The sequence below is a fragment of the Tamandua tetradactyla genome, chromosome 5 (genome assembly GCF_023851605.1).
Source record: "Tamandua tetradactyla isolate mTamTet1 chromosome 5, mTamTet1.pri, whole genome shotgun sequence".
Lineage (NCBI taxonomy): Eukaryota > Metazoa > Chordata > Mammalia > Pilosa > Myrmecophagidae > Tamandua > Tamandua tetradactyla.
The window spans coordinates 40,778,822-40,923,000 of NC_135331.1; the positions used below are offsets into that span (position 1 = coordinate 40,778,822).

Here is a 144,179-nt window from a genome sequence, read left to right on the forward strand (position 1 = left end):
CTCCTTGGGGAAGACTTAGAGGAAGGTTAACAGTATAAATTTGTGGCAGTGTAATAGGTTTCTTCCCCATAGGGGCCTGGCCTCCCCTTCATTCAAGGGGCTCAGGGTCTGTAAACTGTTTCAAGTCTGGAAATTGATTAAGGGCCCGTGACTCTGTGTTTTTGTAATTCAGGTTAGACTTCTGTTCCCTTGACCTAGAACTCTTTTGTTTATACAGCTCCAACAAGAATTTAGTAGGCTGCCCTTCTATTGTATTTCTAGGCACCCCATGATTTACTAGCCAATGCCACAAATCTCTGTGTGTCATATAATTTTGATGCCTCCTTTGAGTTTGTTGTCTATTATAATACCCACGTCTACCCTGTCTTTGGTGATTAAGTGCTGCCACTTGGCTTCTGCCAACTCAGGATCCTGTCATCCCCATTGTGTTTAAGGATTCCAGCTCAGTGACAGCAGTTCCTACAGTAATATCTGACCTACAGAGAAGTGCAACCACAGAGCTCTTGAGGGATGATGGTGCTAGTCTCACAAATTTATTTCTCACTGTTCTGGTAAAAGGTGCATCCTCTGGACATTCCTGGGGTGTAAGAGCAGGCTTTGCATGATAAATCCACTCTAACATCCCAATCTCTCTAAGACTCTGTATCCCCTCATCTACATTATACCAGGACAGTTCTGGCATTTCAACCTCAGGTAATGTTGGCCACCTTTTGATCCATGTTTCAACCAACCACCCAAACAAGCTGTTAACACCTTTTCTAACTGCTCTAGCTATAACATTGAATGCAGAATCTCTGCTTAGTGGGCCCATATCAATAAATTCAGCCTGATCCAGCCTTATATTCCTCCCATCTTTATCCCACACTCTTAAAATCCATTGCCACACATATTCCCCTGATTTCTGTCTATATAAATTGGAAAACTCACACAGTTTTTTTGGAGTATAACGTACCTCCTCATGTGTGATACTTTGTACCTCACCTTTAGGGGCCTGTTGGGACTTTAGTCTAGTTATAGGTCTAGAAGAAATGAGGGGTGGTGGGGGTGGGTCATGAAAAGAATTAGAAATATCTTCCAAGCCATTTGCTTCAGGGCTTTCATTTGCAGTTTCATCTGGTGAAACAGGATTAATAACTCTAGGGCTAATCCCTTCAGGAGGAGGTTGGGTGGCCAATTCCTCAAGGCAGGCTGGAGGTGGGGCGGCTATGTCCTCAGGGCAGACTATTACAGGGTTATCTAAAGAAGGCTCAGCATGGTCTAGGGTTTCAACCTCACCTCCAACATCATTATCAATCCATATGTCACCATCCCATTTTTCAGGGTCCCACTCCTTTCCAATCAATGCCCTCACTTTAATGGCAGACACCACGCAAGACTGAGATTTCAGTTTACGTTGTAAAGTTGCTACTCTAACAATAAGATTCTGAGTCTGATTTTCAGAGATCTCAAGTCTACGGCTACAGGAAATAAAATTTTCCTTCAGGATACTCATAGAAACCTCTACATCTTTCAGACGGCACTTAAGCTTCTTGTTTGAAGCCTTAAGCCCATCCCTTTCACCCTTTAATGTAGGCAGTGTATCTAACAACAACCAACCAACATCTCTATAACTCTTATTTCTACAAAACTCTGTAAAGGTGTCAAAAACATTATCCCCCAGAGTTTGGCTTCGTACAAGCAAAGCATTAGGAGAATCAAATGATGATATTTTGACTATCTCCTTTGCCAACTCAGTCCATGGATTGGGAGTGTCATTCTGATTACGGGAATCAGAGTCCTTAGTGTCTCTGAGTCCAGTCAGAGTAGAAAACCATTCATAAAAACCCATATTTAAGATTCTGTTTCTTAAGAACCACTCCCGGTACCAAGATGTATTAGTTAGGGTTCTCTAGAGAAACAGAACCAACAGGGAACACTTGCAAATATAAAATTTATGAAAGTGTCTCACGTGACCGTACGAACGCAGAGTCCAAAATCCACAGGGCAGGCTGTGAAGCCGATGACTCCAATGGATGGCCTGGACGAACTCCACAGGAGAGGCTCACCAGCCAAAGCAGGAATGGAACCTGTCTCCTCTGAGTCCTCCCTAAAAGGCTTCCCATGATTGGATTTAGCATCACTAATTGCAGAAGACACTCCCCTTTGGCTGATTACAAATGGAATCAGCTGTGGATGTAGCTGACGTGCATGACCTAATCCTATGAAATGTCCTCATTGCAACAGACAGGCCAGCGCTTGCCCAATCAGATGAACAGGTACCACAACTTGGCCAAGTTGACACCTCTCCCTAACCATGACAGAGGTTAGTGCAATTTCCCTTGAAACTGAGCAGGTATTGTGACTGCCATAATGAACAGAATGCAGCAGAAGTAATACTGCATAACTTCCAATGCCTAGTTGGAAATTTCTGCCTGGCTTCTCTCTCTCTTTCAGGAACCCTGAATCAAGAAGTAAAAAGTCAGGATACCTTGAAGCCATCACACTATAGACACGACATAGAGATAGAGTCAGCTGCCCGAGGAGTCTTGGATGTTTCAGACCCCAGGAAACAGAAATGTAACATAGGTGGTCTTTACCTGAAGCTACCACAGCTGATGCAACTTTATCAGAAGGGTGCCATTGTGGCAAAGCCCTGCCCAAATTGCAGATCCTGGCCAAAAGAAATGGTGCAATTTTAAACCATTAAATTTAAGGGCAGTTTGTTAAATAAAAGGAATGGGTTTTTCCTACTGAAAGTGGAGTGATGCTATCCCGAAGTATCCTAAAACATGTTGGAGTGAATATAGTGGGTGGAAGCTGGAAGGAAATGGAGGTAAGTGTTATTGAAAGTGTAAAGGGGCACCAAGAAACAGCTATCAGAAGCCTGATGGTCCTCAAGGAGGCTATTAGTGAGGGTTAAAAGAAACTGAGGAAAATGAAATTGGAGAACTAGAAAGAGTTCCCTATTCAATGTTGTGGCACACACAGCTTAGCAATACTGTCACCTGAAGAAATGCTGAAAATAGACAATGCACCAAATAAGCTGAAGGATCTAGCTAAGGAGATATCCAGGCACTTTGTTAATGGGGCCTCAGGGATTCTTTCAGCTGCTTCTAGGTAAAATGTAAGAGAAAGAGGTAAGCTAAAGAAAGTATTCTTAAATAAAAAGGAGTCCAAACCTGTTGGTTTTGAAAATAAAGCTGTTTTTCATTCTCACATTTCTAAAGGGCAAACACTGCTAAAGTTAAGAAATGGTCTTGTGCAGAGATCAAATCCAGGGAGCTGTCAGAAAATCATGGTCTAAATATAAATCCAAGGTTGTGATTGAAAAACCCTTTATATCCAAATTCTCTCATTGGGATTATTATATTTATCAATATGGAAAGGGTATGCTAGTATTAGAGCTTTCTTGCTTTACTAGAAGGAGCATAAATTCTAAACTAGAATTATTTTAGAATCTTGTATCTTCAAAATGGCAGACTGGTTGATCCAGCATTTCACTTACAAGTATGTATTATAAGAAAATAATCAGAAATACAGAAAAAATATATACAATGATTTTATAATGGTTTAAAGTATAAATGACCAAAATATCTAACAATAAAACAATAGTTCAACCATAAATATTACTAATTACACTTTTTATAAAGACAAGATAAACTTTTAAGTGATAGATTCCTAAGGGAAGGATTAAGCAACAAAAAGAGGAAAAATAAGGCATTTTTCCAAAATATGCAAAGCCTGACATAAAATGCAACAAGATAATTAAGAGCAATGGATTTTTAGGTAATTTTAATTTTCTTCTTTAACTTTTCTGTATTTTATAAACTTTTTTACAAAGAATTTACTTCTTATAATCAGGAAAAAGTTTTAAATATTAAAATTAATGTATGTTGAAATAAAGCACAGAAGATAAAAATTCCAAATTTTCTATCGCAAGCACTTTGATTTATGGATTAAATTGCCATTTAAATGCATTTGAAACTTGTTCGGCTGTGATAATTGAAGGCCTTATTATATGGTCCAAGCATCCCAAGTAAAATTACAATCCAAGGCACCTAAGACTTGAATAAGAAAAAAAAAGAGCATTCAGCTGATAAATTTCCACTGGCAATAAGTAATCTGACTTTTAGTATCAAAGTATATTTGAATACTGCTGTACTAAAAGGTTACCTGAGTAGAAGAGGCAGCCAGGGTTTGAGAGCATTAATTTTGTTTCTGTTGCCAAGACAACCATTTCCTTTCACTATATGCTCAGGTGGTGACTCATTTGGAACCTGTCTTTTAGAATGTCTGGACTCTCCCACCTGTCCCCCTCTGACCAGGTAATGGAGAAATGGAAAAAGTAAAAGCAAAAATGGCAATTACTAATATGTATATTTAACAGTAACATTAACAAATTATAATCTGGCAAAAAAAAATTGATGACATCTACAGTCAAGTCAAGATTGAATAGCATTTAAAGTTTCAATTTATAAACTATATATATACACACACACATATGTAATTGAAAATTTAATGTATATATGGAAAAAACTTTCATGCATTTTAAATTAAGTAATTAACTAGGCATTTGGTTTAAATTGTCCCAATTATTTTACATTTCATGGCTTCCAAACAAAAAACATGAATTAAAAACTTTTTTTAGGAATTTGAAGGGAAACACCTTAAATCCATAATGTGGTCTCTTGATCATTTCAAAGCACATTTTCCAACTGCATATATATTTTATTTTTAGCCTTGTAGCAAAAATATATATCTCTAAGTACAATGATGTAGTTTTTACTTTCTTGTTTAGGAGATATTTTGTGAGGTATATAAGATAATATAGAATATATAGAAAACACAGATGTAAATAAATACTACAACCTGGCTGTGTTAGATGTAATTAAACCCTATTAATTTAGATTTCACTAATTGGAATTGTTAATGATTAAGAAAGGGCTTTAGCATTTCTTAGTTTCTGAAAGCCAGTGACTTCCCGACAAACCAAGTTTTCAGGAAAGGGAAGCCAAGACCAGTGAGAGAAGTTTATAATATATATAGCCCAAAATTGGAAAGTTTATATCTACAGGCAAATGAAATATTTAATATCATACTTAAATATTTAATATCATATTTAAATATCATACTTAAATACTCTGGAATTAAGCATAGTTACTCATCCAGTCACAGAAAGGGTTATTTCAAGGAAGGCGTTGCCCTAAGTAAAATAACGGGATTGAGGAACAGAGTTAAATTTAAGCTTTCTGGGTGCACGGGTGGTTCAGTGACTAGAATCCTCGCCCCTTTCATGCGGGAGACCTGGGTTCGATTCCTGGACCATGCACCACTCCCCCATCAAAAAAAATTAATGAATGAATGCTTACTATTTGCAAACTTGTCAAAAGCCATTCCTTCTCCAAGAAAGGAAAGTGAATGATAGGGAGGGCGGAGTGGGGCCAGCAATGTTTTATTAGTGGGCCCTCATTCACGTGTGAGAATATCAGGAGTGGGGAGGAAATGCTGCCATCTCTACCATCCAGCCCTGTGGGTCTTGCCGGTTTTCATTCACCCCAGGCTTTTCCTCCTCCTGGTCGAATGACCTTGGGAAAGTTACTTGTCCTTTCCGGATCTCATGTTCAGCACTTGCTTTATAGAAATAAGAATAATTCCAACTGTTGTTAGAATAATTAATTAAGGTTACCTAAAAAAGAATTTAGCATTGCTAATTGCCACTGGTATATTGAAAGCTTTTATCTGTATTAGTATAATAACAACTGGTAATGAGTAGTCAAAAGCATTAGATAGGCAAATTAATTCAGTTACAGATTTTTTGCCTACTTCTTCAAACATTTCAATAGCCTGTATTTCTAATAATTAATAATACTTATATCTATTTGTTATGGCCAATTGGAAAGAATGATTCTTAGGTGTACTTTATTAAAATTAGCTTATAAATCCAGAATAATAGAATTTCTGCTGAGGTAGAGAAATGTACTCTTGTTCTTTTAAAAGGAGAGTCCCATGTTTGTGAAATATCACAATTTTGTTATAGGTATTCTGTTTTTTCTCTGTGTGTTGATTTTACTATCATAGTGCTCTAAGCACATATTTCTGAAAAACAAAACTGAAATAAATCGTCAAAAAAGCTATTTTGTGGTTAGAGAAAATAGCAGGCTAAAAAAGTAATAAAATAGAAGTATGACTGAAACTAGTGAAAATGATTAAAGAGATTTTGGAAGCTTTGTATATAAAAAATTTTGACAGATTCTAGATCGTGTATCGATTGCAATAGTGCATGCTGACCTCCTAGATCCCACAAACTCTCTGTTCTAAAAGAATTTCTTTTTCATCCTCCCTGTTTACTGCACCACATGTTCATCAACATTGATTTAACACACCATCATCTAAAGGATGTGATATGTTGGTGTTTATATTTGTCAAGGGACTGAGGGGATGAAAACTAGGCATCACCAAAAGGTGTAATTTTAGGTTATTGGATACCCTTGCATTTTTCTTAATTATCTCTGACATTTTATCTATTTCACCATGAGCTTCCTTGAAGGATACAGATAAAGAAAAAATGTTCTTCATGACCCAGGAGAAGAAATACATCTTCTCTTAATAAATCCCACCTGAAATCATATAGAGGAAGGAAAGAAGGAGTAACAAGGAACATTTATCACTTGCTAAACTCTTCCTGGAATCTGAAAGGCAGTTTCTTTTTGGCATAAGAGAGATGTCCAACAAAAGTGAGGGGCTCACCTGGAAAAAGAATGAAATGTGACCCCTGCCGTACAGCATACAAAAAAAAAAAGTGAGGGACTGAGAGAAAAAGTTTTGGAAAACTATATAGGAATCAATTCAGGGTGGGCCATGGTGGCTCAGTGGCAGGGTTCTCTCCTACCATGCTGGAGACATGGGTTTGGTTTCTGATGCTTGCCCATGTTAAAAAAAAAAGAATCAGTCCAAGTGGATATTGAAATGTGGAAACTACATGTTGTGCCTGTCTTTATCTAAAGCTCTTTGAAACTAGGACAACATCTTGTACTTGGCTTCTGACACATACGAGGTATTCAGTAAGCATAGCTTGAATTCTTTTGAGTTTTAGAAGGTATATTAAATCAGATACTTGAATCCTTCCAGAAATAAATATAATGAACTGGAAGAACAACAAGTATAAACTAAAGCAATCCCAAAGAAGAAAAAATGGCAACTTTCACATTAGGCCAAAATAGGAGTGGCATGCAATAGCCACTGTTTACGAATCCACTGCTTAAAAAGTAAAAGTGCTTAGCAAAGGTTAAGAGGCACAAGCAAAAATTCTTATAAATAGCCTGCAGTAAGCCAAAGCTGTCTGCTTTTGGCTTGAGAGGGTATGAGAAATGGCATGACTTCTTCAAAGATGGCCCCAGTGGATCATATCTCCTGGTATTAATACCTTTGTGCAGTCCTCTCCTATGTTTAACATAGGCAGGCCTTGAATAACCAATGGAGTCCAGTGGAAGTGACACTGTGTGACTCTTCATGATCAGATTATAAGAAGTCTTGAAACTTCAACCTTGTTCTCTTAGAGGAGCACTCTTGGGGAAGCCAAGATTGACTGTTTTGAACGTGTCATGCTGTGAGTAAGTCCAAACTCGGTACATGTAGAGACAGAGATGCCCACCTAGCCCCAGTCATTCCAGCCTTCTCAGCTAAGTCACCAGACTTGAAGGAGAAGAAACCATCTTGGGCACACAGCCAGTTGAGCTTTCGGATGACACCATTTCCAGCTGCCATATGTCTATAAGCACATGAGAGATCCCAAGTAAGAGATATACAGCTGAGCTCATTAAATTCACAAAACCAAGCTTTGTGGGTGGTTTGTCACATAGCAAAAAAAGCCTGAACAATTTCTTCTAAGGTCAACAGAGAGTGTGGAGCTCAACCATTTGCATTAACTATCATGTATTAGAGAAGTTCCCAAAAGTTTGTGAAACAATCTTCTGAGTGAATGAACTAACCAAATATATGGATACTCATGCTTAGGCTTGGAATCCATTACAAAACCTCCTGGGAGAATGGGGAGGGCAAATGTTAAAGAATAACTTAAAAAAAGATGAAATTACTATGAAGTAACAATACACTTAAACATGCTCCTCTGGACCAATAGGACATGTAAGTACTATTAAATCAGCAGGACCTTTATAGACATAGTTATTGGTCAGTTGAGGTGTGATCCAGGAAATGTTTATGATTATATTTAAATTTTAAGCTTATATCTTAATTCTGATTATTTTTCTATTTCATATACCAACTTCAGATTTCAATTTGTTTTAGTGTTTATTTTAATGAAAATCTTTTTGTGTATGCACATGTTAAGAGGATGGATTAACTATTGAACATATGCTTTTTATTCTGGCATGTTTTTCTGAGCATAGTTTAATGGAGGTGTAAAATTTTCCCTGCTCCATCTGACTAGTTACATGAAGCGTGGAAGCCAACATGATGTCATATGTGCTAACAAATAATTTCACTTTGTCTCTTTGTTTAGAGGTCAAGAATAAACATGGCAAGTAATATCAGTCACAGATTTTAAGTCAGACAAGGATGAGAAGGAGGAGGATAACTTATTGAAGAATACAGTTTTCAGTCTGATTTTATTAGTTGATTCACCTGAGTGCCTATTATGCATTGCGGAAGGTGTGAAGTTGGGAGATGTCCCTGGAAGGAAGACAGAGGAAGACTTTGTCTTCAAGCAGATTACAGTCTGGGGTGGAGGTGGGGAATAAAGGCTAATGGGAGACAGACAAGTAAACAGAAAGTTAATTTAAATCTCCTTAAAAATGTCATATGCTGACATATGTTGGAATTTGTAAGTAATCATATACTGATTAACTGATTAAGGAATGCAAGACTGCAAATGAAATTTATAATTGGTATAGGTAATGTAATCTTGGAAAAATATCCCATATCAGTTCAGTAGTGAAAATAATTCATTCTGAAAAACAGACACTGTGGTATGTTTATTTATTTGGATCCAAAATATACACATGCATATACAGTTAAGATTGACATACGTATGTCTCCATGTATATATTAGATTCATGAAGAATGTCATACCTTTTCTAAGGCTTGGTCTTTATTTGGATCCAGATTTTAGTTTAATTTCATTCATCCAAAGAGGCAGGTACCAAAAGATAACAATTTCAGAAATAATTTCTAACATGCAGTATGAAATTCTAACTCTTGCGACTTTTGTAGTATATCCATAAAAAAAATTGATAAAATACTATACCTTGTCCTCTATTTTAGTTTCTTTTGTGGCCAATACTTGTCTTTAAGACTCCCAATGTATTTTCTAAACATTTTGAAGTGCTTCTGGATATTTGTAGATTGTATCAAACCCTTAATTTGTCTCTAACCACTCTTATAATTTTCATCTTTAAGTTAAATTTTCAGCAGACTTTGTTTTAGTGACAGGATCATTAAGTCTCCATTCTCATAGCCATAAAATCTCAAAGACATTTTTGATACTTTCATCTTTATATCAAATCGATTGCTACCTCCTAGACACATTCCCCTTCTGTTTCTTGAATTTATGTTTTCTTTCCATGCCTGCTACTACCTCCTAAATTCTGGATTCTTAATTACACACCTGCACTCACCCCCATCCTCCTCTAACACTCCCAGTTACCTTTGTCCTCCTTGCTTCTTTGTTTTCAGTTGCACTCATGACCTTATCGCATACTAGATAATTTATTTATGATGAGTGCTGTTTTGTTCGTTGCATGTCTGTCCCTGCTACAATTTAAGTTCTACAGCACAGGAACTTCGAAGTATCCCAAGCACCAAGTACTTAGTATACAGTAAACCTCAATCAGCAATTGCTGAATGAATGCAGAATATTGCCTCTATTTCATGCTGCCTTCTTAAAAAATTTTTAAAAATATTTTTATTGACAAATCTTCATACACATACAGTTCATATATGGTGTATAATCAATGGCTCACAATACACTCACATAGTTGTATATTCATCACTGTGATAGTTTTTAGAATATTTTTATCACCTCAGAAAAAGAAACAAAAAGAGAAAAGAAAAATTCATATATCCCATACCCTTATGCCACCCTGTCATTGACCACTAGTATTTCAATCTACCCAATTAATTTTAACCATTATCCCCCTATTATTTATTTCTTTTTTACCCATTTTTTTAACTCATCTGTCCATACCCATTATAAAGGAAGCATCAGACACAAGGTTTTCACAGTTACATACTCATATTATAAAAGCTATATCATTATACAATTGTCTTCAAGAATTAAGTCTACTGGAACACAGCTCAACAGTTTCAGGGACTTACCTCCACCTACCCTAATATACCATAAACTAAAAAGGGATATCTCATATAATGTGTAAGAATAACCTCTAGGATAAACTCTCAACTCTGAAATCTCTCAGCCACTGAAACTTTATTTTACCTCATTTCTCTCTTCCCCCTTTTGGTCAAGAGATTTTCTCAATCCCATGATGCCAAGTCCCGGCTCATCTTAGGGTTTCTGTCCACATTGCCAGGGAGATTTGCGCCCGTGGGTATTATGTCCCATGTAGGGGGGAGGGCAGTGAGTTTCCCTGCCAAGTTGGCTTGAGAAGCCACATCTGAGCAACAAAAGAGGGTCTCTGGAGGTGACACTTAAGGATAGTCATAAGTTGGTTTAGCCTGTTCTTTAAGTTTCAGAGGGGTGAACCCCAAGATCAAGGGTTCAGCCTATTGACTTGGTTATGCCCAACCGCTGGTGAGAATATGAGGAATTCTCCAAATGGGGAAGTTGAATATGTTCTCCCCAGTCTCCCAAGAGGACTTTGAAAAGCTTCTTTATTCACTGCCCAAATTACTCTGGGACATATAGGGACATCACACTAACCTGGACAACTCAACAAGATCTCACATCCTATTCAAAATTCCATGTACTTATGGCATTCAATTAAACTGACCATACAAGCTAAATTAGGTAGTGTGCTATCCAAAATATAAATTTTGTACCAAATAATCATCTCTCTCTCTCTCTCTTTGGTCATACACAGAAGTTGAAGTTTTAAAATATGGATGATATCATCCTGTACCCTGTCTTCTGACCTACCCCAGTCCTATCCGGATCAGCTTCATTCATATCACTAGTCAAAGTCTGATCCCTTTTTCAACTTTTTAAATAGTTCCTGTCTGGGGTAGTGCTGACTTTCATAACTTCAGAGCTCTAACTCTGAGTCTCAGGTGTCACATAAATACCTGAAGTTTCTGGGAATGACCAGGTTACAAACAATCAGCTCAGTATCTCAGAATTTAGAAATAACAATTACAAACCCTGAATACATGTGACTACTGTAAGAGCTTACAATCTAGGACCTTTTACAATAGGCCCTAACCTGAAAACACATGTTCTCAACTTAGGTTCACTGAGTTTTTCTATTGTAATTAGTCCATATGATTGAGGCATGATAATGTTTGTCTTTTTGTTCCTGACACTTCATTCAACATGCAGCCTTTAAGGCTCATACACCTAGTTGCATACTTCACAACATCATTCATTCTTGTAATCACTCAGTACACCATAGTTCCCCCTTCCATTCCTCAGTCATTGCACCCTTAGGCCACCTCCATCTATTGTGGATTGTGAACACTGTGGCCAGAAACACCAGTGTGCAAATGTCCATTCATGTCCCCCCACTCAGTTCCTCCAGGTATATACTGAGAAACAGGTTTCAGGATTACAGGGCAACCCTACCCCCTAGTCTCCTGTGGGACCACCACAATGCCCTCTAAGGGGCTGCCCCTCTCAGCTTCCCTACGGGCAATGTATAAGTACATCTCTTCCTCTACATTTTCTCTTGCACTTGTTTCTCTCTGTTCATTTTTAAGCAGTTTTATTCTCACATGATACAATCCAACCTAAGTAAATAAGCATGCCTTCACTACCATAATCTATATAAAGACATTTCTTTTTTGTCCACAAAGAATCCACAACCCTCCCTCATGCCTTCTGCCTTTTGACATTTAGTTTTAGCACAATGCTTTCTTAAATAAGTTTTTGAATATATGTTTAGTCCTAGCCTTTCTTTTCTTTTCCATCTTACAGTACCTACAAAAATGATTTAGACTCATCATGTGTCCAAGGTGATTGATTGGAATTAAAAATATATAATTAAGCCTCTGGTTCACAAAGGGTAGGTACTTTAATCTAAAGATGTTACTCTCTTCAGCCTATATTCTTAAGTAAAAGGAATCTCATAAATAACAGATCAGAGCTTTTCGTTTCCATTTACTAAAAGTTACTTAAACAGAGGTTTTCTGCTCCTCAAAGCAATTCATAGGTTTATCTAGCAGGTTTTTAATTTAGTATGATTTTCTGACTTCTATGTCTCAATTCCTATTATCTCATTTTTATCTCTTTCTCTTTGTATGTGCCTCTATTTAAGGCACAATCATGTTATATTTGCTTTATTTTTTCAAAAGTTATACTACATTGTGCTTTGACCATGGAAGCCATTTGGCTATGGACAGAGAAGTAATCTAAAAATTTTAATGGCCTCAATATTTAGCCCAATAAAGAAAGATTATAGTAACAAAGAATTGATTAAATCTGTTAACTTGTGATCAAAAAGCCGAAGGAGGCATTCTCCACAATCATTACAACTTATATAAGGTCATTTTTTGCAAACATAGCACTTTGCAAAATCCTAAAGAATGTGAAATGATTGGAAAGAAAAAATACCATATGAGTAATTGGCATGTTTAAATTTTTTTCCAAAGTGCATGTTGGATGAAGAAAGTGGAATTTGTTTACACTTGGTTTGAATAACCTTTATGCACAACAGTATGTATACAGCATTTAATCCAGGACCCATTCCACAGCCGCAGTTTTGATTCATCTCAAATTATCTCTAGGCAGAGTGATGTGGCATAGCATGGAAAAGGTATGTGAAAGTTGTTAAAGAAAAGTGAAGAAGAAAGTACTTTCACTGACAAAAAAACAATGCTTTGCTAGTTATAATGCTCTGTTAGGGAAAAGATAAAAAGATGAGTGAAATGGGTCCAAATTATTGAAGAATTTACAGTTTAGTGAGGAGACAGACATGTAATTATATAAAATCACATGATCACAAAGGGAGTATTGCAATATGAAATTTGAAATTCATGTGTCTGGGGCCTAAGCTGATGGGAGTGAAAGGTAAAGAAGATGTTGGTTTTATATCTGATCACCAAGAGTTACTGAAATTGCATACGATGGTTCACTGAGGGACAGTCTTATGCTTTCCAAGACCTCAAGAGTTAAAAGGAAATTTAAAGATAATTTAGTCCTTTTGCATTTTTTCATAGATATGGAATCTGAAACCCAGCTAGTTATGTAATTTCTTGAAAGGCATATTACTTTGTTAATTGAGAAAGAGGTTACACCCAGGTCTTTTCATTCATAATCCAATGTTCTGTTTAATATGTCCTTTGTTATCCCTGGCCTTTATGTACAATTCTATCATAGAGTAGTATATAACATCACCACTGAGATTCAGGAATTGACAATTTATTTCAATACCTCATTATATTGAGTGCATTTATTTAGCATCCTCAACTAAGAATATAGTAGTAAGCAGAAAGGTCTCTGAATAGTTAAATTGTGTGTTACTGCTTTTGCACTCTAGTTTTCGGCATTGGGCTTTTTTTTCCCATATGGGTTTCCAATTCCTACAACATCGGTTATGGGAAATATCTCTCCTTTTTCAGTGCTTCGCAGAGCTGCCTTTGTTGTAGACTTTGATCCATATTTATGAGAGTCTGTTTCTGGGCTTTTTTATTCTCTTCTGTTCTCAACTGTCTCCATTCCGTACTTTCATAAGAATTTTTATATGATAGAGAAAGTCCTCCCACTTTATTTTCCTTCTGGTGAATCAACTACTTGGGGACCATTGAAATTTCATATATATTTTAAAATTCGTTTATAAACATCCACACAAAAGTAAAGCCTATTGGCATTGCAATAAACGTATTGATGAACTTGGGAGAAGTCTAGGCATTTGTGTTAGTTTGCTAGCTGCTGGAATGTGATATACTAGAACTAGAACAGCTTTCATAAAGGGGAATTTAATAAGTTACAAGTTTACAGTTCTAAGGCAGTGAAAATGCCCAAATTAAGGCACCATCAAGAGGTTACCTTAACTCAGGGAAGGTCCATTGGTGAGGAACATCTTTGTCAGGAAGCAATTACATGGTTGGCATCTGCCTCTCTAGGTTCTGGCTGGCTTAAAATCTCATGGTGACATCTGTTGGGTGCCAAGCAACTCCAGACATCCGTGTCTCTGTTCTTCATGTGTCTGCATGTGTGTCAGCTCTGCTGTGAAGAGTCTGTCAGCTCCGAAGCTTCTGTTATTTCTCTTGTTTCTGTCATTTTTCTAGGCTCTGTGGCTTCTGTAAGCACTAAAGTTTTTTCCTAAATGATTCACTCTTAAAGGCTCCAGTAAGCAACCACACCTTGAATGGGTGGGGACACTCTTCCATGGAAACCATTTAATCAAAAGTTACCATGTACAATTGTGTGGGTCATGTCTCCATGGATAAATTGGAAAGCTCCCACCCAGCAATATTGAATGAGGATTCAAGAACTTGGCTTTTCTGGGGTCCACAATAGATTCAAACTGGCACAGCATGTTTAAAATAGTATTTCTTTTAACTCAAGAATATGACATATCTTTTAATTATTTTGGTTTTCTTGAATTTTACTCAGTTTTGTAGTTTTTTTGTAGAACTCATACATCTTTTTTTAAAATCATTTTTGTAAGTATTTTATCACTTTGGTACTAGTGGAAATTGTATCTTTCTATTTAATTTTCTATTTGATGCTGCTATATAGAAAAAAATGATTTTTAAAAATTTGCTACCGATGAAGTATTAAAGTCATTTAGCACTTATAATAATGTATCTGTAGACTCAGTTGGATTCTCCGCATGTTCAAATATATGGTCTGAAAATAATGTTAGTTTTATTTCTTCTTCTCCAATGATTATATTTCCTTCTTTCTTTATCTTGTATTATGTGAGTGGCTAAGACCTCTAGTGCAACATTAAATAGAAATGGTGATAGTGGACCTCTTTGGAAAGTATTAAAAATAAATCTTTCAACATTTCAATTTAAGTATTATTTTTGGTATAAATAGTATGCATATATATATATGTCTATGGGTGTCTGTATTTGTTTGAATTAAGCTTCACATGTCAAAGAAGGGAGTACCTACAAGAATTATTGGAATTCTTTTGTAAGGACAAGTAATTTTATCTTCCCAGTTATTTATTTATTCATTCATTCATTCATTTTTATCAGTACGAACTCATGCAAATTTATTTTATATTTGTAGGTGTAACTCAATATTATTATTTAATTTGTTGCTCAGATTGTTTTGGCTTTAACCACTGGGAACTCTTTCCAATTGGACCCTTTGTCCCTTTGACATGTCCCTTCTTTGTTTTTTTTTCAGCACTCCCTTGTACTCTGGCACTACAAGCTGCTCCAGGCTCATTTTATATTTTCCCTTACCCAGTCAGGCATTTCTCTAAGGAGCATTGGTTCCTTTTACTGTACAATGGTATTTAGGAACCAAAACTGTGCCCTGAATGTGTTCACTGCCGCTATTTTTACTCATTTTATTTTTAATCCTGTATGCCAATCTCTGTCTTGGAAGGAGAAAGTTTAGTTCATTTACACTCTAATGCAGTTGCTATTATATTTGGACTTAAATCTATTATTTTATTATTTGTTCTGTATTTGTTCTCTCCTTTGTTATTTCTTACATTATTTTCATTTTACTAAATGTCTTGTTATTCCATTTCTCCTTATTAAATTGTAAGAAATGCACTACTTATGCAATGTTAGTATTTACCTAGGATTATAGCATTCATCGTTGATTTAGTAAAGCCTAGTGAAATGCAGCATTTTTATACCTTTCTGATGCCAAAATCTTCTAATATTTTTATTCCATTTACTCTCGTCACAATTTGCATGCTATTGATTTCACTTCATTTAACATTCTTTAAAGGCTTTATATATTTTAGGCACTATTTCCATTGTTTTGTATAGTCAATAGTCATTTAGACCCATGCATAATTTTCTTGTTTTTTCATTTTTCCATTCTGCATATCCGAGTTGCTTCTGGATAGAAGTTCTAGAAATGCTGTTTCTAGAACTACCTTTGGCGAAGTTCTGATGCGATGAATGCTTTCATTTTTATTTTTCTGAAAATGTCTTTGTATATATTTTTGAGGAATACTTTCTGTCAAAATAGAATTCTAGCTAGGCAGATATATTCGTTCAGTACTTTAAAATATTTTATTATCTTCTGACTTCTTTTGTTTTGTTGAGAAGTCAGCTGTCTGTCTGACAAATTGTTGCTCCTTGTTGGTATTATGTCTCTTTTCTTCTCCTTTGGCTATTTGGGATATTTTCCTTTGTCAGTGATTTCCAGCAGATTTAATATAATTGTCTAGATGCATCCGTGTGTGTGTAGGGATGTATTTGGGTGTGCATATGCATGTTTGTATATTTTAGTCAGTCTGTAATTTGTGAGGCTCTCAAACCTGTGACTTAATGTTTTGTCAATTTTTGGAAAATTCTCCCCAATTTATCTTTTTTTTCATGCAATTTTATTGACTTATATTCACATACCATATCGTCATTCAACATATATAATCAATGGTTCACAGTATCATCATAAACCAAGTTTTGAACATTTTCATTACTCCAAAAAATTAAAAAGAAGAAAAAGAATACAGAAAACATTCCATACCCTTTATCCCCCCAAGTATTTATTTATTTTTGTCCTTATTATTTTTACTCATCTTTCCATACATTGGGTAAAGGGAGTGTTAGCCATAAGGTTTTCACAGTCACATGGTCACACTATAAAAGCTTCAAGAATTAAGGCTACTCAATTATAGTTCAACAGTTTCAAATACTTCCCCCTGCTATTCTAATACATTGAAAACCTAAGAGGGCTTCTATTTAATGCATAAGAATAACCTCCAGAGTGACTTCTTGACTCCATTTAAAATCTCTCAATCACTGAAATTTTATATTGTTTCATTTCTCTTCCCCATTTTAGTCAAGAAGGTTCTCAATTCCATGATGCTGGGTCCTGGCTCATCCTTAAGAGTCATGTCCCACAATGCACAGAGATTTATACCTCGGGGGTCATGTGGGGGGAGGGCAGTGGGTTTACATGCCTAATTGGTTTAGAGAGAGAGGTCACAATTGAGCAACAAAAGAGATTCTCTGGGGGTGACTCTTAGGCATAATTTGAATAGGTTTAGCTTATCCTTTGCAGGAATAACCTTAAGGGCAAGCCCCAAGATCAAGGGCTTGGCCTACTAAATTTGTAGACCCCAATGCAATATACTAGAAATGGAAGGGCATCTAAAAAGGGAATTTAAAAAGTTGCAATCAACAATTCTAAGGTCATAAATATGTCCAAACTAAGGCATCCAGAAAAGATACGTTAATTCAAGAAAGGGCAATGGGTCCAGACCACTTCTGTCAGCTGGGCAGGCACGTGGCTGGCATCTGCTGGTCCTTGTTCCCAGTTCCATTGTTTCCAGCTTCTGATGACAGTGATGTCCTCTCTAAGCATCTGTGGGCCTTCACTTAGCTCCTCTGGAACACAAATCTGGGTTCTGTCTTGCTTAGTATCTCATGGGAAGGCACATGGTGATATCTACTGGGATATGCCCAGGTCTGGGCATGTGTTCTTTCTGTTGGCACTCTAAGTATCTCCAAACATCCGTAATTCTATCACTCTGAAGCAATTGCTATCCAAGCATCTGCATCTGAGATTTCTTCAAAATATTTCCCCTTTTAAAGGACTCCAGCAAACTAATCAAGACCCACCTTGAATGGGTAGAGTCACATCTCCATCTAATCAAAAGATCACACGCACGATTGTGGAGATATCTCCCTGGAGCCAATCTAATCAAAAGTTCTACCCTAGAGGATTGAATCAGAATTGAGAGAGATGGCTGCCTTCACAAGAGTGGGTGAGGATTAAAACATGGTGTTTCTGGGGTACATAATAATTTCAAACTGGCATACACATTTAGGTCTCCGGAAGGAAACTTCTAGATTAAAAATATATTTTATTATTTTAGTTAAGAGTAAGCCTTCCTAAGTCACAGGCATAAAAAAGCCATTTATTTAGTAGTACTGGGAACCAGTGACAGTAAACTAATATTCTCTAGCTAAACTAATACTAATAGTTACCTTTTCTGTGTCCAGCTCTCAAACATTCTTTAAGTCACCTCTTCCAGTAGCTGCATATTCTTTTTATTTGACATCATGATTTTTGCCCATTTACAATGAGGTAAAATTTGGGAAACAATAATTTTAGTAATTTAATTATTTGGCATCTCATTTGTAAACTGATGCTTCAAAATCTCAACCAAATCAAAATCCTGAGCATGGCATATTTTCTTTTTTGTTGCTTCCATGAAATTATGTACTCATGATTTTCTAAAAAGTTTTTTTTGGATTTTATTTATTTTGGCCTATTATCGAATGTTAATATTTAAATTTTAGCATTTATTTTTATTTAAATTTTGGTACTTATTTTATTTATATTTTAATGCTCCCTCCTAACTAAGCATTATACTAAAATTATTTTTAAAAAATTATAGCATAGTCAGAGTCTCTATTTTAATATACAATAAATCTTTTTTAAAAACCTCTAGAAGAAATTATAGAATGTCAGTGTGTAATAAGATTTAAGTGCTTTTTCCATTAATGAAAATAAGAAGACATGCCTGGAGTGCTTATGAATGTAAAACTAAACTATTGAGTTGGATTATAATATATTAATTTTAGAACTATTAAAAAGCTTTTTGGTGAACTAAAAGAACTACTAGGAATTGGGGCCAAAAGTTATAAAGAGATGGGTGTTACTTGTCTTGGGGAAAGGCTGAGAATGTTCTGAGTGCGTTTTGTTGGGTGTATCTGGTGTGGATCAGGTAAGGGACTGAGGTCAGCGCAAGAAATGGATCGCAGAGAATTACGGAAAGGGGAGCACGTCACACTCTGCCGTGCCAGCCCAGGAAAGAAATACAACCTCTAGGTCTGAGGGTAAAGTATAAGGACTTTGCATTCTGAGGTAGGCCTGGAATTTTTAGTTTCCAAATACAGCCCAAGCACTACCTATTTGACTTTTTTATTATCTAGTATTTTTGTTCATTAAAGTTCTTTATTCCGTCTTTATTATGTCTTGACAAGAGAGCTAATTTTCTAGATTTCAAAAGGTAGCAATTTTGTCGTCTAGCAATATTACATGAGACTAATTATGTGAAAATTTTAGTGTTTCGTTTCCCTGAGATATTTATTACATTGCATTATTACATTTATGCTATCTCCTAACTCTCACAACTACTTCTGAAAGAATGTATTATTAACTTCTTCGTAGACTCATACTTGGTGAGGCGAAGTTCCCTCAGCTGATGTGTTAGCAGAATCATTTTCAAAACCCAGGTCTTTCTGAAGAAAACCTATCTTCTTTGCAGTTCATCGTGATTCAGGCATTACTTTGCTTGCCTGCAAACCCAGAAAACTTTTAGGTAATATGCTTTTTTCTGCACATGAAGATTGTATAGTCCACAACCCATCATCACTATAAAGCAAATCCACTTTTAGTTTAGTTTTTGTTTTTCCTCCAGCATGATTATAGATACTATTTTATATCTCATTTCTTATTTCTTATGATATATTTGCAAAATGGCTGAGGAGAGGTAAAGTGTGCAGTTCCAGATGAGTGAAGTTGAGTGTCTTATAGGAGATTATAACAGATTTAATCTTAAATTGAACTAGAAGTTAAGCTCAAGAACACCATACCATGCTCTGATCAAAGTGGTGCTATTTGTGGGTCAAAAATTATTACACATATTTTTGATTACTGTAGAAGACAGAGTTTGGCTAGCCTCTGGGGAATAAAAAATGTATCTTTGGGCTGCCACAGTTTTGCAATGCTTTCTATACTCCTTCATTTCTTTTTCTCTCTCCCACACTACATCATTCTGAATCACGTTTGTTTCATAGTCTTGTGTTCTAGTTTGCTAGCTGCGGAAATGCAATATACCAGGGACGGAATGGATTTTTAACAGGAGAATTTAATAAGTTGCTAGGTTACAGTTCTAAGGCCAAGAAAATGTCCCAATTAAAACAAGTCTACAGAAATGTCCAATCAAAGGCATCCAGGGAGATATACCTTCGTTCAAGAAGGCTGATGAAGTTCAGGGTTTCTCTCTCATCTGGAAAGGCACATGGTGAACACAGTCAGGGTTCCTCTCTTGGCTAGAAGGGCACATGGAGAACATGCATCATCTGCTAGCTCTCTCTCCTGGCTTTCTCGGGTTTCATGAAGCTCCCCAGGAGGCATTTTCCTTCTTCATCTCCAAAGTGCTGGCTGGTCTCTGCTTCATGATGCTGCAGCATTCTCTGCTCTCTCTCAATCTCTCATTCTCCAAAATGTTTCCTCTTTTATAGGACTCCAGCAAACCAATCAAAACCCACCCAATGGGTGGAGACACATCTCCCCAATCCAGTTTAACAACCCCCTTGATTAGTTACATCTGCAGGGAGATGATCTGATTACATGCAGTATTGAATAGGGATTATTCTGCCTCTATGAAATGGGATTTTGATTAAAACATATCTTTTCTAGGGTACATGCATCCTTTCAAACCAGCACATCTTGCTATCATTTTTTTCAAATCATGTTAACAGGTCCTATTTAAAATAAAATATGGTTTTACTAAAATTCCAAAGAATGAAACTTTAACACTAAAATACCAAGTGATGGTTTTAGATTTTAGATGTCTTCCTTGGTGACCCCTTAAATCACATCATGTATTTAGTTTCCCTAATCTACCAATCTGTACATTTCTTGAGGAAAAGAACTTAAGTACATTTATTTTCATAAAAATCCGTGTATCTGTGTGTGTGTGTGTGATATATATATATATATATATATATATATATATATATATATATACATGTATAAATACACAGAAGAGTATGTTCATGCATCACTGCATTTACTCATACACTAGCAGGGCTCATAAATATTTGATTTTGAATAAAAACATAGTCTATCTCTTCTGAAAACTCATTAGACAAGTCCTAATTTGAAACCATTTAAGGAGGACCTTGAGAACACAATTAAGCATTTAACCCTTGCATTAAACAAAACAAATAATTGAGACACATAAATATCAATAAAATTTATAAGAAATTATCAGAGGTTGAATAACCATAGAGCTTTCAACCAGTTCCACATTAGTTTAAGATTTAAAAACCCCTAGGTTTTACTCAGGTATTGTTTTCTTGCTATTATATCCAGTGTTCATTCCAACATCTAAATGAAAGATAATTAATTTTTTTAGTGTAGCAATTTGTTAATGATGCTCATGAGTAAAAATCATAAAAACTGACAAAAGTCAAGCTTTCTTTTGTTATGTTAAAGTTGTTCACTTACAGGAGGCTTAAAAAAGCATGCAAATGGGAAAACTTTTATCAAATAACTACTATATTTAAATGAAATCTATTTACCTTTTATCCCGTCTGAATAGATGCTTTTTAATTATTTCTAATTGTTTAAGATGCCTTTGCAACCCCCAGAAGATTTAGTCTGGATAAATTTAATTCCTTTAAAATCCCCTTCAGTTACAGGCACATACCGAAAGAAGCCCCATAGGTATGGCAGTAAAATAGTCATAAAGGCAGAAGCATTTAAATGAGTAGTGCAAGGAAGTCTCCCCTCAAAAGAGGCAGAAAAGCTGTATGGTTTGGAAATGCAAGAACTAAACATGAAACACACAGTTGAAACATTTAAGATGACTGTGACAAAGGTCCATGTTCACTGGTTGAAGAATGCACCAGGGCAGACTAAGGCATGTGAATAGTTCTTTCACAGGTCACAGCTTCCATTCAGCTGTTGGACATTGTTATTATCCCACAGAAAGAGATGGGCCTAATTAATATTCTGAACATACCTGAGAGAACATTCTTAAGGAAATCATCCTCTGGTGGCTTGGATATTAAAAAAAAAAAAGAAAAGAAAGAAAGAGTGAATGAAAACTTAACAGTAAGCACTAAAAATTGGGTCTGGAAAACAAAGTCAACTGCTCTCAAAGTTTAATGCCAGTTGCAAACAGGAGTCTTGTTTGTGTACATTTCTTGATGTACATGCTTGTGCCTTGTGAAATAAAGTTGAAGAGAAGTTTGAGTTTGTTAGTAACTATGCTCTTTGAATAACAAGGAAAACTCAGCCACAGAAAGTTTGTGAGGAAACTCTTGCAAATTCATTTATTAATTAATAATGTAGCAATTTAGTAGCTGGGTATTTATGAAATGCCAGACATGTATAGTGAAAATATAATGACATTAAAAATTTAGTATTTTAATGAAAAAGCGGGCATGTGATTGACTGGACAAATACTCAACCACCTACTCAAAAAGTGTAAGATATTTAAAAAAAATATTTCTAAGTAAATCGCTAATTTAAGTATTAATTATCAGTATATAATTAAATCCAAATTTCCCACGCACAGCTATGATATACTAAGCTATTCAATTTTCTTTTGTTATTTTGAACATTTTACTTTCAGAATATCATTCACGCATGATGAACTATCACTGCTTTTTTTAAAAAAATTCACTGTTGCAAAAAATATCAAAAGCCATAATTAACTTAGAAACATACTTGAAAATAGGTTAAAGACTAGATTTTAGGTGCCACTCCAATATTTCTGCACATGCACACATCACAAAAAGACAAACACGCTTATTAATGAAAGGACAGAAAATAACACTATAAAATGTAACATATAACAAGATAAAAGTACTTACTAGAGAAATTAACGGTTAAAGTACCTATTCTGTATAAATACCAGCATTTAACAAAGTAATTCATTCTGAAATGAAGTCAAGTGTTTAGTGCCCAAAACTAATACAGCACATATAAAACAAAATCCCTATTGAAATGAATGGAGCCATTCATTTCCGAGACACAAAAAGCTGTACTTTCTTTGTCCTGCCACTTTAAAGCCCCTTGATAGCATTTTTCCTTTTTATGGTTCTTTAGGTATAGATGTTTCTCTGTTTAAATACCACAAAAACTAGAAGCAACAAACACCTAAATATATAACAGATGTATAAGCGCTCCTTGGGATAAATAGATTATGGACAATTAACTGCCATCATATTCTTTTCTGTTTCTACTTGCTCTGATAGTGTACACCTGTGGTTTATGAGGAATATAACCAAAGCAGAAACACAAATTCCAGGTTCAAAGGTAACCTAGGAAAATCTGTTTCCTTACTTTTCAAGTGTCTCTAATAAAAAAGAACTATAAGCAATGTAGTAACATTGCATTGGATGCATATCATTCAAGGGACCACTTATAAAGAACCTCATCTTGTATCTTTGGTTATAAGTATGTTTATAAGTATATTTCAAGTTGGATGATCAGAGGAGGATTTGGCATTGTTTAAGAAGGTGATAAGTTCAACAGATGGTCATGCTTTAGTTTCCAAGTCAAGCAAACCAAACCAACTGTCAAAATAAATTACGAACAAATTAAAGAAATCTGAACACTGGATATTTGATGACATTAAGGAATTATTGCCAATTTTTGTTGTTGTTGTGAGAATGACATTGTGGTTTTACTTTTACAAAGTCTTTATCTTTTAGAGACATATGCTCAAGTATTTATAGCTGAAATGATGTGTTTTTTTGAATTTCCTTCAAAATAATTTGGAGTGGTGTGAGGGAAGTGGGTGGAAATAATGTAGTGGATTTCAGTTACGTCCAAAATTCTTTTCTACGCCGCCCTTCACAAGATGGTGCTTAGTTACCCGCTCCCTGAGTGTGGACTGAACTTAGTGACTCGCTGTCTCACTTCTAACAGATAGAATAAGGTAGAAGTGACAGTTTGTGATTCCCAATGCTGCGTTATAAAAGGCATTGTGATTTGCTCTCTTGTCTCTCTTGCTCTGGGAGAAGACAGCAGCCATGTGACAAGGACATACCAGCCATCCCAGGGATTGCTCTATGAGTAAATAACTGAGGCCTCCCACCAACAACCAGTAAGGAACTGCAGCCTCCTGCTAATAGCCATGGGCGGAGGCCACCTCAGAAGTGGGTCCTTTAGTCCCGGTCGTGCTTCGTGTGCCTGCAGCCCCAGCCAGCATATTAACTGTAACCTCATGAGTGACACTCAGCCAGAACCACTCATGCTGCTCCTTAATTTCTGACTCACAGAAACTACGAAATACCAAATTGTTGTTCTAAGTAACTACATTTTGGGGTGAATTTTTCTGTTCTCGTCAGCAAAAGGTAAATAGCACAAGTGTCTGTAAAAACAGATTCAATATCTGTTGACTGTTTTTGAGGCTGGATAATGAAAATATGAGGGTTTATTGTAATTCTTTGTTTACCTTCATGTATATTTGTAAAAGCTCCATCATAAAACTTTAAAAAATGATTTGCATTCTTTCTTTACCTTGTAAGGGTGCAATGTGAATTTGTAATTACCCAAATTTTCGTTAATATTTTGGAACATGTAATGAGCCCTAAGACCCTGGGTTTGTAGGAATCTGTTGTGCATCCCAGAAAAGCCAAGTGCTTCAATCCTCATTCTGTATTGCTGGGTGGGATCCTTTTTATTATTTCTATAGAGATGTGTCTCTGCCCATTCAAGGTAGATTGCTTACTGGGGCCCTTTAAGAGGGAATCATTTTGGAGAAAGCTTGGAGCCCACAGGGCCTGCACAGCCAGAGACATTTGGAAATGCCAAAGGAAAATGCCCGTGGGGAAACCTTATGAAGTGATAGGAGACAATTAGCAGACATTGCCATCTGCCTTTCCAGCTGAACCACTGACCTTACTTGAATCAAGATTTCTTTCACTGAATGTCTTAGTTTGGACATTTTCATGGTGTTGGAACTGTAAACTTGCAACTTAATAAATTCCCCTATTTAAAAGCCACTCTATTTCTGGTATATTGCATTCCAGTAACTCTACCAAACTAAAACAGACCATTTGCTAATTTTTCCTCCAATTATTCAGATATATTTGGATCACCCTCACCTCTTTCTGCAATTTTCGAAAAAGTGTATCTTAATGGGAAGGCCACACCAACAAAAACAGGTAGGGTTATAAAATAGGGACAAAACTAGGAAAGAACTGGGAAAGGTGATTTAGTTACCAACTAACCCCCTAATCTTCATTAATCTCCCACAAACAAACATGAAATGTGTAAAACAGTCTATTTTTTTGGCAAACAGAGGTTTCAGATAAGTCTTCATGAGCTCTCACTATGATAAAACAAAGCTATAAAAATGAAAATGTATTATTTAAAAATTGTTGTGGTATGGGAGTTCCCTAGATCTCTATCTAATGCATTTAATTTCTGAGGAAATAAAAATTGGAAATTATTACAGTGTGAAAATATTAGTCATATACTATATGGGATTGCATAATTGAAACAAAAATTTCTAAGAATTTAGAGATTCATGTGGTCAGCAGCACTGGAGAAGTTCTCATGGGGAAAGTGAGATTTTAGGTAAGTTTTGAAAATTGAGTACAGTTTAGATACACAGAAGGAAGTTATGGGCACGGTTGGCTGACAATCTCCATTCCCAGTAACTTTTTAGTTGGAGTTTCATGTACCACAGTTAAGAATAATGACATGTAAGTGAAAGACAGCTATGATTTTCCTGGAAAACCTGCTGTTTTCCTGATTCAGGTGCAATTCCTTTTCTTTTTAGCTTCTTCTTGCTGGAATGAAGATGTGATAACTGGAACTGGCCAAGAGAACACTGGAAGTCTCAGAGTGACTTCCTTGAGCTGTTAAATCAGCCCCAGGAAGTAATCATCTACAGATTTCCTGTTATGTAGCAAAAGGAAACCCTAATTTATTTAATCCTCTGTAATTGGGTTATCTATTTTTTATAGTCAAAAGTATTCCTAATAGATATGGTAGAATATATGATATTTCAAATGAGAGAAATGCCAAGAAAAGGACTATACTTTTTGGTTATTAAAAAAAATGTTTAAACTGCCAAAACTGGTAGCAATTGTATATAATTTGGTCTGATTCCAAAATCCAGACACTGATCAATAAATCCTGATGAGATGCCTGAGAAAGTTGAGATTATTGCTCTTTTAGGTGCACATAATTTTATCTTCCCCATATAGTAGTATCTGAGAGTAGTCTCCAAAAATAGGGTAAAAAGAAGAGTATGAGAGCGCATACAGAGAAAAAGTTTTCTCTAAGGAAATATGAGTGAGACGCCCCTGAAATGAAAGGACATGTGAGCATCTGTTAGGGTCAGTTTGAAGTTAGTAACATATTCTCTAGTACAGTTGAGAGTTAAGTTCTGGGTTCAACTTTGGTGATTTCCTTTAGATTAAGTGTAAGAATTTTTCTTATTCTGTTGGATTTATAAGAATATGTGGCAATATTATATGAGTTTTATATGAGATGAAAAAGGAATATGATCTGCACTTTCTGATTAAGAGATTGATAATGCTAATCCTTCTGACTGAAATGAAACTGAAAGTTGTGCTAGTTTTGGAGGAAAAGAGAGATTATATTTCCCTTTTGGATGCATTGTGTGTGGGCTCCCCTCATATGGAATTAACTTTTAAGCTGCTGAGAACAGGTACTGGGACAAACCAGTGTGTCAAGAAGGGAGTTCTACATTGAACAGAAATTAGAGATGGAAGTCAAAGCTATAGGAGTTAATGAAACTACTAAGTGGCTAAGCTAAAATTGCAGGTGTTGAGAATAGAAATGTGAGTTTCCAAAACAGTAATGATCAGCAGAAGCAAAGAAAGATATTAAAGGAGATGGAGAGGAGCAGTGAGAAAGAAGTGTCATGGAAACCAATAGGACTGGATTGGAACTTAAGAAACCCTCTTCAGTCAAAGTCACATGGGATTTAGGAAGGACCCCTGTGTCAGATGGCACTGGCAACCTGGGGAGAGCATTCTGCAGTGCTGGGTGTGAGGAGGAGCTTGAATTCTAAGGTTGTGGAAATAAATGGAGCGGGCAAGAACGGGAATGTTGAGAGAGAGAAAACGTCCTAGCCCTGCCCCAATAAAGAACTGAACTCCCAAAGCAAATGCAGGGAATCAGAATAAAGGTTCAGGGGATGGAATAGGTTTGTTTTCACTGTAGTGGATTTTGAAGAACGCAGATCATAGAAGGATAAATTCCTTTTGATGTAACATTTTAAAAGAATTTCTTTAAAATCCTTTGCTTTGTTTCATGATAATTGGTTTTGAACTCCTGAAAAAATGTGTGAATATTTTTGAATTGTACAAAGATTGAGAAGAACATTCCTTCCCCCACTTTATAAAATAATCGAACTGAATATGCATTAAAACATGAAGTTGCAAGCATTCAGCTCTTAATGAAAAGGTTTCTTCCTATATTTAAAGATCAGACAAAAGTTTTTGCAATAGGGTCAGACAGAAAAGAATGTCTTTTGTTCACAGAAAAACTTTAAATGTATTTTACTTATGCTTCTGTATCCAATTTTATTTTTTGCTGTCTATATTCTAATTATGATTGTGTGACATCAGAAAGTGGCAAACCCACATTTTCTTATCATGCCTCTCCACAAAATTGCCTTTATTGTATTAAATACAAAAATTGGACTTAAAATCATGCAATTACTTTCATCTAAGAACTTGTACCAATTGGTCATGAGCAAATATACCTACATTAAAATTTAATTAAAATAAAGACAAACAATGAAATAACAAAGCAAGTATACCATGCCCTGTGTTATTCATGAACTTTTACTTAATATTCATATGAATAATTCTGCTTAGGAAACTTATGCTAAGAAAGATAAAATCAAAAGGTAAAAATCATTAAAATAGCGAGAAAATCTGTATTTTAGATCTGAATTTCCTAAGACAAAAAAAAAGGGGGGGGAGATATGCTCTCTTTTTGTTGAATGAGAGCGCTATAAACCATCATATTTCTTGCGCCTCCTTGGCTCTGAAGAAGCTCAAATCAAAATTTTGTTGCAAAAGTCTCCAACAAATAAGATTCCTTTAAGCATATTTCCCTATTCCCTATTCATTCTTTACTACTCGGAATTTCTATTCTCTCCCACACATTATTGGTTTCCCACTCTGAATTGTGTTTTTAATGTCATCAGCTTTTTTTAACATCATTTTTGGAAGTAAGCAGAACACAAAGATGAATAAATGGATTATACCATTGTTAAATCACAGTAAATGTCAATAAATAGTTATATTTTGGAGAAATAGTAAGATAATTTTAAAAAATCAATTAACTAGGCTTTAGTTAAAACTATGCATTTAAATACTGTGAATGTTGAAATCAACTTTACTAATAGAATCTACTTGCATCACCTATAAAATAATCTATGGAAGAAAAGAAGACACTAAATAAATAGTAAATGAGAAATGCATAGATTATATAAGGCATGAAATGAAAATTAATAATATCCATTAAAGTTAGCAGAAATGTCTGTGGTCTAGAAGACTGGAAAAGCATTTTCTTAGGCTTTGATAATTTGGGTAACCTTGACTAAGACTTGACCTTTTAGGACTTCAGTTTTCTTGTCTGTAAATTGAATAAATTTAATTTACTAATTAGTAAGTCTCCCTTCAATTTTAAAACTTGTTTCCTAGAATCTTTTTTGGTCTTTCTATTTTTGATTCACTTTTTTTGTTTACTGGATACACTCATGGCAGGAGTAAGGAGCAATAAAAATAATATAGAAAACCACAAGAGATAGAAGAAAATAAATATCTGTGCTTTGTCTGGATTTATCCTGAAATAATATGCTTATTACACTTTAATAAACAAAGTATTTAACTTCTAAAGTTAGTAAGATTATAAACAAAGATGAGCAATACTTAAAACCAGTTGTATTTTGCTATAAAAACTTGAGGCTGGTAGTTTTTTAAGAGCACTTCTGATTTGGATATCTTCCAAAGTTGTATTTTGGCTTGCTGAGTTCTGTGAATAATGTGTCATATGAATATACTTTCTTTCAGAGTTTCAACACATCTCACCCCAGTGGGAATCAGGAAAACAGAGTGCCATGGAATTAGAACTACATATCTTAACACCATTCTTAACTTTTTTCCTGAGTTTCCAAAAAGGCTTAATTCTAATTCGATTTGTGGATTTGTGTTTGGGATGATTTGGGGGTGAGTTAACTGGCTCACCCATCTCTATTTCAGATGGACAGCTGGAGGCCATTCAATAACTACAGACCTAAGGCAGCAAAGCAGAACTACAATTGGATGGAAACCAAGGAATCCACATTTTGTTTCACCAGCTGGCTTGGCTTCTCATTTATGTCCTTTGTTAAGTGTTTGACTGTTTGGTTTTCCCTTCCTTGTTTTATAAGCTTTGTACATAGTTAGAATAGATTTACCTCTGTCAAAGAAATGAAATTCAAGGGAGCAATATCATTTTGGCTGAATTACTAAAAGAGCTGGCAAAATCAACAGTTTTTATCATATTCCCCACACACCATCAAACTGTAAGGCCTTTTCTAAATAACTATGTATGTCTAATTACAATATCTCAGCTTCATTAACATTCTTTACTATTCTCTAACCTATTGACATAGTGGTAGAGATGCTATTAGTAATTCAATAGCGGAAGAAAATCACTACTTTAAAGCACTAACAAAGATATTAGAAGGGTACTTAACTAAGATTGACTCAGTTTCTATGGCTGCAAAATTGATATTCTCTCAATGTTAAATTAATTTATGTAACATCTGTCCAAAATTTCCTCCTGGGTTTTCTTTTCTTTCTAGGAAAAAGATATAACGTTACCGCTTTAGTTTGCTAGGCTGCTTAAAGCAGACACCATGAAATGAGCTGGTTTAAACAATGGGAATTTATTAGCTTACAGTTTGAAGTCATAAAAATGTCCAAATTAAGGCATCATCAAGGCAACCATTCTTCCCAAAGATTGGCTTCCAGCAATTCTTGACCCCTCTGCCACATGGCAAAGCACGCAGTGACGCCTGCTGGTCTCGCCCTTCTCTTCCAGGTTTCTCTCTCTCGCTTCATCCCATTTATAAAGGACTCCAATAGCAGGATTAAGTCCCATCTTAACGAGGTGGGTCACCCTTGGACTGAAGTAGCTTCATCCAAAGATCCTACTTGCAATGTGTTCACACCCAGAGTAATGGATTAGATTGAAGAACATGCTTTTCTGGGGTTCATACAGGTTCAAACCAACACAGTTGCCAACACCATCTCACACATGATTGTTTACTGGATCTGTATGCATTTGGAAGGAGGCTTCTAATAAAGGCCATCCAATTGCTTTGTCTACTCAGTGTGCCTAATACTGGATTGCTTCAGTTCTTGTCCTGAAGGGTACAATTATTGGCATTGATTAGCAGCTCTCCTACTCCTATCCTATAGACTTGGGCAAGTCACGTAAGCCTTTCTTTGCTTATTTGTTAAATTATGACAATAATAGGGCCTACTACATAGAACTGTTTTGTGAACAAAGTGAAATCACACACAAATCCTATTAGAGTACAGCACTTAGAACATAAAAACCCTCAAGGAATGTTACCTTTAATAAAAACAGTTGTTGTTTTATTACTTTTATTATTGTTAACCCTGTATCAGTAAATATTTTTACCAACTTGGGTTGAAGCTATAGAAGATTTGGTTGTTAAAAGTAAGGATGTCACAAAGTCAGAAGTACTTACTAATATGTTGGTCGCAGAATCAAGATTTAAAACTCTAACAGACTGAAACAGCACGATAACATTGGAGCCAAACATAAAAAAAATTTACTCTGAGTTTCAAAATATTAATAGTGGAGGAAACCTAAGTTAACAAATATAAACATGTAAAGACTTGATGGTTTCGTATCTCAAAAGATACCCATTGGTACCATATGCCTTTCCAAGAAAGCTAATGCAGTCTTAGCTTCATTAATTGATTTGAAGACTCCATATTAAGGAAGCATTAGTTTCACCTACTTCTGCTATAGTCCAGATGCCATTTGAAAGGCTGTGCTCATATCTGAACAGAACACTTAAGGGAGATTTTTTTATGAACTCGAGTATGTTAAAAGTAGAGTCAGATATGATTTTGCAAGTCTGGAATTTTGCCACAGGAAGACGAATGAAAAAATTAGCTTTCTGGAAGAAAAAAAAGTAAATATGATTTTGTAAAAATATCATCAACGAGTTGTTATGGTAAAAGATCATTTTGTGAGAGATTAGTCTAAGTAACTCAAGGAAAAAAAAAGATATACAATTAGTAAGAGAAAGAAAATCCTAATATTCATCACTGTTCTCCAATCTGATCTTTTATATAGTATGAACTTCCTGTCACCAGAAATAGTCGAACAGTGGCTGTAGGTTGCCTGTCAAATATGGTGTCAGTTTTTTTTTTTTTTTGCATGGGCAGGAATTGAACATGAGATCATTTTTAAGTAAAGAAATTTGGAGCTAGCCAGGCCCAAATATACCACCTGTATCTATTTCACCTCGGCCAGTTTACATATCATCCTTAGGCATGCATTTTTCCTTTGTAAAATTAAGTAATAATATCACATTCAGATTTATGATAATCTTTGAAAAAAATGGCCACAGAGTAACACTCAGGGAATATTAATTCATCATTATTATTTCAACCTTGCATATGATGATGAATTAGATGTTTTCTAAGATTGTGTCAAAACTAATGACATATTCAAACAATTGAAAGCTGATGAAACACTGCTCTCATTTTTACTGGTAATGAGATTGTTCATGTGTTTGGAATTATTCTGCATGAGATTCTTTCCCCCCAGGGAATGAGAACCAACAGAGAGTTTGTCTTCTCCCAAATGGAACTAGATCTGAATTTCCGCTTACTCAAACCCGAATAATAGGTGCATAAAAATAAGCATTAGCTATATATAGAAGGAAAGACTGGCTTAAGATGAACAATTTTAGGACACCTTTCTTGGAAGACATTTAAAACTATTCTTAAATTTTTTTAAATTTATTTTTATTTTTTACATGGGCAGGCACGGGGAATCGAACCTGGGTCCTCAGGCTTGGCAGGCAAGCATTCTTACCAGCTGAGCCACCGTGGCCCACCCTATTCTTAAAATTTTTCTCTTCTTATTTATTTGCTGAAAGTTATTCTTTAAAAACCTACCAAGTGAATGTTCTCAGATGTTAACTGTGTGTATTCAATTGTAGATTAGTGAAGCATTTTAAGGCTTTCAAGAATGCCCACAGCTTATCAAGGAACATATTTATTCTTTCCAGTACATGCTTCCTATTGTTTTCTTTCTTTGTTTTCTTTCCATCACCTTCGCCACTTCTAGAAACTTTCAACGTATAATTTGCTTTTATTCTTGACTTCTCTTTATGATTCTACAGTTTAGGAAGAGTATTTATGAACAAAACTTACCTATTTTATTTATCACTTACTTCCTAGTATTATTCATGCTTACGAAAGATCTGCAAGCCCTTGGAGAAAGGCATCCCAAAGAACAAGCTCTGTATCCTATATCATCTTTTCTAAAGGCTAGTGATATTATATTGTCAGAAGTGATATGGAAAAATATCTCAAGCTCTATGAACTAAAAGCTCTGCCTCAGAGTTCTAAGGACTGAGATGCCTACATTGAACAGGAAATAACATGTCATCGTCTAGGGCTGGCAGTGTTACAGACGCGGAGAGAAGTACAAGGGAGACTATGAAGTTATCAGAGCCCGTGGGTGGTGCTTCTCTATATGGATGGAGATGGTGCTTCTGCAGACAGGATGGCATTTTGTACTTGCTGAGAGGAGGCACTTTTGTCATCCTCTCAGGATCCGGACTCATCATCAATAAATTATTAACGAAAATGTGTTACAAAGTTCCCCTTCATGTTTCCACTATCATATTCTTTTGTACTCTTCTAATGAAATGGCATATTAAACTCAGCTTTTGCCATTGTTTTCAGTATCTTTCTTGCCATAGTTATTACAGACAAGTTGTGGTTGTGATCTCTTCTCTGCTAGATTAAGGCTGCTTTTGGATAGACTGTGACAGTAATTTTATATCCCAGCACCTGCCACAATGGCTGGGAAATGTAATTATTCAATACATATTAATTGACTACCATTAAAAATAGGCTATCAGATTTGAATACACCCTCTGTTTTTTTGGAGTTGATTTACCAATATATTACTGACCAATATATTACTAATGACTGTGGATAATGAATAGAGTGTTTGGCTGAGGCTGTAAAGATTTTGAAAATACTCTTTCTCTGACTTTAAGGAACATATTTAAATGCAAAAATATAGCTGAATTATGAGCTAATATTTAATTTTTTCAAAAAATAATTGTCATCACTTAGTCCTTCAACCACAAACTAGGTCAATACTGAAAAATATTGCGAGAGCCCATTAAAGGATATAAACAAAGTTCAAAAGTGAAGGGGTAGGTGCACTGGTGGTTCAGTGGTAGAATGCTTACCTTCCATGTAGGAGAACCAGGTTTGATTCCCAGACTATGCACTGCCCCCCACCAACACTGCAAAAAAAATGAAGGGGCACTATTTTAATCATTATGCAATATTATTTAAGTATATAGCTTATAGTTATTATTGAGAGTAAAGGAAGGGAGGCTGGAGTTATAGCGAATACTTTAAACAGAATACTTGGATTGTTGGAAATTGAATCATGTCCCTCACAAGACATGTTCAAGTCCAAACCCTTAGTCCTTGGGTGTGAACTTATTTCTAAATAAGATCTTTGTGGATCTTATTAAGATGAAGCCAAACTGAATCAGGGCAGGCCTTGATCCTATGACTGGAGTCCTCATAAACAAAGGAAATTTTGACACAGAATTAGAAGCCACAGGATGAGACAGAACTGAACGGACAGAAGAAACAGAGCACTATGTGACAGAGGCAGAGATGAATAAAGGCAAGTCACCACCAGAATTCAGAGAACACATGCTCTACTGATACCTTGACTTTGGAATTCTAACCTCCAAAACTGCAAGAAAATAAAGTTGACAACCAGTTTATGATATCTATCATAGCAGCCCTGGCAAATGAAGACACGAGCCTTAAAGGATTGACAGGTTTGGCATAAGAATGTATTATGGCAGTGCACTTGCATTTGCACACAAGGAGTCCCCTACCATGGCCCTGGCTAAACAAAGAATGGTGAGAAAGAGGAGACCCAGTTATCAGAGGAGAGGAATAGAGGAGAGAAGGGAATTTGCTGGGGGTTGGCAGTTGACCTTGCCTCCATTACAAGCCCTAAGAAATTTCCATACATAATACAGGAGTCATGAATGCCCTAATGTGAGTGAATTTATTTTGGAGACTACAAAGAAGTGTTAAACCCATTGGCAAGTTGGATTCAGATAAAACTCAGAGAGTTTATCTGGGGGGACAACTGGACCCCACTGATTATGATTATCTGGGAAATGGAAATGGGTTACATAGAAGATTAGTGGGGCATGGGATTGAACAAGTGGGATTGAGCAAAGTTATGGATGCTAGGCAAATATGTGGGCTTTGCTCAGCACAAAGGGTCTGTGGCAGTTAGATTCAGGTGTCAACTTGGCCAGGTGAAGGTGCCTAGTTCTGTTGCTGTGGACATGAACCAATGGTACGTGCACCTCATCTGTTGTTGATTACATCTGCAGTCGGCTAGGAGGTGTGCCTGCTGCAATGAATGGCGTTTGATTTAATTGGCTGGTGCTTAAATGAGAGACTCAATGTAGCACAGCCCAAGCAGCTCAGCATACTTCATCTAGGCACTCACAGCTCAGCCCAGGCCTTTGGAGAATCACCCCGGAGAAAGTTGTTGGAACCCAGAGGCCTGGAGAGAAGGCCAGCAGAGATCACCCTGTGCCTTCCCATGTAAGAAAGAACCTTAGTTGAAAGTTAGCTGCCTTTCCTCTGAAGAACTAATGAAATAAATCCCCTTTTATTAAAAGCCAATCCATCTCTGGTGTGTTGCATTCTGGCAGCTAGCAAACTAGAACAGGGTCTCAGTTGGGCTCTAGGTGAGATTCAGACATGGGTTTTACACATTGGAGTGGAAACTGAAGAGCATCTTGGAGAACTCAACCCATAGGCTTGACCAGCAGGAACCTTGCCCATCAGAGGCAGCATTGTACCTCCCAGCGAGATGGCACTCTTGAAGCAGGACCCATGGAAGTCTTTGGTTTGTCTCATGAGAAAGTTTTACTGATATAAAAACAAGATGATTTTCCTTATTCTAACCCTTGCCTACTCCCCCAATTAAATTAAATTAAAAAAAAAAGCATTATAAACCATTGGGGAGAGTGTACTACTGATCACCCATATGGCTTGCGAAGGTGCCACCCTTTCCTGTAAACTCCTGCTTAGAGTTTGGGCTGGTGGCAGTTGCAGGATGTGGATAGAGTGCCTCGCACAGGCCATTCTCCAAAGGAGCAGTGGTGGTCTCTGAGCACCTGTGGTTCCTGCTTGTACTGCAGGAACACCTATGTCCTTAAAAGCAGCAGTGGTCCCTAGCAAGAGAATAAGGAGACAAGGCTGAAATGATGGGGCCAGGCTAATTTGGATGAAACTGTGGTTTACAACCACATGACTGGCTTTCTGTGGTGTTCAACGGAACTGAGAGCTTCTCCTGTCTGCAGGGCCCAGGAAGCAAGAGGGGTGCCAGGGGAGAATAGTCAGTTGAGCAGGGTAGCATCTGTGCCCAGTGGATGTGAACTTGTTTTGAGCAAGAGTGAAACATCCTCTGGGGACCCCTAGAAATACTTGGGTGGAGTGTGCGCTTAGCAAGGGGCGTAGGTCCTGTGTAATGCACGGGAGGGCATGAGGTGGCGAGATTCAAGTTATAAATGTCAATGTCATCTCATTTGCTTCATGGATTGGTGTGGCCTGGGGAAATTTGGGTTCTATTTGAGTAATGGGGAGCTTCTGACTTTTCAAAGAAGAGACATGACAGGATAGAAATGGTGTTTTAGATTAAATTCCAATTGATATGGAAAGAGAAGTGACTCTAGCAGTAGTAAAACATTAGTTTCATGGCTGAAAAAAATTGAAAAAAATTTCACTGTAGATTTTAAACAAAACTATGCCATTTAACATGCTAATTTATACAGGTACTGTACCACAAAGAAAGAGGAAAATGTCCCCAAACTCTGGAATTGCTCACAGAGCTCTACAAAACTACTTATTAAGGTCCTCAAAATTACCTTAGTTTGAAAGAAAGCAAACTGAAGTTGATTTTTAGTCTCACATGCCTGAATAATTGCTAACATGTTGTTTTTATATATATTGCCAACTTTATTCTCCCTGAGCTGGTTTCTGAATCTTACAAGCTGTATATAAGTGGAAGGAAATGACACTGGGCCCACTCCCTCTGTTTGGATGGTACAGGACAAGTAAAACAATTGGTGACTAAATCAATTAGACAGGCCTAAATAATTCTGTTTACCTTTCTACTTAAGACAAGTTGCTTATATGCTGTTTGTCTCATCTTCTTTATGTGTAAAATGAAAATATCTAGATGGTCTTTAAGTCCATTTCAATCTTAAAATTATATGATACTATAGAAATAACTAAATAATTGCTCGAGTCACTTAATTTTCTTACGCTGACCAATCTTTTATTTTTATTTTTAAAACTTTTTTATTTTATAGTATAACACATATACAAAGCAAAAAAATAAAATAAAAAAAGCAAAAAGCAATAGTTTTCAAAAGCTCTTCAACTAGTAGTTACAGGACAGATCCCCGAGTTTGTCATGGGCTATCATATGATCCTCTCAGATTTTTTTCCTTCCAGCTGCTCCAGAATATAGGAGGCTAGAAACCTTAAATATTTTTTTTAATCATTGACTTTTTTTCCTTCTTTTTTTGGTGAAAAATAACATATATGCAAAAAAGCAATAAATTTCAAAACACAGCCCCACAATTAGTTGTAGAATATATTTCAGAGTTTGACATGGGTTACAATTCCACAATTTTAGGTTTTCACTTCTAGCTGCTCTAAGATACTGAAGACTAAAAGAGATTCCACATTCATTTTCATTTGTTAAATCCTATCTTCACTGTATAACTCCACCATCACCTTTGATCTTTCCATCTCTCTCTTAGGGGTGTTTGGGCTATGGCCACTCAAACTTTTTCATATTGGAAGGGTCATACATTGACCAATCTTTATGTACTTTTCCTCTCAGGCCAGCTAGAAAAGATTCAGAGTTTCTCTTTAACTTAACCAAAATGGTTCATCCTTTCAGAAAGGATGAGCAACAGCTTTAGCTCTCAGAAAGGGGAACCAGGAGGAAAGCAAAGAGGAGGAACTTCTGACTAAATGAAAGGTATATTAGGAAAAAAGAACTAATCAGCTTCTTCTAAGGAAAATTCATCTGTTCAGAAAAGCATAGTTTCTGGTGCTATACATACTTAATATAATTTATACTATTATTAAAATTACTGACTAAATATGTATATATTTATATATTTGAAATGTAGCTAATGGACCATATTTTACTGCTTACTATCATTTCTATCAGGAATTACTAGCTATTGTGATATTACATTTAAATATGGATGAGGTAACATTTTCGAGCAAATATTGTGTGCAGTGTGGTACTGAGAATGCAAAATAAATTTCTAAACAGAACCTTCTGGAAAATTTACATATTCTGTGATGAGTTAGTCAGTACTTAAGAGCGAAATTGAAAAACCAGTCTAAATCTTCTCCAATAGAAATTCTTTGCAGTAACAACATATCCAAAGCACTGCCCTTTATTTAAGTTTGGACAAACCTAAAAAAAAATCCAGTAAAGAGAAATAGGAATTCAACATATTTATAGCGAATTATCTGATTCTCCAAATACTCGAAATCAAAACTTAAACAGTACTGATACCATGGACGTGCAGACTGCATGCTTTTGTCTTAAAAGGAAGAAAGGAAGAAACGGAGAAAGGAAGGACAAAGGCAGGAGCAAATATAAAGATGTGCTCTAAAGACATGGGTGCAGAGTAATGTTATGACAGAAAAAATTTAATAACAGTTTACATAGACAATAAGCTTAACTGAATGCAGAAAATAAGTTTCTAAGTAATTGCCTTTAATATTAAGATAAAGTAGGGAAAGAAGCAAAGGAGAACTGATATTTGTTGAAGTCCACTGTGGATCAGGCACTGTTTATTTAATCCTCATAACCACTCAATGTGAGCATTATAATTACCTTTAAAATGAAACAACAGAGAATGTCAGGTGATAAAAACTACAAAAAACCACACATGAAGACCAGAGATGGGCATAGATATATGAGATGTATGTCGATATATGAAAGGACAACTAATTGCTTGTGTAGAGAAAAAAATAACGAGAACTCTGGGCTAGGTATTTTTTTACTCCTATAAAATTAAGATCTATTACAGACAATTAAAAGCAAGAAGAGAACAATGTTCTAAAAAGATCATTTAAAAACAGCACTAAACTATTACATAAAGAAAGAGAATAATAAATTACCTGGGAAAGATCAGGAAAATACCATTCATTGATAGGCAAGGGGATCAATAATTGTTTCTTTCTTTCTTCATTATTTTCTGTCTTTGCTTTATTGAAAATGATATTTTTATCCTTTGGATAATTAAAGAAAGATCAATGGCAGCAAGGAAGGCAATAGATTAGACCTAGAAAGTGTCACCAAATCAACAGAAGAAATCAGAAATCTAAAGAACACTTTCAGAAGTCTTTACAAAATACATTAGGAATACAAAATACTAATGAAGCAAATGTTTGGAGTCAATTATATTAGTGATAGTGGAAGCAAAAACATTTAGTTACAGCAAAAGTTGGCACAGGAAAAAAGTGTTTATATGACATACACACCTATACACATAAAGGAAATAAAAGCAAAGCATGTAACGAAGAATAGGGATGGTTTTATGTAACTCAACAAATTTTTCTATTAATTAAGCTATCTGTTTTATTACACTGTATTACACGATTTTGATTATTCCTAATAATCCTCTCCTGATAATAAATGTTCGAATATATTTTGCTTTTTTATTTTACACATTTGTTAACCTATTACACAGCAAGTTTTTTGTAAAACATTATCAAAAACAGAGAAGGAAAAAGTTATATATTAATCAGGCTGGGCTAGGTTGTGCCGTAATAACAAGCAATCCCCAAATCTCAGGTTCTTAAAGCAACAACAACAACTATATATATATATATATGTATTTTTTCTTTTGTGTGGGGAGGCACCAGGAATCAAACCTGGGTCTCCGGCAGGGCAGACAAGAATTCAGCCACTGAGCCACTGTTGCACATCCACAAATATATTTTTCCCAGTCACTCAGCATTGTCCCATGTGAGCTTCTTTGAAAGTCACACGACCACGCCTAACTTTATGGGGTAGGGAGATACAGTCCTATCATGTTCCAGGACAGAAAAATGACAATACTAATGCCCAAAATTATGACTATAATGTGTACAGCTTTCTATTGCACCATTATTTCTATAACTAATCTATCTAATTGCTAATGCTAGAGTTTTTATATAAAGGTTCCAAAACATATCCTTCCCTTAAGAGTCCATAAGAAACATTCCTAGAAGTGGAATAGATGTACTAAACAGTTAGAGACATTTGGGGCCTTTTATTGTATCTTGGTAAAGTTTCCGCCTGAAGAATATCATATGAATCTTCCAAATTCCCTACATCCTCACAAATGGTAGGCATTATCATTTAAGAAGGGGAGAAAATGGACAAAGAAAGGGAAGATTTAAAGGAGAAAACTGTTGTCAAGCATACTTTTGAAAAATGTCATTTCATTTATCTTTCTTCTCTTCTTACCAGCAAGGCTCATTATGATTATTATTTTCTTGCATATATTTTGTGGCATGGAAATTTAATCTATTTTGGCTAATTATTTTTCTCAGAAAAGCATTGCCAACCAGTTACAGTCATTTTCCCCATTTTAAATTACTCATTACTTTGAAGAAGTACTCCAAATTCTAATAAATTCAATAATGAAAAAAAAACCCTACATTGGCCACATATTTCCTATAATGAACAGGTATGTAGCAGTGTCATATCCTGACGAAGCCCCCAAAATGAAGGTTGGACACTAGATTTAATGTTGTCTTTCTGTGATTCTGTCTTTATTATAGTCACACACTCACATGCGCATCTGAAACAGCACATCTGCAGTAGCAGAAAGAAGGTAAACTTTGTCTGAGAGCGGTATTAGAATCCGACTGCTGAGCTAAAGCATCTCTACGCTTCACCATTGCCTCTTCACCTCTGATCTCATCCAGAGACCTGAACTAAAGGTTGGTGCCCCCTGAACCAGACACAGGCCCACAATTCCACCAAACGCTGCCCTGTCTGCTGGCTGCCCTGTGCCCCATAGTCATCAGCTGGATGCTAGCTGTTGCCTCAAGCTATTTACACCATGATCAGCCTAGTAATTAGCAAAATGTTTAATATAATATAGAAGCAATTAGGAGGTGATAACATGCAATTAAGATGTGTTTTCAGATTAAAGATTTTATAGTGCTCTTTTTCTTGAAAAGAGAAAGTGCCATTCTCAAAATGTCAAACTACAGTGATTTAATCTGAATTATTTTCAATTAATATGCATGTCGTCTTGCGACGTGTGCACCGTTGTTATTGACATTGATAAATTAAGCTCATCCCAGCTGAATTTATCCTTGAGTCGCTCTATATTTCCTGAATGTCAGCTCTTCATTTGTATTTTATTTTCTTTGCCTACAAGCTGTGCGTGATGTAACTCTATGTCCCTGGGACATTCATCCCTGGGATTGCAGTGATATGTCAGTCTGGAGGAACAATAATCTGAAAGGGCATTGTTATAAATAGAGTGTTAGAATATAATTGTTTGTCATGTCATCTCTCCCCTTTACATTCCCCGGAGTCCTGTTGAAGTAATTTGGACAGCTAAGATGACAAGAGTCTTGAGACTTTACTTATAGAGTTGTCCAACACGTCTTTAGCTTATTCTGCCTTTTGAGACCATCTTGTCTGCAAAGTAGGAAATGCAAATATCAAATGAGTTTTGACTACAGCGTGGATTTAATTTGAGAGTTTACACAGGCCACCCTTTGTACGATACAACCTTATGCCTCTTTATCCGTCTGCAGTTGTTGGGACAGCGGCTATTAAATGCCATTTAAAATTAATTAGAAATTGTCACAAGTGAGTACAGCAGCTACTGAAAATAACTTAGAGGAATTAAATATTTAATGTGTTGGGGTTTTTACCGTAAAATCAACGTGCGGATAAATGGAGTGGGAGTAAAGTATTTAACGGAGTTGAAAGATCTGGGGAAAGTTATTCACTCTGTCTCAATTTAGCCATTTGTAAATTAAGAATAGTTATTAATGGTAATGGTTATAATTACAATATGTCCCATGACATGGTGATAAAATTAGAAACAAATTTGTTATTTCTTTCTAATCAAAATGTACATAAATGTCCCAGATTTGAAAAGAAATGCTTAGTGCTAAGAAGCAACTTCAATTAGCAATTTTTTAGGAATTTAAATTGTATTTTTTATGAATCACAGGCAAGTGAAATTTAACTAGTTAAAAGTTCATAGGGTATTGTGTATGCTTTCTACCATGGATTTCTGAATACATTTACTGGGCCTAGTAAATAGACACTATTTTAGATTTGATTGAATTTTTTCTCTCTCCAAGTTCACTAAAATGAAGAAATGTTTTGACAAAAATTGCTATATTATATAAAGCAGAATTTAACATGCATTTACCTACTTGGCGTTGTGATTTAAAACCAAAGCTTCATACACATTTAATTCTGCACTGAGGTAGGCTCAGCTTCCTTGAGGCCCTGCCAAATGCTTTCTACTGGTTTTGTGCAAGTCTGTACTGCTCAAATGCATAAGGACAGATGTGATTTCATCAGTAATTGCACCCAAAGGTCTCTGAAGTAAGGGGCATTCTCCTGGGTAAGGTAGAGCTTCCTTCGGGGTATGAAAACAAAATATTCAAGTTTCCAGTTGCATTTATATTTCATCTAAAGCAAGAAATATAATAAGCTTTACTAATATGAAATATATAATTGACAGTTGATCCTCAAGCTGCCCTGTATCAGGAGGCCAACAGAGACCACATATTCTATGCAATATGCAATTTATGTCTGAGCAAGAGAGGGGATTCTAAAAGATCATGGAGTTATCCTGTGAAGCATCAAGGCATTTGCTTGCTTTCATTGTAATCCATGTAAAGCACATAGTTAAATGGATTTGTGGGTTATAATATTTCGTTTTAATTAAGGTAGCCTTCATAAAATTAACCAGTGACTTGTAAGCTTCCTGCAAAGAAAATGCAGGCGAAGATACTCATCATGCAAGAAGTGAATTTCAATCAAAATCTTTGCATAATTGGCGATGGGACTGAAAAATTAGCATACCCGTAATACACTTCTTTCATTTGGGTCTACTTCTCTGTGAGACATATCTTTTTTTCAGTTGTGATAGCCATTATGCAGGTATAAAAATAAATTACACTTAAAACTAGAGTCTTAAATAAATACCTATATTCCAAGGTAGGAAACTGAAAAATTTTAATTGGTGAGTAATAATCAATGGCATTGCTTTCATCAAAAATAGTTTGTGATAGAGACACAGGGTCTGGGCTGGGGAGAGTGGTAAATAAAAGTAGGGAGAATTATTGCTTAATGTGTGCAGAGTTTCTATTTGAGATGATAAAAGTTGAAATAATGGATGTTGGTGACATTAGCCCAATAATCTGGCTATAACATACTACTGGACTATGCACCTGAAAGTGGTTGAAATGGGAAATTTTGAATTGTATATATGTTACTACAATTAAAAGGTAAAAAAAATAGTTTGAGGGATAGAGATAAGATTTGTAGCATTGTTACTATAGTAAAATAGATATTTTAAAATTTTGTTTATTTTAGACATTCTAACATTTGGAGATACTTTAAACATTTACTGACTGCATATGCATGCACACTAATAGAACATTAACTCATGTAAGTAGACATTATGTATATTAAAAATAAATATAAATAAATAAATAAATAAAGAGTTATATTTTATAAGCACGTGGGCAAGTCAAGCAAAGCAATGCTTGATTAAAGATGTTTTGAGAACAGTGCTCTAAACAGTGTGTGCTCTGCCCATTCAATATACTGAGGTTTGTGAGTTGTTAAGCATGTGTGTGAACTTAAACACACACATAAACACATAAGTGCAAAAATGTACACTTCTGAATCCACATATAAACCCAAGTGGACATGCTTTCTCCTTCAATGTATTTTTATTAAACATGAAGGTACTATAGTATATATATAGAATAGAAAATATGTGGCTTTTTAATTGAAAATTTCATTTGCCTCAAAATTATTTGAAAGAAGCATGATAGAGAGAGGGTTGATATAACAGGTAGTGAAAATTATGTATTGGGAAAAATCTGGTAACCTATGATTGAAAGAAATATACTTATTTTTTCCATAAAATTATAATAATAAATTAGTAATTATAGTCATAAAATATCTTACTATAAACATATGCACGTAGGTGGACTATATGCAATTGGCATCTTTGCAGACCAGAACAATAACTGTCACAGAACAAAATTTCTCTTGGTTTTATACAGCCTTCATTCCTTTCTAAAACCACAAATGCTTTCCAACAATCCCTGCCCCAGTAGTAGCTATGCAGTAAATATTTGCTGACCCATGTTATTAGCATAATATTTCTCATACATTATTATTACCCAGCCATGCCAATCACTTTCTCCCCATTCTCAAACCCCTTTCATAAAGAACCTGTTCCTTCTGGCCCTGGTGGATGGACAGCTGACAACCACGTTCATCTAAGTCTCTTTCTTCCCCAAATGAGAAACTGGCAGCTTTCGTGAGCTCTCGAGAGCCAGACCAGGCTGGCACTGCGAAGGACCTGGTAAATACCGAATACTAAGATGACTGAACATGCTTTTGTAAACGCTTCTTTGAACATTCTGATTAATAATATCCTAGGTAAACCAAAGCGCAAGATATTAGGTCCATACTTTGCCCTAAGTTGAGAGGCAGGGGATAAGAATCAAATCTCTGGATGTTTGATTTTTCAACTTTGATGAAGGATGGACAAGTACAAGGACAACTTTCGCCATGGCTGACCAATTCAGACTTTAACTAAGGATTTTGTTGAACTGATTTTCTAGTTTCAGAAAATTTCTCCAATATTTTTGTGCTTTTTTTGCATGGGCAGGCACCGGGAATCAAACCCGGGCCTTCGGCAGGGCGGGCGAAAACTCCACCACTGAGCCACCACTGCCTGCCTTTTTCAATGTTTTTTCATACAAACATGGATGTGAATAAATATCATGTCCCAAAGTATGAGTCTAATTGTTCAGTTTTATCTGATTTGACAACTTAACTGACAGACGACTTTAGATAGGCCAATCAACAAATCATGTCAGCAAAATGATAAAGATCGACTCATTTAAATGATGCCCCTAAAATATATTTGTTTACAAATTAAAATTATTTTAAATAATCAATACTAAAAATTTTAATATAAAATATTTTAAAAATTTGTGAATTGTTAAAATAATCTCTTTAATTCAATCACATCAATAGAGCATTGCCTTAAAATTTGTTAACAATAAAAATTTTGAGGAATTAAAACATAAAGTTTTTTTGTATATAGAAAATAAAATATTCTTTAAAGTTTAAACACGTAAATAAAACATGGATATTCTACCTGTAAATCATTTCACACATTTCAAAGTTATGCATTTTATGCGGAAGCCCCAATGAAATATAATTTCATTTGTCATATTATTATAAAGCAAGAAAGCATGTTTGGAGGCTAATTTTTAGAGAGTATTCTGAACAGTTTATTTTGAGCAACCTCAAATATATGATGCTCTAAGGAACTTGCCATTGCTTTAATCATGGAAAGGACAACCATCAAAAACTAAAATTAAACTTTTAAACACTTGCATGACTTGAAGATAATTTCTGAACCACCTCCCTTTCTGAACTCAATAATAAAAAGAACTTCTCCTTTAATTAGTTTTCTAAGTATTATCAAAATTGCAATAATGTACTGGTATGCAAACAGGCTACTGATTTTAACCTTATGTGTATTTGTTTGAATTTTAACTGGTCAACAAAGAACAAAGTTGTTCGCCACTCTGATCAGTGTAGTTAATTGTGGCTAATATAAAAGATAATAATACCTACCAGAAAAAATGTATTCCTCCAAATAAAACAACAATATATATATTTAAGCCCATGATTCAGTTCATTGGTAAGTAAACTAAAAGTCTAGACATCGCCTCTTAAAACCTTCCTGATCGAATTTAAATCTACTAGGTGATATAAAGGACCCACTTACATTTCCAACCCTTTAAGGAAAACTGAAAGAAGAGTTTTAACAACTGTTCAGCTTAGCTATAATTGTTTGCTAATAAAAGACTGATTTTATTTCAGAGAAAGTAAAAATTACAGATAGCAGCAATGCCCCAACTAGCACACAGGCTTCATTACATTCTACCTAGACATATGCATGTGTTTATAAAATGTGGGCTCTATGCTTTACAATACGCAGAATACCTAACTAATTTTGAAAATCCCATCTTAAAACCTAATTCAAGGGGAAAACCTCTCACCCTAACAAAAGGAATTATTGCCGGAGATTAAACTGCTTGATGTTCTTCATTGTTCTAGTTGAATCTGGAGGGAATATTAATTGAGATGTGCCATAGACTCCGGTGTGTGTTCCCTAGTGGTTCACAGATTTCCTGGTGGTCCCTCCAACCGGAATAGCGCAAATGAGTGGAGTAAGATGGACCATTCTGAACGGCGGTAGTTAAGCCATTGTTCTGTTGGGCACAAAAGGTAATGGTTGGTTGATTTGCTTTATTTCTGTGCTGTTCTGATTCCCTTCCCCCCCACCCCCCCACCCCCCCCCCCCCCCCCCCCCCCCCCCCCCCCCCCCCCCCCCCCCCCCCCCCCCCCCCCCCCCCCCCCCCCCCCCCCCCCCCCCCCCCCCCCCCCCCCCCCCCCCCCCCCCCCCCCCCCCCCCCCCCCCCCCCCCCCCCCCCCCCCCCCCCCCCCCCCCGCCCTGTACACCCTAATCTCTACCACTTCCTCTGTGAGTCATCAGCAGCTGGACCAGGGAGACCACGAGAACAGGCTCCTGGAAAAGAGCCCTAATGGAGCTATTACTCAAGTTCAATTCTCTGTAAGTCTGGTAAGAACGGCAAGCCACCAGGACCCAGAAAAAAGAGTGATTTTGCATTTTTTTTTTGCTTTAAAGATCCCACAAATCGTGCTGACCTATTTATATTTCTGTGCGGATACAAGAAATAGCTCTCAATAGTTCTTATGCACAAATGCAGTTCATATTAAAACGTAAAAATATTGTACATCGTTACCCATGATAATTTTATTATTTCCAGTAGAGTTATTTTGTTTATTGTCTTTGCTTTAGAGTGATACATGTTTTTCTGTAAATGCCAAAAGCAATACTGCCGTACTTTTTCACCCACACATAATCCCTTCAACAGCATTTGCTAGACTACATCTGAGACATTCACTATTATAACCTCCATTAGACATAAACATTCTTATTTTCTCACTTCACGAGGGGATCTTAAATCAGATCCACAAAAAAATAGCTTGAGTTATAGTTTTCTCGCCATCCTGCTTGAAAAGAAAAACGTAGAATGGTATCAGACTTTGATCTGAGGGATCCCTGCAGTCGACTGGCAAAATATCATTGGTCATTTACCAAATGTGAAAGATAGCTAGAGATTTTACTGAAGAGGCAGATAGCTGAGTACACCTGTGCCTGTGGTGGTAGGCTTTTTAATAGGACTCTGAATTTAGAGCCAAAATCTCAGTTTTCTATTACTGTTTAACATCTGTACAGAATCTCAGAGTCCTTCAACTAAAGCAAGATATTTTAAAAGGTTAAAAATTATTAAAGAATAGCTTCTTACTGCAAATTAATCCCTGATTAATGCTCATTTGCTTTCTTGCATGAACTCTGGAACTAGAAACAAAATATTTCTCCCATATGTTTTAGCTTTTATTCATATGGCATGTATTAGTTGTACATAATAAAACATCTGAGAGTTTCCCAATCTTTAGATATGTATGCGATTGGGATAGGTCTGAAAGCCTTCCAGCTATAACCAGTTATAGCAGATGTACTGCTTTACAAAAGGATGGGCTTCTTTTTAAAATTTTTGATTTACAACTGGTTGTTTTTTAAATTATCATTAACATTCATGAAAGTATTTGAAATACTCGGGAAACATAAAGCTAACTCAAGGACCTGAATCCTTGTACCTGAAATTAAAATAGAGTCCAATGAAAAAGTATGAAAGAGATATATTTATGATCCAATGACAGAAGCTGATAGAAAACATCATCTTGATCATTAATTTCCTCTTTTCGTTACTTACTCATTTTCTCCACAAATATTTGTTAGGCATCTTTATATAGAAGGCATGATGCTGGATAATTTTTTGCTTAAATCACAAGTGGATAATCCTTCAGATTTACAAAATTTATCAACAGTAAGAGAACAATCACCTTGATATTAGCTTTATAATTCTTTTTAAAAATGTTTTTATTTTCTTGAATAAGCTTGTATTATTCATGGAGCTTTTGTAATCCAGTAGAACAGAATTGAAGACTTCTCTGTATCTTCTCTAAGCTTCTCCTACTCCAAGCTTTCTCTTAACTAAAATGTCGTTCCCCATGTGGTGGTTTGGAACTCTATGCACCCTAGAAAAACATGGTCTTACACTTAACCCATTCCTGTGGGTCTGAACCCATTGTAAGTAGGATCTTTTGATGAGGCTACTTCAGTTAAGGTGAGCGGCCCACCTCAATCAGGATGGTTATTGAATCTGTTTCTGGAGCCTTTCATAAGAGAATGAAACCCAGATAGAAAGAGAAAACCCACAGAAGGAGCAGCCAGAAGAAAATCAATGGAACCCAGAAGAGAAGGGAAAGACTAGTACATGCTTCCATGTGCAATACCATGACAGAAGAGCCGTGGGTCAAGGATCTTTGGTAGCCAGCCCCGGAATGCCATTCTTTGGGAAGAAAGCATTACCCTGATGATGCCTTGATTTGCATTGTTTTCAGCCTCAAAATCATGAGCTAATGCATTCCCATAATTTAACGTGCCTAATTTCATGGTATTTGCTTGAGCAGTGTAATGGTTTGAAGCTGTCACGTACCTCTGAAAAGCCATGTTCTTCTGATCCTGAAGCAGTCTTGTGGGGGTAGATCTATTGTTTGCATGGGCTTTTTTTGATTAAGCTGTTTCCATAGAGATAAAGACCCATTCAATCTTTTGAATAGATTGTTTCCATGGAGATGTGCTTCCGCCCATTCAAGGTCAGTCTCAGTCAGCTGGCTGGAGTCCTTTAAGAGGGAGTCATTTTGGAAAAAGCTCACAGCTAACACAGGTAGAGACATTTGGAGATGCAGAAAGAAAATGCTCCTGGGGAAGTTGCTTGAAACCAGAAACCAAAGGACCTGCAGGCCCCAGCCACATGCCTTCTCAGCTGGCCGAAGTGGTCTGGATAGCATTGGCTTTCTTGAGTCAAGGTATCTTCCTCTGGATGCCTTAGTTTGTACATTTTCATGGCTTTAGAATTGTACACTTGTAACTTAATAAATCCCCTTTATAAAAGCCAACCCATTTCAGGCATATTGAATTTCTGGTAATATTAGCAAACTAAAATAAGGAGGGCAGGAAACTAAAACACCCCATTCCCTTTAGTCATTCACGATCAGAGCTAGGAATAAACAAAAATGGAAAAGGGTATGTGCCTTAAGAAGTCTTCTCTTTCTTCTAATACTCTTGCTGTATCTGTCTCAGCAAACTGGGGATGAAGACCAATGGAGCAATTCCTTGAAATACATGTTCTTCAGTTTCAATTCCATTGAGAACCCAGTATTGGCTCAAATTGTAGCCAGGTAGTTTAGGGATGGATTTGGTGTAGGGTGGAAGATTGGAGCTGAAAATTTTGGTAATAGAGGGAAAAGTGCTAGGAAACTTTCAGGTCACCACAAATGGTATATTTTCACTAGCATCATCTCTATAGGTCTGCTTTTCTTAGCACCACATGTATCTTTTGGGATGCTCAGTTAAACCGTGCAAAATATGAGCCTGAGAGATATTTGGAAAATAAGAGGTTTGGGGACTGAATAGAAATTGGAGGCCAGTCTTCTTATGGAAAATATCAGGGACAGCAGCAGAACACAGAACAAACTTATAAGGAAATTCCATATTTTGGGTATCTTAGAAGGAATAGTAAATATATATATTTCCAACTATAATTGGGATATTAAATGGAAAGAATCATTGCAAATTGTGAAAAGTTTCATTGAATTTAGCACTTAGCATTAGAATGGCAATATGGTATATGGAAATGTTATCTATGAGACTACGCTTCAGTTTGTACTTGTCTGTGCAAATATAGGCGCACGTGAAATTATACCCTAATATGGGAAATGAGATCAGATTTCCTAAAGGAAGGAGCCTTCAAGGAGGAGCACTGAAATGGCTTCAGAGCATGAATGCTAGAGATGGGAAGATCTGGATTTGCCTAGTTCTATTTTTATTAGAAATATTACCTAGATCAAGTTACTTCACTTCTGTAAAGCTTCAACTCCTCATCTCTGGGGTGGCCACAATATTAGTACCTGCCACATAGTCAGGTAGTGACTCTTTGGTGAATTACCATAGTGTCTACTACAAAGTGAGTGATCAGTACAGACTCCTTCTCAGAGCAATTTGCCATATCAACATCTACATTGCACTAGATTTTTCTGCCAAATTCCCATAGAGTATATGGCCTTCAGTTTCACTTTTGGACCACCATGTTGCCTTCAAAACTGTCTTTCCATGAAAATTTGGTAACTCTGAATTTCTTTAAGATCTAATCCTCTGCAAAAACTGGATTTAAGAAGACACATGAGGGCAGGCCATGGTGGTTCAGCAGGCAAGAATGCTCGCCTGCCATGCCAGAGGACCCAGGTTCGATTCCTGGTGCCTGCCCATGTAAAAAACAAAAAAACACAAACAAAAAAAAGAAGACACATGAAAAATGTTTACAGTATTATTTACAGAAAAATTCAAAGTTCAACCAATATTTATGGAATGAAATGTAGTTTGATTGAATGTATTAATCAACCACTAATAAACTATAAAACTATTAAACTAATAAACCAATAAACTATTAATTAATAAACTATGTTTATGTAATTAAACAAGGACTTGGGTTAGAGTTGAGAATTCCTAATTTTGAATGCAAGTACTACCTCTCCTTAAAGTTTTCAGGAAAGGGGTTTATTCTTCTTGAACCTCAATAGCAATGAAAAATGAAAAATGAGCTATTGACATCAGTTGTCCTTTGTAAAGGCAAAACCATAATACCTGGTAAACTTGTGACACTCAAGAATGTCTAAAGATACTGCCTTTAGATTGACACACATGCACACACATAAGCCTCCAAAATTATTTTACTGTTTTTTGGGTTTTTGTCTCTCACATGAAATGTGTGTCTAGGAATTTATTTTGTCCACAAAGCTATATACAAGAAATTAGAGATTAGTTCCAGAAGAATTATGGAAAAATGGAAAATTCCCCCCAAATCAAATGGAATGAGGTCTCATTTTTCCTTAGATCTTTTCATTTTCTCCAAGGTAAATTTATTCTATGTCTATTGATAATAACATTCTAAAAAAAAATTAATGAGGACCTTAATAGAAAAATGCTACTTTATCTTGTCTTTTATTAAGCAACTATTTATTGGGCACCTATTATATTACAGGCAATGTTCAAGGTACCCAGAATACAGCAGTAAAAATACAAAGTTAGGAAGCCTTGTAATGTTAGATAAAACACCCATCTTTGCTTTGGGAAAAGACAGTTTGGTCTCCATTACTGCTCAAGAGCTCCTCTCTGCGGGGATATAAGGGTAGTTCAGTGGTAGAATTCTCACCTACCATGCGCAAGACTCGGGTTTGATTCCCAGCCCATGCACTTCCCCCAAAACAAACAAACACGCAAAAGAAAGAAAGAAAAACAAACAATTTAACTAAATTCAACAACTGGTGCCGCAATAACGGGATACTCACATGGAAGAAGAATGAAATGTGGCCCCCTCCATACAGCACACACACACACACACACACACACACAGTTCCTCTATGCATTTCTCTATTCCAGCCAAGGAGATAGAGACAAACCTGTGCCGCAGACTTCATGGATTCAGCTTCCTGCCAGATTTATACATAGCTTGGAAAAAATGGTTTTCATTGCATACTTGGCGTAGTGGATATTTACTTGAACAATAGATTAAAGCTAAAAAGTATCAAGCGCACATATCCACAACATCCCCTTATATCTGTTTAGCAGATGTGGAAACCCAACACATCTTATTACTCTGAATGCATCCTGTTTACTAGGAGGCAATAATGGTGAGCACAGCCCTCCAATTATAGAATTAGACATGGTCCTGACTCAGTTGGCATATTGTCAAATTGGACAAAGACATGATACAAACACACATTAGGTGGAAATGGGTAACAATGGAGAAGAAAACTCAATGAATGTTTTCATTACTGTTTGCTTCTAGTATCATACTGTAAATGTTGAAATTCTGAGACTACATAAGAAAAAATGGGAATAATATTATTTTAAAATGTTTTGACAAAAGTAATATCTGCTTCCTAGAACACTGCAAACTATACAGAGGATTCAGAGAAAAAAAACATTTCTCCCCCTACAGCCTTCCAATACCATATCCTGCTTAGTGTGTTTATTATATGACTACAGGTATTCGTATGTTTAGTTTGTTTTTAATAAAAAACAGTACTATGTAGGTATATAATTTGCAACTTGTTTTTTTTCACCAAAGTACTTCCACATACTGAGAGTAGCATGTTAAAAATCTCAACAATTATTGAATTATTGATTTCTCCTATTCAATCTGTCAGCTTTTATTTTTCATATTCTGAGTCTATTAGGTACATGTATATTTAGAGATCATTATATCTTCCAGTAGATTTATACCTTCATCGTAAAAAGTGCCTCTCTTTCTATAAATACTTCTTGTTTTAAAAGTCTATTCTGACTAATATAAGAATAACTGAACCAACTTATTTTTTGTTAGGATAGCATTTGCTTGGTATGCATTTTTGAGCATTCTATATCTTTAACAATTTCATTTTCCTCTTGTAAGTACTATGTAAATGAGTTTTGTTTTTGTACAGCAACTTTATAGTTTTGTTTGTTGAATACATTATTATGCTTTTAATGTAATAACTTGAAATTAGGATTAATTCTGCCATTTTAATGTTCGTGCTGTATTTGTCTCATCTAATTTTTTTGAAGACTGGGATGCTGGTTTTTAAGCAAACTTTTTATTTTGAGGTAATCATAGATTTAGACATGCTGTATGAAATAATGCAGAGAGATCCCATGTACTCTTTATCTAGCTTGCCCCAATGATATCTTGCAAAACTATGGTACAGTATCACAGACAGGATATTGGCAGTGATTCAATCAACACACAAAATGGTACCATCTCACAAGGATCCCTCATGTCCCCCTTTTATAGCCATACCAACTTCTTTGATCCTCCCACCCTTTCTTAAAACAACCAATGATATGTTCTCTATTTCTATAATTTTGTCATATCAACAATGTTATGTAAATGGAATCACATTACATAATCTTTTGGGATTAACTTTTTTCATTCAGCATAAGTATCTGCAATTTATTGCATGTATCAATAGTTAATTTCTGTTCATTGCTAAGTAATATTCCATAATTTGGACACACTACAGTTTGTTTAATCATTAACCCATTGAAGGACATAAGCTGCTTCCAGTTTTGCACTATAAATATCCATGTACAGGTGCCTGGGTAAACGTAAGTTTTCACCTTCCTGGTTTATATGTACAGCAGTGTAATTTCTGGGTTGTATGGTAGTGGTATCTTTAGCTTCCTTAATAAACGGCAAAACTGTTTTCCAAAGTGGCTCTATCATTTTACACTCCCTCTTGCAATTCAAGTGATCTAGTTTCTGCACATCCTCACCCCTATCTGACGTTGTCATTTTAAAATTCTATTACAGCCAGGATAGATGTGTGGTGAGATATCATTTTGGTTTTAATTGCATTTCACATATGACTGCAATGTTGAATATCTTTTCACATGCTTATTTTCCAGCAATAGGCTGTCTTCAGTGAAGTGTCTCTGTTTCTCTTTTCCACATTTTCTAATTGGATAGTTTGCTTTTTACTGTTGGCTTTGGAGAGTTCTTTGTATATTCTAGCTACTGTTTTTTTGTCTATATGTGTTTGCAGATGTTTTCTCCTACTCTATAGTTTCATTCTCTTAAAATTTTTAATTTTGAGGAAGTTCAACTTATGAATTTTTTTTTTTATAGGTCAATCTTTGGTGTCAAGTCTAAAAACTTGTTGGCAACCTTAGAGCCAAGATTTTCTTCTATGGTCTTTCTAAAAGTTTTATACTTTTGCCTTTTGTATTTAAGTCCATGATCCATTTTGAATTAATTTTTGTATAAGTATGGGATTTAGGTTATTTTTTAAATTATGAATGCCCAGTTGCTCCAGTAGGAATTGCTGAAATGATTTCCTCCACTGAATTGTTTTTGCACTTTGGTGTGTGTGTGTATCCCTCTGCTAATACCACATTCTCTTGAAATTGTGAAGATTGATTCCTCCAACTTGACCCTTTTTCAGAATTGTTTTAGCTATTTATATTTATAGCATTTCATATAAATTATAGGATAATCTGGTATATAACTACCTTTTGGATAGGAATTGCATTAAGCCTTTATTTCAGTTTGGGGAGAATTTATGTATTTATTCTTTGTAGAATCTTCTAAATCATGGTCACAGTAGGCTTCTCATTCATTTAGATCCTTCTATGAAAAATGTCATTCATCAACAATGTGTAGTGTTCAGCATACAAGTTCTGTATGTGTTTTAATAGATGTGCTAGCTTGAAAATGTTGTGTGTAACTCAGAAAAGCCATGTGTTCTTAATCCTGATTCAATATTGGGGTAAAAACCTTTGATTAGATTGTTTTCATGGAGATTGATCCACTCATTTGTGGGCACCACCTTTTTATTAGATCGTGACAGGCCCAACTGTGGGTGTGGCCTCTTGATTAGATGGAGATGTGACTCTGTCCACTTAGGTTGGGTCTGGAGTTCTGTAAAGTGGATTTGGAGAAAGCACAGTTGCTTCAGAGCAGACAGAGACACAAACATTTAGAGATGTTTGGAGTGCTAAAAGACAGCAATAGGCTTTGGCATTTGGAGACACAAGGCCCAGCAGATGCTGCCATGTGTCTTCCCACGAGATGTTAAGCAAGCCAGAACCCAGAGTTGTGTCCTGAAGGAGTTAACAGAACCAGGAACAAGAACTAGCAGATGCCAGCCAGGTACTTTCCCATGTGACAGACACTGGCCTTTCTTGAGTTAAGGTATTTTTCTCTGGATGCCTTACTGTGGACATTTTTATGGCCTTAGAATGTGAACTTGTACTTCAATAAATTCCCTTTTTAAAAGCATTTCCATTTCTGACATATTGCATTCCAGTAGCATTAGCAAACTAAAACAATAGAATAACATCTAAGTATTTCATTTTTTGAGTGATTGTAAATTGTATTGTATTTTCAATTTTTGTATCCAAGTGTTAATTGATGGTCTAGTAAAATACATGCAAACTTGCTGAACTCACGTATTAGCTTTAAAAGTTTTCTGTACATTGTGGAACATTTTTACACAGACAATCAGATCATACATAAATAATGAAAGTTTTATTTCTACCTTTGTAATGGTATACCCTTTATTTCCTTTGTTTGCCTTATTAAACTGGCTAAAATGTCCACTACGATATTGAATAAGAGTGGTGAGAGTGGATATCTGTGCCTATATCTTGATCTTAGGGAGAAAGCAGTCTTTCACACTTAAGTATAATGTTACCTATAGGTTTTTTTTTTTTGTAGAAGCTCTTTATCAAATTGAAGAAGTTTCGTTGAATCTCTATTTTTCTGAGAGTTTTATCATGAATGATATTGAATTTTATAAAATGCTTTTCTATATTGATGTACATGAACATGTGATTTTGATCTTTTAGCTTTTTACTGATTGACCTTTTTTTTAAAGCTTTTTATTGACAAATCTTCTACACATAAAGTCCATACATGGTGTACAATTAATGACTCAGAATAACATCACAATTCATCACCATGATCATTTTTAGAACATTTGCATTACTCTAGAAAAAGAAATGAAAGGAAAAAGGATAAAACTCATATATTCCATCCCTCCTAACCATTCCTCTCATTGAACACTAGTATTTCAATCTACCCTATTTATTTTACCTCTTATCCCCCTATTTATTTTTATCCATATTTTTTTACTCATCCGTCCATACTATGAATAAAAGGAGCATCAGACTCAACTTTTTCACAATCACACTGCCACACTGTAAACGTTGTATCTTTATACAGTCATCTTCAAGAATCAAGGCTATTGGAACACAGCTCAACAATTTCAGGTACTTCCCTCCAGCCACCTCAATACACCATAAATTAAAAAGGGATATCTAGATAATGTACAAGAATAAGCTCCAGGATAACCTCTTGACTCCGTGTGAAATCTCTCGGCCACTGAAACTTTATTTTGCCTCATTTCTCTCTACCCCTTCTGGTCAAGAAGTTTTCTCAATCCCATCATGCTGGGTCCTGGATTATCCAAGGAATTCTGTCCCATGTTGCCAGAGATTTACATCCCTGGGAGTCATGCCCCATGTAGGGGAGAGGGCAGTGAGTTCACCTGTGGAGTTGGCTTAGAAAGAGAGAGGCTACATTTGAGAAACAAATGCAGTTCTCTGGAGGTGACTCTTAGGCATAATTATAAGTAGGCTTGGCTCATCCTTTGCAGGAATAAATTTCATAGGGGTGAATCCCAAGACCGAGGGCTCAGCTTATTGATTTGGTTGTCCCCACTGCTTGCGAGAATATCAAGAATTTCCCAGGTGGGGAAGTTGAATGTTTCCTCCTTTCTCCCCATTCGCCCAAGGGGACTTCACAAATGCTTTTTATTTATTGCCCAAATTACTCTGGAATATATTGGGGCATCACCTTAACCTGACAAACCAACAAGATCTCATGTCCTACTCAAAAGTCCATGTACTTATGTCATTCAACTAAACTAACCATACAAGTTAAATTAGGTAATGCACAACCCAAAATATAATTTTTGCAACAAAGAAACATCTCTCCCTTTGGACTGACACAGAAGTTGAAATTTTAAAATATGGATGATATCATCCATTACCCAGCATTCTCATTTATCTTTCACTCATTGGTTTTTAAATATTAAACCAGGTTTGCATCCCTAGAATAAACCCCACCTGTCCATGGCATACAGTTCTTTTTCTGTATATTTTTGAATTCTACATTCTAGTATTTTGTTAAAGCTGTCTAGTGTCTGCACTGGTGAATCATATTGGTTTATAATTTTCTTTTTTGGTATTACTGTTGTCTTGTTTTCCTGTCAGCTTCAAAAAACGAATTGGGAAGTGTTACTTTCTCTTATTTTTTGCTGGAAGAGATTGTGTAGAGTTGGTATTAATTCTTAAAACATTTTGAAGCATTCTCTAGCAAAACAATCTGGGCCTAAATGTTTCTTGCTTGAGAGTTTAAATTATGAATTTAATTTCTTTTTAAGAAAATTTTGCATTGGTGAATTGTGATAGTTTGTATTTTTCAAGAAGTGGCCCATTTATTCTACATGGCCAAATTGTGTGTAGCCTTCCCTATTATTCTTTTGATATCTGCATCATCTACATTGACATCTGCTGTTTTGTCCTTGATATTAGTAATCTGTGTCCTGTCTCTTCTTTTTTCTTTGTCAGTCTTTTGAAAGGTGTAGCAATTTCATTCCTCTTTTAAAGGAACTATTATTTTGTTTCATTGATATTCTCCTTTTTTCCAATTTCTTTGAGTCTGGTCTTATCTTTATTATTCCCTCTCATTTGCTTGCTTTGAGTATATCTCACTCTTCTTTTCCCAGTTTCCTGAAAGGAAAGTTTAGATTTTTAGATTTGTCCTTTACTTTTTTTCCAGTGTATGCATTTAGTGCTATAAATTTCCCTCAGCACTATTTTAGCTGCATCTCATAATTTTTTTTTTTTTTTTAAACAGGGGCAGGCACTGGGAAGCGAACCCGGGTCCTCTGGCATGGCAGGTGAGCATTCTTGCCTGCTGAGCCACCGTGGCCCGCCTGCATCTCATAAATTTTAATATGTTGTATTTTTATTAAATTTGATGTATTTTGGTTAACTTCCCTTGTAACTTCTTTGATCCATGGATTATTTAGAAGTGGGTAGGGATGGAAGTCTGGGCTTTCCCCATGACTGACCCCATGGTTTAGAGCCATTACCAGCTAATGGGGATAGAGTACAGCTCCCAACTCTGCCTCCTCTAATGTCTCCCCAGTGGGGGTGTTGGAAAGACCTGGGATAGTCTTTCGAGAAGCTTCTCCCCAAGTTGAGATGCCCAAATTGCTCTGTCCTATCTAATACTCTTAGGATTGTATTATTCAGGGGGAAAAAAAGGGAGGAAGAGAAGAAGAATTAAAAAACAGAGAGGAAGAACCAGAATATTTACTTAAAGATTGTGTCCAACATGTGACTTATTCATGGTCTGATTCCATGTACATATGACTAGATATATATTGCCTTTTTATTCAGTCATTTGTGTCTGATTCCTGTCCTGCCTTGTAATTTCGACTAAATGATAAGAATTGTGTTCAAAGAAAAAAAAAAGGTAGTGAATTGAGATGAAGTTATCTTTTACCAGAAAGGTTTATTTTTTTTCTTGCAGCCATTTAAGAAATGGCTTAAATTTCTTTTAACCATTATGCTGAATGATTAAAATGCTGAATGCTGAATGATTCTGATCCAACCAGGAATTGAGATGTATCAAGGCTAAATTTAAAGCTTTATGAGGCAAATATTCATATTTATTTTTAAGACCCTCGGGGATTTCAGTGGATAGTCGGGTATTTTTACAAGAGACCTTCCTCTTTGGTGAACCCAGAATCTCAGTTTTTGCCTTTCCAATAGAATGAGCCTGTTTTATGCTCCAGGCTGTCACTTGTTGTTTGGTTTCTATGTTCAGTGCCATGAATCAACAAAGACCACAACGGGAAAAAACAGTGTGACTAACACTGGCTCATCTCAAAATTTTTATTTTCTCTCTGAAATTTTTGGTTTTCCAAATCCTGGCTGGTTTGGTTGTTCTGATGCCTTCAAATAACCGTTTAATTTTCAAAATCTATCTTTTATATTATATTCTACATGGAAGGATTATAAACTATTCAAACTCAGCTAGAAGCAGAATTATCTGTATTTATAAAATTTTATTTTTAGTAAATGTTGCCATAATGCTTTCCTAAAATATTGTCTAACATAAATATTAAAAATATTTTTCTTTCTTTTTTTTTTTTGCATTGACAGGCACTGGGAATCGAACCCGGGTCTCTGACATAGCAGGTGAGAACTCTGCCTGCTGAGTCACTGTGGCCTGCCTTTTTCTGCTATTACTCGCATTTTGACTTTATATAATTTTGTATAATCTGATTTCTTCCCTGTAATTTTTTATTTGGAAAGTGACAGATATTTTATGGCTTTAAGATTTCTTACCTAAGGAATTCCCCCAATCCAAGATTATAGATGTTTGCATTCAGTGTTCTTCTAATATTTTATTGCTTTTCATATTGAGATTTATGATTCATGTAAAATTTGTGTGCAAAAATGGTGGGATATTTTCAATCTAAAATAGTTGTTTTTACTACTGAACTGGAATGTCACCTTTGATATATTTTATATTCCCACATGTATTTGGCTCTTTTCTGGGCTCAATTCTATTTTAATGAATTCTTTTTCTTTTTTTTTTCAGGGGGTGCATGATCCAGGAATAGAACCTGGGTCTCCCACATGAAGGTGAGCATTCTATTACTGAACCACTCTACTTCTTTCTTTCTTTTCCATGGGCAGGCACTGGGAATCGAACCCGGGACTCCAGCATGGCAGGCAAGAACTCTGCCACTGTGCTACCATCACCCTCCCTCTATTGATTCAAACAAACAAAACTGGTTTACTAGTATAACCAGTTTGATTATTGCAGCCACATAGAAGGAAAAGTTTAAAAAATCCCCATGAGTATTCTTAAAATGTATCCTTTCATAGAAATTAAAAATAATTTATCCAATACCCAAAAGAAATGCAAAAATAAGTTACAAGCATCATTTTGATTTGTGTCCCCCATTAAAAGCATGTATGAATTTAGAATGATTGACATTTTTTTGTGAGTAAATACCTACTTCCAGGAAAATTAGTTTTTCATTGCTAGTGTTGATAAAGTTGTTAGATTTTAAATGTATTTATCTTATACCCAGGCAATACTTAGCATCTTATTTTTTGTTCTAATAGATTTTGTTTGTTTGTTTCCAGAGTTTGGCTTTATTTTGCCATATAGAAATCTTTGGGAGCCATTTTGAGAGCCATCATTGAAGTAGAGGCTCTGTCAAATCAATACTGCATTGCAGCTTGGTCCATTGAAGAAGCTACACCTGGGATACAAGAAAGATGCTTCTAATCTTGCCTGCTTTACGACAGTTTTATCCTCCTTTTCTCAAATCACTTTTATTTTACTAAAACACCACAGGAAACCATTAGCCCATCCAAATGACTCGCAAATCCGGAGTTTGGTGGGAATTCCATGACCAAATAAACCATACTTGTGGCTTTGGTATTTGGGTATTGTCTTAATACTTGACATAACACAAAGTGCAAAATTATATGAAAAACTTAGGGATGCCTTCCCAAATAATGAGATATTCCATTTAGAATATCCATAATGTCAAGAGAACAGATGGCCCACAGATCATACTGATCCAACTTCTAGGCATCAGAAGTACATAACTGCAAAAGCTACACTGATTAAAAGACAAAAAGTACTGTATCAGGTTCTGTGTATCACCATTTCAATGTTTTGCTTTGGTTTTTAAAATCGATCTTTCACTAGGGAAAAAAGCCAGTATTAGTTTAACTAAACAGAATGTGGTAGCCTGCCAATCCTGAATAGCCACTCCAGGAAAACAAGTTAATACATGATATTGAAAGGGTAAAGGGAAGGGACACTTACTGCACAGTATTCTTCAATCTCTCAGTTTTGATTACAAAAGCAGGCCTTACAATATTGACTTCAAGCAATATGCATTATTTGCAAAATTTAAAATTTGTCCTAATTAGATACTAACTTGTACTGCTGTCAGTCTTCCCCATGGATGTTATTTTTCTTACACTTTTTTCTTCAAAGTCCAACTCTGATGCTGTCATCCTCTTACAGATGCTTTTAATGTCATCACAGGTTGTCTCAAAGTGAGTTGTAGCATCACACGTGTGGGAAATAAAGATCTGGCTCTCTGTTTCCAAATCTTCTGGTACAAAGAAGTCAACAAATTTCTGTTCAATTGTTTCCAACAGCCCCAAAGCTGGTCTGATTTCTTTCTCAGGCTCCTTGGTTTCCATAGTGGTGCTAACTATGGCAATATACTTCCCTTTTACTGCCACATGGTGTGCAAAGGGAATCATGCACACATAGTCTGACTTCCGATTGCCTTGGTTCTGGAGAATAATGATCTGGTATGAATTTGCACCATTTGTGTTCTTGATTGGGTGGCTTAGGATACACATAACTCTGATCCCCTGGCCCACTCTTTGTACCTGATCTCTTGCGTAACTATGATCACCGATGAGCTGCTTCCAGCGAGCAGGCTCTCCTTCAGATTTCACACCCACAACTCTTCCATTCCACACCATGATTTCGTGATTGGTGAAAGGTTTAGGAAGCAAAAGGGTGAGAAAGAAGGAAGGTAGACTGGGAAATTTAAAGTGGGGGTGGCGGGGTCTTCTGTGCTCCCCGGCAGAGCTCACCGAATCCAAAATGGAGGGAGCTGAGTCAGCGCCTGGGTGATGACATGAGCGGTTTTTAACCAAGGGGGTCAGGTGACTTCTGGAAGAGGCAGTTCCCCGGAAGTCAGGTGGTCGGAAGGGGCGGTTCCAGAAGCCATGTTGGGAGGGGCGACAGAGCCTCCGCAGCTCCAGTTGCAGTGCCCTTCCCGCTTCCCCCGACCTAACGATTGGTTTATTCAGCATGCAGGCACCTCCACAAACGGCCCTCAGCCTTGTAGATTCTTGTGACAGTTCCCTAAGGCCATACAGAGGATGAAGGTATGGGCTTTTGCCATATCTTGCCATAGACTCACTGTAAAGTTTAATCCTATTAATGGTTTCGCAGCATGGTTGATCTAAATAGTCATCAGTTCTGTAACGTGCAAGGGCATGACCAGTAAAGTCTACAACTTCTTGGCCCAAGTCGAACTTCTTATACACATCTCGCATTGCAGTCTTCTTAGGGTCAACACCTTCAGAAGTTCTAGGCTCTTTCTCATCGAAATTGGCAAGGTACCCTAGGAATGTTCTGAAGCCACGTTTTTCAAATAGCCCCGTTAAACTGGATGTCAGGGCTTCTGCTTAGGTGGGAGCATCCTTACAGATGGTTCCTCCGTTATAGGCAAAACTTCCTCCACTCACTTTGAAATCCAGGTAGCGCGTGACCTCCGTGTAAAGCAGCATCTTAACCGGCTGACCACAAGCCCTAAGGAACTTGGGCATTAGGTGGGCATTCCAGTCCCTTCCTCTCTCCATTGATGCTGGTGGCGCTCCTGGTAATTTAAATCTTGGCTAAATCTTCCAGGGGTGTTTCAGAAGCACTTCTTCCTTCAAAATATGGGTTTTTCGATCCATGTGAAGAACTCTCTTTCCCTTCACCGACGTTTTGCCTGATAGGATGCATCCCGCCAGGCCAGGGCCCAGCACGGGTAAATTGTACTCATTCCCGGGGGGACGGGAGGGCATGGAGAGAACGCGAGGACGAGGCGCAGGGTTTCTAGAGAAGGTCCACTCGCCACCGACACCGAGGAGGCGGACGGAGCGCTCAGACCGATTTCGAGAACCGAAAGGAAGGGGAAGACAGGACCAGAGACAAAACGGAGCTGAAGAGGGGGCGAACTCGGGTTCCCATTCTCAGATGGAAGAGGAGGAGAGCAGGGAAGGGCGGGACGGGGCAGGAGACAGTGCTCATGGATTCGTAGAAGCATGCGTTTTCTGAGATGGGTTTCATGCTAACCCTGTATAAATATATCTTTGTCTCTACTTTGGCAGAATTTATGAAGATTGATTATTCTAGTGTTTATTAAATAATGATAATGGAAACTCCTGATTTGGTTATGATTTTTAATGGCAATGATTTTATTATGTCATCATGTAATATTATACTTGATTTTGTTCATTTGTATGTAGTCTTCATTATACTGAAGAAGTTTCTTGTTATTTTTATTTAATTTGAAATTGTTTTTGGGAATGGGAACTGCGTTTTTGAAAATTATAATATTCTACTATTTTATTTCATTGTATAGTGAATCAAGTGGACAGTTTTCCTAATGTAGAACTCCTTTAAAAACTTAACCTCCCCCCCTTTGGTCATGGTAAACTATCTTTTTTAAATGTTTTCATTTAAGAAAAATACAATACACTTAGAACCACCAAAAATGGATATCTTAGTTAGCTTAATCATAGGCATATTTAAATGAAGTATCCAAATAATGACAGTAGGTTTTATAACTTGTGCAGTAAGTTTCATAAACAATTCAAAATTAAGGCAATAAGGAAAAAAATCTACAAATTCAGAGACCAGAGTTCTTAAATTTTAACTATTAAATACTAACTTAAATGCCATTTGATCAGCTGTTAAAACTGTGAATGATCTCAATATCGAGTAAAAAGTTACTACAAATATCTACATTGCTGTGGTAATGACCTATGTCACTAAATATTTTCTTGATTTCAGGAAAATATGAAGATACAAATGTTTTTACAATCAAACATATGAAAATCTAAACTACCTAAACTGGTATCTTACTTAGCATGTCCATAGACATATTTAAATAAAATATCAAAATGATCATTGTAAAGGCTGCTTGTATGATATGGTTCATAAACCAATTCAGCATTAAATCAAGGAAGTAAACAATCTATAGATACAGATATCAGTTTCTTAGATTAAATAATATTAAACAGTATCTTTTTTTTTACTAATTACCGGAAAAAAAGAAATTAACCCAACATTTAGAAATCATACCATTCTACATATGCAATCAGTAATTCTTAACATCATCACATAGATGCATGATCATCGTTTCTTAGTACATTTGCATTGGTTTAGAAGAACTCGCAACACAACCGAAAAAGACATAGAATGTTAATATAGAGAAAAAAAATAAAAGTAATAATAGTAAGAACAAAACAAAACAAAACAAAAACCTATAGCTCGGATGCAGCTTCATTCAGTGTTTTAACATGATTACTTTACAATTAGGTATTATTGTGCTGTCCATTTTTGAGTTTTTGTATCTAGTCCTGTTGCACAGTCTGTATCCCATCAGCTCCAATTACCCATTATCTTACCCTGTTTCTAACTCCTGCTGAACTCTGTTACCAATGACATGTTCCAAGTTTATTCTCGAATGTCGATTCACATCATTGGGACCATACAGTATTTGTCTTTTAGTTTTTGGCTAGACTCACTCAGCATAATGTTCTCTAGGTCCATCCATGTTATTACATGCTTCATAAGTTTATCCTGTCTTAAAACTGCATAATATTCCATCGTATGTATATACCACAGTTTGTTTAGCCACTCGTCTGTTGATGGACATTTTGGCTGTTTCCATCTCTTTGCAATTGTAAATAACGCTACTATAAACATTGGTGTGCAAATGTCCGTTTGAGTTTTTGCCCTTAATTCTTTTGAGTAGATTCCCAGCAATGGTATTGCTGGGTCATATGGCAATTCTATATTCAGCTTTTTGAGGAACCGCCAAAATGCCTTCCACAGTGGTTGCACCATTTGACATTCCCACCAACAGTGGATAAGTGTGCCTCTTTCTCCGCATCCTCTCCAGCACTTGTCATTTTCTGTTTTGTTGATAATGGCCATTCTGGTGGGTGTGAGATGATATCTCATTGTGGTTTTGATTTGCATTTCTCTAATGGCCAGGGACATTGAGCATCTCTTCATGTGCCTTTTGGCCATTTGTATTTCCTCCTCTGAGAGGTGTCTATTCAAGTCTTTTTCCCATTTTGTAATTGGGTTGGCTGTCTTTTTGTTGTTGAGTTGAACAATCTCTTTATAAATTCTGGATACTAGACCTTTATCTGATATGTTGTTTCCAAATATTGTCTCCCATTGTGTAGGCTGTCTTTCTACTTTCTTGATGAAGTTCTTTGATGCACAAAAGTGTTTAATTTTGAGGAGTTCCCATTTATTTATTTCCTTCTTCAGTGCTCTTGCTTTAGGTTTAAGGTCCATAAAACTGCCTCCAATTGTAAGATTCATAAGATATCTCCCTACATTTTCCTCTAACTGTTTTACGGTCTTAGACCTAATGTTTAGATCTTTGATCCATTTTGAGTTAACTTTTGTGTAGGGTGTGAGATATGGGTCTTCTTTCATTCTTTTGCATATGGATATCCAGTTCTCTAGGCACCATTTATTGAAGAGACTGTTCTGTCCCAGGTGAGTTGGCTTGACTGCCTTATCAAAGATCAAATGTCCATAGATGAGAGGGTCTATATCTGAGCACTCTATTCGATTCCATTGGTCGATATATCTATCTTTATGCCAATACCATGCTGTTTTGACCACTGTGGCTTCATAATACGCCTTCAAGTCAGGCAGTGCAAGACCTCCAGCTTCGTTTTTTTTCCTCAAGATGTTTTTAGCAATTCGGGGCACCCTGCCCTTCCAGATAAATTTGCTTATTGGTTTTTCTATTTCTGAAAAATAAGTTGTTGGGATTTTGATTGGTATTGCATTGAATCTGTAAATCAATTTAGGTAGGATTGACATCTTAACTATATTTAGTCTTCCAATCCATGAACACGGTATGCCCTTCCATCTATTTAGGTCTTCTGTGATTTCTTTTAGCAGTTTTTTGTAGTTTTCTTTATATAGGTTTTTTGTCTCTATAGTCAAATTTATTCCTAAGTATTTATTCTTTTAGTTGCAGTTGTAAATCGGATTCGTTTCTTGATTTCCCCCTCAGCTTGTTCATTACTAGTGTATAGAAATGCTACAGATTTTTTAATGTTGATCTTGTAACCTGCTACTTTGCTGTACTCATTTATTAGCTCTAGTAGTTTTGTTGTGGATTTTTCCAGGTTTTCGACATATAGTATCATATCGTCTGCAAACAGTGATAGTTTTACTTCTTCCTTTCCAATTTTGATGCCTTGTATTTCTTTTTCTTGTCTAATTGCTCTGGCTAGAACCTCCAACACAATGTTGAATAATAGTGGTGATAGTGGACATCCTTGTCTTGTTCCTGATCTTAGGGGGAAAGTTTTCAATTTTTCCCCATTGAGGATGATATTAGCTGTGGGTTTTTCATATATTCCCTCTATCATTTTAAGGAAGTTCCCTTGTATTCCTATCTTTTGAAGTGTTTTCAACAGGAAAGGATGTTGAATCTTGTCAAATGCCTTCTCTGCATCAATTGAGATGATCATGTGATTTTTCTGCTTTGATTTGTTGATATGGTGTATTACATTAATTGATTTTCTTATGTTGAACCATCCTTGCATACCTGGGATGAATCCTACTTGGTCATGATGTATAATTCTTTTAATGTGTTGTTGGATACGATTTGCTAGAATTTTATTGAGGATTTTTGCATCTATATTCATTAGAGAGATTGGTCTGTAGTTTTCTTTTTTTGTAATATCTTTGCCTGGTTTTGGTATGAGGGTGATGTTGGCTTCATAGAATGAATTAGGTAGTTTTCCCTCCACTTCGATTTTTTTGAAGAGTTTGAGGAGAGTTGGTACTAATTCTTTCTGGAATGTTTGATAGAATTCACATGTGAAGCCGTCTGGTCCTGGACTTTTCTTTTTAGGAAGCTTTTGAATGACTAATTCAATTTCTTTACTTGTGATTGGTTTGTTGAGGTCATCTATGTCTTCTTGAGTCAAAGTTGGTTATTCATGTCTTTCCAGGAACCCGTCCATTTCCTCTAAATTGTTGTATTTATTAGCGTAAAGTTGTTCATAGTATCCTGTTATTACCTCCTTTATTTCTGTGAGGTCAATAGTTATGTCTCCTCTTCCATTTCTGATCTTATTTATTTGCATCCTCTCTCTTCTTCTTTTTGTCAATCTTGCTAAGGGCCCATCAATCTTATTGATTTTCTCATAGAACCAACTTCTGGCCTTATTGATTTTCTCTATTGTTTTCATGTTTTCAATTTCATTTATTTCTGCTCTAATCTTTGTTATTTCTTTCCTTTTGCTTGCTTTGGGATTAGTTTGCTGTTCTTTCTCCAGTTCTTCCAAGTGGACAGTTAATTCCTGCATTTTTGCCTTTTCTTCTTTTCTGATATAGGCATTTAGGGCAATAAATTTCCCTCTTAGCACTGCCTTTGCTGCGTCCCATAAGTTTTGAAATGTTGTGTTTTCATTTTCATTCGCCTCGAGGTATTTGCTAATTTCTCTAGCAATTTCTTCTTTGACCCACTCGTTGTTTAGGAGTGTGTTGTTGAGCCTCCACGTATTTGTGAATTTTCTGGCACTCCGCCTATTATTGATTTCCAACTTCATTCCTTTATGATCCGAGAAAGTGTTGTGTATGATTTCAATCTTTTTAAATTTGTTAAGACTTGCTTTGTGACCCAGCATATGGTCTATCTTTGAGAATGATCCATGAGCACTTGAGAAAAAGGTGTATCCTGCTGTTGTGGGATGTAATGTCCTATAAATGTCTGTTAAGTCTAGCTTATTTATAGTAATATTCAGATTCTCTATTTCTTTATTGATCCTCTGTCTAGATGTTCTGTCCATTGATGAGCGTGGTGAGTTGAAGTCTCCAACTATTATGGTATATGAGTCTATTTCCCTTTTCAGTGTTTTCAGTGTATTCCTCACGTATTTTGGGGCATTCTGGTTCGGTGTATAAATATTTATGATTGTTATGTCTTCTTGTTTAATTGTTCCTTTTATTAGTATATAGTGTCCTTCTTTGTCTCTTTTAACTGTTTTACATTTGAAGTCTAATTTGTTGAATATTAGTATAGGCACTCCTGCTCTTTTCTGTTTGTTATTTGCATGAAATATCTTTTCCCAACCTTTCACTTTCAACCTATGTTTATCTTTGGGTCTAAGATGTGTTTCCTGTAGACAGCATATAGAAGGATCCTGTTTTTTAATCCATTCTACCAATCTGTGTCTTTTGATTGGGGAATTCAGTCCATTAACATTTAGAGTTATTACTGTTTGGATAATATTTTCTTCTAACATTTTGCCTTTTGTATTATATATATTATATCTGATTTTCCTTCTTTCTACACTCTTCTCCATACCTCTCTCTTCTGTCTTTTTGTATCTGACTCTAGTGCTCCCTTTAGTATTTCTTGCAGAGCTGGTCTCTTGGTCACAAATTCTCTCAGTGACTTTTTGTCTGAGAATGTTTTAATTTCTCCCTCATTTTTGAAGGACAATTTTGTTGGATATAGAAGTCTTGGTTGGCAGTTTTTATCTTTTAGTAATTTAAATATATCATCCCACTGTCTTCTAGCTTCCATGGTTTCTGCTGAGAAATCTACACATAGTCTTATTGGGTTTCCCTTGTATGTGATGGATTGTTTTTCTCTTGCTGCTTTCAAAATCCTCTCTTTCTCTTTGACCTCTGACATTCTAACTAGTAAGTGTCTTGGAGAACTATTTGGGTCTAATCTCTTTGGGGTGCGCTGCACTTCTTGGATCTGTAATTTTAGGTCTTTCATAAAAGTTGGGAAATTTTCAGTGATAATTTCTTCCATTAGTTTTTCTCCTCCTTTTCCCTTCTCTTCTCCTTCTGGGACACCCACAACACGTATATTTGTGCGCTTCATATTGTCCTTGAGTTCCCTGATACCCTGTTCAAATTTTTCCATTCTTTTCCCTATAGTTTCTGTTTCTTTTTGCAATTCAGATGTTCCATCCTCCAAATCACTAATTCTATCTTCTGTCTCTTTAAATCTATCATTGTAGGTATCCATTGTTTTTTCCATCTTTTCTACTTTATCCTTCACTTCCATAAGTTCTGTGATTTGTTTTTTCAGTTTTTCTATTTCTTCTTTATGTTCAGCCCATGTCTTCTTCATGTCCTCCCTCAATTTATCGATTTCATTTTTGAAGAGGTTTTCCATTTCTGTTCGTATATTCAGCATTAGTTGTCTCAGCTCTTATATCTCAGTTGAACTATTGGTTTGTTCCTTTGACTGGGCCATATTCTCAATCTTCTGAGCGTGGACCGTTATCTTCTGCTGCTGGCGTCTGGGCATTTAGTCAGATTTCCCTGGGTGTCGGACCCAACAAGGTTGTAAGATTTTTCTGTGAAATCTCTGGGTTCTGTTTTTCTTATCCTGCCCAGTAGGTGGCGCTCGTGGCACACGTTTGTCTCACATGTTTGGAAGGGATCCCCTCGGTTACCGATCTCCGTGGCCTGGGGATTTCCAATCCAATTCTCTCCGTTGGTTCAGGGGGCTGTGCGTGGTGGGGGCTTCAGCCGCCGCGGCTTGAGGGGACCCTGTGGCTGGTCGCCGGCCGCAGCGGACCGGGGAATTCGCCACCAAACCAGGAAGTCGCCCGCGGGGGAGGGGCGTCGGTCACCGGCCACCACGGCCTGGGGAATTCCCCACCGGACCAGGAAGCCACCCATGGGGGAGGGCCACCGCGGCTTGGGTAGCGCTCTGATCCGAGACTCGTAGCCGGACCAGGAAGCTGCCCGCAAAAGAGGGGCGCTGGCTGCCTCGGCTTGGGAAACTTGCCTCCCCGAGACTCTCAGCTGGTCCGGGAAGGTTAAACAGTATCTTAAATATCGTTAGATTAACTACCAAAACTGTACATTCTCAAAATATCAAGTAGAAAGTTATTATAAACATAGACTTTGCTATAGTAGTAACCTACGTTACTAAACATTTTCAAATTTTTGATTTCAGAAATTTTTTTAATCTAATATTACTATAGCTGTCTATAGTTTTTGTTTTGTTTTACCTTTTTTTGTGGTAGAATATAGCATATATATATATATATATATATATATATATATATATACAAATACAAGAAAATAAAAAGCAGTGATTTTCAAAGCACACTTCAACAAGCAGCTACAGAGCAGGTCCCAGAGTTTGTCATAGGCTGCCATGCCCTCATCTCAGATTTTTCCTTCTAGTTGGTCTGAAACTCTGGTGGCTTTACCAGAGTCATAATAACAACTTCATACAGTATTTGCCCTTTTGTATTTGACTTATTTCACTCAGTATTATGTCCTCAAGGTTTGTCCATGTTGTCATATGTTTCATGGCATCATTTTGTCTAACTGCTGCATAATATTCAATCAGATGTATATACCACATTTTGTTTAGCAGCTCATATGTTGATGGGCACTTGGATTGTTTCTGTCTCTTGGCGATTGTGAATAATGCCACTGTGAACATTATTGCTTACTCTTTTTAAAATTATGTTAGCTTCAGGAAATAAGCTGGCAATTATTCCCTCTTTTTCTGGGACCTATTTTGGAAAATAAATAATTAGGTGTTATTTAATGTGAGCCCAGTGATAGTTTTTCAAAGCAGCTTTATTGAAATATATTCACATACCATACGATCCATCCAAAGTGTACAACCGATGGCTTTTAGCATAATCACAGAGTTGTGCCTTCATCACCACAACCAGTTTTAGAACATTTTCATTACTTCAAAACGAACAACCTTATAACCTTAGCCATCCCCTATCAATCCCTTTATCCTTCCCCAGTTCTACATAACTACTAATCTAATCCTGCCTCCACAGGTTAATTTATATTTTCATTTTATATAAATGGGATCATACAATATGTAGTGCTTTGCATCCAGGCATTTGGTTTCTTTCACTTAGCATACATTTTTTTTTTAATTATTGTACTTTATTTTAAAGACAGGTTTGCAGAAAAGTCATGTAAAAAAATACAAATCCCCTACACCCCTTATTGTTGACACTTTACATTAGTGTATTACGTTTATTACAATTGATGAAAGAATATTAAAATATTACTGTAACTATAGTCCATGGTTTACATAGGTGTATTTTTTTTGTATACTGCCCTATAATTAATACCCTGTAATAGTGTAAATTTGTTATAATTCATGAAATAACATTCTTACTTCGTATTGTTAACCACAGTCCATCAATCACAACAGGGTTCACCATGCTACCCCATGTTTTATCTTCTAACATTGTTTTAGTAACATACATGACCCCAGACTTCCCCTTTCAAAACATTCACCAACATAATTCAGTGCTATTAATTGCACTTTCAATAAGGTGTTACCATCACTGCTACCCACTTCCAAATCTTAATAAAATTAGCTTCCCCACTTTTTGTTTGTTTGTTCGTTTTTTTTTTTTTTTTACATGGGCAGGCACCAGGAATCGAACTCAGGTCTCCAGCATGGTAGGTGAGAACTCTGCCACTGCACCACCATAGCCCACCCTGGCTCTACTTTCTTTATCCCAGTTTTATCCCCTGGCAACCTGTATTCTGGATTCTAACTCCCCGAGTTTGCTTATTATAATTAGTTCATATTTGTGAGATCATTCCATATTTGTCCTTTTGTGTCTGGCTTATTTTACTCAACAGAATGTCCTCAAGGTTCATCCATGCTGCAGCAATCATCAAAACTTCATTCCTTCTTACAGCTTAATAATATTCCAGCACATGTATATGCCACATTTTATTTATCCATTCTTTGGTTGATGGACACTTGGCTTGCTTCCATTTTTTGGCAATTGAAAATAATGCTGCTATGAACATTGGTGTGCAAATGTCTGCTTAAATTCCTACTTTCAGTTCTTCTGGGTAGAAGCAGTGGGATTGCTGGGTCATATGGCAATTCTTTATTTAGTTTCCTGAGGAACCACAAGAGTGCTGAGATTCCTTGTAGCTTTTCAGATGTGATGCCATAGAGTTGCATATAGGAGTTTCTGATGATATTTAAATTGCACGTATGGTTCATTAATTCTCTCTCTGTCTCTCTCTCTCTTTTTTTTTCTCTCTCTCTCCCTCCATCAATTTCTTTCTTTCCTTCTCCCTGCCTCTCTCCCTTTCTTTCTTCTTTCCTCTCTCTCCCTTTCTTCCCTCCTTCCTTCCTTCCAACTAGGTGTAGTATAGTAAAGATTTCACACTTTCCAAGATCCCCCAATGCTCCCAACTTCATCGGCAATTACACACATTCCTGCACATGCTCTCTTAGCTCTGTGCCTTCATTATCTTTCCCCAGTTTAGCTTCATGAGAACTTATGCCTAAGAGGGACAAACATCAAGAAACAGTTAGCTTTGTCAGCACTTATGCGCACATGCTCTCGGTTCTGTGCCTTCTTTGTCTAGTCCCACTGTAAAATTCTGCCTCCTCCTCTGGTCAGTGGACCATCGTAGCAAGGAATTGCTGTCTCTCCTTCTGACTCTGAGGACGAGGGCCCCATATAAGCCCCCAATAAAATCTATCTTACTCCCCAAGCTGGACTTGTCTAAGTCATTCTTTGGTTTATCAAAGTCCTTGCAGTTCGGTGGAAGGTTGTCTTATTACACAGGCTCTTGCTTTACTCGAATACTGGATGACATAGATAGTCAGCTGTTGTAGTTCTTTATGATGAACCAAACTTTGGTTTTATTTATTCTTTATCATTTTATTTTCTGTTTTAATTTTTATAATTCTCTTTTCCTTGATCTTTTGGTTTATTTTATTCTTATTTTTTTCTAATTTAGATTCATTTTGTTATGGTTGGTATTATTATTTTGACTGTGTTTTTTAAGAAGATAGTAATAAAAGCTTTTGGGCCCCATACATTTATCTCAGCATGCATAGATTTTTTTTCTATTAGTTTTAGATTTTTTACTCTTACTTTAGATTTCTTCTATGAATTAAGAAGTGTTGCTTACTTTTCATGTCATCAGTGTTTTTTTGTTTTGTTCTGGATTGGGTAAAGTTTTACTGTTTTTGCATTGAAGTTCTATTGAACTGTAATCTCAGCTTTCTGGAATATGTTAGGTCTATTTTTGTTCACGTAAATAGTTTATTTTTTCTAAGTATCTCACAAACCCAGGAATTTATATAACCTGTAAAATATAAAAATCTTATTACCTACCTCTAATCCTGTTTGACTCTGAAACAACTCAGAAATTGGTGCAGAATTCAAATAGAGATTTTTAAAATCAGCTTTATTACCAATAAATCTTGATTAAAGGATGTAGCTTGGAACCAAGGCTGAGAATGGCTGTTTTCCACTTCCTTTTGAATAAGACTAGTTTATTTCTGGGTCAGAGCTGGAGCATCTAGGGGTAGAGAATCAAGGCCTCTCACTGTAGGAACTAGAAGAATATGCTTCTCATGTGAGCAGGAAGCTCTAGAGAAAGAGATATCTAGTACCAAAGGCAGGACCCCACATTGGTAATGACTTATAACATAATAATCCTGCCCAACATTAGGCTCTCATTTACAGAGGTCTGTCTTTCTCCTAAAGACAGGGAGACAGGGAGAAGAGTCTGAGGGGGAAATGATAAGGGTTGGAAGTCTGATTGCAGCAACACTTTCTCCTGGGACTAGGGAATGGGGCTAACTGGGAAAGATGAATGTACCCTAACATCTTTTTTGTAAGGTATACATTTTTCTGAGAAACTGTTAACTGGGCTAGTTGAATATTATTAAAAACCTCTGTAATTTTGCATACTATTTCCTATTTGACATACATTAAAATGTCCATTCATATTTTTTGTTTTTCTTCAACATGCATTTTTATAAGCACCTAGACTTTTACTTGTCAAAGAAGGCAAGTCAACAGCATATTCAGTGGGGTTGGATCCCATGATGATTTCAAGGAATTTTAAGCAGTTTATTGTGAGTGGACCACAGGGTAGGTGAGAGTGCAGGAAAAGAAGGCAAGAACGAAGCTGGTGAGAAGGCAGGGGCCAGATCCTTCTGTTGAAGGGTTGGAATATTTTACTGAAGGCAAAGTAGAAACTTGGAAAATTTTTAAGCAAGGAAGGAATAGAATTAAATTTTGTCAGAGTTGCTCAGTATAAAGCATTTTGATGCAATCATGACGAAAATTCTATCAATCAGAATTAAAATCCTGTCAGTGGAGATGCAGACCTGTAATGTATGTGAGATGTATTGTTAAGCAGAGTCACTGGGACTGGTGACCTAGCATAACATGTGGAAAGGAAAGAAAATGCAAGAAGAAGGAGATAAGTCTGCTTTTTACATTTCTGTGCTGGGAGATGGAATGGATGGAGAAATAAGGATTCATAAGGTGTGGTAAGTGACTGTGGTGTAGAACAGTCCATATTTGGATATGCTGAGTTTAAAGTGATTGTGATAAATCCAAGTGCTTATGGTTATTTTGAATAATGTTGCCATGAACACTCTGGTATAAATGCCCTGGTCCAGCTTAATGCATTTTAATGGGTCATGAAGTTTGTGGGTTGAAGGTGTACCTTGACACTTATGATATACTGTGAAACCATTTTCAGAAGAGGTTGTGCATTGCATTCATATTACCAGCAGCAGCTTTTGGAAGTCTATTTAGTCCATCCATGCCCTACAATAATATTCAACAATTTAAAGGTGCCAACTACCAATACATGTGACAACTTGGAGGACCCTCAAGTTACTCTTCTGAGAGAAAGAAAAAAAGGCAATCCCAAGAAATCATGGAATTTTCAAGGCAGTTCTGCCACTTTTTGCAGTTGATCTTGGGCAAATTACTTAACTTCTTATCCTCGGTTTTTCTGTTCTGCAGTTGGACGATAACTGTGTATGTTTTAGGGTAGTTGTGAGAATGAGATATGATTGACGATCTATCCTAGCTATAATGCAGTAAACACATACCAGTTTTAACACTCGTCTGACTTTCCTTCTATTCATAGTCCTAATATGGATATTTGTAGGCACACAATATGTTTATATTTTAGGACTGCCTGCAAAATGCCCTTTAAGTCTTCTCAAGAGGCACAATTTCTTCAATTTTTTCTCATATGGCATCATTTCCAGGTCATGTTATCATTCTATTATAGTTCTAAGTGGCCAGATTTTGCATTTATCCTTTTACTGTTAATTTCGTATTTTAATAATGAATTAATCAAAGGATGTAGCCTGCCTGATAGCTGCTTTTTAGAATTTGAAGTATTTTTTGTATTTGAAAGTAATGTAAACTCTGATTGTATTAGCTCAAGATGATTCCTTGCATTCCAGTTTACAGCATTCCTACATATTTTTGTTTACAAATCTGGCAATTGCTGAGAGCCATGAATTTAGGTCTCATGTTATGACTGAGAATTTATCAATTTTTCCTTGTATTTCTTATCAGTTTGGGTTTATATATTGTGATTAGATATTAACATACAGTTGATGTTTGTTAAGTATTTAGCTTACATAAATTTTTTCCAGATAAATGCATGTTTTTGGTAGGACGTGCTTTTTATCAGCTTGAATATCCTTCATTTCCATTGAAGGATTTTTCTTGCATGTGAAACCTATTTTGAATAATTTTACCATTGCTATTTCTCCCTGGTTTTTGTTTGCTTTTTTTTTCCGGAGAAGTTTCATTTTCTTTTAATTCTACCACTTGAAGTCTTTGTGTATAATATTATTTTAGGTTCTTTTTCTTGTATGTAGCTCATTTTTAAAACCTATTCGAAAATTTTACGTGAAATGTTTTTGTGTATTTTGTAAGATGATATATTTTCTCTTATAATATGATAGTTTGAAAAGATTATGTATAGTATTGATTAATTTTTCAAAATTCGATTACCACTGCATTATAAAAACTCAACCCAACTAGATGATGTTTAAACAATGATCTTTAATACATTCCTGGGTTCAGACCACTTATTTAGTACCTGGCCACTTCACTAAATAGTGACTTTTCAGGGGATTACCTAGGTTTTTACGACAACAAAAAAAGTGTTATTCTTCATTCTTTTTTTTTACATGGGCAGGCACCGGGAATCAAACCCAGGTCCTCTGGCATGGCAGGCGAGCATTCTTGCCTGCTGAGCCACCGTGGCCCACCCTTATTCTTCATTCTTAATATTATTTTCCTAAATCGTTTCATTGGTTAATAACTTCAGAAAACATTATGTAATCATAGATTGATCTGTAAGATCTTCCTTGTCCTTCACTTCAGTGCAAATACCTTCACCCTTGCTAATATCTCATTTAATTTTTTACTGGGGGAGGGGTGCATTGGCCAGGAATTGAACCCAAGTCTGCCACGTTGCAGGCGAGTGTCCTACCACAGAACCACCCCTGCACCCTAAGTTTTATGTTTCTTATGATGTAAGATTGCTCCTTAGTGTGTTTGAACTGGCTCCTTTAAATTTTATCAGTTTTGCCCTGAAAAAATAACCCTCGAAGTTGTGATTCATAAAATAAGTTTGAATAGCGGGAACCACCTGTTTCTCGAAGATTTGAAAAAACTCCCTTTTGAAACTTCAAGAGGGAGACTTTTTTGACCGTCCTTCCTCACCTTCCATTATGATTTTTAAAAATCTCTTATTGAAGGTTTGAGAAGCCTATATTTTGCCGCAAGTTTGGTCCACCTCAAACAAGTCACATTTTCTGTGTGTGTGCACGGTATTCCAGCAGAGGTTGATGTCTCCACTGCAGAGACTGAGTGTGTCTTCTCTCTATCACAGAAAGAAGGTCCCAGCTGCTGCCCTCTTCCTGAGTAAGTTGCCTACTGCTGTTGTGTCTTTAGATGTTTGCACTTGGTGTCAGCAGGTGGAAGCAGCAAAAAAATAAAGGCAGAAACACTATACAACATGTGAAAGTCAGGCAAGACATCAACCAAAGTGTCCTACAACCAAAAATGGGGAAAGTGGTCAAAGATAGCATGTGTGTGCTGAGCTAAGAATTGATAGGTTGTAAAAGAACGGTCAAGTTGCGACTGACATATTTAGTTTTCTGAGCTCTATCATCTTTTCATTTGTTCTGAATTTCCATAATTCTTGTGTTGGGACACCAAATAAATGCTTGTCCTTACTAGCTTTTACTGCATGCAGTCGTTATTCAGAAGCTATAATTTGGCACGTGGTACTTCTGAGTAACTTTAACCATGACCTCTATTTTATTATGTAATAAGACCAATGACTTAATTTGCAATTCTTGTAAAGCCAGTATTAGTAATGAAATGCCTTTGTTTCCATTTCCCTTCCCCTTCTGTTGAAGCATGTATTTGATTACCGAGAAGAGGAGTGTAAAAATCTGGAGCAGAAGGCACTTTAAAATCTGCCACGTGGAGGCACTGGACCTTTGAGTGGTCACAGAGTGAGACAGAAACAGTCTCTTCTCCAGCTGTAGAAAATCTGAAATTGACTGAATGTTGAAAGGAAAGAAACACTGTGGCTCAAGCCTTGAGGGCTGAGGTTATTATAAATGAGGATTAGAGCTAAGGGTCTCTCATTTGTTTATCTGGGTTATCCCAGAAAGAGAGAGTTAGTGCTGAAGTTTTACAGAGGTTCTATTTAGAATGATGGAAAAGCTTTAGTAATGAATAGTGCTGATGGTAACATGACATTGTGGATGTAATTATCAAAACTGAATTATATATTCGAATATGGTTAAAAGGGAAAAGCTTAAGTTGTTTGTGTATGTTAACTAGAATAATTTTTTTAAAAGCCAAAGGTCTGTACAGTATAAACAGTGAGCAAGCTAACGTAATTCACAGACTATAGTTATTAGATAATCACGATAATATTTTCTTCAATTGTAGTAAATATACCACACTAATACAAGGTGTTAATTACAGGAGGATATATAGTAACTCTGTGTTTCCTGTGTGATTTCTCTGTAAACCTACAACTTCTCTAATAAAAAAAAAATATCTGAAAGCAGCTGATTTACCAGAAGAAATAAAATCTCCTATAAGAATGCCACATATATACAGTTGTAAATGCTACTGCTCATTGAGTTAGGGCCAGCAAACTTGCTTGACATCTGAATTTAGATAGCTGGTATTTACATGAATACAAACTGTACTTTATTAGTGACTAAACTACTCTATTTACTCCTTTCAACCTAAGCCTATTCTATAATAAAATGGGCTGCTAATGTGTCTTCTGACAATGATACCAAGGCATGACTTAGAAAAACAGATGTGCAAGATGCAATTTTGTGTGTGCATGTGTGTGTGTGTGTGCGTGGTTCAGAGTTCGAACCTGTATCTCCTGCATGGAAGGCGAGCATTCTACCACTGAACCATCCATGCACCTACAAGATGCAATTTTTAATGAGAATGGATATGAATCCTCTGGCCAGCAGTATCAGGGGTTAGCACAGGCAAATTAGGGCTCTGACTTCTCCTAACTAGGAAATGATTGATTATAAGGATAAATGTGTCAACATATACTCGCCAAACTAATAAATATAGAAATAATAGAGCATGCTACTTTTCATCCAATTAGGATAAATTTATTTTAGTTTAGTCAACATTTTGGTATGATAATTGTAGCTAGAAGATAAATAGAAGATTAGGCAGATGAATCATATTAGGGAAGTGGTTATTTTCTTTACTAGTAAAATATTTTTGGAATCTTTGTGAGCTACGTCCAGAGCAAATTTAACAAAGATCCTGTTTATTAAAAGCCCCTTTGGTTTATCCCAGGTTACTTTTCAAGATCTAGTACTTTACTTCCCTTATTATTTTCTCTTTACCATGTTTTCCCTCATTTTAAATTCTCCATTGAGACTGCTTTCCAAGTCGATTATCCCCAAACTCTCACTTTATAAGTTAAAAAAATAGTATATTCAATAACAGTAGAACAAATATAATTTATAAAAAAATAATTTGCAGTGCCAGCTCTTCAGAGGGAATTTTTTTTCCCTCCACTACGAATGCGTCTAATGAGAGAATGTGCATCAGGAGGGGAATATACCATTTGGGTTCCCAGATTGCTTGCCCTGTTTAGCATTATTATTTTTTTTAAGTTGCGATTAGTATTAGCCTTAAGAAATGAATGAAAATTGGCGATGAATGAAAAAGTTAATAGATGTTGGTACTGTAATTGGCAAGGGTCTGATCTTGCAGGGGCCGTTTCATAGCTGCAGTCTTTAGAGGACATGCGAGCCTGCAGCCTGGTACGTGGGGCTTTACACCACTGTGTGAGGGGAAGGTTTTCAGAAAACGGTTCAAGTGCCTCCTCTTTTTGCCACCCAATCATTGTGGGTTGCAAGAAAATAATGTCTGAGTCTCAGACATCTCAGATAGAGTCCATCTTTTTCCCAGACAAGGGAGAACAGAAAACAAGGGAAGCTTAAGTGGGCTGTGGGATTAGGCATAATGTAACTGAGATAATGTTGTTGTCTTTTTTTTAATCTCACTACAAGACATGGGCTATTAGAGTAGAGAAAGGAAGTGTCTCGATATGCTGCTCCCTTACTTGGAAGAGCAGCCACCTGACTTTCCCTTTGTGCATTTTGTCTACCATTTGAGAAGGGACATCTTTATCTTCTCAGTCAGGTCTTTGAGTGGCAGAGACAATAAAATGAGTTTAGAGCAAAAGGTACAGGGAAAGAAGCCTATAGAAAAAGATACAAAGGACTGGGAATAAATAATGTCATTAAATTGCTTCTGAGAGCAATGTAAATGTAAAATCTCACAATTGACAAATTTTTAAAACAAACAATATGCAACAATGATAATGGTGCCGAGAAATGGCATCTTTCATGTACTGCACATGGGTATGTAAATTGATACAATATACGTGGAAGCAATTTGGCAGGAATACAAATGTAAAATAGTAAAGAAAAATATACTTTGGCTCTGTAATTGCAGAACCACAAGAAATGGAATCAATCTAGATAATCAATGATAAGAGACCGGCTAAACAAATTATGATGCATTGATACAACAGAAAACTTTGCGTTATTTCTTATAAAGGCGGTTTAACAATAGGGAAAATATTGCAAAATGAAAAAATCCTCAGAGTAAGAACATCTTTCTAATTAAATCATAAATCCCATAAATCAGGAAGGAACGTTGATATTTATACTACATAAAAATAAAATTATTGTTACTACAAAAAATGGGAATGAACAAAGTCAAATGAGAACTGCAATCTGGGGAAAACTATTTGCAAGACATTTGACATACACAATATTGATCTACTTAATATCTAAAGAGCTGTCATAAATCAATAAGAATGCAGTAATAGCAATAGCAAAGTTTATGAATATAATAGTCAGAAAAAGAAATACAAGTGGATAGTAGGGATTTTGAACCTTAGTTATGATTTTAAATTTCTAGTTAAAAGTACTACTTTTTCACTTATCATATTGACAGAGGTTTAAGAATAAATTATGGGTGCACAGGTGGTTCAGTGGGAGAATGCTCATCTTTCATGTGGGAGACCCGGGTTCCATTGCTGGACCATGCACCTCCCAAAAACAAAATAAATAAATTACTAACATACATTGTGGCAAGGATGAAGAACTATAAGTGTTTCCTTTCATATATCTGGGTATGGAAGCTTGTAAACACACTTGGAGATCCATATGGCAATATCTGTAAAAATTTTAAATGTGTACATATTTTCACCCCACAATTACACTTATACATATTTTATCTTGAACTATACTCACACATACCCTACATTTATACACAGGAATATTCATTTGAGCATTGTTGGTAAAGCTAAAAATTGAAAATCAGCTAGCAGTCCAATTAAGTAAACCATAGTTCATATTTCATATAGTTCAATATAACCATCCAAAAGAATGAAATAGATCTATATTGCTGATGTAGAATGTCTCTAAATAAACACATTACCAATGGGGAAAAACATCCAAAACAATGTCTATGTTCTGTTCCCTTTGATATAAAGAAATGAAATGTCTATGGAAAGATACACAAGGAAAAGAGCCCAAGATGAGAAGATAACAAATTTTTCACTGTACACCATTTTATTTTGTGTAGTTTTTTCTACCATGTGCAGGAATATATATATCAACTTGTAGACAATAATTAAAAATATAATTAATAACCCGGTGGGCCATGGTGGCTCAGCAGGCAGAGTTCTCGCCTGTCATGCCGGAAACCTGGGTTCGATTCCCAGTGCCTGCCCATGCAAAAAAAACCACAACCAATTAACATCTATGGGAAAACCTAAAACAACCAATTAACATCTATGGGAAAATCTAATATGTTTATTTAATGTAAAAAGCCCTATGTAAACACAGTCTCCTTTTCCTACAAAGTATATTATAGAAATAGATGCTTAATTAATTACAGAAAAATTTAAATGGATACACAAAATGTGACGACAATTAGCGTAGATTAGTAGGATGATGGGTGAATCCTTTTTGTCCCTAAGCTTTCCTGTTCTAGGCCGTCTTTAATTTCTTTTATAATTGAATAAACATTTATTCTGAAAGAAGTATGGTCCTCGGTGATGCTGTTTACTGCATCTTCCAGCTTCCTTCTGTCTCAACCAAGGTAGGACTGACTTCAGGCCTTCTATGGGGGGGGTGCCTGTGTAACTAGTTCAGGTATTTGCAGTATGCCAATTCAGGGTTTCTTCTGTTTCAAGAAAATTTTCTTGAATTATATGAGCAAATATTTGTTCAACTCCACTATTTTAGGATAGTATCTGGTCTTCATGTATGTATATATTCAATTTTTTTGCCTTTCTTCTATATCGACCATTTTTCCTAAGCCTTCTACATGCTTTTAAAACTTCTACTTAATTTTGGTATCTTATTTTTTTTAATTCTTCTATTTTCATTATTTTAAGTTCAATGGTTTTTTCTCCTTTGTTTTCCTCTAATTTTTATCATTTCCTTCATGGCATTATTTTCTTCTTCTTTTGGGAGTTCAGGCAGATCATATTTTATTTTATTGTCTTTCCATTCCTTCCCTGAATTTATTTATTTACTTATTTATTTGCATGGGCAGGCACCGGGAATCGAACCCAGGTTTCTGGCATGACAGGCGAGAACTCTGCCACTGAGCCACCGTGGCCCACCCCCCTTTTTTTTCTCTTTCCCTGAAGTTTTGCACTTCTGCTTTGAGGTCTTCCTTCAAAATGTAATTGCTTCATTAAAAAAATAATATATTGGGGTATTATTTTTTTGTGATTTTTATAAGCTTTGTAGCAACACTTTTCTGATGTGTAGTTTTCATCTGTTGGTACATTATACTGGTTCTTTTCTATTAAAATTATGGCGATTTTGTATTCAAGGTGTGCTAGTGTCTTTTGACAGTCCATTGTTAAATTCCTTGAGTTTTCCTGGAGCAGCAATTTTCAAGAAGTTCCTTTGGTCGGACTGGGTTCTTAGTAGTATTACAGTCCTGCAGCTGGTTGAATTGTAGGTTGCAAGTCTATCTTGCCTGTTGCCTCAAGGTCTGCGACTTGTCTTAGTGATTCTTCATTTAACCTCACGTCTGTTTCTGTAAACCATATTCAGTCTGGGACTCCTGTGGTCAGAGAGCCACTTCTCTTCTTGTACCTACTCTTCAAAATAGAGATGTAAATCTTTGACCTTCAGTTCTGCACCTCCACTTCAGGAAGACATCTGGAAGCTGCCACCATGGAGCACTCTTGCTCAGTCTTTTCTGTGCTGCCTTTTCTCCTCTTCTTCCTATGAACTTTCTATTCTTTTAAGGGGCGATGGGAAGCCCTTATGAGTATGCCGAGTATGACTGCATCTGTATACTAAAGGTTTGAGCTTCAGTTTTTCATTGTCCCTCTTGCTTTTCAGTGAGTGGAAGAAAAGGTCCTTATGGTGGCATGCACAACTGGAAAAAAATATGAGATCAAATTTATTAGTCAATTCATTTATGCTTACATTCTTGGCTTAGAAAGGTTTAAAAAGCAATTATATACCTCAGTATTATACCTATTTATTTTTTTTCTGGTATGTCCTTAGAATCATTTTTTATGTAAATCTTTCATTGACTATTTATATGATCAAGAATCTAAATTCATTTTTGCAAACAACTACCTCGTTTTCTTAGCAATGTTTACTAATTAATCTAATATACCCTGTTCATCAGATATTTGATATTTGTGTACAATTAGGTAAACTTATATAACAAATTTATTCCATTAATCTATGGAATCTAAGGCATGTTGTCTTATTTATTATAACTTCATGCAACATTCTAAATTTATAGTTGAAGTTCCCTTTCCTTTTCCTTTTTTGCTCTCACATTCTCATTTTCAGAACTCATAAAATTAACTTCAGACCTAGGCTATTATTGAAATTAACTAATGAATTTGTTTGATAATATTTGACCTTAAAAAATTATTGAATAATATTTATAATAATTACTGAACAGTGCTCGCTATTACTCCTTTCATTGCACCTGTTGTCGACTCACCTAAGGCAGTGATAACCTCACTCAATTATATCTTTAGGAAGGATACATGGATGCTTTCTTGGTCCTTGCATATTTAGGACTGTGAATTATTGGTTTTACTAACAACTTGGCTAGCTATAGATTTCTGGGACAATAAAAATTTCCCCTCAAAACACAGAAGGCAATCTATGCTGACCACTTGCATTTAAAATGATGTAAGAGATCTATCTTTTAAATTCAATTTTTCTTTCTTTATAATTAACCTGATTTGGTACCCCCAGTTACACTGCTGTTTTTTGCAGGATGGGCAGTTTAGAGTCATCCTGTTTTTTATAACTTTGTTTAATATGACGGTGTTGGTCCACTCATAAAAGTTTATCAGAATTTCGTCTCTGATCTCTTGTGTGATTTTCCCCTATAGAGTTGGTGATGATCTGAGAAGGGGCAGCTGAATGCTTGTGCTCATAATTCTATCCCACTCGAACATCTGTAAGTTTATTCAAATGAGGCTGCTAAATCTCACCATTTATGTAACTTCTATTTTAGAGTAGGCTCTCTTATGATAAATACTTGACATCTGTAAATAATTTATTTTTTTCTGAACAACTATAACATTTCCAATTTTAGTAAGAAAACACAAAAGTTAATGAAGAACCTGGGGGAATCCCATTTTAGTTTGAACAAAATAATGAACTAAAATAAATGGAAGATTTCTTGTTTAACCCATCGCTTGACTTTAAATTACAAAAGATGACTTCCCAATTTTTTTTTAATTGCTCGATCATTATTGAAACAAATGTGCCATCTTGAGTTTACTCTCTTTGCCAATAGCAGTAAGGGATTTTATGGCTAAATATGCAGATAAAATAAATCTCCCTACTTTACAGTCACACCTCAGGTAAAATTACACAGAGAATAAATCATTTAATACTCACTGGTTCAGATTCTCTCAGGACATACACTATAAACTGTTTCATTGGACTGAATAGAACACCAGTTGCCCGAAAGAGTTATTCAGCTTCCAAAAGTACTTGGCTTCCTCCCAGAAAGTAGTTTCACAGAGACACTTTATGAATGATAAAATGATATGAAGAGGTGCTTACATACCCACGAGGGCATACATCTGCTAATAACTAGAATTACCCTCAGAATCTATGGCAGCTTCTTTTGAATATCTTCAATGGTGGCAAATCTTCATCTTTTTATGGTAAACCAATTTTTGGTCTACTCAACACGGAATTGTCCAGTAAATTGTACACGTTCTCAAAAGCACTGAAACTCTTCTAGTAAACTGAAAATAAATGACTCTAATACCAAATTGCACTTGGTAACTTTATGCCATTATTGAAAATGCGAATTAAGAAGCCTTAGACATTTTAGAGTACAGGATAAATAATTGATGGTGTTTAAATACATTTCCTAAACGTGATAGAATAGTGATGCCAAATAATAATAAAAAAAAGAAATAAAGATGTACCTGCATCTTTCCTAATAATGAGTTTCAATAACTTAGGGGCACAGAAACAGTCTTTAGTCACAATTAATGTAAAATTCTACTGAAAGTAGTCATGAAGATACATATCCACGTTGAAATTGAATCCCTTTTCTATTTTGTTTTCTAAGAAGTGTCTTTTCTCTTTTAAAAGGATAACTTGATTCTTACATTATTATCTCTCTTTAAAAAATGTCTTTAATCTGTTTCTGTCCACGTTCTGTATTCAAACATGCATCATTATTGTTCGTTTTGAATTACCTTTCCCTTGACTTGACACCCTTAATAGGGACGAATTTAGCCTCTTCTGGGATTGTAGACAGGTAGGCAGGAGGCTAGCCTTTCCGGGCCTTAAAGTTATACTAGATATTTTGTTCACTAAGGTCAGAATAATTGAAGCATTTAAAATAGGGTGGCTGAGATTTGGGTTTTGAACAAATCATTCATCCCATGGCATACCGAATGAATTTGGTGACAGGGAGAAGGGATGCTTTGAGACATTTTTAGAAGCTAAACTTAACAGGATTTAGTAATGGATTTGATTGGGATAGTGGCTGGAAGGAACTGGAGGGATGGTATATTTTTTCCTTGAACTTGTGAACACAGGTATTTTTGGAGGAAAGTTTCTATAACACACTCTGTGTTAGGAGTTCCTTGGAGACATACTCATGGATCTGACAAGTAGGTAGCCGGGTCTATGGGCTGGAACTCAAAGGGATAAACACTGGCGAGTCACTTGACCCTAGTTTACCAACTATAGACATGTTAATTATGCATGGAAAGACATTATAAGATGATATGAAAATAAGGACTAAGACTAAGCTTAGAATAATCGCATTAATATGTCTGTAACAGAGACTCGTGAGTAGCCAAAAAGTTCAGGAAAATGGAGACCACAGTGTCAATCAAAGCCAAAGAAAGAGAATTTTCCAAGGAAAAAGTGGTCAACACCATCAAACTTGACTGAGAATAAAAGTAAAATAAAATGCATACATTGAATCTAGCAACATGGAGTTCTTTTCAGTTCTCAGCCAGAGCTGTTTCTCTGGAGTGACAGAAAGTTTCTGAGCATCATGAGGGACAACAATGACCAATTGGTCAGACCAGTTGCCTAAGCTCCGTCTTATTTCTTGAACTCTGCTGATGATGTTAATCACTCCTCCTGCCTGCTTATTATTTCCCTTCAGTGCCGACACTTCCTTTGTTCTTTTCTGGTTCCTAACTAGGGTTGCTTCTCCTTTTGCTTCTCTCTTTCACTATTTAGCTATTTTTCTATTTTACTTTATCAAGATTGCCAAGACACCTTGAAGACTTAATTGCCTAGAGCAATACGTCTCTGCAGAAGAGACACACGCGAGTGGAAGGATAGTGCATTTCACACTGATACTGTTCTCCTGAAAATTCTTAATTTACCCTCAGCAGACATAGGAGCCCTGGTATTTTTCATCAGTAAGTAATTTTTAATGGAAATTGTAGCATGTAACTTTTCTGATAAAAAAATCATAATGTCAAAAAGGCCTGGAGCATTAAGTATAGACTAAGATAATCTACAAATTAGAATCATTGATTTAGGTAAAATTCTCCTTCAGATTTGCAATCATACCATAACAGCAACAAAGTTTGAAAACACACGAACTTTTACATTTGAAGGAAATTTGAACAGAAAGAGTGATATTCAGCTCTCTATCTGAAGCAGGCATTGTGCTAGCTCTTTCTATGTGCTTTCCATTTAATCATCACAAATTCTTTTAGGTAAATTACATTACCTTTATTTTGCTTCAATTCAGGAAACTGAGACTGGGTAATCACTTTCACAGAGGGTATATACTAATAAATGATAGAAATAGGATTCAACTTCAGGATACTGACATTTCTAGTTATATGCTTTTCTCCCTATTATACCCAATAAGGTTTTGCCAAGTTGTACAATATCCCCTAACTTTAGTTGAGAATTGTCTTATAAAAGAATTTCCATGGATCACAATTTTTCATAATTTTATTTGATTGTATTTGGTAACCTTGTAGTATCTGGGTATAATTTGAAATGAAAATGCATGGTTTTCTTTTGAGGGCACAGTTATCTGCGGGCTTCACTGAGTTTCAAATACAGTGAAGTTGTGCATTAAACCTTGGCTCTGAAATCACAATGCAAATCATTCCATAAACAATCTTCTCTAGCTGTCAAATTCTAAATATCAGTTTTTAACCTTTCAATTTCATTAATGATAGACTCTTCAAAGACAAACCCTTCAGTTGCATCATTATAGTAGCTTGTGCTTTTATAGTGACTAACTAATAATATGGCCTTTTAATATACAGCACATGAAAGAAAGGCTCGTGTGTCAAGTTTCCTTATTTCAGGAGGCTTTTGTTACATCAAGACTGTACAAAGGCAAATCATTATTATTATGTGAATGACTAAAATCAGGCATCATCAGAAACATGACAAATTCAACTTATCCCTTCGGTAAGAATAGGAGAGACAAAAATGTGCTAAAGATGTACGATTATTTTTGAGTTCACACAGATCACAATATTGAGTTGATATTCTTTGAATCCCTATTTTAAGATTAAAAATTATGTTTTTAAATGCTAATTCTATATTGACAACAAAACAAAACAAAACAAAAGATACCGCTATAATAGCATTTCCATACAAAAGACAATAAGTGAAAATTAGGACTTTTTGATGATTTTAGTGGGAATGTTGCCATTGTTTCAAAACTTTGGTGATTCCAGACTCATGAAGAGTTACTGCAGTATTATATATTTAGATTTTCCATACTTGATAGAAAATAAGTGTCTCCTGAAACTTAACAAATAGCAGTTCATCTATTTAAAATTTAAAATAATTGACTACATGCTGAAGTCAGAGACAGTGCTTCAATAAATGAAATCTACATTATGTTTCTGACACTAATGGCTTCTTAAATAGCAATAGATTATTTCATTGTTTTTGTCTTCAGAATTTTAGATAATTCATATTTTTGATCATAGGGCATAAGTAATAAACGTTTCCTCATAAACAGTAGTTACGTGTCAAAAGTATACTCTTGTTAAGTGAAGTGTTTGAAATACACTTAGTTTACATTTTTGCCATTTTCAAGTGAAATTAAACCTTTCAGGTTAAGAATGATTTTACATTTTAGGTCTCTCACAATTTATGACTCCCCCCTCCAACTTCTTTGTTTTGCTTTCCTGTTACCCAGTTACTTGAAGGAATGTGAATCTCGGTAAGTTACATTTATTTTGAAATAAAAATATAGTTCAAAACAAGTCCATTGCCAGTGGAAATTTTCCAAAGGCGGCTGTATTTTTTTAAGAAGCTGTGATTTATTTACACATTCCCTCCCTGTAAGCCACTATGTTTTATCATAACAAAACCGGCAGCTAAAAGGTCTGTTCTTCAGAGCAATATTGATATAATACTAAAATTACAAACATAGTACTTGTTTGTCAAGAGAATTTCCAAAGATCATTTCATCGAAGTAAAAATATAACATTAAGAGCAATTACCATTATGCACTTGGAACTTTGAAAATATTCATGGGAGATTACAACAATATGCATCTTCTTTCACATCTAGTTCAGCATTGCCATGTTTGCATTGCTATGTTTATATCAGTCAGAGAAAAGAGCATTTTCTACTCTATGTGATAATGACATTGAAAAACAACCTGACTTGTTACCTAAGGCTGACCATAATTATCTGGTATTTTGGTATTTTATTTTCTAAATATGGAGAGACTATCATAGACCAACTTAACTCTCAAATGTAAATCAGATATACATTATACATATATATAGTGAATCAGATATACATTTTATATATATATATATATAATGTGTGTGTGCATTTGAGTCTGTATTTAAGACACAAGTGATAAAATAGGGTAGTTATTTCTATGTTAAACAAGAAAAATGACTACTGCCAGTCTTTCTAATCTGGAGAATATCAAAATTAATATATTTTTTTTAAAGTTAATCATTTATAAATAACATTTTTGGTTCAGCCAACTTAAATATTTTCCTTTTATGTTACATAACCTAAAAGCATGACTATTGCGTATTAAATTGTCCTCTTTTATTGTGGTATTTGCACAAACTCATTAGAGGATAAAAGACTAGGTGTTGAGTAAAGGGGAGCATGACAAAGGTAAAATCCTCTTTACAAATCCAAGTTGTAGCCAAAAGACGGAAATGTAAGTGAGAGCTGTTATATAAAGCGTGCTTGCAGATGTTCAAAGTTTTAAACTTCCTTGTTAAAATATTAACAAGGAAAAGCTGAAAATCAATGCAATGTGAGATACTGTGAGTATCCGGAAAACAGTAGGTACTCAATAAATGCTTGTGGAATCAATTGCAAGAAGACTAATTACTCAATAAATCCTTGTTGAATCAATTGCAAGAAGACACATTGATAATTAGGGAGAAATATTTGAATGTATTTTAAATACAGAATAACTCGATAATAAATTTCATATGTTTGCATTTGAGAGTTTCAATGAAGATTTCCTTCATTTAATTTCCTTAACTCTGTTTTAATTGATTTATCAGAGAATTCTGTACAGTGACAAGGATTCCCAAGGATTCCAATTTTGAAACATGCTTTCATTTTTGAAAAATAAACTAGCTTAGGCACATGCCTGAATCTAAGAAGAAAAAATCCAATTATTTCCTTTAGATTGGTATCTAAATGCTTATAAGATTTTCTATCGCTGATTTTAAATGAAGCATTTAAAAACAGGTTTAGTATACTGTTTATGCCACTTGTATCACATGGGATCATCCAAGGAAAAGTTAAAATTATTAATTAAGTCAATATCAAGCACAGTTGATTGATAATGATATACATTCTGACTGATTACACTGACGGAAACGTACGCAGCTTCAAGGTTGAGTTGGGTCCAGTCCTGGTTGGTTCGTTTTCCTATTCTCATCTGCGTGTCCCACTTGATTCAACTCAAGAAAAACAATTCATAACATTGTATGCAAAGAAACTTGGGCAAATAAAAAAATATGTAAAATATTCTATAGCTTACAAAGTGCTTTGTAGAAAATTAAAACAGTAAAGGGGCTTTCACAGGCATTATCTAATTTACCTGTCACACACTGTGTCCTAGAGCCTGGTCCTGTCAGCCTGCAAAACTCAAGAATGTTACCACTGGGTATTGAACATAACCATTATTAAAAAAAAATTACAGGAACTTATAATGAAATAACTTACAATAAAAATATATGTAATAAATATTCAAAACTTTTCAATTCCTAATTATTTTACTATTATCTTTCTTTTAGCAGTTTCTACAACTGATGGAAATATTATAGTATGATATAAGATATGCTATAATACAATGTGAAATACTATATTCTACAATACGATAATGTGCTACTGTACATCTCTTCTCAACTCTGCTTTGGCCATGGTGGAAGGATTTATACTCTGGATTATGTTATAGAAGTAGAAATTGAAACTCAGAGAAATTAAGAGATTTGCCAAATGTTACTCATCTAATTACAAAGACCCGAGATGTGATGAATCTAAACCCGTAATTTTTTAGGGATGCATTGTTGCCTAGCAACTACTAACAACATCATAATGGTCAACTATATTGAGTTCTTCTTAGGTACCAGATTCTCTAAGTGCTTTATATGCTTTATCTTAACTGTCGCTGATCAGTTAGAACATTTATTCCCATTTTACAGATGAATGAAGTGAGACTTTCAGTATTTGCCTTTATTGGAGTCAGGACTTGAACTCAGACCTCTCTGGCTCTGAAGTCAAGACTCTTTACTCATACTGCTTACTCAAATAATCTTCAAAGGATGATTAAAGAAACAAAAGTGGAGGGGAAAACAACAGATATGAAGAACTCTTCTAATATTTTTGGCATCAAACTTGGGAGTCTATTTTTATTTTGGCTTTAGTTCTTAACTATTTTTAAATACTACAAAGTTTCTCTAAATTTATCTAATTCTTTTGTTTTCTATTACTTTTGCTTCTTTCTTTTGCTGGCAAAATAAATACATATATACACTTTCCTGTTTTCCCTCTTTCTCTACTCATAGGGACAAAGACCTCTCTTTAGGATATTCTACTTTAAATATGTCCTTTGAAGAAAAGGAAGCCAAATTGTAATGAGAATTCAGGCATAAAAAGACACTTGAGACTGTTTCAGGAAGCATTGTTAGGGAACAAATTATTATTTAACTCTAAAATAATATTTTTACTTAGTTTTCCAATCTACTTAAAGTAGTTTCATTTACTATCAAGTTTAAATAATGAGAAAACCTAAAATATGAAATGACTGATATTTTTATTATTGGTTCTCAGTCAAGAAACAGGGTCCTTAAAAGGTCATTCGAGGTTTTAGTAAAATAGAGACAGAGAAGTCAGAATGATAAAATGCAGTGAGGGAATGAGCCCTAAATGTCAAAACTTAAACTAGTATTTGCAGGGGAGAAAAAGAGAAAGGGAATTTGGAAAAAAACCAGAAACTCAGTCTGATAATAACAGAGAAAGGAAGACGTTTCCAGTGCTGAGAATGGCAAGAATCCAACGGCAATGCTGCCATTTCAGACTAGCATAGTTTTCTTCTAAATTGCATATAAATTCATTTGCAGATGAGCCATAGTCAAACACTTTCTGAAGGAAGATATTTACCTTTCGTTACCACATTCCTCAGATACTTTAATCTATTCTTATATAGCATCATATCTGAAGAAAAATTGCCATTTAAAGATACATTAAATAACTGAATTAATTTTTAACCCAATGATAGCCATGAAATCAATAAGATCATTATCTGAGGGAAGATATATTTTGCCTAGTGAATATTACTTTATATTACTGAGCCCATATAAGTTTTACTGTTGAAATTCAAATAATATAATTCTAATTTTTCTACCTCTCAAATAATCATATTATTACTAAGTGGAAGAGGATCATTTAAAAAATAATAACTGCGTGTTCCTGTTTTTTGTTTTTTTGGTACACCAGAGTTGATAAGAAAAGTTTTACAAATGAACTGAGATTTTACTATGGAATGTTTCACTTCAACCAAGGCTGTACTAAAAAGTGTTTCCTGGAATAATATTAAAAAACCTCAGTGTATTCAGAAATTTAGTTATTGGGACCAAAAGAGAAAAAGTTATCCTTTTATAGCATCTTTTGCAATTTTATTACAAAAAAGAACCTTTAAGCTCAAGAAAAAAATAGCAAAATAAAATCCATTTGTTCTTTTCATAGTTGAAAATCTGTTGTGCAGAAGCCACACCAAAAATGGATAAAGTACCTATGTACACACTTACCCAGTGTTCACAGAGTCAGCTGTTTTGTTAGTTTGCATGCTTGCCTGTTTTTCAGCTAGTACAAATGCAAGCAGAGTGATAGACTCAGACATTTCAAGACGAAGCATGTTATAAAGGTGACTTTCACATAGCAAGGAAATTCTGAGTTTGTTTTTAATTATTAAAGTTTTGTGATTTACAAGGCATCCATCTATACATAAAGCTTATAAATGGACTGGTAATATTTTCAGATATAGAAACATTTCTTTGGTTGGAAAGTAGATTTTAGTTAATGTTCAAAGTCGTAATTTTGTTTCTTAAAATGTCCCTAAAAACATTTTTAAAAATTGTTAATATATGATTAATCATTCTTGAAGATACATTATCTCCTCACTGGATGTATTACTTATGTGTATTTTAATGTGCAAGTTAAAAATATATTTTCTTTTTAAAATTGAAAACCTCAGTACAATTGAAAATAGCAAGCTATGATGCAGTTTCAAAGAATGTTCAAGTATTGAAATAATCGCTTTATAACTTTTTTCTTACAATGTTTCAAAATATTTAACAATTATTTAAAAATATTTGACCATTACATAGCAAAATAAGAAAAATCAAGGATTATAATTTTACTATGAAATATCATTAGTTGGACATTTTAATTGCTTTATAATATCCTACTTAATTTTTCAGTAGTTTCAAGCCAACAATGGAGACAATGTGTATAAGTGTCAGTAACTAATAAGAGAAATGGAAGGTTGTGTTTCCAAAGCACGAACTACCAGCCCAGATCTCTCTATATTTTCATAAATGTCATGAGGTTGTTTTGTATATGGCATTCATTTTTAAGGAAAAAGACATTATTAACCTTTTAAAAACTGGTTCTGTTGGGGTATTTGTTTTAATTTATAGCTGAATCAAAAAGATTTTGGACTAATATCATGCAGTTTTACTTTTACAAGTTGGAATGAACATCTAAAAATATGCTGAATCTCTAGTCAGTAGATAAGCAGAAGAAATAGGAATGTATATCATTTCCTTAATTCGGTATTTTACTAAACTGTTATATCTATATAGAGAATTTTATCTGGCTAAAAAGCTGCCTCAAAAGACAATGACAGACTTCTCTATTCATATTATCATTTGCAGATACACCTGAAGATGTCCACATTTGTTAAATAAATATTGTATTCTGTAAGATAGAATGCAGATTTCACCAAATAGAGATTATCCCCTAAACGTGGCTATTTTATAAGAAGTTTAGATATTGCATGATTGCTCTAAACCAGAATAAATAGCATGAGTCAAGAATTTGGAAGCAGGGTGGATGAATAGAGTAGAAGGGAATATTATTCTCAATTGCTTTGGTTCAAATGCCAATGACATGTCAAGTAAGTCCATTAATTATCAAAGATATTGCCTTTTTATTATAAAATGTTCATTTCATTTGTTGTCTTTTAAAAATTTTTTTCCCTGACTTCAGAGGAGGAATTCAAAATCCAGGATGAATCTGTAAACTCGATGAATTAACTTAGGTCCACTAGTATGAACTATTTTGCCACTAACTTGTTAAAAGTTAAGACTGCCTAGATTCTTAATTGTATACAGTAAACCTTAAGGAGACCTATATATTTTTTAATATTAATTTTACCTTTAAGCACTTGTTACTTGCATGCTATTATTTGATTAATAAAAGTAGTTGCCTTTAAAGTACTGGACATTTTTTAAAAAATGGAATCCCTATTATGAATTTGTTAATTGCATTTTAGAGCTGGAAAAGGCATTAAAGTTTATTTAATTCTATCCCTATATTTTCCAGAAAAGGGAAATGTGGCCAAAGGATTTAAATCATTTATCCAAATTACAGAACAAGTCGGAGGTTCCTAGAGGATTTTCATCCTAAGAAATTTAAACAGAAGAATTGATACCCAATAGCATTCATTTCCTTTTACTTTTCTCATTTCAATCACTCTGAGTTTGTGAAAAACCACAAAACATGTATAAATACAAAATAATAAGGCTTTATATATGTAAATGGCATATATACATATGTGTTTCATACCGTTCGGAATCAGTGGACTTCTCCAAGCTATTTCCTAAGTTTCCTGCATATAGCTTTAACTATAAATGAGAAGTAATCCTTTTTATTGCCTATTTTGAAGCTTAAGGTACTTTTGGTAGGAATTCATTTTTCCTTCTCTCAGCTAATTCTATATCTGGAATAACATAATAAACAAGATGTTAAAGAAATAGAAAGGAATCATATATCCAGTATGCCCAGTAATAATTTAATATATCAGAACTGTACTTCAGCTGTTCCAAGGATTGTGTTTTGCAAAAAGAAAATGATCTCAGAGTGACATGTAAAACTCCACTGTATATTGTGATTCCCCTGTCGTAACCATTGCTGATGCCAACACATGTTCTGCATAAGTAGAGAAACACAAATTGAACTCAAAATGCCCCGAGAGTATTGTCCTTCATAACACCCCAGTGTCCCGTGTGTGGCTGAATGAATAACAAATGACTGAGCTATTAAGATACTAAACAAAAGTTATCTAGGCCCATAATATTGATGTAAGAGTGTCTCAATACTGTATTTGTTTTCAAGAGTTTCTGTAGAATAAACCTATCTCAAAAAAAAAAAATCACACTGAGCTTGGTGGTAGTTTGTTCCAGGAATTTTCAAAAAAGGGAATCCAGCCAGAGCTCTTTTGAGTAGTTGCACATGTTTAATATTATGGGCATATCTACAACTATGGGCCTGTGCAACTGCAGGTTTTTGTGTGTTTTTTTTTTTAAAACACGGTCCAGTTCTAGAGATCAGTCTTTGTAAGTTTAGCTTCTTCATAAACCCTGACAAATTGACAACTAAAACGAAATCCATCCAATCGTTGAAAAGTATATTGCAATTCTAGCTAGCTGGGCACCCAGACCTCTTTTTTGGCAGGATGAGAATCAAATTTTCAGACTGATTTTGGACATCATGGATTAAAGATACTCAAAGTTTTAACAAATAAAATCATCCCTTCTTCTACAGAGCCAAACCAAGAGGAAGTTTACGATTTTTCATTCCACATGTGAATTCACATTGAAGTATTGTGTGTGCGCATACATGCAGGGTGTTATATGTGGGGCTGGAAAATGTTATCAAAGTTGATGGAACCATATTACTCTGTGTTGGTTCATATTTCCTAAGTATTCAAATTATCGAGACCTAATAAATTGCACAGATACTCCCGTTGTCCAGCATTTAAAACAGTTCCTCTAAGTTTCTCTCATGAATATTTTTATGAAATAGTATGTGACATGCATTGATATGACCAGACTCTAAAAGCCCCAAGATAGCTACATCAATTTACATCGTGTAGGCAGATGTGATGTGAGCATTCCATTATACACCTGTGTTTTTATGTATTTCTCGAATCACCCCCTATGTTAGAACACACATCCTAGTATTAACATTATTTATTTATTAGACTCCAGATTCACTCAAAAAATCGGCTTTACAAAGGAAAAAAAATTTTGCCCTCAAATCAATGCAGATATAAAATAGAAGGACTAAAGGTACATAAAGGCCAGGGGCGGCATTTTGTAGGGGGTAGGTTCTGGTTGAATGAGATCTGGGATGTGTGCCAAATTAATAGAAAAAAATCCTGTTCTTCCTCTCCAATAGCCACAATGTTCCTTATTAAGAAAAGCATATGAACCACAGGATTTGATTTTAATAACACCAATGACTTCATTAATCTGTACATTCCATTTAGCCTCATTATTAAGCAAATGCTGAATTAATGCAGTACCTATTATCATTGGACTTTCCTTGCCAAACCTCTCTTCCCCCTCTCGCCATTCATTCAAGGACTGTCAGGTGTGGGTGTCATGCTTTTAAGCAGACCTGTGGCCCTCAGTGGCCGTTTGCTTACCTCGGGTCAATCTGGGAGGAGACTTTAGGCTTGGGGCATCTACAAAGAGGTGTGGGAAATGTAAAGGCAAATTCTTACTCAAAGCCACAGTTATTTTTCTGTTGTTTTGATGCTGTCATGTCCAAAAGGCTTCTCCGTCACCTGCAACTGAGATGATGCTTCCTCGATGGTCTGTGGGCCGCCTTCTAAATCAGGAGGGGTGATAGCCAACACTGCTTTGTATCTGTGGAACAAATAGTGGCCTTTGTCCAGCACAAGTCCCTAAACAAACTTAATCTCTCTAACCCTGTGACAGATGACATTTAGATGTCCTTGTTACCCTTAAAATGAGTTTTATTGACAATCAGAGAACAAAAAGAAGGCCCAGATAAAGCCCAATGTTTTATAGGCTTGCTAACAACATCTTAGTGCAGACGATGAGGAGAAAGCCTGAAGTTGCCCCCATTTTCCCCTGCTTTGCTATATCACCATGACAACAGATATAGAAATCACTTAGTGACTCCTAGAAAGAAAACACAGTGACACAGTCCCCCTTGTATGGCGAATCAAACTAAAGCCTGCATTCAAATGGCTATTCAGCTTGGGCATTCATGTAGAGGATGGGGTGGATTTTACACAGGTAACTACAAGAGAGAGGCCAGCCTGCACTCCAGCCACAGCATATGGCAAATTCTCTGTCTAATTAACGCATCCTCAATAGAATTTATCCATTTTAAATTTGTGTTCTTTTACTTGAAACATCATTAATGTAAAGGGCAACATTAATCAACATCGTAGAACCTCAAAGGGCATTAAGGAGTGATCTTTTTCCCCATGCAACAAGAATCTTTTCAAGTAGTGGCGTGAACTGCGGCGGATGCGGGGCGCCGGCTGAGTGCTTCCTCCGAAGGCAAATCTAGAGAGGCCTCTACTGGCGAGTCTCTCTCGGTGCGACTGTCAGGGAGTGTGAAACCGTCCTGGAAAAAGTAAGCGGGAGAAGGGGCTGCAGCATTTCTCAGAAAGTTGGGCACAGGATGGATGAGCCACGGACGTACCGTACAGACCATTGAGTAATTGCCTTGCCGCTTTTGAAGTTGGGGTGTCTGCTTTTTTTTTTTTCAGTTGATAAAAGGACCATAAAGCTCTGATGTCTGAGCTGCTTGGACACTTTAAGATAGTTTAGGATTATGCAACAAGGAAATTACAGGTAATTTTTTCTCTCTTTTGCCTTTCTTCTTAAGACTTAAAACCATTTTAACAAGAAATTGTGTTTCTTGACATTGTGTGTGTGTAGGTGGGGGGGCAGCACAAGTATGCACACATTTCTAACTTATCTCCCTCAAAAAAAAAAAGAAGTAAAATCTTTAGACAAGCTAAAGCACCCCAAATTATTTTATTAGTGGAAAAGCAAACATTTACAGCCAAGATTTCCTAGCTCCAAAGAAGAAATGTGGACCCATTTCATATAGTCTTCTTAAGTGAGATGAAACTATCACGACACCATGTTTTCATCAAATTAAACCACAACTGGTCTCACTGCTTTTTAAAGTAACTTTTTTTGAGGAAAAAAAAGAAAGTGAATTGTATTTTCACTAGCAGTTGAAGATTATGTTTCCTAAGATGAGGATATTTATAAGCAGTTTCTGCTTAGGGGAACTCATATTTTTTTCTCTTTGAAAAATGACCTGATTCTACAAGTGTCGTTGTTCAAATGTGGAATAGTAGGGTGAAGCTGCATTTAATTTTCAATTTTTTCACGAGGCAGAACCCCAACTCCTCACTTGTTTACTGGCACATTCATACTTTTGGACTCAACATTATTGGAAATCTGCTTATACCAAGACATTGTGCAAATTGATCTTTATTTTGTTTTGCCATTCAAAATCCCATGAGTAGGAATGATTTTGATATATCTTTTATCTTGGGTTTCTCCCCAGCATATTTCCAGTAGAGGTCATTTCCCATTGTAAATTGTCTCATGTTTATTTGAGATAAAAACTCTAGTCAAGAAATTGTTCCTATGGTGGTTTAGTTAGCATGGCTCAGTAAACTACCCTCTGGACTAAACAGATAATATATGATCGTTTTTCCAGTAAAATATGTTCGCTGACTTGTGATCATTATCTTGTAGTCCCAATAGTGACACCTACTGGTAGAAAGAAAACCAAAATAGTTTTAGTTTTCTTTCTGCTTATTGTTTTGGAGAATGTTACCAGAGAATCTGCCAGTAAAAATGTAACTTACAACTGATTTCTTGGGTCTTTTAAAGATAGAACTGTATATCCTACCTATAAAGTGAGTGGAAAAGACTTAATGGTATAATGTAAACATTTAATTATGGAAAAGAAAAAACTTACAAACATGAGTATGTGGTTGAAATTAACACTAAATTGTGTATAGAGATGTAATTACAATCTTTTAGATTCTTAGATAGCATAGAAAATGAGAAGCCAAACTTTAGCAACAGTCTTTCTGAAAGCGCTATATTTCACAGTTAAAACTAGAGAATAGGCTGCCAAGTGCTTAACAAACAATTATTGACATTCCTCATAAATGTTTACTAAAGATTTTAGGTTTAAGAAATAGCAAAGTTGGCCTAGTGGCAAAAATAAGAATATATACTTCATAGTAACCCAATTATAGCTATCATTGAGGTCTTTATGCTAATTTATGTAGAAATGCACTTCCAAAACATGAATTTCTCACATATCATAGAAGAACATTGGAATTACATTGAAATGTGCTAATTTCTTGACCAATAAGAACAAATCTGTACATCAGAGAAGATTCAACGTTAAAAACAAACTTTATAAAAAGAGATTCCACAGCTACTGAGGAGAGTATGATCTTTATTTCTCTTTGAAGCTTCAGTGAAGCTTCTTTCTAAATTATATATGTCCTTAATTTATAGTATTATTACATAACACATCAGAGACTTTTCAGTTCACGAGAAAGCATACAGAGACTTTCATAAGAAGCGGTCCTAGACAATTATCCAAAGGTCCATGCAACACCTGTATAAAGCTTTTCTTTTTTTTTTTTTGACCAGTGAGCAATTCACTTGTTAAGTTACAAGGCACAATTGTGGAGTTTTTAAAGTCACATGATATAAACCTGGCAAAATTAGAAAGAAGTCAGTGTCAATTCTACTCTAATTTGAGTGAGCATGTTGGTGCAAAATGTCTCTTTCAGGAAACATTGGGTCTTTTTTGATATTTCATTATACAAAGAAAATATGGCTATTGAGACCCCCAAAATACTATTTTCTCCTGGGGATTGTGGTCAGGCACATGGTAAACCAGCGAATCATTTAACCCATGATACACATTTATGACTACTTGTGTGACATCACTGTGAGGATACATGTGAAAATGTCTCACAAATTATTCTGTACAGAATTATATTGGTGTCTTTGAAACCATCTTTGGCTCTGCTGTGTGCTTTTGTTTGTACAACTTGAGCACATGCTTCAAAATGTCATCCAGATTACAAGCATGCAGGGAATGAAGTATTGCTCCTCTATCTATATCAGAAGCATCTTATTTTTATTTCATTATATAGTTCAACTGCTATTAGCACTTGCTAAAAAGTCACATAATTCCTTCCAAGGGATATTTATTACATTGTTACTCATGGTCTAAGAATATACGTTCAAAAAGTATTCATGATAATGAACATAGAGAAATAAAGGATTTCTAAAAATCACAAAGCACAACATGTAATGAGAAATCATTTAGCCAGCGCTCTGGCAATTAAGTCAGAATATCCTCTGCTCACGGTGAAAACAAGAACAGCAATGAAAACCAAATAGCCACGAAAAAATGGGGAAAGTTTTGGTTTGGGTTTTCCTGCGAACTAGAACTAGCAATTCAGCTGATGGCTGAACACAGCCTTAAGGAAAGTCCCTCTTTGGTCCTTAGGGAGTTTCATTCTTCTTCATGGAGATTTTAGAAGGGATTTGTACAGAATATGAAGCTTCACAAAACCCAAGGGCTGACAGAAGGAAATGGGGTCCAGAGAGGACAGGGCAGTCCAAGTCCTTCAGTGGCAAGTGACACGAGAGAACCAGAGGCAGGGCTGTGCCTGCCAACACCACTGCCTGCCCACTGCATCTGCCAAGGAGCCAGAAGCTGCTTGTGGGAAAATATCACTTACCCTTAGCATCTGGGTCCTGTGATTGTGATCCAAAGAGACAGAGTGGGACAAACAGCATCCCATTAGATATGTACACACACTCCCTTCTTTCTCTGTGTGCAGAGACACAAGCCACCCATAGTCTTAAATTAGACGGGTTCTCTAGAGATGTTATTCTTTCAGATGAGGTTTATTCTGCGCTATATAGTCCTACTTTAAAATGAGATAAACTTCAGAAATAACTTTTCACCAATATCTTTCGTTTGTGGAGGCGAGAATACTACTGTACTTATGGCTATTGGGCGATGTGTATAGTGCTCTGTGAAATTTTCACTGCCTTGGGGTAGCTAGTTCTAACTGGTTGCTGTGATTATTTAAAAATTAAATCTTGATTATGTTTAAAAAAATTAAAAATGTGCTCTGATCTTAAACTTTCTTTTTGGCATTGTGGCACTATTTTTAAGTAGCAAGGTAGACTCATAAAATAGTGGGTGAATTCTTATTAAGCATGCATTGTACTTACTATATGAACAGTGTGATACATGTATGTATATATAACTATATTATCTATATAACTCTTACTTATACATGAAATATTATGTATACAGAGTACATATATATTATTTGTTAGGCAAAGTCCCTTCGAAAGTGTACACTTTAAGTTTACATCTGAAAGAGTGTTTTTGAAGTTTTCAAATGTGACAATGTGATTATATATTCACACTGTATTAAAATAAGGGGAAGGCATGGGGGTGGGAAGCAATTTAGAGAACTTAAAGATTGGAGACACCTTGTGGTTAGCACAAAGGTTTTAACTTTTTAGCAACATATCATCTCATTTGGAGAATTCAAGGAACATTATTATTGTACAGAACAAAGGTTAGCATTTTGTTTTTGAGTCTTCAGTAAAAGGGTAGGAAAAATATTTTTCATTTTAAATATTCTGCCTGGATGTCAAGAGTATATGAGAATGCCATTTCCGTTGTTAATGGCCGCGTGATGTATCAAAAGGGAAATTTCCATGTTGTGGTTCACTGAAAAAGATATGAGCCTTTGTTTTTAATATTGTTTTACACATTTAAATTCATAAAATGTTGGTTCTATTCAAAGAGGTTAATGGAGAGCGTTTGGAACAACAACCCTGCTTATTTATGCAGTGGATTTATTATTAAAACTTTTATCTTGCATGAATTAAATTAAAATTTCAGTAGGCTTCGGATGACTAAAAAACTGTACATTTTCAAGGCTTTAAAATTAAGTTGTTCATTTATGCATATAAATATAAGGGTTGTTATAAGAGATAATATACACAATAACATGCATATAACTGCTTGTAAACATATTCACACATGTGTAAACTATATTTCATGGGCATTTGATTTTTTTTGCCTGTATAAATAACTAAGTAATTATGGAATATCTATCATTTAATGATAACATGAAAGCAATGTTAAGGGAGATGAAATCATGTGGAAGTGCAAAACTATACAGTAAGCAAGCAATGTGTTTTTAATTGTTTATTGTTGTTGACTTTCATTAAAACATGCACACACAAAGGAAATTTGATTCTAACTGGTAGAGTCTTTTGATTAAAAGATTATTACTTTTTGGTACCAAATAATTCTCAAAATAATTCACAATCAGATCCATATTTATGGCATTTTTACATAAACTAGAAAATGATAATGAAAAGTGTTTCTTTTATATTGCATATCTGTATAGTGGTAGAAAGATCCTGTGAATACACAATGAGGCTCAGTTATGGGAATGAGGAAGAAGATATGGGAAAAATAGATTCTCAACATCTTATTTCACTTAAAATTTAATGCTCAATTGAAGTATGAACTACTTCTCCATTTACAGAAATACATATGTTATGAATGAATGCAAAAGAATGAAGAGAATTTATTAAAAAAGAAACTTTTTTGTGTGCAATGTGCTGTTTCATTTCACATAGAGGAAAGAGTGACAAAAAAGATGTGCATAAAATTAGACAAATTTTTTCTCTAAGGCATTTGAAATATTGCACTCTAAGACTTCAACTTTAAAAGCAAATATTTAACTTTAATTTTATGGCCAAACTACTTTTACATATTTGGAACTCTTTAAATTTCTTTTCCTTGAAATTTTTGTTTGTTTGCTTCCTCCTTTTTTTGTTTTGTTTTGCACTTCTCACAACTAAGGCTTTCATTGAGCAATTTCATTTTTTACTCTTTTAATTACATTTATATCATAACTTTATACTTTTTAAAAAAGATTTCTTAACTTGGTGGTTTAATTAGTTATTCTTTTGTCACTTAAAGAACTAGGAAATAATACTAAGATAGTACTACATACAAAAGCATTTTCCCCAAATCTTAGTGCATTAAAACTACTGAATTTCAACTTCTTATAATTGCATATGGCAGAACCATTTAACCCTTGATGATCCTAATGCCTTAAATTGTGAAAAGGAAGCTCGCACTCATTTACTGCCACCAGCACAGTTTGCCTCCTTAACTAAACACGCAGCCATGATTCCCAGGGACTTTTTCTTCCCCTTGAAGCTACCAGCTGAAGCTACAGAGGACAAGTTAGCCTCACATTTTCTGCGTTCATCCTGTATGCTTTACAACTGTCCAAATTGTATTCAAATATGCTTATAATGATGTTATATGATGTCCTTGTTGTGATACCTGCATTGGTGGAGAACATAGTACTGATTTACTGTAGTTTTCTGTCCATCTTTGAGCAGCCTAGATAGCGATTACAGCTGTTGGTGGTATCTATTTTGTCTTTTCATAATTGCCATTTCTTGTTCGATTTAAGATTAAAATATGAAAATTGTACCACTGCACTCAACAGTTCATTAGCCAAATTATTAGCACTATCTGCGAAGAACCATCATTTTTACCGCAGTTCTTTACCTTGCCTCTTCATTCTATTAATGAAAATGGCATGCTACAATATAAACTTGAACGAGGAATAACATGCAAAGGTGAGCCTCCCTGACATCTGGATTATTACTCTCTGCTTAAGAAATCCCTGAGACTGTTCCAGTACCTGCCTGCCTCTGCTGAATGCTTTCCCCCCTTAGATTGGGGTTTCTGATAAGCATGGGCTGCTTTGTTAGTTTGCAACTCTTAACTTTAAAGAGTCCTCACAGATCTTGAGCTCTCTCTACTATTCTCATTTCCGTTCACAATTTCCTCGAGAATCTATTTTTTCCAAGGAAACTTTTTTTTTTAATTATAGAATGGATTTGAAAGAGTTCTTCCTAATCACTCTACCGGGTATAGAGTTCTTTAAAGCACTGCTAAAAGCAGCACCAAAAATAAAAAATAAAGTCTCATTTGAAGACCAAATACATCCACATGCCTGGGTTGCTCCAATTAGGAAATTTCTCAAACAGAAGCTGTAAGAATAATTTGTAAAATGGTGGGGGAAGGCGACTCTTTTTGTGACTAACTTGGGATTTCTTTTTGGTCCATTTCTGTAAAGCATACAGCTGAAGTAACTGAAGCATTTTATGATGCTATCTCGACGGGATTGCCAGAGAAGAAATTTTTTTGCCTGTCTTACGAGGAAAAGAAATATCGTATTTCAAGATGAAACTGATAAATAAAAGGTGTGAACCCTTCTCCACCCTGACCCGCACGTGAGTGTAAACTTCTCCACCAGCAGACTAAACCAGCGAGTTCCTGGAGCTCATTCATGTGAAGAATTCCTATTGTTTTATTTCACCACATCTGTCCGGAGACTTTTAAAAAAATGACTCTGTGCAAGGGAAAAATACTTGCATCTGTGATCTGCAGCCGAAGCCCCTCCTCACAAACCCGGGTGGGGTATTTGTGGGTGTTGTTATTGTCGTTGTTGCAATCTAGCTAATAAAGGCTTTCTCTTGCACAAGAGAATTTTGACAGGGTTGACTCCAGACAGCTTTCCAGCTGAGGTCTGGGGCCTTGCTGAACCCTCAAAATTTTCCCATTTGAGCTGCATCAAAGTGAAGGAAATTCAAGGATCACTAACGTCTCAGATGGTAGCACTTGCCCTAACAACGAAGGTTCAGGAATTCTTTGGAGCAGGCTGAGGTCATTTTTCTCCCCTTTTCTCCTAATGCTTTTCTCTATTAATCAGAGCTCAGAGCTCAGATTGGTCTTCAACTTCCTTCCAATCCTTGCTAAGCCTGTCATTTCTAGCTATTATTTACTTTAATGGACTTTGGCTGATCCCTTATGAAGCTTTGGATCTGAGAATAATAAGGCTGGAGAGAAACGGGAACAGGCATGGGTGTGGGTTTGCCTGCAGATTAACCGTGGCAGATGGGTTTTATTGCGGTTTCCTGTGTGCTGGGTGTTGATTGAGAGGGTATAATGAGAGAGGTGGTCACTGCACAATGGTCACAGCCACTTCACTGCACTTCGCGTCCAAACAACCCCATTTTTCTAAATCTTTGGGTTGTGAAATTTTAGGAAGTCAGAGCACAAGAACAAGTACAAAAACAACTGTAAATAACCATGAATGTTAATCCAACACTAATTGGTCCCTTCTTTCAATATGCGTCCATTTTGCTCAGTTTTTAAAATTCTGGGTAAGTTAAAGGCAAAAAAGTTCAAAATGTTCTTGCATGAGGTCGCTTTGGGTGAAATACTGAGCAATGTGCATTTTCTGTGTGTTGTCTGTGGGCTTTGGTTTCATTGTTAAATATATGCCCTGTTCTAGCATTACCACAGACAACAAATGCTTAAGTTATCATTATTTTCATGGTTTTCTGCTTTGGGAAGCATGTTGGGGGAATTCTTCTGAATTAAAGGATCTGTCAAGCAGAGAATATCTTTTTTTTTTTTTTTTTTTTTTTACAAATATGATATCAGGGCAATTGTTTTATACCCAGAACAATAAATCAAAGATTTTGTACCTTTCTTTGTTTCCTACGTTCGATGCAAGTGTCTGTTCAGCTGCAACTCGTGGCACGATGAAAAACAGTTTTGTTGTAGGTGCTATGTAAAGGTCTTTTTTACATATTCCTCATTTTTAAGATTTCACTTAATTCCTCCCTTTCACCAATGGATTAAATCACAACTATTGATTCCTTTCTTCCTTTGGGGCTTTACCCATCTGTCTTTCTGCTTTCATCCCACACCCCTTGGTCTCAGAGGGGTGTTCTGAAAATGAACCGCAAAACCTGGAGAAGCCTCTAGGTCAAGTTTGTGTACAAGAGTTTAAATTTTTAGTGACAGTCCTCTCTCACGGCCGCCTGAAAGTTTCCACACAGCGCTGCACAAGCGAGCACCGCCAATTATCCTCCTCCTTTGAAAACCATTATCAAGTTTTTCAAAACTTCTTTCATTTCACTGTTGTCATTCAGTGAAAAGGAAACTAACCACCATGTCAAGACAACTCAGCTGCCTAGCAACGCAGGGCCACATTTTAATTCTGACTTGCTTCTGGTCTTGACTAATAGAAAGTGACTATGTTAAGCCAGTCACAAGAGTTGTTTGTCACTTCTGAAATGCAAACAAAACTGTATTGTTTTCCAAAGTATTGAGCGTGATTGATGTAAAGATTTACAGTAACATCATCCATTTTCCCTTGTGTTTTAGTACGATTGATGTCATATCTTTTCATGCTTTATTAAATGCTTTAAAAGAGCTCAAAAAACATGACGCTTTTTGTCTTTTAAAGAGTCTAAAGAGGTTTTTTTTTTTCCAGTGAAGTAGACTCCGACAACTTGTGAAATTTAATGAATCTATTCAACTAGTGTCAGCCACATCAAAAATAATTTAATAAGGAACCATCATCCATGAAGGAGTATTTGCAATTCAAACAATCAGGCAGGAACGGACCAGACCAAGGTCAACATTATGGGGTGGGGAGAGGAAAAGCTATGCTTTCAAGTCACGAGTTTAGAGTTTGATTTACCAAATTTTCCCACAGCCCCGTATCCTTGGCTTTTGCCATAAAAAGATGCAGATTGTTACTGGTGCAATTTTAATTGTTAACCTCTCCAGGCATGTGTCAAGATGTCTTCAATAAAAGAACAGCATATTTAAAACTCTTAAAATTCATATAATCAATGGTTATTCTAGCTTTGCTGAAAAGTAATTCTGCCTCAATTGAATGGAAGACAATTAATGAAGTAGGATGGTATGGATATTATATTTTAAATGCTCTATAAAATCACAGATATTTCTAGAATTTTATATAAACAAATAGCTGAACTTCATGTACTAGTTGCATTAAAATATGCTAAATTCTGTGATTTGACTATATCTATACTAGAGAAAAAGTGATATTCTTCCTCAAAATAATATAAGATCGAGTATAAAAGAGAAATTACAAACATTCATTGTAATTTCCTTCTGATAGTTCAATATTCTAAGCAGTAATACAATGATTCACGAAATAAACTATTTATTGCAAACTATAGCATGGAAAGGTCAGAATCATCAATGCAAGCTAGCATCAAGGAAAGGCAGCATAAATGCCTTTTCCTTTCAATTCTGCCTTTATGCGTCTATCCTTGCTCATAAAACTTTACTCAAATTCTGAAATGGAATCTAGTTATTAAGTACAAAAAAGGCATACAGTTTAAAACTTTTTAAAGCATAAATGAGGTATGTTTGGAGATGTATACAAATTGTTCATGTGAAGAATAATGACTGGGGCTGAAGGAAAAGAGATTATCTTGAAATTAAGAACATATCCTAAGTGTTTTTAAAAGCTTTAAAATATTGAGTTCATTAGCAAGATGCTGTCCAAGTGGCCTCTATCTGCATTAACTATGACTTGAAAGGATAATAGATTTAGTTGAAATAGGAATGGTCTAAGTTCCATGTTAAAATGATATCTTTGATATTATATTATGGCAGTTCTGTGGTGCCTGGAAATATGCTTGCTTTTGGGCACCAAGTCCCATTTTTCCTCTCTTCAACCAAAGGCAGGTTGCTTACTTTCCTGAAACTTCAGTTTTTTTCATTCTTAAAGAGAGAGAGATAATATGTTCTTCACAGGAACCCAGATATTCATTAAAAACAGATGGCTACATTGCCGACAGCATAACTTTGGATGTTTGGGTTAAGTTGATACTAATCTACCACAACACAAAGAGAAGATGAAACGGCTGGGGTACAGACCGTATGTACTGCATCTATTTTTTGTTTACAAAGGAGTATGATGATCATTTATGGCTGCCTTATTGATAAATGTCCAAAAATTCGTTCCTTACTCTAACATGAAGTAACATTTTAGCAGTTCTGGGTATACCAGATGCTGATGCTCGTTTTCAAGAAAAGTCTAATTGCATGTGGTATTATTATGCCAGGCAGCCTAAAATTCAATCACCTTTGTATAATGTAGAATCTAGTCCAGGCATTAGCCAATGACTTAACATTTGGGTTCTAATTTATCAGACTTCAAATTGCTTTCAAATAGCTATTGTTTATGAATAAGATCTGTTTCCTGTGCAAAATACAGACTTGTTTTTTCTTTTTCATGGAGTTCAGGGAACTAAATTGGAAAGAATGTAAAATTATGGGCCTGTTAAAATTAGTTGTTTCCATTTTCTCCTCTTATATTATTCATAAATATAATACAATAAAAAGATAAACCATTTTTTTTCAATCAGTTGGAGTCCCAGTAATCATATATTTTAGTCTGAATTATATATCTGCCTATACCTTATTTTTTGATGTTATATATGATGACCATTGCACAAATTAAGTTGTACAATAGTTTCAAGCCCAGGGTTGGCATATTCTAGCATACTTATTAGAGCAAAGCATGTTTCACTTTTACTCACCTATCACTTTGGATTCACTATTTCCATTATCTGCATCTGCATATGTGAAGACCTTGTAGCCAGCGGAAAGTCTATTTAAAGTCAAAACAATATGGATTTTCATCCTTTCCATCAAGTTAGTAACCAGTAGACTTGGCAAACAAAACATAAGCTGCTTACACCTTATTTTCCTCATGTTTAAAATGATTTACTAATATCCCCTGCATAGAACTGTTATGAGAATTGTACACACACACACACTCATACACTCACTGTTCCTGGCCAAGGGTCTACCATATAGTTCCCAGAAAATAAGCATTGGTGCATGTGAACAAAGTGGCTTTTTTATGGTTAACTTTCTAGAAAAATCATAGGAAGTCTCACTTGCTGCTTTTCTGTTAGTGGTTCAGATAAACACTGTCAGTGATACCAAAGGAGACATTTCTATGCTGGTTAAGTGGTCAGGGAACAGAAAACAGGTCTTGTATTTGGAGGAGAAAACATGAAATATAAATTCATATTCTAAAGGAAATCCTGTGGAATCAAAAAGTCAGAATGGAAGTAAAAACTCAATATCAGGGAAAGCTCTGACCCCTACATGGAGAAGACAGATAGACCCAGATATTAATAAAATATGGGGAATCATATTATTTTTAAAAAACAAACTTTCCCCAAATTGCTATTGAAATAGCTGAAAAGAATGTTTTAAAAATTGATTTTAGGTAAGTTTTATTTTTCAATCTAATGAGAACGGGAAATATTTTTATTAGTAACATCTCAATCTCCACACAAAGCAAGATTTTGCATTTATATGATAAAATAGTTACATTACTGTAGCATGTCCTGGCAAACTTCCTAGTATTACTGTACCTTGTATTATTGAGGTGCTTTTCAACTCTCTAAGTATAATTATTTTATGCAGCCAATCTTCATGTGGTACCAGTAAACACTGGAGACAACAGTAAGCAGAAAATCTGATATTTTAAAGCCTAGCTTTGATTTTCTCAGAATTTCAGGCAGAAGAACATACTTCTGAGCTGAATGCAACTGTGGACATGTTATGTTTGTCCTACACGGACTTTTTAATTTTTATTTTATTGAATTGACTGACAACATCCTAAAATTAGATTTTACAGAAAAATCGAGATTTTTCAGGATCTCCTAAACAATCAGATCTACAGAAGTGTGCCTACCTCACTAAATTTCAGCAGTAGCTGTGTTTCCTTTTCATGAGATTGGAACTATCCCCTTCCTCCTTGTCCCAATACTCTTTCTCCTATTTCATCCGTTTGGATTCACCTGTTAAAGTCAGGTGTCTGTCCTAGGAAGTTTTGCAGTTTGAGATCCCTAATCCATGGGGAGATGTTCAGTAGAAGAGCTCAAATAAGAAACAATGAAGGATTCATTAACGAAATCCAACACGACCTCCAGCACTCTGGGTCCACTGTCTTTGTAGAGGGATCATTTTTCTTCCAGTATCTTCATAGAATAGTCACCTCAGCTACCCCTTAAGAGTGTTAAAAACAGCTTTCCTCTGGGTTGGAAAGCAACATAGCTTTTCTCTCCCACTCTATGTCATTTCTCTCATGGCTGGATAGAGAAGAGATTAAGTCCCCAGGTAGGAGCTGTGGGTAAGCTGCAAGCGGCGCAGTGCTCTGAGGTCTGTCTCCTGGAACACGTGGCAGTCTGTCCAACGATAGCACCGTATGGCCATGATGGGGAGACAATTCTCTTGTTTCCTCTGCCCCACCACACCACATACCTTGTACCAAACATTCAAATTTTCAGAGGTGGCACCATGGAAAGTATGAGCAGTATTTCTTAGAGAGCAACCCACTTCTCTTGTCCAATTAGGCACAAAATTGGACACATGAAATTCTGTAGTTGAAAACCCATCTTTGTAATGATACAATTGCTTATATATTTTCTTCAAAATTTTAAAAATTGTTGTAAGTGAGTTACAATTAGAGTGATTTTAAAAAGCATAGTAAGAGTGTCTAAATACTACTTTAATTTTTTTTGCACTTTTCTAAATATCTTCATGTGCATTCAATGTTGTAATATTACTGATCCCCATTTTTTAAAAAGAAGGAACATTAGGTTATGAGAAGCTGAGGGTATTCAAGTTCCAGTTATCTCTTTATTAGGACACTGTGTTAAATCCCATTTGCAATAAGACCCATTTAACTAGCTTATTAAGTAGCAAACTAACTAAGCTTATACATAAAGGGATAATAAGAAAGTAGAAATTTGCATCTGAATATCTTACTACTAACAGTACAAAATATATTTTTGGTTGTTCTCTTGCATAGCAGGGATGTGCTTGGGGGCATTTGGTACAGTTGAGAGGCATTTGGGGTGTTGGTGGTGGGCTTGAAATGGATTTGTTTCCTTTTCCTTCCACTAGGGATTATGACCTTTGCCTTATTTACATGGGACCCTACTCACCAAAACAAGTTTTCTGGCCCAAATTACATGATGTGTTAAATAGCTTGTTCCTTCTTTAAATTTAGGTTTTGGGGTCATATTCAAATTAGACTTCCCCATCTAGATGTTAACAATAATTTCAATTAAAATGAATTGTGAAAAAAATGAATTGTGTTCGAATTCTTATCTGTTTGCTCTGCCTTATTTTATGTCTTCTTGTTTAACTGTTTATAGTACTCTTTATTGACCATGAAGTTTAAAATAAGTATTTGCTTAAAGAAATCTCTTCCTAAGAGAATATACTGCATTTCCATACAATGCCTAGTTGCATATTTTTAACGCTCTGTTCATTTCCTGTCACAAGATGTTAAACTTCAAAGAAACATTTGGTATTCCTGAAATGAAAGATTTTTTAATATCATCTTCAAACCACTGAAATTGTTTTTTTGTTATGTGTGCCAGTTGCATATCACTGCCAGAATATTTTAATCATAATTCTCATAGTAGATACCCATTCAAGAAATAAATCTTGATATAGGAAAGGAATTTAAGAAAAAGCTACATTTGATCAATAGTTCATCTCTTTAACCTTATATCTAGGCCTAGATAGACAATTCCTATTCCCAAATTTAATCTAGACAGCCCTTTCGAATTCAGTATAATGAAATTTGGCTAAATCTTCAGTTGGAGAGATGATCAATAAAGCACATTAAAAATTTCTCTGAGTGGGATGATTATTCTAGGGAGAGGATTTTTGTACACATATATTTATATAAGTTCACAGACTTTACATTTGGAAGGAATTTTCTAACCACATAGCATATCTTCACTAAATCCCCACCCAAAGAAGAGTGCCATTCAAGGAAGGAGAGGGCAACTGCCTACTGACACCTTCTAGCAATGAGAAGCTCCCTTCTTCATGAGGAATCCTGTTTCGTTGTACTGTTCCAATTCTATTTGGGGGTGAGCCAAAGTTGTCTTTCTCAAACTTCCTAGGTCTTTCTTCAAACCACTTCATACAAGTCAGGTGGAGTAAAGAAGTTTGCAGAGCCATTTGTTTAAGCCATGTTTATAAGCAGATAAATGGCATTTTGCACGTACACACACTCTTCGATAGTTATAAGGAAACATTAATAAATGAATTGGATTCTTTTGCATCTGAGACATGTGTCTTAAGGTGGCCATAATTTTGTCATTTCCCTGCTCCCCTCTCCCCAAAGAAGACAGCAACAATCAAAAACAGTGACAAGTCCACATTCACCCCCATTGTGTGCCTTCTTCCTTTTATTCAAAGTCTAACCCAACTATCATGCCAACATATTGGTGTGGCCAGTATATTTTTCCTTTTGGGTGAGGCCATGCATATGTTTGGCCCATTGACAGTAGTGAAGATGAGGTGGAAGCAGACTAGGCTGCAAACCCATTCTGTTATACTCATCCCTTAAATGAAACTGAAGTCACAGGAGTTGGCTGAACCTGATAAAGCCCCATCAGAACTTGCTGGAGACAACCACATCCCCGTTTTGTTTGATTTTTTCTAATCTTCTTGTCAAGATGTCCTCAGGTCACTATTATTTTAACAAATATTTCTAGAACACCTAATACATGACACATGCGTCACCAAGTGTTGGATATACAACAAATCAATGAAACATAGACCCTCAATGTGCTCACAATTTATTGAAAAAGACATGCATATGAACAAATGTTTCTGATTAAAAGAGCCACAAATTGGAGAGCAGCACATTGGGCTATAGATAGGTCACAGAACAGCAAATGATTATGAAAAATAGGGTTAAATGAAGGATTCACAGGGTAGCTGATGTGCTAGTGGAGTAACTTAACTGCAATTCATGTCTATTAGGAGGAATGGCATCTGCAAAGAGGTTGGTTTTTATGAATATAAGACATCCTGGGGAAAAGGCAAGTCATCTGTGTGGCTGAAGCAGAAAGCACTATTGTAAAAAGGGGCAAGGATGATGAACATTGATTGGATTGGATTACAAACATACATTAGGGTTATTAACACAAAATGCTTGTTTCCACTAGCAAAAAGCTATTTTATTCAGACTATAGATGAACGAAAAAAAAAAAGACAAATTAATCAAAAGAACATTTTTGAATTTGCTTCCTTCCATGAATACACTTTGGCCTAAATAAGTCTTTATTTACATGTGAAAGAGGGACAATGTTAGAAGATTAATTCATAGGTAATGGATATGTTTTATACAAATTTTAGCTAGATAGATGAACTTTACAATGTTTTTTTATCATAACAAAAATTTTGAAATGGCCTACTTATCCTCAATATGGAATTGTTGAAATGAATTTTGGATTAATCATGCAATGGAATATGATGGATCCAATAAGATGAGATTGTAGAAGAATATTGGATTACATAAAATTTATAATTATTTTGTAGATTGTTAGGAGACTAAGAATAGGTTTCAAAATAGATAGTACAATCCCAATTCTTTTAAAATAGACATCTATAGATATAGAAACATATTTTGAGAATGGTGCAACAGTGGCTCAGTGGCAGAGTCCTTGCCTGTCATGCCAAGAGACTCGGGTTCGATTGCCAGAGTCTGCCCATGCCAAAAAACAAAAAAAACAAACAAAAAAAAACTGCAGACAATATAGAAACATATCTTGAAAGACACATGCAAAAACATTAATGGTGATTATCTCAGGGTGGTAGGATTATGGATGATCTGAATTTCTTTGGCTTAGTTTATTTTTTCTGTAATAAACATGTATTGCTTCTCATGCAAGAAAAAAGAATGGTTAACACCCAAGGAAAACAGAAAAAAAAAGAGCTCTTTCATTTCAAGGGCTGTTTTTAAACATTCATTTCTCAGTTTGGCCTTTCTGTATAGATAAAGCCCTAAAATAATACTAAGATATTTCATCTTGTTCTTGGACCCAATATACAATATAGCAGATTCCATGACAGCATAACTTGGTATGTATCTCACTCCATATAACATGAGAACGATAATTCTGTCCTGAAAGTATTTCTTTCGTTGAAAGAATTTGGCCTACCACCCCCGGCAAAAAAAGATTGAACATCTCTAGCATCCATCGTGTGTGTATGTGTGTGTGTGTGTGTGTGTGTATTTATGTGCAACTTTTCCCTCAATATTTCACTTGGTTTTGTTAACTATGTAAATGAATAAATATGTACTTTATGTATTTATTGTTAACTGCAGTTGCCTCAATTACTTGGAGGTGATGTCTGTCATCCAGGATTTTGTTGGACACTTGACTAAAAGTTTTTCTGCTTTACTTTGCCTGAGATTGTTTAAATTGTACATTACGCTGAAAACTTCAAGGTTTCCATTTATTAAATAAGTCAAACATAAGAGGCCAGAAATGTAACTACTTTGTTATATAAGTGCAAAATTTGTTTTATGCTGACATTGAAATGTTACTAATAAAAATTTTTCCCATTCTCATTAGATTAACAAACAAAATCACCTAAAATCAATTTTTAAAACAATCTTTTCAGCTATTTCAATAGCAAATTTTGGGAAAGTTAAAGTTAATTTTTAAAATAATATGGTTCCTCATATTTTATTAATATCTAGGCCTACCTATCCTTTCCGTGTAGGGGTCAGAACTGTCCCTGATCATATCTTCACTTCCATTCTGATTTTTTGATTCCCAGAGATATCAAAATCATTTTAGAATATGAATTTATATCTCATGTTTCTTCCTCTGAATGCAAGATTTGTTTTCTGTTCCCTGACCACTTACTAGCATAGAAATGTCTCTTTTTATATCACTGACACTGTTTATCTGAACCTGACAAATATCAGAAAAAAGATTGGTTATTTTTGTTTACTTTCTCTTTTTCTTTTTCTTTTTGTTGTTTTTTTCTTTCTCTTTCTCTTGTTCTTCTTGATTGAACGAGAAGAGAGGGAGAAAAGAAAAGCAGCAAGTGGCTCTTCCTATGATTGCCCTGGAAAGTTAATCAGAGAAAAGTCCCTCTGGTTACATGGACTAATGCTTATTTACTTGGGACAAACTATTGGTAGGTTCTTGACCAGGAGTTGTGTGTTTGTGTGTGTGTATATATAATTTTCATAAGGATTCTATGCAATTAACTACTAACTTGATGGAAAGGATGAAAATCCATATTGCTTTGACTTCAAGTAGACTTTCCTCTGGCTACAGGTCTTCACAGCTGCAGATAATAGAAATAGTGAATCCAAAGTGACAGGTGAGTAGAGTGAAATGTGCTTTGCTCTAATGAATATGCTAGAATATGCCAACCCTGGGCTTGAAACTACTGTACAACTTAATTTGTGCAATGGTCATCATACGGGGCATCAAAAGGTAAAGCATAGACAGATACATAATTCAGATTAAATTTATGATTACTGGAACTCAAACTGATAGGTGAAAATGGTTTATCATTATTATTGTATTACATTTTAAGAATAGTAGAAGAGGAGAAAATTGAAACAACTAACTCTAAGGGACCCCCAATTATACGTTCTTTCCAGTTTATTTCCCTGCACTCCATGAGAAAAAAAGAGTCTTTATACCTTGGTACAAGAAACAGGTTTTATAAAAAATAGTTTTCTTCAAGTAGTTTCAAGTCTGATAAATTAGAACCTGAATGATAAGTCACTGGCTAATGTCTGGACTATATTTTACATTATTCAAGGGTGATTGAACTTTAGGCTGCCTGGCATAATAATACCCATTCCATTAGACTTTTCTTGAAAATGAGCATCAGCAGTTGGGGTACCCAGGACTGTTAAAATGCTCCTTTGCATCTGAGTAAAGAATGCTTTATTTTTGGGCTTGTATCAAAAAGGCAGCCATAAATTATTATTACATTCCTTTGTAAACAAATGTAGATACAGTACATTCCATTTTTACACTAGTCGTTTGATCTTCTCATCATAATGTGGCCGATTACTACCAACTTAGCCCAAACATCCAAAGTTATGCTGTTGGCAATGTAGCCATCTGCTTTTAATGAATATCTGGGGTCCATTTTTTCAGTTTAGCTTCTCTTACTGTGTGTATATGTTGCTTTTTCAGAGCTATCTGCATAATTGCTTAAAGATTTTACTGCAAAATTAATATCCTTGCTGTGAACAAGGGAACAGGGCAAAAACCAGGATGATGGAGCCTGCAATGAGGTGAAAAGCAAATCCAATTTTTCCTTGCACCATAGAAACCTCGTCAGGACTAGCTTTATCTGGTAATCCACATTTAAACTTTAACCCGTAGGGGGGCTCTTTGTGTTCAATAATGTAAGCATAAAAGGAGGCTGAATCACTAATCAGATTAATCATATTTTGTAAGACTCAAAAGCTTCGTTAAAAGAACCTGGTATCCAAGTTACACATTTTTGTTGTTGTTTTGTTCTTGGCTGGGAAAAAAGAGTCTGTCATTAGAGAAAAAGAGAATGACATTGAAATGCCCAAATGTCTGCAACTCTTAATGACATTCTAGTAAATAAGATTAAAGAGCTAACATCAAATCTTAGTTCATAAAATTACCTTATATCCCCACAAAATCAGAACATATTCTATCTCAGTTCTTCATAGTTTGATATGAGAAGGCAATATTGGATAGGGGTTATGATTTGCTACAGTATCTTTTTTTTCATATTTTGGCAGTAGTCTTCCTTTAATATATTTATATTATCTACATTTATAAATTATATATGTGCATTATATATAATATGTATAAAGACTTCCAGTTGATTTCTTACTTCTATGAATTTTTTCAAAAGCGTTTTATAAAGTTGGTTGCTCAAGTAAAGACAGGACTAGGCAACAGAAATGGGGACCCTTCTCAAGAGTGAAGTGAAAGAGGAGAACCACTTTAGGTACTGCATTTTATACATTTCCACGCATGCAAATAACTGTCACAGTTTCTTTTGTTTATTGAAAAAGAAGACAAAAGTGTGGCTAAACTAAATCTTTGCAACCAAACCCAAAGTCTCTAAACTCTTTCAAAAACAAAAAAGAATTAAATGAGTTCTGTGGTTGACAGTCCTCAGCTTGACTAGAAAATTGTGGGGGAAATGTCATTGCATGTGGAACTTCACACATACCAAGATATCCCATTGAAAATCAAGCCCTTACACTTTAAATCATCAAATCATTTTCAACATATGATATGTTACAGTAGTGCTTCTTGACAAGAATGCTCCAATAATAATTTTGTGAAAAGAGCATGCTGAGAAACAGCTATTGAAAATTGTTTCATGCTACCCCTAGTGAAGGAGACCATGTAATTCTCATGTCTAATTAAGAGCATAAAAACATTAGTTTATTTTTCTCAGTACAGTGTATATCACCTGATGGAAATATCAATTTATAAGATTATACATTCATTTCTGTGGAACTCTAGATTGAAGACCAACTATATAAAATTGCTAATCAAAGTGCACAGGTCTATATAATCAAGTCATCTCAGATGAGGAAGCTCAACCAACTGAAATGACTGTGTGTTACCAATAACAAAACCAGACAAGAAACAGAAACAACATGGACAACTTCCTCAGCATGCAGAGACCACATACAGCATTTAAATTATTGAATATTTTAAATTGTGCTGTACAAGATCAACCAAATGACCTTGTAGTTTGAATATGAGAAATAATGGTGTCTGGATGAACTGTTGCTAAGTCTGATACATGCTGGCATCATTATGGAAAACTCTTTGACAACCTTGGAAAGGCATAGAGATTTTCTATGTTTATAGTTGTGTCCATTATTTATTATGCATAGTAATAAAATTATAACTCTGCCTTATCCCCATTACTTCAACAGTGCTTCTTGCCATGAAAGGTAGATGCCATATTTAGCCATGTGAGGCAAAACAACGTGCAGTTAAGCTCTTTTCTGTAAAGCAGGAATTTGCGTGCATTGTGCTTTTCTCCTTTTATCCCATCAGATGAGGGAAACATTCAAAATACTGATGCTTAAAAAACATTGATTATATTTTGTTTTTCCTAAGATTGTGCATTGTAGAGCTGTTTACCGTCATACTAATTCCAGGGAAGTAGTAGGCTATGTCATTGTACAAATATTTACTCAACACAAGCTTTTAAACATCTCTTCTCAAAATAAAACCAAAAAACAAAAGCGAAACAAAATGCACACACCATTAATGCAAAGATGATAACAGTGAATCCTCATTGTTTTAAATATGTAACATCAAAGAGTCACTGGGCCTTTAGCAGTTTTAACTTCTGACATGTTTAAGCCAATGAGGGAAAATGAATGAAGCGTGGATGACCTGTTCATCACATTGCTTGACATCTATTTCTTCCAGAGTTTCAGACTAGCTCTATGATTCTGTGCAAGTCATGTTCAGAGCCTGGTATTCAGTGTTTAATCCACAAACTCAGGAAAATGATCTTTGTTCTCTGTAAGACTCCTTTCGATTTGTACATTCAATGATGCTAAATGCTGGATATGGGTGATGCTTGGAGGAAAGGTTTTTCATACAAAAATGTAAATATGTAGATTTTTTTCTAGAGTAATGCAGACAAAAACATAACTGCTATGACCTCAGGGTCACTCTACTGAGTCCTGTGGTCACCTTTACCACACAAAGAAAATCAGAAAGTGTATAAACGTAATGGATGCAGATAATATAGGCAGTGATTTGAATAACTGTCTCCCCTCCAAGCCCCAAGCTGTCCTCAAATTGGCAATTTTGCCTAAAGTAGGCATTTGTTTGATTAATTTTTTTTTCTATTTCTGCCCTGAATGAATTGTGTCAGTTTTTACCTTGCCTCAGCATATCAACTCAGTCATGGAAATAGGAGGCAGGAATTTCAACTCCTCGGTGATTATATACTTCTTGGGCTTCCAACATGCACACCATTTCCCAGGGTTAAAAGAATGAGTAGAAAAGTAAATTGTGCTTTCTTTTTAACTCTTTCTTGATGCAATTCTCAAGGCATTCTTTCAGGTAAGATAATTTTTTTTCCAAGGGAGGAAAATGTCTATTCAATGCTCTAAATAAAACAAAAACAAAACAAAAAACCTTATTTGACTGCTTCCAAGGAAAAAAATTTCCCTTTGGAATAGAGAGCAGCTGTGGAGACATCTGTGGGCTGAACAGAGTCCTAAAAGAACAATTGCGCATACATCTGTGGAGATAAAATAAGTGATGGATAAAATGTGAATTAAGAGCCCACATTCTGTAGACACTATTATAAATGTATAAGAATAAAATGAGGCTCATAAAACATCTTTTTTGCTTCGCCATCAACTATCTGGTAAATTAAGATGTGACCATAAAAGAAGAAAATAGCAAAATAAATTCTGGAATAAGAAAGTTCAGCTAGAGGAGTGGATGACTTTTCAGTCTTTTCTTTTTGCAGGGTTGACCTATGGACACTTTTATCTTCACTCAGCGAAGACCACATCTTCTCATTTGCCCATTCTGTCCTGAAAGAAATTTCAGTGGTAACCTGCATACCACACATGTTTTGTGCCACTATGCATTCATTCCTTAGTAGTGTGGCCTATTGTTTCAAGCCTTCATAATATAATGATATAAAATTTGAAATGAATTGCCAACAATAAAATACACTTAAGGCACTGAGAAAATCAAATAGTTTGTAGCCTCACATAACAGGAATTGTTCTTAGGTGTCATCAATTGCTACACTGCCTTCCAAACGAAATATTCAAGTCCTGAGGAGCAAAGGAATTTGGTTGAAACCTCACGGTTAGTGGCAGAATTTGGTCAAGAACCTATGTGTGACTTTTGTTCTAAAGTTCTTCATATTATACTCTTAGCTTTCTTAGAAATACTTTGCAGGTTTCCAGAGGTAGCCTAGTTTCTCTTGACATAATTGAAAGCCAGTCTGATTACTAAGCACCTTGAGATCAGTTACCATGCCCATTGTATTGAGTATAGTTATAGCAAACCTTAACATTCTAATAAATTATTGTGCCGTCTAAGTTATTTCAGGTCATAGAAACAGATGGAAACCTTTTTGATACGTTTAGTGTCTCATCAAACTCCTCTTGCCAGAAACTAAACAAGAAATCTCATAAACACAAATAACATAAATCAAAAACCAAAATCTCATAAACACAAATAACATAAATCAATCACACTAATGCATGAGGGTTCACAATCCTTTCACAAAATCACAGCAAGTGGAGCACTATATTACACATATAACTACAACCAAGACGATTCTAGTCCCAGAATTTAAGGACAGTTAATCTGAAGGTGAAAAGTGACTTGGTCTTCTTTATAAATGAATTTGATGAAATTTGATATTCATTTCTTTCCAAAACTATTCACAAACCAGAAAAATATATATTTCCTTCACATGATGAAGATTAACTTAAAACAAAAGCCAACATGACTTTTAATGGTGAAACTCTGGAATCACTTTTATTCTTTAACGCTTATGATGACTTTCATTAATTGCTATAAATATAAAGGTATTATAAGTTTAATTATTATAAAGGAAGAGACAAAAATATCACTAGTTATAGAGCATCCTCTTTGTGTTTGAAAATCCAAGAAAATCACTTAATCAATTGAAATTTATGAGCAAAAACATAAAAAGTAAAAGAATCAGACACAGAAATAAATAATTAACAACTAAATAATAAGTTCGACTTAGAACCTGCCACTCAGAAAATATATCATATTCAAAACAGTAAAGCAAAGTAAAATATATTAGAAAATTATTAACTCGAGAACTTACTTAAATAGAGAAAATTAGAGGATTTCTAAAATAGTAAATGAAGGCTCAAAAATAGATTGAGACTTATAACCTTGGATTATGTACTTTAGTAACATAAAGTTAAATTTTCCCAGAGTTCACTTGTAAATTTAATATAATATGTAATACACCCAAGGAATTTTTCTTCAGAATTTTGCGAAATGATTCTAATATTAATTAAAGTCCAATAGTAGAAATATAAAGAAATTGCAAAAAAATGTTTTTTGGTAGGATAATGAGAAGGTCTCATTAACCAAATTATTAACTTACATTCCAAAGATATAGTATTTAAAACAATATGATACTGACATAGGCATCAAGGCAACAAGATATAAAAGTCAGAAGCATGCCCAAGCATATGTATTAAATACACAAGTATTTAATAAGTATTTCAGATCATTTAGGAAAGCAATAGAATTTTTAGTAAATGGTATTGATAACAACAGGCTATATGTTTGCGAGATAATCGTAGAACTTTATTGCAGCATACAATCAAATTACTTCTGGTTGAATTAAGTATATAAAGTTAAAAATGAGCTCCTAAATGTACTATGCTAATCTATAGCTCGAAATTGATATAAACTTGGATTAGGAATGCCTTTTTAAGCATCTGAACAAATGTAGAACTATAAAGGTAAAAAATAAATAGATTTAAACCCTCCTCTTTATGATGCTGCTACTTCCCAAGCTGAGGTCGTCCACATTAGTTTATTTCAAATTAGAGTGCTGTGAAAAACCTTCTAGGGAAACAAATTAGGAAAATGGCAGTGGGAACCTCAGGACTTGAGAGAAAAACAGTAAGAAGGTGGGAGAAGCACTCAGCAAAGGGAATGTGTTTTCTATGGAAAATATTTTATAAATTTGTTTTGTCCATAAAATGGAAAGGATATAAAATGATAATTAATTATTAAAATATCTAAAGTGACAATTTATTATTGTTTTAAAGAATCAAAACTATCATTATTACCATTTCTTCTACACAGTGATCCATTTTTATCAGAATTTAGACTTCTGGTTGCTAACACATTTGGCTGCATTATAAGTTAAAGTGAATTTTTTGAAATGATCTGCAAACTTAACTGCTTAATACTGAAACACTGGGGGCTATGAGAAAATCTTATTTTCTAAGTGACTGAATTTTAAATAGACCTTGAAAATACAAAGTTTAATAAGGCATGGTATGCATATATATTTTTTCTCTAGCTTATTATTATAGACTATAACTAAATATATATGCACATAAAATTACATATAAATAAACACTTAACATAGAATATTCTATTACTGCATAATTATATAACAATATATTCAAGAATATATAATTTATATATAATATAAATTACATTTTCTTGGCTGAATTTTGAAGCTATTTTGGATTGGTGACTCCTTTTTCCTTTCATTTTCTCCCATGTTTAACCAGAATGTCTACAACTCATATCTTATGCCTGTGTATTTGGGGAAGAGATAATTTGTTTTTCGAGTTTCCTAAGTTCACAGATGGAGAAGAATTGGGCCAGAAATTTACCCATACCTGATTTAGATTCTTTAGGTGGTCAGACGTGGGACATTTGAGTTGTTGAATGGGTTCAGATTTGGGGGGACTTTGGGATGGGGTGAATGCATTTTGCTTGTGGAATGGATGTGAATCTTTGGAACTCACCCCCCCTTTCAGAGAGTGGGCTGTGGTAGGCAGAACAGTAGCCCTTCCAAAGACATCCATGGCCTGATTCCCAGAACCTGATGCATCTGTTACGTTAAGTGGTAAGGATGGATTAAGGTTGCAGATGGAATTAAATTGTTAATAAACTATTCCTAAAATTGGGAGATTATCTTGGGTTATTGGGGTGAATCCAATGTAAGTACAAAGGTCCTTACAAATTGAATATAGAGACAGAAGACAGAGGACTAGAAAGATGGTAGGTAACATGAGAAGGACTTAGCCCAGTGTTGCTGGCTTCAAAAATGAAGGAAGAGGACCACAAACCAAGGGATGTGGGGCCTCTAGAAGCTAGAATGGGCAAATAATGGATTCTCCAGAAGCGCCTCCAAGAAGGAACATAGCCCTGCTGACATTTTGATTTTAGCCCATTGAAATCTATTTTGGACTTCTGACCACCAGAATCGTAAAATAATGTGTGTGTTGTTTTAAGTTAATAAGTTTAGGATATCTTGTTAAAGCAATGGCAGGAAAACTAACATCAATTTAAACTTATTTAAAAGGCTTATTCTACATTAGCCACAATACTGACTTAGGTGTTAGCCGTAAGAAAGCTATCACTTTGCTTAACTTGCAATATAAAGAAACTCTTACCTTACTATTATTTTTATCACTCTAGATGGAAATATTTGGACATAAATCCCTATGTTATATGAATATGCAAGTTTAATATATGGCATATCCATATAAAAATTAACATTTTTACTTCCTTGGTTTTGACTTTTGTGGGTGCAGGGATTTTGATTTTCATCCATTAAATCACTCAACAAATATTTCTTGAGCACTCAGTCTATTCCAGAAATTGTTCTGGAATTTGAGGATGCAGCAGTGAATAAGAGACAAGTAAACAAAATGACTGAATGATGTAAAATATGCTAATGTGATTATAGTGATGAATGGATGGTAGGGAAAATGTCTGTAGATAAGTGACAATCAAGTTTAGATCTTAATGATTAGAAGGAGCAAAATATGAGAAGACCCAGAGAAGGAGAGCAGTATTAACTGTGTCGACTACTCCTGAGAAGTCAAGATAGATAAGAAGAGAGAAGGAACCATTGGATTTGGTAATATGAAGGCCATGAGAATGTTTTATTAGAGTGGGCACAGGGTAAATAATAAGACAAAGAAGTGGAGACATCAACTACAGGTAATTTTTTTCGAGAAATTTTGTTAAGAAAATAGGAGAAATTGGGCAGGAATTGGAAGTTGATGTTGTGGTCAGGTAAAGATTTTTCTTTTAAAGAAGAGACTAGAGTTCCAGTAGACTGATGGAATGCTCTCTAAGTATGGAGAATATAATGATGTAGAAGAAATTGGGGATAATCACAGGAACCAAGTCCTTGAGCAGACAAGAGAGGAGGGTTCCTGAACCAATGTGGAGAGCACGGTCTTTGATGGGAGCCGAGAAGCCCCCTCAGCTTTTGTTTATCTGGGAATGTCTTAATCTTACCCTTCTTTTTGAAAAACAGTTTTGCTGGACATAGAATTCTTGCATGGCAATTTTTTGCTTTCAGTACTTTAAATATGTCATCCCACTGCTTCCTTGACTCCATGGTTTCTGATGAGAAATCAGTATTTAATCTTATCCAGGCTTCCTAGTTTGTGTCACGTTGTTTTTCTCTGGTGGCTTTCAGAATTCTCTTTTTATTTTTCACATGTGACTGTTTAATTATAGTATAGCACACTGTGGATTTATTTGGGTTTATCTCCTTTGGAGTTCTTTGAGCATCTTGGATGTGTATTGTTATGTCTTTTGCTAACTTTAGGAAGTCTTTAACCATTATTCATTGAATATTTTCCCTGTCCCTGTTTTCTCCTTCTGAGACTCCCATAATATAGATACTGGTAAGGTTGATGTTGTCCTACAGGTTACTCAGGCTCAGTTCACTTTTCTTCATTCTTTCCTTGTTCTGCTCCACAGACTGAATTATTTTTATTGCCTTATCTTGAAGTTCAGTGATTCTTTCTTTTGCTAGCTCCAATCTGCTGTTGAACCCCTCTTGAGAATTTTAAATTTTTGTTCCTGTGGTCTTTAGCTCTGTTTGGTTCCTTTTCGTAATTTCCACCCCTCTATTAATATTCCTTCAGTGTTCATGTATCATCTTCCTGATTTGTTTTAGTTCTTTGTACATGTTTTTCTCCAGTTCTTTGAATATACTCAGGACCATTGTTTCAATGTTTTTGATATGTCTCAGGTCTGGTCCCCTTCATTGATGCTTTTAGTGCATTAATATTCTCCTTTGCCTGAACCATTACTTCTATTTCTTTGTATGTTTCGTAACTTTTGCTAAAACCTAGATATTTTGATATATCGATAAGTTATTGTTGAAATTTAGACTCCAGGGCATCTTTCCCTTAAACTTATTTCCAGCTAGTGATTTGACCAAGTTTCCTTGCATGCTGTGGGCTTAAAAAAAAGGAAGGAGGAGGAAAGGAAAGAAAACACTTTTCCCAATCTTAACAGTTTGACCCATGCAAGGGCTCTCCTTCAGGGCTTATCCTTACAATAGATAGTATTAGAATAGCTTCAGGCCAGAGCATAGATGCCTCCTTAATCCTTTTTGGACATGCATCTTGTCTGTGGTAAGCATGTATAGCTGTAGGAATTCCCTCATACACAGTTAGAAATATCCGCTCTGCCCTAAGGAACAGATTCCTCACAGTCTGGGAACTACACTGTGTATCTACAGCCAGAAATCCCTCGCGGATCCCCTCAGACCTCCATAAGAGAGATCAGGTACACATGCATGCTCCCAACATGTGCAGGAGGGCCACTCTGCTCCCTCTGAAACCTGAGCCAGGGATCTGTTCTAGTGGCACAAGCTGGCTCTATGCCCAGCCAGTGAGGGATAGGGTGGTGGTCTAGTTTACTAGCTGCTAGAATGCAATATACCAGAAACAGAATGGCTTTTTAAAAGGGGAATTTAATAAGTTGCTAGTTTACAGTTCTAAGGCCAAGAAAATGTCCCAATTACAACAAGTCTATAGGAATGTCCAATCAAAGGCATCCATCCAGGGAAAGATACCTTGGTTCAAGAAGGCCAATGAAGTTCAGAGTTTCTCTCTCTCAAATGAGAAGGCATATGGCGAACATAGTCAGGGTTTCTCTCTCATCTGGAAAGGCACATGGTGAACACGGTCAGGGTTCCTCTCTCTTGGCTGGAAGAGCACATGGCAAACTTGGCATCATCTGATAGCTTTCTCTGCTGGCTTCCTGTTTCTTGAAGCTCCCTGGGAGTCATTTCCTTCTTCATCTCCAGAGGTTACTGGCTGGTGGACTCTGTTTCATGGTGCTACAGCATTCTCTGCTCTCTCTGAATCTCTTTCATACTCCAAAATTTTTCCTCTTTTACAGGACTCCAGAAACTTATCAAGATCCACCCAAATAGGTGGGGACATATCATCACCTAATCCAGCTTAACAATCACTCTCAATTAAATCACATCTCTAGGGAGATGATCTGATTACAGAGTCAAACATACAGTATTGAATAGGGATTATTCTGCCTTTATGAAATGGGATTTAGATTAAAACATGGCTTTTCTAGGGAACATATATCCTTTCAAACCAGCACAGGTAGTGACCAACCAGAGTACCATGAGATCTGTCCACTTTTAAGAAGACTTTTCCTGATTCCATACTAGCCCTGTTACTGAGTCCTTGTAACTATTTTATGAGCCCTGAAAGAGATGTTTCTGTCTACTCATGCTGGTTGTTCAAAGCTTCTGTTCAGGGATGGAGCACTGAAGCATCTCACTCTGCCATCTTGATTGGGGTGGACCAAAGTTAATACATAAAAACAAATAGGGAAACCAATCAGATATTGGGTCCAGAGCCATGCTCTGATTAAGGGTAAAAACTACATTGAGGGTGGTGCAATGGTGGTTCAGTGGCAAAATTCTCTCTTGCCATGCAGGAGACCCGGGTTTGATTCCTGGTGCTTGTTCATGCAAAAAACAAAACAAAACAAAACAAAAAACAAACAAACAAAAAACTGTATTGAGTAAGGCTGACATACCCAAGAGTCCAGCTGTGGTTAAGAGAAGACCAGTGAGGATTAGAACCTAGGGATACAAATATATGTAAATCAAAGAGTCCAAAATAGTCATCAAGACAAAATGGTAGAACACTAGCTATCATTTAATTAATGGACTTCAGATTTCTTTTTCCTTCTATGTCTTCTAATGGTCTCTCTTGGCAAGACCTTGGAGAGATGCCTGGTGATAGGTCAATCATGAGGATCCAAAGGACAGAAGCAAAATCAGATTAATGTGCTTATGTCACAACCCAATAGCTACTAACCAGAGTTTTAAGTGTAAGGAAAGGGCGGGAAACTGGATTATACTAAAAACAAAGTGATCAAAAATCAAAGCAATGTGTCACCCCAAACAAACAGTATGGAAAGAATAATGATTGCAAATGTTAAGGACACAAACTAATATTTAATTGAAACATTACAACTATAGAAGAAATAGTCACTGTAGGGACCATATTTTCTATGAAATAGTTGTTAATGTCCTTCTGTAGCATAAAACTCTGTATTTTGATGAGCTATTGGCTTTTTAAGCTCATAGAAGCAGTTGAGGTTGCAAAGCCTTACTACAGAATTGCAAAATTTGTGGAGAGGGAACGAGGCAGGAAGAATAGTTTATTAGTGATGTTATTGGTACTGAATTTAAAACTGGTTGTTGTCTGTGTTAATAAATTAGGTTAATTTAAATTTGGGATAACAGTGCCATGCTTAAGGGAAGGCAACTCTCTCTATATAGAGAGAAATGATATGATGTAGAATACATGAGAAAATGTCCAATGTGAAGAACTAAAAGAGAAACTCAAAATCTCAAAACCAATCTTAGAGACTTTGTTCAGAAATGGGACAGATTGAAATGACCTCTCACAACAATTGTGTCAGAGTAAAACAGGAAGAGGCCATTTCTATAAGACAACAAAATAATATGAAATGACAGAACTGGATGCCTTAATGGTTTATGTATGTGGCACACAAATTGGAAATGGCTGTGGCATTTGTGTAGATCAAGTGCACCAGTAGCAATAAATCAAATTAACTTATGTTGGTTTCAACAACTATAGTATAGGATAAAGAAAAAGTATCAAAATGAAGACTCACACCACAAATTTAAAATAAAATGTTATAATTAGCCATTACTCCTCTACACTATATGGTTTTGCTATGAAAACTTTTACACAGGGTCTATGAAAGCATTTCCTGGATATCCAGAAGATCAAATGGTGTCTTCTTGGGATAGCATTATCTTCTGTTGCCTCCTCCGGTTCTTGAATCTTGTACATAGGGTCACACATTATGATTAAACAATTAAATACATCATAGTTCACAAAAAAATTATTGGGGTTCTACTTACTTGCATTTTTTTTAAACATTAAAGGCATTTTCACTTGCCCAAGACTAGTTCCAAAATTCTATTCACTGTGGCTGGAACCTGGAAAATTTAGGCTTGTGGAAGTTTCACTTTTATTGCAGAATTCCAAATCTCATTCCAAAACTCAAAATTTATCTAGTCCAAGAACCCTCAAAAGAAAAAATGAAGCTTAGATAAGAAAGAGTTACTCAGTAGTCATAGGTGTTTATCATAAAGCTGAGGACATTGCAAAATAATAGACTAAATTCAGATTTCCTCTGTTATCCAATGATACTGAGCATATGAAAGAAATTTCAAAGGAACAAGATGCTGGTTTAAAGCAAATATTTAGGCAGTTTACTTTAAGTCACTGTGATGGTTAGGTTCATGTGTCAACTTCACCAGGTGATGATGCTCAGTTGTCTGGTCAAGCAAGCACTGGCCTAACCATAACTGCAAGGACATTTAATGCCTAGAATAAATTGGAGGGTTTATTAAGCCATCAGTTGGTTGATTGCATCTATGGCTGATTACATCTACAATCAACTAAGGAGAATTTTATTTGCAACAAGAGAATCCAATCACCTGCATTTAATCCAGTCAGTCAAAAACTATTAAGGGAGAGGTGATGATTTCAGCAGTCAGAAGAAAGAACTGTCATCCCTCCTTCAGCCAGCCAGCCTTTCCTGTGGAATTCATCAAGCACGTTCATCATTGCTGCCAGTCTGTGGCCTACCCTATGGAATTTGGAGTCATGTGTCCCCACAGTTGTGTGAGACACTCTTATAAAAGCTTGTATTTACAGACATCTCAAGTTGGTTCTGTTTCCCTAGAGAACCCTGGCTAAAATAGTCACTTGAAGTATTAATAGTAAAAACGATTAAGACACACATGTACTTCTGACAGTGAATTTATTTTTTTAGATAAGAATTTAGAAAAAATATATTGTTGAATTAATGAATTGTGTTAGTCTCAAAAAGTAAACATAAATTGCAAGTTATTATTTTTTCTCCTTTTTACATTCCTTCTTTCCCTCCTACCTCCCTTCATTCCTTCTCTCTCTCCCCTCCATTTTCTTTAGCTGCTGCTATTTCTCCTTCTTCTTTTGTGCTTCATATTCTTATTTGGCATTGCAGTAGATAACAAATGTCTTTGAATTCTTTGGCCTGCTTCCCTTACAAAGGTGGAGACTAGATCCTCTCTTCTTTCATGTGGACCGGACTTCATGACTCACTTCTAATAAATAGAATGTAGGGGATATACGACCATGTGTTATTATAGAAAGCAGGTAATAAAAGGAATTGTAACTTCTTCCCTGCTCTCATTCTTGGATGATTTGCCCTGGAAGAAGCCAGGATTCAAATCCAAAGAAGTCTAGTTTCAGAGTTGATGATTTTAATTGCTCACTGAAGATACACCTGGAGGTCTTTTTTAGCTTAATTTAATACTTAGCAAGAATTGTCAAAGATGTACAGTAAAATGCGAACAATTTTAACTGGAATACTTCAGTCATAAGTGTTTCTTGTTCATATTTGTTTATTTGAATGATCTATTTTTGTACAGAAATATGGGATACCTGTGTAATTATGTTTTTTAAAGAAAAAGCTCCAAATTAATTTTAGGAATTCTGTCATAAATGTTGACATGATGAAGGTAGTATACCTGTATTAGTTATCTACTGTTGCATAACAAGTTATCTCAAACTTGTCTTGAACTTAGAGGTTTAAAGGAACAAATATTTATTAGCTCATAGTTTCTTTGGGTCAGGAATTCAGGAGCAGCTTAGCTGGAAGGTTCAGGTTGTGACTATCTCTCGGGGTTGCAGTCAGTGTGTCGGGTGTGGCTGCAGTCATCTGATGGCTTGGCCAGCGTTGGAGGATGTGTTTCCATGACAGCTCACTAACATGGCTATTGGCAAGATCCTTCAGTTCCTTACCTTGTGGTCCTCTCCAAAGGGCTGCTTGAGTGTCCTCCTGAATTCCTGACCCAAAGAAACTATGGGGTAATAAATATTTGTTCCTTTAAACCTCTAAGTTCAAGACAAGTTTGAGATAACTTGTTATGCAACAGTAGATAACTAACACAGGTGTACTACCTTCATCATGCCAATGTGTATGATAGACTTCCTAAAATTAATTTGGAGCCCTTTCTTAAAAAAAACATGATTACACAGGTATCCTATATTTCTGTACAAAAATAGATCATTCAAATAAACAAATATGAACAAGAAACACTTATGACTGAAGTATTCCAGTTAAAATTGTTCACATTTTACTGTACATCTTTGACAATTCTTGCTAAGTATTAAATTAAGCTTAAAAAGGCCTCCACGTATATCTTCCATGAGAAATTAAAATCATAAACTCTGAAACTAGACTTCCTTGGATTTGAATCCTGGTCCCACCCTTAACTGGCTATGCAACATTGAATAAGTTACTTAACTTTTTTGCCTCAGTTTCACTTCTATAAAATGGAAATAAAAATAGTATGTCTTATTCCTAGGCTTGCTGTGAGGCTTAAATTAATTGAATTAATATATGTATAAAAGCATTAGAATTGCACCTGACCATGGAGAATATTTTAACTGGAATACTTCAGTCATAAGTGTTTCTTGTTCGTATTTGTTTATTTGAATGATCTATTTTTGTACAGAAATATGGGATACCTGTGTAATTATGTTTTTTTAAAGAAAAGGCCCCAAATTAATTAATATTTTATATATTTGTGATATCATTGTTATGACAATGAAGATGATGTTTTTGTTGTCATGCCCACTGGACCCTTTTCCATTACACTGCTTTTATTTTTAGCAGCTTTTGGCATAGTCTACCATTCTTCCTTGAAACATTTCTTCTGTTGCCATTCATTCCATCAAAACCCTAGATGTTTCTTATTTTATCTGGCTGTTCTTTCTAAGTTATTGTTGGCTTCTCCTCTTCGCACTCTGAATTCTGGAGAACCCAGGTGTCTATCCTTGGATTTTATCTTTTTTTTCCTTTCCAGAGTCTCTGCCTCAGAGAATTTTAAGTTCCATGGTCTTATTCACTAAGGCTCTGTTAGTCTGGCTCCTGGGTCATCTTGGACCAATATTTTCTTCACACACTACACACCAGATACAATAACCTTGTTCCTTTTTCCCTAAATTATCAAGTTCTTTGGTGCCTACAAACCTCTGCACTTATTGCTTCATGTGCCTATAATGTCCTTTTTGCAGTGCCCTGTATGGCTTTTATTTTCATTCTACTACCCAGGAAAGGTCTTCCTGACCATTCCCCATGATTCTCTTGTGCAAATCCTTTTATATTTCTTATCACAATCTAATCTAATTATGTTATTTGTTTATTCATGTCACATGCAAACACTATATGGAAAAAAATGGTATAGGTACTTACATCAGTGAAGGAAACGATCAATGGTCCCTGCCATCCTATAGCTTACATGCTAGTTTGGAAAGATCAATAGTAAATTAAAAACTTAACAAATATACAATTATATAGTCTGTTAATGGTATTAAGGGTACTGGTTAAAAAAAATGCAGAGCAGGGTAAGGGGTAATAAGTGAAGTAAAGGGCTTGGGTTGGATCTCCTTGAGATGGTGGGATTTGAGCAAATTTTTGAAGGCAGTGAGAGACTGTCACATGCACATTCAGGAGAACAATGCTCCAGATAGTTGGGGCAGCCCATCAGCAGATTTTAATGTGGGATCATGAGCTGGTTGTTCAACAGACTTCAAAAAGACCAGTGCTGATGAAACAGAGAATATGAGGAGATAAAGCAGAAAAGGAAGAGGGGGCAAGAAGAGAAAATCAAGAGGGAGGCTGTTTTAATTTTCTAGATTGCTCAAGAAAATATCATAAAATGGGTTGACTTAAGCAACGGAATTTATTAGCTCATGGTTTTGAGGTTAAAAGAAGGTCTAAATGAAGGCATCATTAATGCCATGCTTTCTCCCCAAAGACTGTGGCATCCTGGTTGTTAATGCCGGTGATCCTTGGTTCCAGTGTCGTCATGGAGTAAAAGGTGCATGTGGCATCTCCCCATCTTTCCCTCCTCTTCCAGGTTTAGTTGGTTTGAGCCTTTTACTCCCTGTGGCTTTCTCTTCCTTTTTGAATTTGATTCCACTTATGAGGGTCTCCAGCAATAGGATTGAGACTCATCCTGAAAGAGGTGGGTCACATCTTTCTTAACTGAAGAAACTTCCCCCAAAGGGCCAAAACACAGTGGGTTCATATCCATAGGAATGAATTGAATTTAAGAATATGTTTTTCTTGGGAGCATTTCAGCTTCAAACAACCACAGAGTCTGTAAGCCATTTTAAGGAAATATTTACTTATTTCATTCAATTTATTTCATTATGCTATACTTGATTTGTTATACAAGTCTGTAAGTAAAATTCAAAAATTTGACCAACATGTTTCCAGGCTCCATTAACTCGTTTTGTCTGATATGCTATAAATCTAATTTTTACATTTAAGGTATTGATATTAGTCTTATGAAAGATTTCTTTAATTTGGGTTTTAACTATTATTTCAGATTTATGTGTTAGGAATCCCAACTACCTATATGTTGGATTTCCAATATCTGTATTTTAAATCATCGTGCTCTCTGTCATTGTTTTTATCTTTTGTCTTTCCTTTGCATTCTGGAAAAGTTCTTAAATCTACCTTCCACATCAGGATTTAATTTTATAAAGTGTTGGTTCTGCCGTTTCTTACTTTGAATACCAATCATATATTGCACTATGCATTATCAGTCACCTGTCTTTTCTTTCATGACCTCAGCCAGCAGTCTTTTCATGTCAGTTGGCTATATTAAAATCACTTCCTTCTCTCTTTTGCCCCCCCAAAAGGTTTGTTTTGATAAAGCAATGTACCTACTCTCTGAAGCTACTTCTTTTTCCCATTGTATTTTCTTAATTTATATTTATTTTTTGCTTCTTAAGTCTATTTTAATTTTATGTTGCATAATCATTTTTCTCTCTTTATCCTTGAACAAAGAACACTCTCTCCAAAATTGATATTTAACAAAACTTTGCTTGTATAGTTTCCCCTTGTCACTCCTCAATGGAAAATTAAGAGCTGTTAAACATCTCTCCCACCTTAAGTGTCAGGGCTTGTAAACAAAAGTGTCCATTAGCAGGTCAGTGATATGCAGCTGAAAGGTGAGGCATCTCAGATCATCCACACTGGGAAATGTAATATGTACTGCTCCTGCTCTGGATTTGAGGAAGGTGTGGTATCTTCAACTATGCATCTCCTGTGATTTTCTTTCTGGCCCAGCACTTGCTCTAGGTATATGGAGAACCTTTTTATAGGTTATTTCCTGGTGTGTTCTATTCACTATATCCAGGAAATGTCCAGCCAGGATGGTTAGAATTCTTCTGAATTTCTCACCTGTATGTCTCACAGCTCAGTGATGGATCCTCAAGGGTAGATATCTTCACCGCTGACGTGACTCTGTTGCAGGAGCTCCTTCACCACTGGAGCTGGTTCTAGGGTCGCCACCTCATTACAAGAAGGAATTCAAGGATGAAACCAGTAGGTGTAAGCAAGTGAGAAAAGTTTATTGAAAAGAAAGAAAAGTACATGCCTGAAGGCATGCTCAAAGGAGAGACAGGCAGGTGGTTTGGTATAAGGGTTTTTATCAGATTAAACAAAGGCAGGTGGGGTTTGAAATATTGGCACATTCGGACTGGCAATTATGCCTTCAAATTGAGGGTTGCAGGTAGACTATTGTGATTGGCTGTCTATACATTTTTATGACTGGTTAGTAAACATGTGAATAGACTGAAAAAATTTTCAATTAAGGACTGTAAATGGGTTATTGTGATTGATCCATGCCTTGTGATTGAACAATATATCCTGTGTTGCTCAACTGCTTTGGGTTTCAGGGACTTGATTGTTTTCTCCAGATGCCCTACCCACATTGGACAAGATCTGAAGGTGCCTCAAGCCTTCAAGATGTTTTTCCTACATCTAATCTCCCTTAACTTCAGTGACTTTTCTTTGACACTGTTCTAGTCTGCTAGCTGCCGGAATGCAACACACCAGAGACAGATTGGCTTTTAATAAAAGGGGATTTATTTCATTAGTTTTTCAGAGGAAAGGCGCTAACTTTCAACTGAGGTTCTTTCTTACATGGGAAGGCACAGGATGGTCTCTGCTGGCCTTCTCTCCAGGCCTCTGGGTTCCAATAACTTTCCCCAGGGTGATTCCTTTCTGCATCTCCAAAGGCCTGAGCTGAGCTGAGAGTGCTGAGATGAGGTATGCAGCGCTGCTTGGGCTGTGCTACATTGCGCTTTCTCATTTAAACACCAGCCAATTAAGTCAAACATCATTCATTGCAGCAGGCACGCCTCCTAGCTGACTGCAGATGTTATGAGCAACAGATGAGGTTCACATGCCATTGGCACATGTCCACAGCAACAGAACTAGGTGTCTTCACCTGGCAAAGTTGACACCTGAATCTAACTACCACAGACACTAACCTTAAATCCCTCCAAATCTGGGCTTTTCCAGGAAATAATTTGCTGCTTTCTTAGAAGAGGGCATTGCTATTCATCTTTAAACTTATCTGTCCTTTTCTTCTGATCTTCTGTTCTTTATTTAATCTAATGATTATTTATTTAATCTAATCATTAAATAAAGTTAGACAGGAAAGAGGCATTGGTCTAAAATGCTTATGTATAGGTTCTTTTCTGCACCTACTTTTCTCTTCCACAATGCTCAAAATCTCCTGACAGAGGAAAACTACAGAATGCTTTCCTCCTTACAGTTTAATCTATCTCCCACCAATTTGATCATGTCCAGAAAATACTTTATTATTTTCTTTCATCAGGTCTTTGACATCTAGGAAAACACCAAATGCAAACTTGGGATATGGAGGAAAAACTTTATCATGCCACTGGGAAATGAATTATCACCCCACATTTGAGATTCAAATATGATTCACATTTGAATCACTAAATCTGACTCAGACTCAAACGAAACCTTAGGTTGTCATTCACACAGTTTCTAACTATTTCGGCTTTCCTATATCACCTTGCAACAAAAAGCAGGTCAATGAATTCAAGCAGAGGTTGGATTGAGATTTTAGCCAGTAGCCTCTGAAGACATGAAGTTAGTATTTTGTCTCCATATATTCATTATTTATTCTCTATGCTTAAGAAAAATAAAGAGTATAAGCAAGTTTATTCTGAAAATGTAGTTAGCGTTAATACTAAGAAGAAACGATGCCATGTATTAAATTTAACTCAAATCAACTTGGGGGAATTAGAAATCTAATGAAGCTAATATATTAAAAAGCAGGACTAGCACAGGTCTCCAAGGCTATGTAATTGCTAAGGGTATCTTTAAACAACAATAAATTAAAACTTGAATTTGTCTGAAAATCAACTATTTGACAATTGATAATGGTTGAGACAAAAGCAAATCATTTTGTCCACTCCTAATTGTATTGTATTTTTATACTTAATGACAGTTGCTGTCAGCAGTTAGTTTTGTGAAGAAAATGCATCTTGTTTTATTTTATCTGTGTGCTTAGAGTTTGTAAAGAATGATTATATAGTCAATGTCAGATTGCAGCATTGGAGCTTGTGCATCATTAATGTTATGCCTTTTCCTTTGTTACCATGTTTAACTGTAATACTGTAAGACAAACACCACTCTTCTCCTCTTCCCATTATACTTCATGTCATTAAAAGTGAAAAAGAAATGCTATATTTATCTTGATATATATTAAAAAATAATGAAGAGGATAATTATACAGGCTACATTGCAATTTCACGGCACTGCTGTCAGTTACAAACTACTTGATCTATGCTTTTTTAGTTCATAATGTCAGAAAAAGATGTTGTGATTGAAATACGGTCATTTAATTAAGTTCTCTCTATTATTATTTTCCAGGGTTATGCTTGAGGTATGGGCTCAGTGATAAGAAATTAAAGTTTTGAAAAAAGGAAGTTATGAAAACTGGTCAGTTCATCTTTGTTTTATTTGGATATTTTATCCTTAGCCCTCAGTGGCAGCATAAAGAACTTATAGTTAGGTAGGTGTTAACCAATGCTTCTTGGTAGCTTGAGTGACAGCATGGTTTTGGAATTGCTGGTTCTTATCTACAGAAGCTGTTTGGTTTAGTGACATTCACTTTGATACCACATGATAAATATTGATGAACAATCACTGAGTCGTGAGAATTTCACTTCACCATATTTCAGGCATATCTTTTCATCACCAGGGCTCTTATCACCCATGAAACTTGAGATTTCTTTCCTTTAAGCTGTGACATCAAAATAACCACATACTGGGAGATTTGACTTTTGGAAATATTCATCATAAATGAATATACTACTAGACTTATGAAGCACTCTGATAATAGCTTTAATTAATTTAAATAATTGTTAAAACAAAATGAAGTAATTTATTTTTATTTATAAAAAATATATATTACATATAATATATAATGTATTATCTATGTACTTATATATTATAAAATAACTTATGTTAAAACAAAATAAAATAATTATGACCTTTATCATAATGAAGAATCTTTTCAGCTGCAGTTTCAACAGGAATTTTATATTATAGACATAAAATCTTGCTCAGAAAGTTACTGGTAAGAATAAATACGTAAAAAGTTGGGCTGAAAAAATTATAATGGTTCACAATCATTTTCATGAAAGATCCAAAGAAAATAATTTTTAAAAATTCAAATTTATTGGCATAATGCTGAGTATCGATCAAAGGTATAACCACAATTTCCTCTTCACTTTTCATTGTTTTGCTTTATCTGGTTAAGTCAATCAGTTCAATTTATACTTCTCTACCCACTTATATAAATTACCATTAACATATTGTTAAACTTAATTTCCTAAAAAAGTTTTATCACTGATAGATTTGTATGCTGTCTTTTGATTACCTTGAACAATAACAAGTGTCTTGGAGACAGAGTCCATGTTTTAATCATCTTTGTAACTCTACTAGCTACATAACACACTTCATATGTTTGCTCCTAATAACTTTCTCTTGTACAAAAGAAAGGAAAAAATAATGAGATTAATTTTTTACTATTTGTTTCTTTGTTTTTTAATCAAGTGCCATCTTTAAAGCATATTTGTTTTCCACTATTCCACTGTCTCTAGTGCTATAATTTCCCATACATTTTGGCATCAGAACTATTTTGGAATCATCACATAAACTTTAAACTTTTTTCCTCTCAAAGTGCCTTATGTTCTCATCGTCATTATCTCCTTTGAAAACTCTTAACTAGTTTAGTTCAGCTTCCTTTTTTTTTTTTTACCCTTAAATCTTTCAAACCTTAGCTAAAAACTGGTAATTGACCAAAGAATTCTACAACAATGTTTTCAGGGCAGGTCAGATTAAATGTTTAAATTATGTTCTCCTTAATAAAGTCACATAGTCCCTTTGAGACTTCATTAGGATCTGGGCATCCCCTGAAAGGGGATGAAATACTTTGCATGTAAATATATATCCCAGTTGATGAGTGTGGCCAATGAACATGCTCTATTTCTCAACAGTCAGAAGGTTAACGGAAGGTAAGTTCAGCCAATAAAGGAGGAGAACACCAGGGGTTTTCTGCTTTACATATATTGACATATTAGGTTATTGATGGGTAAAGTCAAGACAATAAGGTGAGCCCACAAGTAGGAAAAAGAAGGAAGAAAGAAACAGAAAACATATAGGCTTCTACTGCAAAAAAAATTAATAAAATGATGGTGAAAACTGCATTGTGATACAACAGTCTCAGTTAATTGATTAATGGAAGCTAATAGTAACTAGGCACAACTCAAGAGTTTTCATGAAAGAGCTGTTAATACTGAGGGTATCTAGAATTATTGGATGTAATATTGTGCCTGGGTTTTTGGTAATTTTAGTTTGGAAGAGGGGCAATTTTTATCCCTCTCACCTCACATCCAATACCCTATCTACAAGGAATGAAAATTGACTATTAGCATTCTTTTCAAATTATGAAATTAGGCATCCTGTTTGTGACCGTTGAAGCCAAAGATTTCAAGAACTATTCAACCACTGTCACTGAATGATCCTCCTCAGGGTTTTAAAATGTAAAACAATCTAGATTTCCTTTAACATGCTCACTTTGAAACTTAAAATACTCCCAGATAAAATAGGATTATCAAGAATGATGGGGTCTTTTGCTTAATGTCCACCCCATATGATCAATCTTTTTGTCACTGAATAGACCCATGAGGGTATAATTTCCAGCATATCTGGAATGCCTACTTGATTTTTAAAAGAGACCTAGATCCTCTTGAATACAAAGATATAAAGAAGGTTAAATAGTAACAGGTATGACAAAGCTAGGAAATCAAAAGTTTTGAAGGGAGAAAATAAGCTTTTATTACCTGTTACATATGAGAACCTCAGAGTAATCTCAAATGTACAGAAAGAACTATTTGAGACTTGAATTAGTCATAAAATTGACCTAGTTTTCTCAGAATCTTCTTTGACATGGTATTCCCTTATTCTTTCACTAAATATCTATCAAATGAGTATCCTTGGACAGGTACTACCATAGACCCTGGAAATAAAATGATGAACAAAAACAGATATAGCATTTGCTTTCAGGGAGTTGATGCAGAGTGTGGGGGCATCAAATTATCACACAGGTGATTGGTTTACTACATATTGGGTGAAGTAATTAGAAATAAAGGAAACTGGTTCCATGAAGGCATATAACAGAATTCTACACTAGATGGGAGGACCTCCTGAGGGAGTGATCCTTTAGACAAATGAAGTATGAAGTAGGTAGAAGCAGATGTTGGATAGGTGAAGAGGGAATGGAAGGTGTGACTAGTGAGGGAACAGCATGGGTAAATGGCTTAAATGGGAGTGCAAAAAAACTAACATTGCATGTGATAACTTGCTTTATTAATATATTGAGCTCCATGAATCAAATGGGAAAGAGACTGTTATTGAATACAATGCCAGCAAATTTGGCCAAGAGGCCTTATCCCACTACCTGATTCTGCAAATAATGTTTTCTTGTAGCACAGCCATGCCCACTCATTCACAGATTTTCTATGACTGCTTTGATGCTACCACGTCAGAGCTGAGTAGTACTTTCAGGGAGCATTGGTTCTGAATGTCTAAAATATTTACTATCTGGAGCTTTAAAGAAAATGTCTACTGACCCTTCATTGATGAGATGGTAGTATAGAAACTGTTTCTCCATATGGAGAAAAATATAGATGGATTCTTAGCCCACCTGATTAGCCACCAAAATTGCCTGCAGATGTGTAGTAATCAGGGTTCTCTAGGGAAACAGAACTAACAGGAAGATATGTGTAAATATACGACTTTATGAAAGTGTCTCATGCAACTGTGGGGATGCACAAGTCCAAATTCCATGAACTGACAACTCCAATGAAGGTCTTTGATGAATTCCCCAGCAGCAGCTGGCTGGCTGAAGTGGAGAAAGAGATTCTTGCTTTGGACTTCACCTTTAAAGCCTTCAACTGATTAGATTAAATATCACTCATTGTGGAAGGCACTCCCTTTAACCAATGGCAGATGTAATCAGCCATAAATGCAATCAACATGCTGATGATTTAAGTCCATGAAATGTCCTCACAGCAACAGATAGGCTAGTACTTGCTTGACCAGACAACTGGGCACCATCACCTGGCCAAGTTGACACATGAACCTAACCATCACAAGATGTGAATGGTATGATTAGTCATTTAATGAGAAAAATGTAGAGTACTTTTATATCTTCAGTATGAGGAAAGATCTCTTTAACAAATTCAGAAATTGAAAATGAAAGGCAATAGTTTGACAGCTTTGACCCTGTCAAAATTAAAGATTTCTATCCAACAAAATACTCCTTAAAGAAGTTATCAAGTGGATGGCTCACTGGAGAAAATTTTGTAATGCATAAAAACCAGCAAGGGATTATATGTTCAAGAAACTCTTTCAAGAAAGATTACAATACCTAGTACAGAAGTTTTGGGAAAAAAAATATATGTATGAATTGGTATCTCCCAAAAAGGAAGCCTGAATAGGTTAAAAAAAAAAAAAAACATGCTCAAAATCAGTAGAAATCAAAGAAATATACAGTGAAAGCAAAACCTTGTATTATCAAAACTAGAAAAGAGTACAATTTAGATGTTTGCAAGGATGTGGGGAGGCAGAATATGAATGGAGTGTCATTGAGCGATGTAGTTATTCAGAAGAATAATATGGCAAAATTTAATGAAGTTAAATATGCCCATGCTCTATAACCCTGCAGCACCCCTTGGATGAATATCTCAGGGAAATTGAGACACTGCTGTTTGAAGTGAGTTCATCAAAGATGTTCATTGCAGTGTTGTTTGTGGCTTTGAAAAGTTGGAGGCAGCCTAGCTGCCTGTTATGAGAGATATGCATAAGAAAATAGAAGGGATACAAATTGATATGCCATGCAGCAGTTAAAAGCTATTCAGATCTTTAGAAGCATAGTGTTGAGTGAAATAAGGTAACAAATAGAAAGAGGTATATAGTAAAATTATATTTTTGTGAATAAACACTGATATTCACAAAACACAACATTTCATGTTTTATAATTATTAAAACATACATCAAACACATTGGAGGCAGAGAGGGGAATGGTAGTACAAATCAAGGGGAAAATAGCATCACCACAAATAATGGGATTTCACACAGGCCAGTGATAATGGAATTTTATAAACTAAACCATGTGATTGACTCAGCTTTCTGCAGTTAAGGCTAATACAGTATCACTTTTGAAAAGCCACTAAGGTTCACAGTGTGGTATACAGATGGAGCTAGGCAAGGGAATATACAAGGGGGACAAAAGAAGAGATGAGTGAGCTAAGAGATTACTGTAGTGTGGTGAAAGATTAGCAAATAGTGCTGACAATAGAGATGGAAACAGTGGGTGGATTTGAAATAATGGGAGGAGACACAATAATATACTGGATTTGGGAGCAAGAGATTTATCAAGAATACTGTTCTAGTTTGTTAGCTGTGAAATACAATATACCAGAAACAGAATGACTTTTAAAACAGGAATTTAATCAGATGCTAGTTTACAGTTCTAAGGCCAAGAAAATGTCCCAATTACAACAAGTCTATAGAAATGTCCAATCAAAACCATCCAGGGAAAGACACCTTTGTTCAAGAAGGCCAATGAAGTTCAGGGTCTCTCTCAAGTGGAAGGGCACGTGGCAAACACAGTCAGAGTTTCTCTCTCATCTGGAAAGGCACATGGTGAACATGGTCAGGATTCTTCTCTCATCTGGAAGGGCACATGGCAAACACGGAGTCATCTGCTGGCTTCTTCTCCTGGCTTCCTGTTTCATGAAGCTCCTCAGAAGGCATTTTCCTTCTTCATCTCCAAAGGACGCTGGCTGGTGGACTCTGCTTCTCATGGTTGTGTACTTCAGCTCTGCTCTCTCTGAATCTCCTTCATTCTCCAAAATGTTTCCTCTTTTATAGGACCCCAGAAACTTCTCAAGACCCACCCAAATGGGTGGAGACATGTTGTCACCTAATCCAGTTTAACAACCACTCTTGATTAAATCACATCTCCAGGGAGATGACCTGATTACAGTTTCAAAATTGCAGTATTGAATAGGGATCACTTTGTCTTTATGAAATGGGATTTAGATTAAAACATGGCTTTTCTCCAAAAACTAAAGGACAATACTGTATGATCTCACTGATATGAATTGACATTAGTGAATAAACTTGGAATATTTCATTGATAACAGAGACCATCAGGAGATAGAAATAGGGTAAGATATTGGGTAATTGGAGCTGAAGGATACAGACTATGCAACAGGACTGGATACAAAAACTCAAAAACGGACAGCACAATACTACCGAATTATAAAATAATTATGTTAAAACACTGAATTAAGCTGCATGTGAGAATGATAGAGGGAGGAGGGCTGGGGACATAAATGAAATCAGAAAGAAAGATAGATGTTAAAGATTGAGATGATATAATCTAGGAATGCCTAGAGTGTACAATAATAGTGAAATGTACAATGTACAAATTTTAAGAATGTTTTTGCATGAGGAAGAACAAAGGAATGTCATTATTGCAGGGTGCTGAAATAGATGGTAATTAATATTTTAAAATGTCACCTTATGTGTGAGACTAAAGCAAAAAATGTTTATTTGTTACAAAATTTAGATTTTGACTAGTGCATTTCCTAATATAACTTATGTAGATAGTTTGATTGAACGCCATAAGTACTTGGAATCTCAGGTAGGACATGAGATTTTGTTGGTCTGTCCAGAGTGATTCGATCAGTGAGTGGAAAAGTATTTGCAAAGTCCCCTCCGGGGAATGGTGAGAACGGGGAGAAATTCAACTTCCCCAAGTTGAATTCTTGATATTCTCACAAGCAGTGTGGACAGCCAAAGCTGTAGGCTGAGCCCCCAGTCTTGGGGTTTGTTCATATGAAACTTAACCCCACAAAAGATAGGTCAAGTCTACTTAAAATTTAGGCCTAAGAGTCACCCCCAAGAGAGCCTCTTTTGTTGCTCAGATGTGGCCTCTCTCTCCAGCCAACATGACGAGCAGTCTCACCACCCTCCCCCTTTCTGTGTGGGACATGACTCCCAGGGGTGTGGACCTTCCTGGCAACGTGGGACAGAGATCCTGGAATGAGCTGAACTCAGCATCAAGGGATTGAGAAAAACCCTAGAATGAGCTGAGAATTAACAACAAGGGATTGAGAGAACCTTCTTGACCAAAAGGGGGAAGAGTGAAATGAGACAAAGTGTGAATGGCTGAGAGATTCCAAGCAGAGTTGAGAGGTTATCCTGGAAGTTATTCTTACACATTAAGTAGATATCACCTTGTTGTTCAAGATGTAGTCTAGAGGCTGGAGGGAACTGCCTGAAAATGTAGAGCTGTGTTCCAGTAACCATGTTTCTTGATGATAATTGAACAATAATATAGCTTTCACAATGTGACTCTGTGATTGTGAAAACCTTGTGTCTGATGCTTCTTTTATCTACCATATCAACAGACAAGTAGAACATATGGAATAAAAATAAATAATAGGGGGAACAAATGTTAAAATAAATTTAGTTTGAAATGCTAGTGATCAATGAAAGCGAGGGGTAAGGGGTATGGTATGTATAATCTTTTATTTTAGTTTTTTTCTGTTATCATTTTATTTCTTTTTCCGCTGTCTTTTTATTTCTTTTTCTAAATCGATGCAAATGTTCTAAGAAATGATGAATATGCAACTATGTGATGATATTGAGAATTGCTGATTGTATATGTAGAATGGAATGATATGTTAATATTTTTGTTTGTTGTTAATTTTTTAAATTAATAAATTAGAAAAAGCATGGCTTTTCTAGTGGACATGCATCCTTCCAAACCAGCATAAATATCTTCTAGATTTTTTCTCTTATATGATTATAGAGATGAGTGGTTTTGCCCTGAGATATGGAACAAGATAAGATAACTGAGTTTGGAAGGATGAATAACATCTGGAGCTCAGAATGGTTTAGAGAGTTTTAGGCTGTTTTTAACATGTCCTAGTGGAGATGTGGAATAGTCCACTGCATGGCTGGAGTTGAGTACCAAAACCTGTGAGATATGTATTTGAGCATCATCAACATAGAAATAATTCACATCACAGAATGGATGATATTTACTAAGGAGAGCATGAGCAGTTTGCACTAAGGAATTTCAATATTTATGGCCAAAGAGAGGGGAATAATCCTGCAAAGGACACTAAGAAAAAGCAGCCAAATGAAAATCAGGAAGTGTAGTCTCTCAGAGAAGCCAAATAGAGTATATCCAGAAAAATGGATTTGTCCGCAGGGTTAGTGAAGCTGAGTCATCAAGTAAGATGAAGGCAGAAAAAGATGCATGATTGATGTAGCCCCAAGGACCCAGTGGAGACTTAGAAAAAGGGATGAGTAGTAGTAGGAAATCTAGAACAATTTGTAAAGTTCTTTAAAAAGGTTAGCTGTGAAGAAGAGATAGAACAGAAAGTGGTTGTGGTAGTTAGGTTCAGGTGTCAACTTGGCCAGGTAAACATGCCTAGTTCTGTTGCTGTAGACATGAGCCAATGGCATGTGAACCTTATCTGTTGCTGATTACATCTGCAGTCGGCTAGGAGGTGTGCCTGCTGCAATGAATGACGTTTGATTTAAATAGCTGATGCTTAAATGAGAAACTCAACAAAGCACAGCCCAAGCAGCTCAGCATACCTCATCTCAGCACTCACAGCTCAGCCCAGGCCTTTGAAGATACAAAAGGAATCAACCCGGGGAAAGTTATTGGAACCCAGAGACCATCCTGTGCCTTCCCACATAAGAAAGAACCTCAGGTGAAAGTTAGCTGCCTTTCCTCTGAAGAACCAATGAAATAAATCCCCTTTTATTAAAAGCCAATCCATCTCTGGTGTGCTGCATTCTGGCAGCTAGCAAACTAGAACAGTGGTGATAGAAGTAAGGTTGATAAAAGTATATATTTTTTAAGATGAGAGGGAATTGGGCCTGTTTAAATATAAATAGGAATTATCCAGTTAGGAAAGAGTGGTTGAACAAGCAAGAAAAGGGATAATCAACAGTTCTCTACCATAACCTGGGGAAGAAAGAAGGCAATGAATGTTTATATAGGACGGTTCAAAGTTCTCCTTGTTATGTTTCTTGCTTTCTTGTTAAGTTTTAAGTAGGGTCATCTACTGGATATAAGTGTAGACACAGGCACAGGAAGAACCAGATGGAAGCTTGACAAGAAAAGAGAAAGACTGATGGAGTTGCCAACATTATCCATAAATAAGGAGTGGGATTGAGATGTTCACAATGGCTATAAGGAGAAAGGGAAGAAGGTGGTTTTCTAATAGCAAGTGCCTAAAAGAAGTAAGTTGATTTTCTTGCTCATTTGTTTTTTTGTGTATGTGAATATTTTATAAGAGTATGTGATATTGTTCTGGAAATAAGTAAGGTAAATAAGAATTTCATTAATTCCTTCTCTAATATGTCATTACTTGGGAAGGCTTGAGGAGAAATTGTATCACCAGGTTTTAAACTAGGATGTAGAAAGGGTGCTTGTAAGGATTTAGAACTGGGGCAGGGAAGAGATGCGTCAGTCCAAGGGCAAATAGCCTCTGGGACGTGATAGTACCATATAGAGGATCAAGGGCTGGAGGACTGGTACTTTGAATGAAAATAAAGAAGAGAGGTGTGGAGTACATAGGCACTGGCACATACATGGACCTAAAGTCAATCTTTCAAGTCGCCCTGCTGGACCATGGTCTTAATCAGAATATATCATGGCCATTTGTTGGATGCTTATTTTACTTCAGATGCTCTGCTAGTGTTTTACATGCAATTTTTATTTAATTTTCTTAAAAAGTATCTTCTAATGTAGTATTTTATATACAATTTAGGGATGAAGAAAACAGGTGGAGCTTAGTAAATTAGTTGTCCCAAGGTAATTTAGACAGCTTCCTTCATATTGACCTCATAAGAGCTCTTAGGTAGACATAAATTAATGCTTGACTACTGTAACTGCTTTTGTTTAGGCTCACCCACATTTGAAAGAACTGTGGTGTGGTGTGGGGTCGTGCGGTATGTGTGTGTGTGTTTAAGCAGTAGAGTGTGGGGGTTCAATGTAGAGATTATAAAAATCTGGTTGCTGAGTCGCCTTTA

General features: G+C 35.6%; 1 long non-coding RNA gene and 1 pseudogene across 3 annotated transcripts; one reads left to right on the forward strand and one right to left on the reverse strand.

Moving 5' to 3' along the window:
* Positions 1 to 12,079: 12,079 nt before the first annotated feature.
* Positions 12,080 to 29,404, forward strand: LOC143682374 (uncharacterized). 2 transcript variants are annotated; one of them, XR_013175103.1, is made up of 3 exons: positions 12,080 to 12,170; positions 12,757 to 12,920; positions 29,257 to 29,404. It is a non-coding gene; the product is annotated as an uncharacterized LOC143682374 (long non-coding RNA). The 2 variants fall into 2 exon arrangements; XR_013175102.1 differs by lacking the exon at positions 29,257 to 29,404 and adding an exon at positions 25,791 to 26,079.
* Positions 29,405 to 33,518: 4,114 nt separating this feature from the next.
* On the reverse strand, positions 33,519 to 62,102 carry LOC143683069 (rab GDP dissociation inhibitor beta pseudogene; annotated as a pseudogene). The gene is made up of 2 exons (XR_013175403.1): positions 60,443 to 62,102; positions 33,519 to 33,575 (listed from the first exon to the last, which is right to left on the reverse strand). The product of XR_013175403.1 is annotated as a rab GDP dissociation inhibitor beta pseudogene (transcript).
* Between the last annotated feature and the right edge of the window lie 82,077 nt (positions 62,103 to 144,179).